General features: G+C 41.6%; 3 protein-coding genes across 8 annotated transcripts; all 3 read left to right on the forward strand.

The window, feature by feature from the left end:
* The first annotated feature begins 17,548 nt into the window (after positions 1-17,548).
* Positions 17,549-27,831, forward strand: CNGA1 (cyclic nucleotide gated channel subunit alpha 1). The gene is made up of 8 exons (XM_072124710.1): positions 17,549-17,656; positions 19,046-19,162; positions 19,817-19,879; positions 20,853-20,888; positions 22,396-22,584; positions 23,421-23,528; positions 24,072-24,178; positions 25,198-27,831. Exons 1-8 carry the CDS (start codon positions 17,553-17,555, stop codon positions 26,607-26,609), a joined length of 2,136 nt encoding a protein of 711 aa, XP_071980811.1. The 5' UTR covers positions 17,549-17,552; the 3' UTR covers positions 26,610-27,831.
* A 16,920-nt stretch (positions 27,832-44,751) lies between these two features.
* NFXL1 (nuclear transcription factor, X-box binding like 1) lies at positions 44,752-104,385 on the forward strand. Of its 2 annotated transcripts, none has more exons than XM_072124761.1 (23): positions 44,752-44,893; positions 47,111-47,343; positions 48,167-48,343; positions 48,867-48,976; positions 56,994-57,127; positions 57,887-58,065; positions 58,701-58,862; positions 61,908-62,008; positions 62,467-62,581; positions 64,615-64,739; positions 66,187-66,309; positions 74,749-74,839; positions 77,574-77,694; positions 78,643-78,802; positions 78,965-79,056; positions 82,279-82,300; positions 83,981-84,115; positions 84,237-84,403; positions 85,912-85,981; positions 95,360-95,464; positions 99,059-99,145; positions 100,664-100,717; positions 103,256-104,385. In XM_072124761.1, the coding sequence occupies exons 2-23, from the start codon at positions 47,133-47,135 to the stop codon at positions 103,430-103,432; spliced, it is 2,718 nt and encodes a 905-aa protein (XP_071980862.1). In that variant the 5' UTR covers positions 44,752-44,893; positions 47,111-47,132; the 3' UTR covers positions 103,433-104,385. The 2 variants fall into 2 exon arrangements, with proteins under 2 accessions (XP_071980862.1, XP_071980869.1); XM_072124768.1 differs by having other exon boundaries at positions 44,752-44,845.
* Positions 51,215-55,166, forward strand: LOC140077480 (uncharacterized). 5 transcript variants are annotated; one of them, XM_072124752.1, is made up of 4 exons: positions 51,215-52,566; positions 52,726-54,067; positions 54,374-54,449; positions 54,529-55,166. In XM_072124752.1, exons 1-4 carry the CDS (start codon positions 52,083-52,085, stop codon positions 54,757-54,759), a joined length of 2,133 nt encoding a protein of 710 aa, XP_071980853.1. In that variant the 5' UTR covers positions 51,215-52,082; the 3' UTR covers positions 54,760-55,166. The 5 variants fall into 5 exon arrangements, with proteins under 5 accessions (XP_071980853.1, XP_071980836.1, XP_071980843.1 ...); XM_072124735.1 differs by having other exon boundaries at positions 52,726-54,449; XM_072124742.1 differs by having other exon boundaries at positions 54,374-55,166.
* Positions 104,386-144,179: the final 39,794 nt, after the last annotated feature.

The following is a 144,179-nucleotide window of genomic DNA, read 5'->3' on the forward strand; positions in this document are numbered from 1 at the left end:
TGGCAGTATACAGGGATTTTGCACATCATCTAGTACAATGTGCAAATCACACATTGCAATAGCCTAATATCAGATAGCCTTGCGCCTTTGCATGACCCGAGGCTGCCATGGTAACAGATCGTCGCTGCCTGATGATGTCTCGGGGAGCAAAGATCTAAGCCAATATAGCGATGCCTACGCACCACCGTCTTTTCAATGCCACCAACCGCTTTGCTATTGACGTTCAAAGAGTTAACACCTGCTGTTAACACCGATCGTGGGTGTTACCAGTGGGTGTTTGCTGCAATATGCAGCAAACACTTACTGTGTATTGTGAGGGCTCAACCAGTGAGCCCTCTCCAAACACCCGCAGCCGAGGTGTTATGTACTTTACAGGCTGTAGCTTCACAGGCACTTCCCCCTCCACGGTGTGAGATTACACCAAGCATGGGGAGGGGGAGAGTGCTCCTGCACAGTGTAACACCCCATGAAGCTACAACAAGGAGCCCATCTGACTAATTAAAATATGCTTTTAAAATTTTATTTTAGAAGGCAGGAGGCCATGGATAACAAATATAAGAAGATTATCACAGTCACAGTGCCTGGATCTAAGAGTAAGTGCTGCTAGTTTATCAGGCTTCACTTTGATGGTAGATTTCTTTTAAATGGTTTCAGTTATATAAATGTTAAAATAACACGAGCCAGATTTCAATATCTGCTTCTCCCCCAAATTTCAGCATATTTTGTGCATTTTCCCGATCACAATTAGGCAGCTGTGTAGTGTAGTTAAGTGTTTTTTATGGCACTGCAAATTTATTATCTTTAGACATTATCAATGTCCCCATCAATGTGGCTGCTCTGTAGAGGAAAGAGCCCAATAATAAGACAAAAAGTACAATAACATCAATGCCTGTACGTTTACTTCATCATTTTAAGAGGACCTAGAACTTTGAGAAAAGTTTGATGGAATATGAATTGCTTCCCTTACCAATAAAAAGGTGCTTTTTTGGTATTAACAATGAGCCCAGTGCCCATTGGTAATACCCACAATGCAATAATTATATACAGCAGTTTATAGTCATTGCTCTGTGAATAGAACATCACTATCTTTGTGCTCTGCACATAATGCAATAATTATTTTGCATTCATTTGTTGTTTGCACTATCCATCTATTATATACCCTACCATTATCAGCATAGCTATTCACTACTCAATGTCATGTTTATGGGAATATATAGAGATGGAGATACAACTAATAGGATAAAATGGCATTACAGAGAGCTGAGCAAGCAAGATAAAGGAAGAGATTACAGCCAAGGTTACCAGCTGACAGAAGGCTTGGAGCAATATCCTACATGGTTAGTTATACATTAACAAAGTAATTACTACACAGACATTAGATATGTCATAGTTGTATATCCTATTAATCGGATAATCATCAATATTCTAATCTAACATTCCATCGAATCGCCTCATGGAAAACAATTAGTAAAGGCTCTTAATTATGTACATAGATTTACTTTTTAATTAAAACCTCCTGCAAAGTGTCTTATCTTGATTCCACATTGAATTTTACTGTACAATCCTTTATTAGACATCATGCTGTGTGATTATATATAATATATACCATATAGAGTATATACCATATTCATATACAATATAATTTAAATTGTATCAGTTTCAGCCATTCTAACTCTTAATAATGACAAAAAACTATTTCCAAACATTGTTACAATAATTGGTGTTGATGAAATGAACACACATTATTAGGGGGAATATAAGTCATAAAGGATTATCTACCGTATGTATATTTGACATAGGAAACAGTTTTAGTCCTTTGTCCGGCTCCACATAACTGTATTAGATGTGTCTTGTGTATAGTAATTTTTATACTATCGGAGGCAGGTAAAGATGTTGGTCATTCAGAAGAGACTAAACACTTATTAGTAGACAGGGGCTTTTGCATATTCATAAGCCTCATAAGCCTCTTCTCAGGTGAAAGGATAATGAATGGTAGCTCTATCTGTGCTAGCCGCATCAATCTCCAAATCCTTAATGAAACCTGCTTCTTGTTTGACACTTTCATGGGAAAAATTTGTAAATTTGAGGTAATTTTTGGGCCTATGTCATTGTATGACAATGATTGGATCTAATTTTTTGGAAAAAATACATTAGTCTGGATATGCTGGCAGAGAATTCTTGAAGATTTGAGTAGAGAGGGATTACAGGACTCCGAGGAGGTAAGTGACCAGCTTTATAGATTACTTTACTCATAATATCTGTAATGAGCACGATAAGTAGTGTTTTTTTCTTGTTTCTGTATAGTACGGATAATTACTGTGTATTCATATAAATAACTTTTGGAAGATATTACCATAAAGTGGGTGTGGCCAATGTGTTACTATCATAATCAATGCATGGCTGATATATAGGATATATTATTACAAGATAGATCTCATATGTAGATTTTTTACTTTAGGAGTGCTGCCTGATGTAGATCAAAGATTTCCCCTGTAGTATATCCATGAAATCAGTACTGTCGGACTGGCACTGAAACACATGATGTGCTGCTCTTAACAGGGTTAAATCTATTTTCTTTTCCATCCAATCAGATGATTTAGATGAACACTTTGAACTGACACAGAAATTTTAAAACACTGATGAGAATGAGTAGGTGCTCCTTGCATGGCTGCAATTGTTTTTTTTTTTTGTAAAAACCAGAAAATAAGAAGCAAAAAGAAGAGCAGATCCTTCCAGAGGGACTGACACACAAGTATGTCAGTGTGCTTGGTTTACAATCCTTCATCCTGGTGGTAGATTTCCTTTAATGTAGTATTGGGGGAGCTTACTGTATCTTCAGGCCACTGGTGTCTTATATGGCCATAAAACTCTTTGAGGGCTCCTTCTTATTTATGCAATTTACATATGAGTTAACAACTCTGTAATATTTAATGAGAAAAGGGAATCTCAAAGATTACATCAAGTATATGAAAACAGGGCATTATAATAAATACAAAAATCATTTTGCTTAAAAATTATAAAGAAGTGGTGAGAGTCGGCACCCATACCCTATGGAAGCTAGAGGAGGAGCCGGGGAGTCTCACCGTAGACATAGAGCAGTGTATGTGAGGTCAGGGTAGGGGCTTACAGAGGGGGGTGCATCCAGGAGAGGAACCAGTCCCGAGCATTACATATGACTACTTCAAGAGTACAAAAAAAAAAAGTGCTTCATAAAGGGGGTAATTATCTGGTTTCACAAATGTCAGAGAATTCAGGGATTTAAAATTATTATTCTTTATGTCTCCATCACGTTTAAATCATACATAGCATTTCTTTTGTTCCATAAATAACAGCTACATACTTAATATAAGTCTACTCTTCATCAACTGGTCGCTGGTTTTCACAATAACATGAGGTTCCCTTATACACTCGGACCCCTAAGTTCATTTGTATTTGTATTTGTATTGGTTTACCAGACATAGTCGTCCCAGAAGTTGATATAATTGATGAATATTCATACTTATGTTATAATATCTTAAAGTCTTGATAGATTCTAAAATCATAGATACTAAAAAATATCTTTAGATGCTGAAAAAAGATTTACCAAATCCAGTGCCTGAAATACCTGAAATCAACCTTTTAGCATGATTTCTTCTCCTGACATTCACCAAACCCAAACGTGTCCTTTAGAATAGAAAGATTTGACTTATGACTCAACAGACCATGGTTCCTCTGCTCCAATGTCCAGTGGTGACAAGATGCCACTGTATCTGATGCTGACATTGTGCTTGGTGGTGTACGGGTTGAATGTTTGGGCACAGAAACCCATCCCATGAGACTCATGGTGCACAGTGTTCACGTAAATTTTAATCTAGAGCAGGGTTAGAGCTTTGGAGTTAATCGGGGTCAGGTATCAAGAGCTGAGTTTTTCAACTCATTTATGACGAGGCAAAATCACATGGCTACATTAATCAGTACAAGTTCATGGATCTTTTCACAAAGCCTTTGCATTGAATTTTGGGCATTTGTGGACATTTGAATATTTTTCTTATGCAAACTCAGCACGTCTTACTTTATTTTACATCATGGGTTAACTTGCATTAATCTATAGAGTTGTGTTATGTACATTCTGTTTATTATTACTGTATCTATATAGACTAGTAGAAAGGATTAATGATCATTGAGGGACATTTCTGACTGGGGAACAGGAGCCAGTACATTTCCTCATATGTGGTACAGATTGCTTTGCAGAAAAAAACAGACTTGTTTACCATACAAGCAGACAGCCTGACCTTTAGATTGACAGGTGCTGTCTGGAAAGTTGTTTACACTTTAGAATCTTGTTGCCATAGAATATTATGGGGACTAAATGTACGTCTATGGTTAGAACATTTGGTCATTGTTTTTGTGCTGAAATGTAACCACTTGTCCCCTGGTAGAAGGTATATAAGGAGAACAGTTCAAGTCCTAAGTTAGGGAACATGTTTTGAAGTTAGGGAACAGAGCTTGGAGGAGAAGTCGGCCAGTCTACCTGAGCAACCAGGAGAAGAAGCTGAGATGGGAATACTTTGCTATTGACCCCGAGCTCCTACCTGTGACCAGGGTACCAGCCTTCTGAGAAAAAGAGGGACAGCTAGCCCAGGCCTTTCCTCAGAATAGAGCCCTTCTTCTGCCAGGGAGATTGGAGAAGTCAGCCCTTTGATTTGCTTGTATTGCTTTGTGCCTAAAATTCTCCAGTAAAGAAAGTAACTGTTCATTGCAGACCCTGACTCTCAGAACTTGATTCCTATTGGGGTGTACCACTGTATGGAGAGAGTTAATGGACAGGCAGGGCCGGCTCCAGGTTTCAGTAGGCCTCCTCCATGAATTAATAAGAGGAGGCAAGTCTGCAGCCTCCTCCATGAATCAATATACAAAGAAGAGGCATGAATTAATATGAGGAGGGAAGGATTAAATATGTATATTAAAATACTACAAAGCAGTAAGCACTTTGGCCAGTAAAAAAAAAAAAAACTCTAATTTACCTCAAGAACACAGGTCCAGCGGCTCCATCACGCTCTCCTCTTCTAATCTTCAGCGCAGTACGGACGCATGCGCCGTGAAGTAATCACGTCAGGCGGCGAGCCGGCAAGCATTCTGTAAAGACGCTCTGCAGAAGTATTTTTGTCCAGGACAAATTGTCTTATTCCTGGGATCCGCTCACGGCGCCACCTGTCACAGGAGGATGCCGCAAGAGAGATGGGCGACACAAGGATGCTGTTGCCGATATAATTGAGTTTCTATATCATTGAGGCAGGGGGGCCCTTTGGGAGTTCTGGGGCCCCGGCACTTGCCCGGGTAAGCCGGGTGCTGACGCCGGGCCTGTGGACAGGTATTGCAATAAACACCCCCCAATGATGTCGCTAATCGCGGGAGTTAACTATTTAAACATTATCATTTTTTCCAAGTCTCCTCAGGATACTTCCTAGTAGGGTGTGTGATCACAAGTAATGTGCATGTCATAGAGGGAAAATATTGGGGATGTCAGTGACTATAACAAATCCCTTAGATTTAGTTCCCTTTGCAGGTTACTTGATTTTAAACTAAGTTACATCTAATTTATAGAACATCTGATGTAGCTGCTAGTGCACTGGCAATATTATTACTAAGAAAACCTGAAAATATGCTGTGTAATCTGCTATAGTGCAGCAGAAGCTACACAAACTCTAATATTTTTTTAATGGAAAAAGATATAATATACGCTTAAACCTTATAATCAGAGGACTGACCTACTAGTGATTCACATCATCCGCTCTACGGCTGTGCATACAGAGATAGCTGGCAATCATTTTAGAAAACTATATATGAATCAAAACTTTTAAACCCAAAATATTTAGCATTAACCAATAATTAAATATAGATAAATATGTACAAATACTTTATTTAATAAATGAATATATGAAAATCACTGTGGTGCACAATTATTCCTTTATTAAAATATACTACTGTAAAGATCCTGTCCAGCAACAGTGCAACCACAACCAGGCTTGGCGACGTCCCTGAGAGCTACGGCCCTGCCTGCAGCAGATAAAACCGCCCTGACAAGGGCAAACCTAAGTACTTTGTCTGGCAGTTGTTGGATGGTGGAGTGGACAGGAAACAGGAATTCAGAGATAGACCAGTGTGCACACTAGTACAAAGAAAAGCATAAATTCAGAAACCAAACAAGTCTGGGACAGGGAAAGCAGGGTTAACCCCGGAGAAACACAACACGGATAGACAAACAACAGATGCAGACAGACAAGTGGAGTAGGACAGAACCAGGTCAAAACCAAGATGGCGGCAAAGGTACAGAATCGTATACAGCTACCATGGTCAGCAGGAATAGCATAAGTCAAATATCAGAATAGCAAACAAAACAATAGTACTATATAGCAAGATAAGACTAAATAACCAGCACCCGCTGAAGGAACTGGGCAGAATATATAGCAATGAACACTGCCTCCAACACTGACTAGTTCAACCGTCCATCACAGCTTCAGACAAAACAAAGCTCAAACTCACACCCAGCTGTTGAAGAAAGATCCTGAAAGGAAACTATCAATCTCAGGCAGCTCTGGGTGTACTTTTCAAGCACAGAAGCCTAAAGCCTGATCCCATTCAGAACAATTTGCGAGTTTTGACACCTACAATTTTCAAACCGATGGGCATTATATATAATAATTACGCTCTCACACTTGCGCTCAGCAAATACTGTTCCTCCACCTGTTATGAAGTAGCAGAAAGAATAGGCCACCAGGTCACATCTTTTTCCCACTATTTTAACCGAATAGTAATGGAAAGTAACCTTACAATGATTGATTGATGTGAATGGGGAATGGCAGCTAATTCTTTCACCAACATCACAGTATAAATTGAGCAATGATATCAGAAATCATCTCCTGACCTAACATGGTAATAATGCCCCTACTGTGTCCCCACAATGCCTACTCTAACTCGGGTTTCGAAGCTTGTGAACTTGGTGTTTTTGGGGGTCTTTGTGGAGCACTCTAGCTGATTTGGAAAGTTGTATTTGAGTCTTTTGAAGTGGTTACTGTGCATATCCACATCCATAGGGGGATGGGCATATCCACAAGGGAATTCTCTGATGCTTTTCATAGAAAATGTCATCAATATATCTGTCCCAATGGGCTATGTGACAAGCCATGCCCATTGCGGTCCCTCTTCTCCAATGATAAAAGTTATAGTGAAACAAAAAATAATTTTGTTTTAAAACAAATGATAAAACAAATGATGGTTCTTGGAAGTGTACACTATCTTATGCAGAAAGTAAAATGTACCCTTAAGCTCCAGATGGTGTTGGATATTGATATAAAATGACTCAATGCCTAGAATTACAAACCAAGTACTGGAACTCACTTCAGGAGTATGGATTTTACCAATGGTATGTTTTGCACGATAGGATTTGGGCAAAGTGACGAATGATCTTAAGATTTGGCTACCCTTGTGTGAGATTGTGACAGCCAAAAACTATAGGCCTACCTGGTATTGTAGGTTTGTATTCATCCTCTGAGGTGAGATTTCTCCTTTTTGCATTCATGAGCAATCTCCTCAAATCAACCAGGCAATCATTGGTGTTATTGTGTTTCTTAGTCATCTCATCAGCATATCTAGATTTTGTTGCCAACACTTGGGATTTCTTATTTCAAGGATTCTACATCTTGAGACGCCAGGTTAAGGTTTCAATATTGGGAAATTGGAGAAAGTAGGAGTCATTTTTACTTTAGTTTTAAAGTTGTATGTTCATCATTGGCGGACCATATTCATTTTCAGACTAGAAATCCTCAAAAATTTGTTGGGCCACTTCCTCATTTCTCCTCTGTCCCTTGATTCATTAATGAAAAACTTGTGTAAAGTCACTTTCCTGGCAAATAAGCCAGCATTTATCAAAAGGCTTAATTAATTTATCACAGGGAATGGTATGGGTTAAATATATTAAGAGATTAATGTCAATATTGTCCTCTTTTTAAGGGGTAATTTTCCCATTGTAGCCCAGCTCTCCCGCTCTGTCAACTAGATTACTGGAGTGGCTAGAAGCGCTTAGAAGGTTGAAGATACTGTGCCCGAGGACATTGTAGTTAAATTTTACATAATCATTTAATTTAGTAAGGTAGATGGTTAAATTAGGTGAAAAATGGTAGTATATTTACCCCAGTCCTTGCTTATGTGGGCAAACAACTAGATTATCCACCAAGGAGCCAGACATAGCTGGCTCATTATGCTCAACAGTTTTTCTTATGTTAGGGAAGGATATCTATGATACATAAAGGGAACCTGGCCAAAACAAAGAAAAAGAGCAAGTGTGTAAAGGCTAGAAAATCAATCAACTTTATTACAATTCATAGGTCAAATCCAAATGCTCAGAATGAGCCAGATAAGAATATTGCACAAGGTCCAGGACAGAACTGAGATTGGTCAGTCAGACAAAAAACAGTAAATGACCAGTAACAAGGGTAGTCCCATAGGGTAAGAACAGAGCAGAGCCCAAATCATCAAAGTTGCTAAACATACGAGCCCAAGTGGGAGGAGGGAGAGCTAGGTCAAAGACCCATGGCCGAAAGCAACCCACGTGTTCCGTCGCTTGATTGCGACTTCCTCAGGGGTAAGTCGCAATCAAGCGAGGTTGAGGGTCAGTGGATGGTATAAAAGAGGGGTCAGTTTCTGGTATATTTATTATGGGGGCATAGTGGCTAGCATATATACTTTAAGGGCACAGGATAGATATGGGGGCGCAGGATAGATATGCCAGCCACTGTGCCCCCAGGATAAATATGCCAGCCACTGATCTCCCTATATATGCCAGCTATTGACACCCACCTTTAAATGCCAGCACCTGACCCCCCTTTATATAACAGCCGCTGATCCCAACCTTTATATGCCAGCGACTGACTCCCCTTTATATATACCAGCCACTGACCCCCAACTTTATATGCAAGCCATTGACCCATAATCCTCCCCCCAAAGTAATGCCAGCCATTAACCCTTACAAATAATGCCAGCCTCAGAACCCCCATAAAAATTATGGCCTTCAGGTGTTTCTCTCAGTGACTGAGTGAGAACAAGAGATTGAGGTTCAGTCACTGAAGGAAACACTAGAGACACTGAGGCGTTGGGCAAACTGCCCGGCAATGCTTGCTCTGGTGAGCTGACGTCATGGAATGGGCGGCAGCTAGGAATGAGTTATCCCTCTGGGACGTCCCAGGGGAGGGAATACAGCGTGTGGGCTGCACTGAATCAAACAACTGTTAGAATTTGAATCCCAGCCCCTGGGACTTCTTTTTTTTTTTTCAACTTACATTTTATTGAATAGTTTTAAAGTTTCACAGAGGTTACAAATAATACAACAAAATCAGTGTGGTCATAGAAAGTGATAAGTAATAAGACCTTCACAGCGAGAGTCGGAGCATATACAGCAGGTAGACAACATATCGTTCCAACACGCAAACAGCTGTTTCTGTCTAGTTTCTATTTCCATGTTATTACGCTGCATAGAAACTTCACTTCTAAATAGCAACCAGCGTTTGGAAATTTAAGAAAAAGAAACATTCCCGAAGGGAAAACAGTGTATTTATAAAAAAACAACAAAAAGAAACGAGAAACTACCCATGTATCTCATACGTGTCTCCGCAATAAAGTGTGTAATTCACTATAGAAAGCTATGGTCTATAGCATCCCAGGAGGCCCAGGTCGCACAGAACTGGTCTGTCTTTTCATGTAGAGAGGCCGTCATATATTCCATTGTCCGCATATGCCGTATACGTACACATAGATCTAATAAAGTGGGGGGGGGTCGATTTTTTCCAAAATAATGGAACCAGAGTTTTTGCCGCGCTCAAAATGTGCAAAAAGAGTCTGGCCTGAGATTTCCCCAGTCCTACCGGAGGCAGTCCTAAGAGAAATGACACTGGGTCCTTATTCAGTGTAGTATCCAGGGTCTTCTGCAGTAGTGTGTGTACCTCGGCCCAGAAAAACTGAATAGACGGGCAATCCCAAAATATATGAAATAAAGATGCCCCAGGGTTATCACATCTCCAGCACACGTCAGGGATGGATGGGTTAAGTCTATGGAGCAGCATCGGTGTGTGGTACCATTGCATCAAAATTTTATACTGGTTCTCTTTATAGAGTGCTGACAGAGCACCTCTGGGTGCATTCTCCCAAATTATCTTCCATATTGACTCCGGTAACTCCCTACCCAACCACTCCTCCCATTTGAGCATATATGAATGTCTGCTAGGTTCTGGGTTTATTTGTGCTATAAGCAAGGCGTATAAGTCTGAAATCAGAGCTTTCGAAGTGGAATTATTCAGACATATCCGTTCAAATGGTGTAAGGGATGGAATGGAGACAGATCCTAATATTTTAAGACAGAATTGGTAAATCTGGGGGTAAGTGTCAGATGCTGTTGCAAATTGATCTGATGCCGAGCAGAGATCAGTGAACGTGAGCAGTTGTTTAGTTGTAGGGTGCGTCAGGTCTTTAATTCGGAAAGCGTTCATTGGCTTCCAGAAAGTAACAAAGTCTGCTCCAAGGCTTTGGGGTAAGTGTGGGGTATACAAAAAAGGAGTAAGTGGCGATCTGTGTGTCGCTAGAGAGTAGCGGATCCGACACCTATGCCATATGTCTCTAGTGAAGGCCATAGGGGCTAACAACGATGAATTAGGGATCTCCGTCGGGGGACCCCAGATTAATGAACTGGGGTGCACCGGGGCTAGCCATAATTTTTCAATTTCTGTCCATCTATTAAAGGCAGGCAAAGATGTCCAAGAGACTATATGTCGGAGGTGTGTTGCGTAGTAGTATAGAGTAATGTCTGGAAGGCCAAGACCCCCTTTTGATTTTGGTGCCACCAAGACTGTTTTCGGAATTCTGTGTCTCTTAGAGTTCCACAGAAAGTCTAAGAAAAGCGATTGTATCAGTCGTAAGGATGTTATTGGTACTCTAACCGGGAGTGTCTCGAATAGGTACAAAAATCTTGGAAGAATTGACATTTTGATCGCTGCGATTTTCCCCTGGGACTTCTTGTGGGACCATGGCAGGGAGCCAGGGAAATTACTATAATGCCGATGTACACATCCCAAAACATCACTAAAGCAAATATGCTATAGTAATGTTGTAGGCTTTTCGAACATGTGATACTTGTAAAAAGTTGACAGCTTCCATTTCTTTCTCTAAACCCCTACTTTTGAAGCTGTAGTAAGAGACCCTTTTCCTCAATTTCAGAGACTTGTAGCACATGTAGCAGATCCAAGGTTTTACAATCCATTTGTAATAGGGTAAACTGGGAACAAAGAGAAAGACAAAGACTGTGAGCTCTTAAACTTAAGGCTACCTACCTACTTGAAACCACCCTAGGCAGAGACCAAGTGACATTTCCTGTTTACCTCCATGCGAAAACAACAGACGAGGACAAGACAAACTGAAAAGAGAAGTCACCAAAGGCGAGTCAAAAACCTAGAGGACAATAAGTTGATAGACCAGGAATACTAGAAAGATAAGCCAAGGGGTCAGAAGATTTAAACAGACAGAATATATGCAAGCTTGGTCAAGTGTGAACTATAACAAGCACTGATGGTTGTGTTTAAAGGGGCATTCCGGGAATATGAACGTCTGACACAAAAACCTGTGCTGCTATAAATAAATGAATACAATAATACTCAATGTCATTAATCACAAAACGGAGCTTAAATTGTTTGATTTTATGATTTACAAAGTTTATGGCCTCTCTAAAGTAGGTGGAGTTATCACTAAGATGGCTGCCACTGCAAACTACAAGTTCCATGATGCTTTAGTTCTCAGTAACTCCTCCTACCTCTTATGCTCTGCCCCCAGTGATGATCTACCAGGTTTTCTTGCTCTGTTACCTTAGTAATGATGTGTAACTGCCATCACCACAACACTGGCTATACTGGCTGCACTGCAACCAACCGACTACAACCAACCATAGTGGTGATCACATGACCTGCCCAGGCAGCTGCAGGACATGTGATGTGGACATGTGACCAGCGGCCATCTTGTGTCCTGTGTATGCTCTGCAACGGACCGCGCGGAGGAAATTAACGGACTGATTAAAGGGCCAGTAGCATTTTATTTCTTTATTACAGTCTATGTCACCAGCATTTTCTGCTAACGGGAGCAAAATTTTAAATAACAACTAATTACACATCAGCTTATATTTTGAGTGCCCACTTGTATATGAATTATGCCGATTCCTGGAATACCCCTTTAAATGCTGATAGGATGAGGATTCTGTCCATCACAGCAGGTTAGAGGGAGCCACATCTCACATCACAAATACAGCTAGTTCCCATAGAACCATATTAACTAACAGACACCCTTCTGTTTCCATTCCATCCCCATAAATCAACTTTGCTATATTCACTGGCATCAGAGGGGTTTTGTGCTACTCGGCTGACCCCCTTCCATCTACTCCTCCCCATGTCCCATGCCTCTTCTAATGATTCGGCACTTCATGTCATGTGAGCAGGGTGATGTCACCTAAGTTCCATTTACATCTGCAATGTCTACCCCGTGTATGTATCTGATCAGTGCGGTGCAGAGGCTGTGGTTGCAACCAGGCCCTGTAGGCTTAGCAGGCCCCTAATTGCCTGGCACAGACTTTACACTGGGGCATATCAGCTTGAAGTTACATCACTGTATCTGATCACATGAAATCACAGCATGCCTCCATGGAGGCATGGAACGGTATAGAAGTCCATGGAGGCATACTGTGATTTCATGTGATCAGTTACATACATGGGGTAGACTTGCAGATATAACAAGACCTTAGATGACATCACCCTGATCACATGACTTTAAGTGCCCAATAATGTAACAGAGCTCTCTCTCAATGCTCCATACACCAGCATATCATAGCACTGAGAGCTGTCAATCAGGAACAAGGAGACAGGGCAATGCAGTAACCACTGAATTTGAGGCCTCATTGGACTCATTTAGTGTCATTGGACTCACCTCAGGTAAGTTACATATAGATTTACAAACTGATTTTTTTTTAACATTGCAGCCATGCAAGGCAACTATTTAGAGATCAGGGCATTGCTTTTTAATCAATGCAACTTCATCCGGACCTGGATGACTGGGGAGGATACTGTAGAAGGGAAATACAAGATGAGACACTGCTCCTCTAAGGTAGTTTTGTTGGATACTTGAGGGCCCTTCTATCCATACCCTAAATGAAGCTTACCTGAGGCACTTTTTGTACAAATCCAAACTGCCCAAACTGGGCTTGTTATATGGGGTAGAGATTATACCTCCAAGTGGCGCTAATTAATATTCTTTGCAGTATACTGGGAAGCTGGAAAATAATTCCAATTTTGATAGAAGTGTTGTTTAAATTTGTATGTGTGACAAAAAGGGGTGATGTGTGCATTTGGATGGTTTTCCATTATGATGTTCACTGGTGTTATGGTACCAAAATAGTTTTTTTTTATATTTTGATAAATTAAGACATTGGGATACCTAACCTGATTATGATTTCAAGTGTTTATTAATATTGTTCTTGGGAAAGCAATAATTTTCTTTTAAATATCATTGAAGCCTTTTTGTTACCATTATTAAGACTATAGGCAGTTTGGACCAACAGGGGTTAAATTAATCACACAATATACTTCAATACAGCTGAATTGTAGTATATAGTGATGACATCAGTCTAACATCAGTGTAGCACCAATCCCCTTTGAGAATTCTCCATACACCCTACATGGAATAATAACCTATATTTATGAAAGGGTTAAAGGGGTATTCCCATGTAGTCAAGATTCTTAAAGTACTCAGGACAACAAAAAAAACTAATTCTCTAATTCCCTGTCATTAACCAAAATAAAGCATTTCACACATTTAATTCCAATCTGTCTCTATCAGTCCAGGTGTATACAGTTTTGGTTGCAACGTGATCCGACCGTAATAGTTCTACGGGCGGGCAGGGAAGATTCTTCTCATGAATAGCTTCTCTGGTCTGCTCAATGCAGTGTGCTCTCAATGCACAGCATTATGCTACTATGGCAGACTCCAACTAAATGGTTTAATCAACCAATATTTGTATATAAAAATAAAATGTTGAAGTAGACAACAATGCTGTGTGTTACAGCTACGCACACCGATATGGATTTTTTTAAATGAAATAGGTTATTAAGTATAATACAGCCACAGTTAATATTAATACTAATAATCCCTGATGACGCCCAATAGACAGGCCATACCTGTGGGGGTTTCATCCCCACCGCCTCCATTGTCACCCTGAACAGCCAGTAATGTAACTCTCTATTCTGCATATTGCTGTGTTATATTTCCTTGGAATTGGGTATCATTTATTGATTTCAGGACATATGTTGCATTACATTTTCCTAGGGTTACATATGCACAGTTAGTCATTGTACACACCATTTCTCATTTGAATAGATGCCAAGTATTGGTCCGCCATGATCTGAAGGGGGTTATTTTCATGCACTGCTTCCAGCACAATGTCTTATGTGCTTATTTTAAATGTTAGTAATAAGTGTAATAAATAAAATTTCTATACTTTTTCATTAATTGGTGTATAGCCATTTTTCGTGCACATCCTATCTTTTCTTCTGGTTTTTTGTTACATCTTCCTACAAAGCTGGGAGTCTATTTGTGGGCATTTATGTCTCTAGCATTTGTGTCTCTACCATCATTCTTTCTAGGGTCCACGCTAACTCTCTTTACATTTAAACTGCTGTCCCATATATTGTTGTGCCTGGATTGGTATATTCCCAATACTAAAAGGGAAACTGTCAGTTACACTAAACCCTACTAACTAAACGTATCTTTCAACTACTATTACGCAGCAGTAAAACTATCCCTATATTGTTCCACCCCATGCCTGTAATTTTGTCGGTCCATTCTAAAAGTTTACTCCTGATAAGATGCTTGCTGTGTAACTCCCTGAAGTGAAATCAAGTCCCTCATTCTCCCTTCCTCAGGAAGTCTCTTCCACCAGTCACACAACTCTTATCCCCGGGGGAGGAATGAGGTAGCAGAGCAGAATTGTCTCTGCTGAAGAGGACACACACACTTTGTCAATCAGGAAGCTGGAGGCCCGGCTGACCTGGAAGGCTATGAATATACATAGATGGTGAGTCAACGTTACAAATGGACAGTGGAACTTTACAGGCATGGAGTGGAACAATATAGGGATAGTTGTACTGTTGTATAATAGTAGTTTTCAAAGATATGTTTAGTTTGTGTGGGTTAGTTTAAATAACAGGTTCCCTTTAATGGAGCATTCCCAACGTGGACATTTAGGGTGTATAAACAGGATATGCTAATAATTTATTGATGATGGAGGTCCCATTTCTAGGAATCATAGCTACAACCAGAACAGAATGGATATAGAAACCGTGGGGCAGATTTATCAAGCTGTCTGAAAGTCAGAATATTTCTTTAGTTACAGAGAGTGTAACAGAGAGCCCAAATGTATGTGTGAATTTGGCCTAACTTTTGAGCAAGCGTTGCATAAATGAATAGTATAAGAGACTATTAAAACTCAGTAGTATATCTTTCTCTGCTTACCTTTGTTCTTATCCTCCTTCCGTGCATCCTAATCTGCTGTTCACTATAAAATATGAACTGGATAGTGTTCTGGTGGCAAGAGGGACAGAATTCCACTGAGGTGTGAATTGTCAATGAAGCCTGTTGAAGGAGCTAGATATAGGATCAGAAATCATCCACCAAGAGATGATAGTCACAGCAGGAAGAGATACACTTAAAGGAGAGAATTTATAATTGTAGTTATTGTCGGAGAACGTTGTCAATAGAGGCCACTTTGCAGGTGTGCGGAGACTTACAGCCATTGATGCTCCACTAGGGGATTAGGGCCTAACTTGCTGATCGTCGAACCCCTCATCGCTCCTCAGACTAATGGAGCAGATGGCTGCGCGTGACTGCTCTGCTTCATTAATCTCTATGAAGTTGATTGAGATTGGACGAGGGGTCCGACGGGGTCAGCACTGAGACCCCCACTGATGTAGTGGTGTAAAAAAATATTTTCCCCCTTCCTGATTTGCTAATCTTTTGGATGTTTCAGATCAGCAAACAAATGTAAATATTAGAAAAACATTACACAGGTAACACAATAGGCCATTTATAAATGAAGGTTTTCTTTAATATTAAGGGAAAAAGTAATTGCCCCCGAAACCTAATAGGGCACATTTACTTACTCGTCCCAACGCGATCCCAATGTCCAATGAGGATTCGGAGCTGCCGAATTTCCTGCATCTGTCGCTTCCCTGCTCAGGTTCGCCGGAGTTCACCTTGTGCATGTAAGTGCTTGGTTTGCGACACAATTTTGAATGTTAAATCCCGCGCGTTGTCCGAATCCATCGGATCGTCCAACTGCCCACCCCTCGATTTGTGTTGCAAGAAAGCCAGCGCCGATGTGCCACAATCCGATCGCGTGCACCAAAAATCCCTTCTAAATGCACATCGGAAATCGTCAGGTTATCCAACGTTAGTGCGGACCCTTAGTTAATGAGTCCCAATGACTGGTTGCGGCTCCCTTAGACGCAACAACTGTAATCATGCTCTTGCAATGACGGCCAATGAGTCTTTTACAAGCTCTAGAGGAATTGTGGCGACTCATCTTTGCAGGGTTTCTGCTATTCCGCCACATTGGAGGATTTCTGAGCAAGAACTGCTTTTTTAAGGTTTCTCCAGAGTGTTGTAAAAGACTAATTGGCAGTTATCACAAACATTTTATTGCAGTTGTGGTCGCTAAGGGCTCAAACAGTTATTAGGTTTAGGGGGCAATTACTTTTTCCCTCAGGGTCCTTCTAGGCTATAATTATCTTTCACCCTAATAATAAAGAATTTTATTTATAAACTACATTTTGTTTTACTTGTGTTATGTTTGTATGTATGTGCACTTGTTTTTTTTCTTATTTTTTTTTTTTTTTTCCTTTTTCTTGTATGAAAAATATTTGAAAAAATAATAAAAATGTCAGTTAAAATGTAAAGAAATCAGAAGTGGATCAAAAATGATTTTACACCACTTGCATACTGTCATTTACTCTAAAATGCTAATTTACTTCTGAGTCTTTGGCCCTTTTATGATATTAGTCATAGTTCAGTGTATCCGTCTGAGATAGCTGAAGCAGATGGCGAGTTCATAAGGGGTGGCTTAGTGGTTAGCATTACAGCCTTGCAGCACTGGGGACTTGGGTTCATGTTCTAGGGTCAACATCTACAAAGACTTTATATGTTCTCTACATATTTGCGTGGGTTTCCTCCGGGTCCTCCGGTTTCCTACCACACTATGCAACATATAAATAAAGGAATTATTATTATTATTAAGACTGTCCTTAACGCTTTGCAGAACATCTTAGTGATCCATTCTGTAAATGCATTAAAGGGGCATTCCCATGAAGACAAGATTAAAATTTGAGAATTTTCTTTCATGGGCAAACCCCCTTAAGAATATCCAATCTACCATGGTTAAACTACCTGGTTAAATCTTGCTCATTACATTTTATGATTTTTTACTTTATAGAGTCGCCATGGCAAAGTTAATTAATACCCATCACACATACGGTGCTGTCCCAAAGGTTTCAATCCAAGACATGGATGAAGAGATCAACAAAATGGAACATGGGGAAAGCAGGTACCCAGACCGGTCTAGACCATTCCTAATAAGATTCAACTAATGTTTAACGGAGTATAAATATGTTATATACTACCTCCTTTTATGTAACTCCTCAATATCATGATAAAGGGAGTCTTCCACCAATCATTATCATCTACTGGCAGCAAGTTTTAGAGAAACACACAGTGATTTCTAACATGCCTTTATTATTTCTTTCCATTAGGCTATTTCTGAGATATTCCCAGTTTTATTTGTATGATAATGGGGCAGCTGGTGCTCTCAGGATATTCCTACCTAAAGTACTTTACTCTTCCAGTGTCACTCCGTGCTTCTCATAAGACAAATTTACTTGGACTGATGGAGAGGAAATAGCAGTGCTCTGGGTGCTGAGGAAACTACAGTGGGGCACAAACTGCCTCGTTAGTATATATCAGAATGGAAATTGATTAAAAAAACTGCAAATTGGACAGAAATAATAAAGTTGTATGTGAAATCACCAGAGCATCTACGGGTAAAGGATTGGGGCTACTCAATGGATATCATTCCATCCAATAGGGGTCCAAAAACATGTGCAGTATCAGCAACAAACAATAACATAAACTGGTGCTCTGGACACTTTGTTTTCTTTTGATCAAATACATTTTTTTATTGAAAACCAAACAGTTTTTCATATTTTTTTTTACATTTATACAACATGAACAGTAACCCAAAACAACCCAAACCCCATCACCACCCTCCGTCCCTTTCCCCTGCTTGGTGGATGAAATGTCCATATAGTACACATTCACATATAGCTCACAGCTGGTGTCCTTCATCCGGGAGTACAGATTTCGCGATAAAGTCCATCCAGGGTATCCTTAATTCTGGTAGACTGTATATGCTACATCATGTCACTTGGAGCATACAATGCCACATACCGACATAGAACAAACAATATTGGTAGAAAAGCAATTACTATTAGTCTGAGAGTCATAGACCTTATAATATGGTAATGATGCTGATCATCATACGATGTCACTAATTATTCTGTCTCTAGTAAGTGTTAAAGGGGCTAATCCTGGGGCATCAAGCCATGGGCCCCATATGGCATCAAATTTTTTCAATGAACTTCGTTTTTGGTAGACGAACTTGTCTAATCGTATTACAAGATTGGTTCTAGAGATAAATTCAGAGATTTGTGGGGGTTGAGTATCTTTCCAATGGAAAGCAATACGTTTCTTGGCTATATACAGCAGTCGCAGCAGTGCTAGTCTGTGACTCTCAGACAGTTGCTCTGGACACTTTGTAATTTCTCTACAACAAGTGTATTAAACGATTGCAACATTTTCTGCATATATATTCTTTAAATGATAGTGATGTGTAAATAAACATACAATAAATTTACATGATTAATCTTGTCAATAACAGACTTTTAGACGATCATGAAGACAGTAATGGTACAGCACATCCAGAAGATCATGTAAAATGCTACAGCATATTCGCAAGCAAGAATCGGGTACATGCTGTTACTGCAGCCCTACATCGGTATGTACTCAGTGTTCAGGATTAGAGAAGAAAACAAGCATTTTTACAACATCAGTGTAATTGTCTGATATCTCACTTTGACCCCATTGACTTGCATAGGAACGAGCTCTACCATAAAAGCAAACTTTATTTTTCTCATCTCTGAAAACTTCACTGAAGGGACATCTACCATCATCTAACTGATTTTCAGGACATTGTTTCTCAGGACTTTAGCTGCTGTGTTTGTGGAAATATAGGGCTATAAAGTTATGCAAATTACCCTGGTACGCCAAGGCTAAATCAGGGAGCCTCGTATTTTAATTTGTGCACTCCCCCCTTAGCGCTAGCAGTCCCGCACGTCACCTATTTATGCTCTTGGGTGGGGGGGGGTGAATGGGCGGGCCACTAGTGCTACGGGGCGAGTGCATAAATAAAATAAAAAATGAGGTTCCCTAAGGCACTCGGATGATATAGCCTCATGAAAGCGCGTGGAATGAGGGAGCAGATTTGTCTTCTCTGAGTTACACACAGCCAATGTCTCTCTCATCCCCCCTCAGGAATTCTCTTCAGCAGGTCACACACAGCCAATCACGTCACTGTTCTTATCGAGTATCCGGATTGTATTTTTCAACCTAAGGACTACAAGTAAAACATTTCATTTTTTATTTTTCCTAGTGAACATCACCTTCCTGGCACAGTTGCAGTTGGTAATACCAATAACAGTAACAATAAGGATGAGTAAGTATTCAATACTTATTTTAATACAGCTATAATAAGTGGTAAGGTAAGGTAGCTGTGCTGTTAGAATGTAATATCACTGTTTTCTTGATGCCCGTGGCCTCCTTCTAGGCAGAGCATTACAGTACACATCCATTTCAATAGGACTGTTTCTGCACAGGGACTTGGTGTAGGCGCCATCATGAACGATTAAATCATCAACTACTTTATTTTCAATGTGATCAGAGGTCACAAGCCCAGTGATCAAAATATCATGACATATTTAGGTTAATACTATAACGGTAAAGGCACACAGAACATGTCTACCGCAGACTGTCCACTGTAGACACTCCACTGCAAAAAAACCCCTGAAAAACACCCCCAAAATTTCCTTTTTTGTATTCCATTCACCAATTTAACATTTGTATTTGAGAACTTCAAATTTACTGGCTAAATCCACAACATAAGAGCACGTGGATGGGATTCACTTATTCTGTTCAAGTGAATTTTCATGGTTACGCAAATTCATACCATTATTAAGCCCCTTTTGGCCCCAGCTTGAGGTAGGCACACCCATTTAAAGGGGTTTTACCAACTTCGGCTGTTACGCCCTATCTGATTGTTGGGGGTTCAACTGCTGCGTAGCCCACCAATGAAAATGATCCCCACCAATATGGAGAACAGGGGTCCTGTTGTCACTAAATGAAGGAAGTGGAAGGAAGAATCATGTGTCTTGGTATTCCATTCAATATTTTAGGAAAGCCTGAAATAGCTGAATACTGCACGTATCTTCAGCATTTTCATTTACTGTCAATGAGAGCACCAGATATGTCCTGCCTCTCCCAAAATATTAAATGGATTGAGAGAAGACATGCAAGAGCTGCTGCTTTATTCAATTAGTGAGAACAGGTCATTGTTCTGTGGAGAGTGGATAACAATCTAACCTGGTACAACAGAAGGGGCTTATTGACTCATGTTCCTTTTTCTTTTTTAGGGAAGAAAAAAAGAAAAAGAAAAAAGAGAAAAAAGAGTATGTATAGAAGTTAAATGTCAATTCTCTGTTTGACTTTTTAATTCAAAGCTTAAATGGCTTTTGCACTGGGCCTGTAGGAGGGATTTATCATATGTGCACCTCCTTATGGTGCAAAAACTTTCCCTCCGCCATGCTGGATATACCAGGCTCCAGCCTGCATATGTGTCCGGCGGGAGGCTGTGCTGCCAGACAATTCTACACCAAGCCCTGAACAGTGCGCAGGTGTGGAGCAGAATCACACCATGCTGGCCCATTCTGCTGCCAAGCATGGCCCCTTCACTCCGACTTGGCATGGAGGTGGTGTAAGGGGGAAATATCCGCAATTCTTGGCCTTGGACAAGGAATTTTGACTAATTGTATGCCTGAAAACTGGCATACAAGCTTTGGTAAATCTCCCCCCATAGAGTCTATTAAAGGGAACTTGTCAGTAGAAATAAAGATAGTAAGCAGCTAAATACTTACCAGTTTATGTTTCGTTCATGGCTCAGTGTGGTCGGATCATCTAAAAAAAAAACTTTGAAGTTAGATGTGAAATGGTTGTATAAAGTCAAGAAGGTGGAGAGTTAATCAATGAAGTCAAGCTCTGCCCACCCCAGAATGCCCTTCACTGTAATTGATGGTCCTGCATCCAGGGACATCATAACCAACTCTCCAAAAGTCTAGTGAATGAAGTTGATCGCAGCAGAGAAGACATTCTGAGGTGGGGCATGTACTAAAAACTTGGACTCTATGACTATATATAAACCAATTTATATCTCACTTCAAGGTTGCTTTTCTGAATGATACCACCACACAGGACCATGAAAGAAACATGAACCGTAAGGTGTTAACCTGTTTGACAACAAACGGGTAGTGGTTTAGAAGGTTAATTTTTGATCCTTGCATATCCTTTGGTTAAATAATCTTTTACTGTTTTTTTCAGACTAAATATGTTGATGATCTATCCAAAGGATATGTAGTCATTATCAGTTTGGTGGGCGTCCAACACCCAGCAGTCCCTCAGACCGGCAGCCCCATTGTCTATCTAGTGACCAAATTGAGTATCTGCAGATTAGTTTCTATTCTTATGAAGTCATACTCGTCAGTAGTAACTGGGTTTGACCACTACACATAGAACAGAGCTGTCTGCTTTCTATTTCATTCTCTGTTTAGCAGCGGCTGATCCTCAGTGATCTTATGTTGAGGATCTATTGTATGGATATGCAGTCAACATTTTTAGAAGGAAAACACTATTACGGTGGCCATACAGAGTAGAGGAAGGTTGGCCCATTATTTTGTGGAGATTGTCCGACAGATATTAAGCCTACAGATGCCAGGGAAAAATCTTCACACATGGTCAGCCCTTTATTTAGATAGCAAATACTGACTACACACATACATGAACATCAAGGTTTATGTGGAGATTATGAACAATGGCTGAGCAATAGCAATGGAATGTAAATGGATAATTCTAGAACTAAAATCTACTATAAATTGGTTTTGAATGTCTACTTTTTAAACTCAGCAAAACTGATCATAAAAAGGAAAAGAAAAAAGACAAAGAGAAAAAGAAAGACAAAGATAAAGGAGCAAAAGACAAAAAAGAAGAAAAAGATAATGGAAAAGGCAAGGGAAAAGAGAAAGAAAAAGAGAAGGAAAAGGAAAAAACTGACAAGGACAAAGACAAGGACAAAGATAAAGACAAGAAAGATGAGTAAGTGGAACATGTAATGAGAAACACAATGCATTGTACATCTCTACAGAAATATCATCAACCATCATATATGCAGAAGGAGGATACTTTATATATAGCATGTTATAATGGAAATAGCGCCCAATCTTTACGTCTTGTATTCACAAGGACAAAAAGTCCCTGTAAAAGGCAGAACCTCGTGAATAACAGGCATAAAGATTGGGCACTATTTCCAACTGTCCAACTATATTTCCAACTATATAAAACTGGCTTTACATAAAACGGATTCTATTTGCACAATCCTATAGAATACCTTATACATAACCTCCATAACATAGCTGGAGTGGGAGGTACAAAGAAAAATATAACTTTTTGTGGTCGCATGGCATCTTGTCCCCCATGTCCACAAAGAGACTAGTGTGCATATTGCCGAGGAGTTTCTATAGTAAAACTGGCTTTTTAGATCAAAGTCTACCTTTCTGTATGCAGAGCTGTGTCCCTAGTCCCATGGGACAGGCCAGTGAGGAGTGGTTTTTCCCCCACCATCAGGAAACTGCACTGTCATGCATCAATTTGAAATTAAAAAAAAAATCTACCATGTCCCCCATATCTCTTCCCCCCATCGCTTTGTCTGCCCCACTCCTCACTGGCCATCGGCAGAGGCTACCAGGGCGTGGAGCAGCCTCTCTGGATAGTGCGAGGAAAGGCTATTTCTCGCCCAGAAGCCTCTGCCGATAATTAGCATTTTAGCTACATAAAGTACAGTATAGAAAGCATTTTAGGACTAGGTAAATATAGATGGCAGGATACTGCTATGATACTCCTATGACTACTCGTCTTGTATTTCCCTTTTCCAGGAAGAAGAAAGAAATCTATGTCATTGACCCAGCTGGCAACTTATATTACAACTGGCTCTTTTGTATTACGATGCCTGTAATGTATAACTGGACCATGATTATAGCAAGGTAAGGGTCTACAGCAAAACAAAGTTGATTACAAGGCACTAATAGGCCAAAATTAGCAATTGTGGGGGCAATATCCCACTATTAACATGTTTATGATTCCTTGAATTCCAGTCATTGAGACCCCAGTAATCAGGGAACCGTGTAAGTACCCCATGATGGTCTGAGTGGAGGCACTTGGGAGCCCACACTCTCTAGATTCATATGGTTCTTAACCATATAGAAACAGAAATCAGTCTGTAAAAGCCATTGGAATTGGGCTAAGCTGTAGAACACATGACAGGTCCAGCTCCTGTGACAGGATAAAAATGAATGGACCAGAGTGTGGCATAGAGCGCAATAAGCCCTTTCGGCTTCTGATCACTGTTTGGTCTCACATTGATAGATAGGCCATCAATGTATTGTTCCCTTATTGTTTTTCCAGTTACATGTACAACCTGTAAACATAATGAAAAATTTCAATTTGTCATTTATTTTATAGATATCTCTGTAGCCAGTAAAGAATGTCCTGGTTCTTCATGTCTAATAGCTTTTTCCATCTTGCAGGGCTTGCTTTGATGAGCTCCAGCAGGATTATTTGGAATTATGGTTCTTTCTGGACTACATGTCCGACGCAATTTATATTGCAGATATGTTTGTAAGAACAAGAACAGGTAAACATATAGAGTATAGAGATACTTAGGCTAAATTCACTCCCCGGAGAAGCGGAGGGGAAGAGCCCTGCTCACCCCTTCCCCCTCTCCATAGAGAAACATGGGGTACGCCGCCAAATTCCGGGGAAAGATATGTCCTATCTTTTTCCCGACTATGGAAGGCTCCCTACTATGGAAGGCTCCAGTGCGCCTATTGCCATCTACGGGGGATGTATATATGTCCTCCATATGGCAGTGTGAATGTAGCCTTACAGTGTATTTATCTAGGCCTGTGCACTAATCCCATCTCCACCTGGCTTGGTCACGATGTGGTGAGACACCTTGTGCTTACCACACCCTGACTGTGCACAATAGACTTCTATTGGGGCGTGATCTGGCTCCAATTGGTGTGCTAATTCATGACCCCATATATGGTTGTGAGCATGAGGCCTAAGTTTGTATTTACCTGAATTAAGACCGACAACAGACCTGTTTACCATTGTTTGGCACCAATGTGTCATGAGCCTGTGAGGTTTTCGACAAATGCATACGAGGAAAGAAACTGCCTGAGCAATTGGCTCACTCACGACAAAGTAAGAAACCCAGCAGTGGGCATGAGTCCATAGAAAGACATTATACAGTTGTGTACATGAGGCTTTACTGTGTATGGGGACTACAAAGACATTGACAGCCATGACCAAGTCCAAGTTGGACAGACATCAAATGGGTTCATCTATGCTTCAGTTTTTTTATACTTAGTACACTCTTAAAAAATACACTACAGAGCATGTCCCATTTTGATAAATTTTTAAAGACCACAGCTGCCCACTTCACCATACAGTCCAAGATGTCACTGGACTGTACATAGAAGATGTATAAATGTGTGATTTCTATTGATATCTCGAGGAACAAAAGATAAATCAGAAGAGTTTAGATTTATTGCCTGCATATAAATGATTTATACAGTAACATTATTATAGTTACATGCATAGTTTGAGGTGTGCATATTCCTTTACTTAACACATTTCTTCTCATTTAAGGCTATTTGGAACAAGGTCTTCTTGTCAAAGATGAAGTCAAACTGAGGGACAAGTATAAAAAGACTTTACAGTTTAAGCTGGATGTGGTGTCCATCATACCAACAGATATATTATATTTACAACTTGGACTTAACTATCCAGAACTGAGGCTCAATAAACTTTTGAGAGTTGCCCGTATGTTTGAGTTTTTCCAGCGAACTGAAACAAGGACCAATTACCCCAACATCTTCAGGATCTCTAACCTCATCATGTACATCGTGATCATCATTCACTGGAATGCTTGTGTCTACTATTCTATTTCTAAAGCCATTGGATTTGGAGAAGATACATGGGTTTACCCTAACGTTTCGGACCCAGACTACGGCCGTTTGGCCAGGAAATATGTATACAGTCTTTACTGGTCAACACTTACACTTACAACTATTGGTGAAACTCCTCCTCCTGTGCTAGACATTGAGTTTTGGTTTGTTGTCGCCGATTTCTTGGTGGGAGTATTGATTTTCGCTACCATCGTCGGTAATGTCGGTTCCATGATTTCCAACATGAATGCAGCCAGAGCAGAGTTCCAGGGAAGGATTGATGCTATCAAACAGTACATGCATTTCCGTAAAGTCAGCAAAGACTTGGAAAAAAGAGTAATTAAGTGGTTTGACTATTTGTGGACAAACAAGAAGGCGGTGGACGAAAGAGAAGTCTTGAAGTACCTACCTGACAAGTTGAGAGCAGAAATTGCCATCAATGTCCATCTAGACACATTAAAGAAAGTTCGAATCTTTGCAGATTGTGAAGCTGGACTCTTGATTGAACTTGTGTTGAAGCTACAGCCTCAAGTGTACAGCCCCGGAGACTATATATGTAGGAAAGGAGATATTGGACGAGAAATGTACATCATCAAAGAAGGTAAACTTGCTGTTGTGGCTGATGATGGAATTACACAGTTTGTGGTTTTGAGTGATGGCAGCTATTTTGGAGAAATTAGTATTCTCAACATTAAGGGAAGTAAAGCTGGTAATAGAAGAACAGCAAACATTAAGAGTATTGGATATTCTGACCTGTTTTGTTTGTCTAAAGATGACCTAATGGAAGCACTGACTGAATATCCGGATGCTAAAGCCATGCTAGAAGAAAAGGGAAGGCAAATCCTCATGAAAGACGGTCTACTTGACTTAGATATTGCTAATACAGGTGCAGATCCCAAAGACATCGAAGAGAAAGTTGCGCATATGGAAGGTTTAGTAGAGAATCTGCAAACAAAATTTGCTCGACTTTTGGCGGAGTATGACTCGGCACAACAAAAACTTAAACAGAGGGTGACCAAAATAGAAAAAATGCTAAAGCCTGACCCTGAAGGTCCGGAAGGCGTCGAAACAGAAGCACCAAAGGAAGAAGCAGAACCACCTCCTAAAGAATAAGTCATCAGTGAAGGATTTTATCATCTTGAACTGTGAAAGGACACTCATGTGACCGCAGAAGGTTGTGTGGCTGTGAATATCAATATAGGTCCTTTAATAGGATATACAATACAGCACAAAACTGGAAGTTGGCTGAAGAAGTGTGAATAGTACAGAAAATATTAAGTAGATTTCTTCTATGGGTTTCTGACCAGCAGAACTGGAAAACTGGGAACAAATCAATCAGTAGGAAAAAAGACCTGTTTATTATGATATATACTGATGCTAAAAGAAGCTTATGAAGTCCCAACAGTTTCATATTTTTCAGTGCTGAAAGGATACCATTTGTCTAAACTGTTTTTGTATATATACTCATTACTGTTTCGGGTAGAATTACATTAATCGTAAAGAACCCATTCCTGTAAAATATAATTCCTCCGGATGTAAAGAATATTGTCTGTACACTGTAGTTTCCTACTCCTAAATGCTCTCCTGTTTGCGGGGCCATTTTTGACATTGTGAAGCCCAAAACATAATCTTATGCTTTAAGTCTCTATCATATAATGCTGCATTTTTATAATGCTTTTTTTTATACAACCTAAAATGTTATTGCTTTTGCAGCTTCTACTTGACATTGAGTATTGCTGTTTAGCTTACGAGTAAAGATATGATAGAATAACATGACAAGAGAAAGACTTTTTTTCCACTTTGTATATGTAGTGATACAGAGGCCTATCTGCATCACTTTTTACAGTCACTAAGGTTTATGAGTGAAATGAGTGATCTCATGTGTGCACATCACATAGTTAATGTGAGATTTCACGTGTGGACATCACAAAGTCAACGAGAGATTTCACGTGTGGACATCACATAGTTAACGAGAGATTTCACATGTGGACATCACATAGTCAATGAGAGATTTCACGTGTGGACATCACATAGTCAACGAGAGATTTCACGTGTGGACATCACATAGTCAACGAGAGATTTCACGTGTGGACGTCACATAGTCAACGAGAGATTTCACATGTGGACATCACAAAGTCAACGAGAGATTTCACGTGTGGACATCACATAGTCAACGAGAGATTTCACGTGTGGACATCACATAGTCAACGAGAGATTTCACGTGTGGACATCACATAGTCAACGAGAGATTTCACGTGTGGACGTCACATAGTCAACGAGAGATTTCACATGTGGACATCACAAAGTCAACGAGAGATTTCACGTGTGGACATCACATAGTGTAGACATCTCACTGGAGAAGTGCTCGAGGGGGTGTACATCTCACCTAGGTTGCTACGTAGTGTGAGATGGTAAGTCCAGGATTGATCTGTTGCTCAGCAGTATTATGCTGCTGAGTTGTTGTTTAATCTTGCCGGGCCTGGATTTACATGGAGTGGCAGGTAGGTTTGGTAGTGGGACTTGCCACTCCCTCCCCTCGATCCAGTTCGGGTTTTGGATCAGGTGAGCTCTGCTCCTAATCAGCCTGTGAAGGTAAAAGCTTTCCAAAGCTTGCAGGTCTGGGCTCTCAGCCAGGAAACAGCCTATGTGGGTTTGGAGGAGCCCTGCATCTTCCTGTCTATGCGGCCGCTGTGTTTACGAGTGTTAGATAGGTGAGACAACCTGTTAGTAAGCGCCCAGACGGGTAGGTCTTTTGTTTGAACTTTTAAAAGCACGGTGTTGCTGTATTTATGTTTGCTGGACTGTTTATGCTAAAAATAAACGCCAAGTTGATCTTTTATACATCTACGTCTGCTGTGAACTGTGTCCTAACACACCATCCCCCGGGAAGATCCCTACAATTGGTGCTGCGGAGCGGGCAAAAACGGTTGCTAGGGGCAACGGTGTGTATCAACTTGGCTACAGCTGCTTATGTCCTGGGTGAAGACTGCTACTTCACTCCAAAAACAGACAAGCGCCATGGAGGAGATGTGGAAGCAGTTTATGCAAGTGAATTTGCAACAGCAGCAGGCTCAGACAGCGGCTAACCTGCGCCATGAACAAGCAATGGCTCAACAACAAAAACTCATCGAGCTCCTGATAGCTAAGCAAGAGGCGTCTGCAGAGGCTAATCCACAGCCAGCGGTGGCAGCCGCTCCAGAGACTTTTTATGTGAGACGGGCTGTGCAGCGAGCGCTGCAAAAGATGACTGCTGAGGACGATGTTGAGGCCTACCTAACTGTCTTTGAGCGTGTGGCTGAGCGAGAGAAGCTACCAGCTGCTGAGTGGGCAGAGGTCATTGCGCCCTATTTAACAGGTGAACCTCAAAAGGCCTACTATGACCTCAGTGAGCAGGAGGTCAAGGACTATACTCGGCTAAAAGCAGAGATACTTGCCCGACTAGGAGTTACCGCTGCTGTCCGTGCCCGGAGGGTACGCAACTGGAACTACAGTCTGGACAAATCTGCGAGGTCCCAGATGTATGACCTGATCCATTTGGCAAGAAAGTGGTTGGAGCCAGACACCTCTACTCCTGCACAGATCCTAGAGAGGGTCGTGATGGATCGCTACCTCCGAGCACTGCCTGCTGACCTGCAACGCTGGGTGGGACAAGGTGATCCTAAGAATGCAGACGAACTTGTCAACCTTGTGGAGAGGTTCCAAGCGACTGAGGACTACCTCCGTGATGTTCCTGCAGCTTCTTCACCTCCCCGGAGTGCCAGGTCTGTGCCGTCACCTGGTAAGAGACTTCCATCGATTGGGGGAGTGTGGAGGGGTGCTGATCGAGGGAAAAGGGCTCAAGAGGTATCTCAGGGGCAAAAGACTGGCGATGGTCCCGGGTGGCCAAGTGGCCCTAAAAAGGACTCCCTGCCAGGGAGACCAGGCCCTATCAAGTGCTGGAGATGCCATGAGGTGGGACACGTGTCTGCCCATTGCCCCCTTACCTCTGAGCCAATGGAGTGTGACGCTAGCCGGCGTCAGTCGCTATTTGCGGAACCATCTTGTGTTGCAGTTCCTGGACTAGAGACTGAACCGCAAGTCTGCAACATTACCATTAATGACTTCCCTGTTAAGGCGTTGCTGGACTCAGGAAGCCTTGTAACCTTGGTGCATGCCAGCCTGGTGGCTGGGGACTTTGGGTCAAAAAAACACATGAGTGTGGTTTGCATACATGGTGATACAAAAGTTTACCCTATAGTGCTGGCTAAAGTCGGGACTGAACTAGGCTCCGTACAGTATGAAGTGGGTGTGGTTAAAAACCTCATGCATAATGTAATATTGGGACGAGATTTTCCGTTGTTCTGGGCTTTATGGGGAAAAAGAAAAACCCCCGAAAGGAGTGAGAATACCCCTAAGGTTGTTGCATTACCCACTGTAAATGATAAAACTGTGCAGGATGAAAGTGATGCTTTTCCTTTACAGGTCCTGGCTGGAGAGGAGGAGGAAGCTCCTCCCACTGAGCAAAATATACCAGACTTAGAGGTGTCTAGGGTTAATTTTGGGACTGCACAGTTGCAGGACCCCACTCTTAAAAATGCGAGAGAGCAGGTTACTGTTTTGAATGGGGTACCTCAGGAACCAGATGCTGAGAATAAATTTCCACATTTTTCCGTGACTAATGATTTCTTCTATAGAGTCACTAAAATTAATGATGAAATTGTGGAACAGCTTCTGGTCCCTAAGCCGTACCGGCGTCAGGTGCTTGACATGGCACATAACCATGTTCTTGGGGGACACTTGGGGACTGAAAAAACGCGGGAGAGAGTCCTCCAGAGGTTTTATTGGCCTGCAATTTATGATGACATTAAAAAATACTGCGAGTCATGCCCCACATGTCAGCTTAGCGCCCCAGTGTCACATTTTCGTAGTCCTTTGGTGTCGCTCCCCATTATAGAGGTGCCTTTTGAGCGTATTGCCATGGATTTAGTGGGTCCCATTGTAAAATCGGCTAGAGGACACCAGTACATTTTGGTTGTCTTAGACTATGCGACCCGCTATCCTGAGGCTGTGCCCTTAAGAAACACTGCATCTAAAACAATTGCCCGGGAGCTGTTTTATATGTTCTCTAGGACTGGGATCCCCAAAGAAATCCTGACTGACCAAGGTACGCCCTTTATGTCTAAGGTGATGAAGGAGCTATGTAAGCTATTTAAAATCACACCTATACGCACCTCTGTATATCACCCCCAGACAGACGGATTGGTGGAGAGGTTTAATAAAACCCTCAAACATATGTTGAAGAAAGTGGTAGAAAAAGATGGTCGTGATTGGGATCACTTGTTACCTTACCTGATGTTTGCTGTGAGGGAAGTTCCCCAAGCGTCCACAGGGTTCTCTCCCTTTGAGTTGGTCTATGGTCGTCACCCTAGGGGTCTATTAGATATTGCAAAGGAGACATGGGAGAGTGAGTCCACCCCATACAAAAGTGTTATCGAGCATGTAGCACAAATGCAGGACCGTATAGCCACTGTAATGCCCCTAGTAAGGGAACACCTCCAGAGGGCGCAAGAGAGCCAAAGCAGAATTTACAACCGTTCTGCGAGAATCAGGACATTTAACCCAGGTGACAGGGTTCTCATACTAGTTCCCACTATAGAGAGTAAATTCCTAGCGAAGTGGCAAGGTCCCTATGAAATTGTTGAAAAGGTCAGTGAGGTAAACTATAAGGTGCACCAACCAGGTAGAAGGAAGCCTTTCCAAGTTTATCACATAAACTTGATCAAATCCTGGAAAGACAGGGAATCCTTGGTGGCAACAAATCCTGGTAATAATTTGTCACAACCAATCCCTTCGGTCAAGGTTGGTGATACCCTATCAGGGTCACAGAAACAGGAGGCTAAGGAGTTTTTGCAGAAAAACAAAGACAAGTTTTCTGACCTTCCAGGGCGTACACACCTCATCCGTCATCACATTGAAACTGGGCCTAGAAGCAGAGTAAACCTCAAGCCCTATAGGATACCAGAAGCACGCAGAGAGGCAGTGTCTGCTGAGGTGAAACGTATGCTTGACCTAGGAGTGATTGAAGTTTCACAGAGTGAATGGTCCAGTCCGATTGTGCTAATCCCAAAGCCCAATGGAACTTGGAGGTTCTGTAACGATTTCAGAAGGTTGAATGAGATCTCCAAGTTCGATGCTTATCCTATGCCCAGGGTAGATGAGCTGATTGAAAAGATGGGTAATGCCAGGTACATAACCACCCTCGATCTCACAAAGGGCTACTGGCAGATTCCTCTTACTGATGAGGCTAAAGAGAAAACTGCATTCTCCACCCCTGAGGGGTTGTTCCAGTATGTAGTGATGCCATTCGGGTTACATGGAGCACCTGCGACTTTTCAGAGGTTGATGGACTTGATTCTGCGACCACATCGTGATTATTCAGCTGCCTACCTCGATGATGTGGTCATTTTTAGTCCCGATTGGGAAAGTCACCTCTGTAAGGTACAGGTTGTGTTGAATGCCATAAGTGATGCAGGGTTGACCATAAATGCCGAGAAGTGTGCACTAGCCCTAGAAGAGGCCAAGTACCTGGGTTACATTATTGGGAGGGGTTTGATTAAGCCACAGTTAAATAAAATTGAGGCAATACAGAATTGGCCTAGACCCCTGTCAAAGAAACAGGTCAGAGCTTTCCTGGGTATTACGGGCTATTACCGTAGGTTTGTGCCGAACTTTGCCTCAATTGCAGCCCCGCTAACTGACTTGACAAAGGGCGGAAAGTCAGCAATGGTGACGTGGACTCCAGAGGCCGAGAAGGCTTTCCAAAGCCTTAAGTCTTCTCTGTGCCAACAACCTGTGCTAGTTACCCCCGATTTCAGGCGAGAATTTCTGGTCCAGACAGATGCCTCTAACACAGGGTTAGGTGCAGTTCTCTCACAGGTGGTGAATGGTGAGGAGCATCCGGTGATGTACTTGAGTAGGAAGTTAACCCCGGCCGAGAAGAATTATGCTATTGTGGAGCGTGAATGTCTGGCAGTGAAGTGGGCCCTAGAATCCCTGAAGTATTACTTGCTAGGCAGGAAATTCAAGTTAGTGACAGACCATGCCCCCCTAACATGGATGAAACTAAACAAGGAGAAAAATGCAAGGGTGACTAGATGGTTTCTGTCCCTACAAAATTTCAATTTCACTGTGGAACACAGACCAGGGAAATTACAGGCGAATGCTGATGCACTGTCAAGGGTACATTGTCTGTGGGGACAAAATGCTCAGCCCTCCGGTCTGAAAAAGAGGGGGGGGATATGTAGACATCTCACTGGAGAAGTGCTCGAGGGGGTGTACATCTCACCTAGGTTGCTACGTAGTGTGAGATGGTAAGTCCAGGATTGATCTGTTGCTCAGCAGTATTATGCTGCTGAGTTGTTGTTTAATCTTGCCGGGCCTGGATTTACATGGAGTGGCAGGTAGGTTTGGTAGTGGGACTTGCCACTCCCTCCCCTCGATCCAGTTCGGGTTTTGGATCAGGTGAGCTCTGCTCCTAATCAGCCTGTGAAGGTAAAAGCTTTCCAAAGCTTGCAGGTCTGGGCTCTCAGCCAGGAAACAGCCTATGTGGGTTTGGAGGAGCCCTGCATCTTCCTGTCTATGCGGCCGCTGTGTTTACGAGTGTTAGATAGGTGAGACAACCTGTTAGTAAGCGCCCAGACGGGTAGGTCTTTTGTTTGAACTTTTAAAAGCACGGTGTTGCTGTATTTATGTTTGCTGGACTGTTTATGCTAAAAATAAACGCCAAGTTGATCTTTTATACATCTACGTCTGCTGTGAACTGTGTCCTAACACACCATCCCCCGGGAAGATCCCTACAATAGTCAACGAGAGATTTCATGTGTGGACATCACATAGTCATTGAGTACCATCATTGTGGTCCCTTCTATTTCAGGTCCCATAGCTTTGCTACCTACCAATCATAAAGGGATGCCCTTTTTCAGCAATAGGCTATAACTTTACAAGATAGGATCACCCCTGCATATCAAGAACATTTTCAATGTTTCATGTTAAGGGCTAAAAAATGTTGGGCTAAAATAATTAATCTGTTTAAAAACTGTATAATATGTACAAATAAAGTGAAACCGTATTTTCAGACTACTGGTCATGTCTCCATTTAAGACTAAATTCAGTCAAGTTTGTCTGACATATAACATTCAGCAAGTTACAACCTGTTTGTAGAAATACTGACCTGAACATTGGAACTAGGGCTGGAGGGTTTAATTTTATATTAATTCAACATTTCAGCGACAACTCAGCTCGCAATTTTGCTTAAAACTGTAAAAATGATTTCAGCCATGACCACCCAAAGTAGTGATTTCCTACCTCCTAAGCGTGAGAAGTTGCTACCAGAAGAAACTTGGTGGAGCAGTATAAGGGAAGCCTGAAGAAGTATGAGGTCTGTGCAGAGCAGCAAGCTGCCGTACCGGCTATGAAAGCAGACCACAGTGTTAAAGAGGTACTCCCACTAAGACAAGTTTCTTAAATATACTCAGGATAACAAAATAACACATTCTCTAATTCACTGTTATTAACAAAAATACAGCATTTCACAGATACAAGTCCAACCGGTCTCTATTAGTCCTAGTGTACACAATTTTAGATGCCCCTGGGTTTCAACCCTGGATCTTCTGCCTTAGGGTTGAGGAAGCCATATTGTTCTCCTGTCTTACGCTGCATGAGCTGAGATATTGGGGGTCATTTACTAAGGGCCCGATTCGCGGTTTCCCGACGTGTTACCCGAATATTTCCGATTTGCGCCGATTCTCCCTAAATTGCCCCGGGATTTTGGCGCACGCCATCGGATTGTGGCGCATCGGCGCTGGCATGCACGCGACGGAAATCGGGGGACGTGGCCGAACGAAAACCCGACGGATTCGTAAAAACCGCCGCATTTAGAACAAAAAATCTGTTGCGGAGCTTACCTTCACTCAGCCCGCCTCGGTGAACTCCAGCGCGTTCCGATGCTTTTCAGCGCAGCAGTGCCACCTGGTGGACGGCGGAGGAGCTACCTTAATGAATCCCGGCCGGACCCGAATCCAGCGCAGAGAACGCGTCGCTGGATTGCGAATGGACCGGGTAAGTAAATCTGCCCCATTCTCTGCTCTTTGCCTCTAGCCCCCTCTCCCCTGCAATCCAAGACAAGGTCACAGACACTCGCTTCCTGCTGGCAAACACCTCACATTGTGAGGTGAGAAAAGCTGCAAGCTACGGGCAGATAAGTTCTTTATCCAGAGAGGGAGGCACCGGAGTTCTTAAAGTGTGAGAGTGGAGATGTAGCAGGGCTGGAGAGTGTCAATGTGTGTTATATGCATCTCATCATCTCTAATCTATCTCATCTCTCTCTCTATATGTCAAATACTAGTACAATGTTCAGAAGATAAATGAAAATGTATATAAACCTTGTACCCTGATAATCTAACCACATTGTCAGCTCAAAGAACTAGATGGACCATAATGGGGCAGATTTACTTACCCGGCCCATTCGCGATCCAGCGGCGCGTTCTGTGCGGTGGATTCGGGTCTTCTGGCGATTCACTAAGGTAGTTCCTCCGCCGGAATGCACGAGCCTATACCTGGTGAAGGTAAGCGCGAGTGCCACAACACTTTTTTTTTTTTTTAAATGCGGTGGTTCTTCCGAATCCGTCGGGTTTTCGTTTGGCCATGGTCCCCGATTTCCGTCGCGTGCATGCCAGCGCCAATGCGCCACAATCCGATCACGTGCGCCAAAATCCCGGGGCAATACAGGGAAAATCTGCGCAAATCGGAAATATTCGGGTAACACGTCGGGAAAATGCGAATCGGCCCCTTGGTAAATGACCCCTATTGTGTCTGTTTAGAGAGTCCCCGCCAACACCCTGGAATTTTACACTGCATAAAACAGCAATAAAAAATTGTAAAGTAAGGCGTTAAGAAAGATCTTTATTGTGTAAACATCACTAGGGGATTGAGATTTGAGAATTTTCTTTCAAGGGAAACCCTCTTTAAGATCAGGATCAGCGTGGCTGGTTTTGAAATATGTAGTGTAAAAATCCCATATGCTGAAATTCAGTGGTCAAATTGGTTAGGTGGCACAGTAGGTTGTATTGACCTTAAGAATAAAAAGGTGTTCTTTGGACTGCACAGTGAAAAAAATGTTAAATCAAGGCCCATAAGAAAACAATTTGCCATTTGTTTTTTTCTCCAGCTACCCAGTCTCACAGGTTCTCCTGCGACCCACGACTCCGGTCGCAGACGCACCCTTGCTCCTATCTGTGCCCCCAAACCTCCGCCACTGCTCTTACCTCACTGCGATCCCAAGCTGGCAGCTGCAGCGCTGGATGGCCTCCAATTCTGGTAGATTCCCAGCCCCTGCCTGTGTTCCCTGACAGATCTTTGTTCCTCATAGCCTTAGAGAAAGCTTGTCTTGCACTGTGCGGTTATCCTGATTTCCCATTGTGACCATGATTCTGTTCCTGACCTGGTTCCTGTGCTGCATATCTTGAACTTTCGCTACGTCCCTAATTTTGATCCTGTGCTCCCTGTCTCGATCTCCTGCCTGTCCCCGACCATGACCTAGCCTTATGATTCTGCACTTCGTCTTGGACAAAGTCGCGCCTGTGGAACAACCTGCTGGTACCACGCTGCAGCAAGTCCAACCAGCTTTGCGGCGGATTCTGGTGAAAACCAGGTACCACTTAGACTCCGGTCCCAGGTGTCGGCTTACGTCATAGTCCGTGGTGGTACAGAGGATCCACTACCACTGATCCTGACACCCAGTACATTGTATGTTGAATGGTCGAACAAGAAAGTGACATGTAATGCAGTGCATTAGTAATGTCAACCTTTGACACTTGCATAGGTTAACAGGCAGATTGCTCGGTCCTGCCAGGGGGAAATAAAACCTACCAATATATTAGAAGAAACACATCTTAAGAATCATGTTGAACAATGCTTTTTGAAAGAATAGAAGGCTGTGTTAAAGATAAAAAGTTGGTTTAGTAGCCAAATCAATTTTTAACCAACTGAAATAAACTTAAGTTACAACTTAAAAAAAAAATAGTAGCACAAAGTTAGTGTTTTAAAAAACATTTAACTTCACAGCAAAAACATCAAATAAAAAGTGCAAATAACATAGAGGAACATATTAAGAGGTCCATGCAAAAGTACAAAACTGTTCAGTGTTTACAAAAAATTCTCCATTTGGCTTTCTTTGCTATAAGTGCAATGTGTTTACGTTCTGAGTATTATAGGGGAGACCATGTGATGATTTCCACCTGCAAATTGTAGAACTTCTCTCATGATGGAAAATACAAATTCATGGTTTCCAGTCTCACAGAGTGCCCTCTGAAACCACCGCTTGCGTGCATTGTTCTCCACATTGTAATACCTTGGTGAGGACGATGGATGCAGAGTCTTTGCTGCATGCCTGGTCATTGCCTGTGCACTTTTAACATTGTTATTGTGATCCAAAATAGCCAACTGGGTTCTTGCCATCAAATCATCAACAAAAAACGGATCTTGTTTAGTTCGGTATTTTAAAGTGGCGCCGTGATAAACCTCAAGTTTGACACTATTGCAGAAATTAGACACATGCCTTAGGTTTTGCTGAAGCTTTGTATCGAGCACTATTGTCTGGCATACAGTCTCTGGAATATGTTCATGCTGGCAGTGTTGGTAATTTCCTCCTGTTTGCCATGAATGTGTGTTGACGACATGATACAGAAGAGAATTCCATTTCTGCACCAAAATGTCTGGTTTCTCATTGCAGGTGCTGGCACACCACCACAGGTGTGACTTGATAGGGTTGACCCAAGATGATAACCCAGAACAATTTCTTTTTCGACTTGCATGTGCAACTTTCTTACCTACTATCCTCGCCAATTGCCAAGCGTCAACTTGATGAATAACAGAAGAAAACTCCTCTTTTATCATCTTTCTAATACCCGCACGGTGGCTGGTACATACCATCTTCACGTTCAGTTTTCGATCAAGAAGATTCTGAAGAACTTTCTTGCAGGCTAATTTTTCCAAAGCAAAAAATGTCACTCCAGTTTTCACTTGTTCGATAGGCAGACAGGATTTGTGGACAGCATTTGGAGATTTCTTCCCTGCTCTACTTCCCACTGTCTATTGATGGTGGTAAATATGTATTGAACCTGGTTCTTAAAATATATGAGTTTACTGATGCTCAGAAGTCCCAATAAACTAAATAAGTGCTGTGTCTTTACAAATGATGATCCGCTACAGAGTATTGCAGAAGATAGGAGAAGATTCCCTACTGGCATATGGCCGAGTTTAGGTTGGCTTTCCCATAGACAATAGAAGTGTCTGTCTACAAAGGTGACGTATACGCTTATAAAAGAGCCAACACATCTTTTATCTATTTTGGAAATGGGTTTCTCAAATACCACAAATTTATGTTCCTTGACAGGATCACTAAGGTTAGAGCAGTCAGTCATGGGGGTCACTTCACTGAGATCAGGGTCAAAATCATACACTTCTTCAGTCTCTGTGGAAGACTCTTTAAACAAAGAGAAGTTGGCATCAAGTTTATGTTTCGTTAGGAAACTTTTGGAGTCAAGGTCCATTGTTGATAAGCGCTGCATTGGCAAAGAGGGTTCCTGTGTAAACTGCTGAACATTTTGTGTTGGAGAAAATCCCCTAATTTTTTAGGTTGACAGTCTTGTGTTTGTTCGCTTTCAACATCTGATATTTGGGTTTCATCAGACGTGACAACATACTGTAATGTGGGTGATCCCTCATCTTGAGAGTTTTGAAGGGTTACTGGCGAAGAATTGGCATCTGTAGGTTTCGATCTTGTCCTACACTGAACCTTTTTGTGATACTTTTTAATTTTTGTTTCAGTAGATACATTTCTGCAACCCATTCTGCGATTCGTCTGCGTAAAACAATCCTTCCTTCCTACATAAAAATCAGTTGACACTCCAATAGATCTCATTGTTGTAGCCATGAACAGTGTCCTATAGAATGATCATGAAAAACTTTTTTTTCGTATATTTTTCAAACTTTACTTCATTTTGATATATACATATATTTACAACAATTCTTCTTTAGTCTTCATATACATTTTCTTACATTCATGAAGTTTTCTTACGGCTAGCAAATACATATACAATCCTGTGAGTGTGTTAACATATGATGTAGTTTAGTTAGAAGTTTCACCTCTTTAGGTGTTCAAAGATATCTTCTTAACACTCACTTGTTTGGAGGCCCCCGGGGCTGAGACAGAGACTTCTCTAACTGTTGGACAGAGTAGTATCGTCCACCTGCTGTGACGTTTCGAGGGACACGCCCTCTTCCTCAGACGTATGCGATACGTGTCTCCAAGGTATTTAAAACCCTGTTAGCCGGAAGTGGATATATTATATGATGTAAACTTTAAAAATGCACAAAACTGCTAAATTATCGATATATGTGTTTGTTGTTAAATATTAAATATTTTATGGTCTAATTAAAGAGGCTAAATGTAAATAATATAAACTTAATGTTTTTATGTTTTTATTTATATTGCACTACCCTTTTGTATTATTTCAAAAATACATTATAATTGCACTCTTCGTTAAGACCTTTAGGACTAAGGGACTCCAAACGTTTAATCCAATAAACCTCTCTTTGTAATAATCGTATTTTAATTTGTTCACTGTCACTGCCTTCTACTTCTTCAATTATCATCCACCTAAGATCTGACACTTGATGACCACTTTCTAGGAAATGTTTTGCCACTGTAGTTTCTCCATATTTTTTATTCTTTTCTTCTTTTGCACCTGTTTTTAAATCTGTTTTTAAATGTGTTCTTATAGCACTTCTATGTTCGTTAAGCCTAATTCGAATATTTCTAGATGTCTGTCCTATATAAACTTTCCCACATGGGCATTTCAACATGTATATGTATTTACATTTAGCCTCTTTAATTAGACCATAAAATATTTAATATTTAACAACAAACACATATATCGATAATTCAGCAGTTTCGTGCATTTTTAAAGTTTACATCATATAATATATCCACTTCCGGCTAACAGGGTTTTAAATACCTTGGAGACACGTATCGCATACGTCTGAGGAAGAGGGCGTGTCCTTCGAAACGTCACAGCAGGTGGACGATACTACTCTGTCCAACAGTTAGAGAAGTCTGTGTCTCAGCCCCGGGGGCCTCCAAACAAGTGAGTGTTAAGAAGATATCTTTGAACACCTAAAGAGGTGAAACTTCTAACTAAACTACATCATATGTTAACACACTCACAGGATTGTATATGTATTTGCTAGCCGTAAGAAAACTTCATGAATGTAAGAAAATGTATATGAAGACTAAAGAAGAATTGTTGTAAATATATGTATATATCAAAATGAAGTAAAGTTTGAAAAATATATGAAAAAAAAAGTTTTTCATGGTCATTCTATAGGACACTGTTCATTGATGCGTTTTATGGGGGATATGGAGATCCACCGAGTCTCCTGGACCAAGTGTAAATATACACCTATGTACATCTTTATCAAACACTTCTACTCAATGTTGTATCCGCCATAATTCTTTGGCCACAATGATAGCAAAATCCAGAAGAAGGACCTGGATCTTCATACACAGTCATCAACATTGGGGTTACTGTGTCCTCAAGTCTTTGTCTCTTGAAAGTTCGCTTTTGAAAAGCCGAGAATGCAGGCGATGGTATAATATTAAAGATGGTGGGGATAGCATCTTTTCTCAAAGCTTTCCTCCATCCTTCAGCCACCACGTATGAACCTGGAGAGAAATGCTCAGAGCACATCCGATATTTGTCCGTTTTTTTGCCTTCTAGAACCTTCTCTGCAAATTCATCTACATCACCAAAGTTCTGTCCAGTTTGTGCTAGCCAACATTTAATCATCTCTTTGTTTTTAGGGAACACATGCAGGGTAACGCCTTTTTCATGATGACGTCCACCAGAGGGGCATCCCTTCACCATGCACACTGGCATCCTATATACTTATTTTTTAATGACCTGGTATCATTTAACTAAGCTACTTATATACACACAAGAAGAGTCATGACATGAAAAGCCCTTAATATTCAGCATGGAAATAGATCCTATCTAGCCCAATATCCGTGTATCGCTAGACCCTTTACCTGCTTCTTATAATTTGTGTTATGGATTACACTGCTTCCAATACAACCAGTTGTATCATCAATAGTTCTGACATCTGAACAAAAAGATGTATTAATGTTGGTGGGAGGAGCTTAGAAGTCTCAGAAAGCAGAACCTGCCACCGTGGGACCATCCTTGTTATATTTGTCAGCTAAACTGCTTATTTAGGTTACCTGCTGGGGAATTGAAGGGGAACACTTCAGATGCCCATAACTTAGAATCTGTAGAATATAGAACCAAAAGTTCTTTTTTTTCAAATCAAATAAACTTTATTTAAGCAGATACATACAGAAGTTTGATTGCTTTCTTCATACATATTTGCGATGAATATATACATTAACAAATATAGCAATGTTTATTTCCAAACTAAGCCCCTTCCCAAACAACACCCCCATCCCACTAACGGTCCATTCCCCTGTCTTCCCCACACAATCCTGAAAAGTAGACTCCGTGTCCAGATGCAGGATCCTATACCTCTCCAAATCCTCCCTTCTAGTCTCATATCTCTGCCGACCGCCCAAGTCTCAGTCTTTCCCATCTCCTGAGAAGCTCTACTATCCCCAGTCTCAGTCTTTCCCATCTCCTGAGAAGCTCTACTATCCCCAGTCACGGACATTCCAGCCATTTACTCCATTGCTTTTTATACTTCTTAAGTGCATTCTGTTTCATATACACTCCCAACTCCATTTGGAGTGTGGAATTCACCATTTTCTTGACTTCCCCAAGTCTTGGTGGGAGAGTATCCAACCAGTGTCTGGCAATGGTTTTACGGACCTGATACAATACCTTAGCTACTGCTAACTGTTCTGCCGTAGTGATCTCTAAGTTCCCAACACACCCCAACAAGCATGGCTCATTTAGCTCACCCATTCCATATTTTCTTCATCATGACCGGAGTATGTGAAGTAGGAACAGCTGAGATTGCGTTGCGCCACATTCAGGGATAATTTGCTTGGGGCCTCAAGTACCTCCTCCTATTCCTTATCTAACAACTCTCCCACATCCAACTCCCATTTGCGACGCACCTCTGTCAGCGGATCCCCCAATGTTTTATCCAGAATTTCCCCATATAGTAAGGATATGAGCCCTCGCATATTTTTAGCCTGGACCACTCCTTGCATCACTCCCAATGAAGAAATAGCAACCTCACCATTCTCGAATTGCGCCTGAAGGCAATGCCGCAACTGAAGAACATGTGTCAGGGGACTCTACTTCCTCTGTCAATTGTTGGAACGACTTCAGCGTCGACTCATCATATACCTGATTCAGGTAGGTAGTCCCCCTCTGACTCCATCCCCAACATCCTCCAGCATATATACTTCCCCTAGACACAGGTTATCCCATAAAGGAGTATACTTTTATCATGGACCAATTTCCGACCAACTATTTATAAAGCTGCCACACCTTCTGCATCAAGGACAACGTCTGGTATTGACTTGCCCTACTACCCGGCTTCTTTGCCACGAGCATTGCCACAGGGGCCAATGTATCCCCAAAGTGTCTAACCACCAACGGGCACCATGATTCCTCACCTTCTAACGCCCAACCCCAAAAATTCTGACATTGCGCCGCCATTCAATATGCCCACACATCTCCCCCTTTAAATTTGGGCAATTATAACTTTGTCAACTTAGTTCTAGGAACTCCCTGCTTCCCTTAATAATCTGTGAATCTTAGTAAACCAATATCTCGGAATCCACAAAGGGGCCTTATGGAATACATATAATAGCTGTGGCACGAGGGTCATCTTAATGAGGTTTGCCCGTCCCAAGGGAGATAAGGGGAGTTTCTTCCACACTCGTATGTGGGCCTGCAATTCCAGAAGCAATGGTGTCAAATTCAAAGCTGCATAATCCAACACTGACCTAGTGACCTTAATCCCCAGATATGTGATTTTCTCTACCACCGGCACCCCCTACCTAGCATACCTGGATAAGTCAGTCCGGGACAGCGGCATTAAAGCAAATTATGTCCAGTTTGTGCAGAGACCGGAAATCCCCAAATCTCTCCAAAACCTCCATCACCACTGGTAGTGACTGCGTGTTATCAGAAATAAACTGTAGCACATTGTCTGCATATAAAATAATCCTTTCCTCCGCTCCATTATATTTAAACCCAGAAATGCCAATGTGCTGTCGCACCCAACATGCCAGCGGCTCCATAGCCAAAGCCAAAGAATATAGAAGCAGCTGCAGGAGCCTTTTACTTTGCAGAAGTACATGCACCCTCTGCATCTGTATCTGAACCAGGGAACCTATATGTTCACAGAAATAGTAATGTATCCTGTGCCAATCTCACTATCTGATCCTAAGTGGATATAGATTCTCAGGTAATGACTAGACCCTAGAAACCGCTGAACTGCCCCTTATGATCTAAGAAGTGAACTCAAATAAACTGAAGATAGCCTAGGCGCTCCTGCTGTTAAAATATACAGAAATTAGCCCCCCGACATGTTTCACCGGATAACCGGCTTCATCAGGGGTCGGGCTAATAGTGCTCTGGGGGCATATAGGTACCTAAGCTGAAGTGCTATAGTTTGGTCTGGTATGTAATGGGATCGTGTTTGATCACATACTACTGAACCTAATGCATTGGGTTTAAATGATAATAACCCTTTACATTATAGATACGTTTATCATGGTTCATTCAGCTTACTAAGCTTAACCCCAGCACTCATACCTAGGGTATACACTCGCAGCTGTAAGGTACACCTAGTAGGTACCCTAGATAGCCTTACCCCCATCAGTGGTCCTTGTCTATACCACTATTTCTCCCTACAGTTTGATCTCAGGCTTATTTTGTGCAATTTGTTAGCCTAGGTACCTGTGCTTTTAACCTTTTTTTTCCACAAGCTGAGCAACTATTAGTGACTACTGCCACTTTTTACTTTCGGATAATAATAAAAGTGACGTTTTATTTTCATTCATCTGTCCGGATATGGGTACTCTTTGCGCTACCTTTGGTGGCGGTTTGTGTTAAATATTTTCCCAATATCCCTGCCGTGACAGCAGGTCCATTTCTTGTTTTTTGAGATTTAAGTATGCAGGGGAGGCACATTCTCTCTGGAACCCACCCCAGTAGTCTGTAAGGCTCATTATCATAATTTAGATTTTAGAAGGAAGGAGGCCATGGGTAACACATATAAGAAGATGACCACAGTCAAGGTGCCTGAAAATATCAGTAAGTGTCCCTGGTTTATCATGATAGATTTTGATGGTAGATTTCCTTTAATGTCGCCGAGGCTCTGGGTGCGTCACCAAGCTCCTCTGACCTCCATCATCATGCCCCCCGCAGCACTCCTAACCCCACTGCTGGTGCTTTAAAGAGGTTAAATTAAGTGGTAGATTCCTTTTAGTTTAGAGAAAATATAACTATAGAAATTTGGTATCTCCGTGTACTGACCCGATAATAAAGAGGAGGTGTTGCAATAAGTGGGGGGATGTAACAATAAAGGTGAGGTGTCACGATAAAGGGGAGGTGTCTTTTGGAACAGTGAAAGTCGCAATCGCAAAGCCTGAAAGGATATGGTGCATATAAATTTTTCTGCAATTTTGCTGCATTTGGAAAAATTTTTTCTAGCTTCCTGGTACAGAAGGAAAAAGAAAGCCCCATTGCAATGTGAAATTTACTACACAAGTGCCAGAGTCAGGTGTCAGTCTCATGTGTCAGGTGTCAAATGTGCCATTACATGATCTATGACCTTGTCCTAAAACTGACACTGTACTGACACTGTACATCTCGTACACATGTAGCTCTAATAATAGAACTGTGCCAGGGTATGGCTTTTACTGCAGTTGCTTGCTCCTCTCTGCAGAGCATCTCCCCTGATGCAGCTTCCCCTACATTGTGCATACACCAGTGTTCACACTACAAACGGTAATGTGCGGTGCCGCTCCCTGCTTTCAGAGCATCATGCGGAGACTCTACTTACTCGGGGTCTCCGCCATAAAATGTGCAGCAGACATATACATGTCCTGCACACACCGCCGCGGTGCATTATGGGAGCCGCACTTGCAGCCGCCTGTCAATGGACGGGTGACACGTCATCGGCGGGGTCTCGGAGCAATGCACGCCGGGAGTTGTAGTCCAGACTGCCTGAGCGTTCTAATAGAGTAAACTGCGGCTTGTGCGCGTTGCATGCTGGGAAATGTAGTTTCATGAGGAATTCTGCCGCAGTTTTCTTGGAGGCCACACGGTAGATATCTGGTACGTGTCCGTTGTATCCCCGGGTACTTACCCTCTATGGAGTGACAGGTAAGGGCTTATACAGGATATACTTGGTGCATATAGCTCTAGTAGTTATATATGGAGCCTGGCAGCTACAATGTGGATAAGGTGGTATTATTTTACTACATTTATTAATACACATAAATAATTGCAATATTATTTGCTGGTTATAATAGCATTTTTTTTCTGCATAATAAATACCCTGTTTTTCCATTGCAGCTGTTATGTCAGGGCTGCATTGTACATGTGGCAGCTGCTGGAGATGCTGCAGGGCATGCTGGGAGTTGTAGTCTTACAGCTGGGCTGCTGATCTTTGCACAAAAGTCGCCCAGATTTCATGTAACCACTAATATCCTCATGAAGCATAAAATCAGATAAGTTTGGAAGAAGACATCGGTCTATGATGTCCAACCTGTAGATCACATGGTGCATATCAATATGAAGGAAAGACCCCTACAAGGCTAATGCCAATTGATGCCCAAAGTAGGAAAAAATGCCTTCCCTATCCCAATATGGCAACCAGTATAACTCAAGGGAATCGTGAACCCGTGTAAAAGGGTTTATGAAAATTAGTTTTTTGTTTAAAAAAAAAAAAGCTCTGCCCCTATTTGCTAAGGATGAAAGATCAATATCAATATCAAATTCCTGGAAAAGCCCTCTAAAGAGGTTGCATCCAGTTTGATTGTTATCCTGTACCCCTTCGTACAATCTGATTGGTTAGGCCTCAGCCAATCATTGGTTAGGCCTCTAATTAATGGAGTTGCAGGTTGAGCATTCTTCTTTGCTGTTGCTCCATTATTTAGTACGATGGTAGTTTGGGAAATTCTGGAACGCAGCACTCGTATAGAAAGTGAATGAGAGGGCTGACAATTTAGGAAAATTAAATAGAGCCATTAAGAGAGAATTAAACAGGATAACAGTCATCCTTCCATTCCACTCATTTGTGAGAACCAGGTCCACTCCCAGCAGTTTTACCCCCACGTTCAGATTGTCATCCCCAATCCTATGGATAAGGGGTAACAATCGAACTTGATAGAACCCATTTAGTTGCCATTATCAATCGTACTCTAATAACCTCCTATAGTGGAGACCTGTGTTCATTAAATCTGTAATTTAATTATTGCTCTAAGTGTGTGTAAGCTCTTGTGTATGGTTGTAATAATATAAGTGTGGAGGAGGAGATGCTTTGATGTTCCAGGCCCTGCACCCACTGGGCAAAAATAATTGACAAATGCACTTTTATGCAGTAGGGGGTGGTAGGTCAATACACTTGCTTTAAAGGACATTTTCCACCATGATGAAAGAATGTATGCAAATGAGCCTGAGGGGCTCCAGCCTCTATTAACACCTATGGATCCTGGAGCCCCTCAGAACCATTTGCATACAGTCCTTCATCCGGGTGGTAGATACCCTTTAAAGGACATCTACCACCTGGATGTAGGATTGTAAACCAAGCACACTGTTGTGTACCCACTCTGCCAGGTTCTTCTTTAAGCTTCCTATGTCCTTGTTTTTAAGAAACAAAAGCTTTAAAATTATGCAAATGTGTTCATTTGCATAATAAGTATGTCAGTGTGCGTGGTTTACAATCCTTCATCCTGCTGGAAGATGTCCTTTAAGAACGGCCTTGGCACATTTACATGACATTGTCATTATGTTTATGTAATAAGCTGAGGGTAAATGGTCAACTCAATACAGTGCAATGCAAGTGCTAAATATAGAGTTAACCTAGTTTTTGTGGCCAACCCATAAAAGTACTTGTCACCCAATTTAAAAAAGTTGTCTGGTCAGCACCAGTTTTGTCCACAAGATAGAAGATACATTGCTTATTAGTGGTAGGAGATTCATAGAGCACAGGAATGAGGGTCTGTGGTATCCCAAATGAGTGGAGCGTGTGCACTGCTGCTCCATACACTGTCTATGGCACTGACCGAAGTAGTGGAGTACTGTGCTTGGCTATCCTGATATGAATTGTGAGGAAGGTGGATAACCATCTTCTCTATTCATTCGGGGGTACAACCACTAGGACCACATGTATGCAAAAAGTTATCTAGTAACTGCAAAAAACCCTTTTTTCTAGATTCAAACATATTCGTATGTTTTGTATACAGACAAACGCTTAGTTGTAATCAAGTTAAACTCACTGCAGAAATTCTTTTTGTGAAGGAAAATGTCTGCGTAGATAACAGAGCACAAAGTATGTGACCACTATGCCTATAAACCATATAATGGGATACCTTTCAGGTACTAAACACCTTCATCAGGAATGGATGCTCCCTGGCGCCAAGGTGGCAGGGGTCGAGCAAGAGGCCGCGGGGCTTCCGCAGTTGGTGGTTCATTCCCTGCTCCTGGACCCCCACCAGTGCCTGCCAGGAACGTCACCTTTACAAGTAATGCTTGGTCTGGGGCAGGTCGCGGACATGTCACTGCAGCGTCTGTCGGTAAAGCTGCTCATCCGCTGAACGTGAAAAGTAATGGTAAGGCTTGTGTTCTGTTTTCTTCTTTCCCTCTGCTGCAGCATAGTAATATTTTGATGACTGATGTTCATGTTGTGATTGAAAATCTAATTTTTTTTTTGTCTAGTATAGTTAAAGCATATCACAAAGATATTCCATCATGTAAAATTTGCAAGTTATCCTTGATGTTCAGGATTGTCGAGGGTCTGATTGTTGGGACCCCCACCGATCACCAGAACAGGGCCACCAGCAATCTGGAGGAATCGGGGGAGCGGCAAGTTTAGCATATACTTCATTCAATGGTATGGGAGTGTTGGAATATGCAGAGGTCAGCACTCAAATGGGTAGTAAATGGGAGCTCGGTCTAGTTGGGGCGCTGTGCTCTACCATTTCCAACACTTCCATAGTATTGAATGGAGCATCCAGACACATTCTCAACCTGCTGCTCCACATTAGTGAGAAAGGGACCACTCAAGATTGGTGGGGTTCCCGCAGTAATAATCAATGAGGGTCCCAGCAGTCAGACGCTCACCACTCAGCTGAGTATCCTCTGCAGAGGGAATAACTTGCAAACTTGGTAAAACCCCTTGTACAAGACTGTACACAGCTATGTAGTGAGAAAGGACCATAATAGTTCACACGTCTGTGACTTTTCTTATACAAGTATTCCCGTTTTATTTGTTCTTTTCCTTAGACCCAGTTCACACCTGCATTTAGACCTCTGCTATTAACTTCTGTCTTTTAAAGGCTTCCATTAGGGTCCATTTCCCTTAAATATGATGGAGATGTCAGTAGTGCTCCTTTTTATTCAGCCATGTATTGTACATGTATGTTTTCTCTTCAGTGGACACCTCCAAGAAGAAGTTTGAAGATATTCAGAAAGCCAACCAAGCCATGGTTAAGAAACTTGCTGACAATTACAGCTCTTCCGATGATGAAGATGAGGCTGATGGAGATGAAGATAATGAGAGAAAGCAGAAAAGGATATCGGCTTTGTTTACAACTTACACCAATCAAACGGGTAACTAACTCTATAGATAGCGGCCAAATAGGTCTTGCTCCTGATCCCTTTATCAGGGAGAGGGAAATGAGCCTCTGTCTGCCAGATAGGGCTCATTGATTTCTATCCGTCAATAGATCCGCAACAAAACGGATTTTTTTTTTTCCCGGACGTGAAACAAAACAGATGACAAATGCCCAAATAATAGAACCCTTACGTTAATATATAATATTAGTTGGTTACGTTTCTGACAAATTTTGGTAAAAATTTTGGAACGTATGTTGAATTGTGAGCCCTGTTCCATTAACTCTAAGCCCCATCCGCTAAACCTTACCTGCTCAGGTTCAGACGGTGTCTAAAACACTGCATAAATGTGGTGTGGGGCACGGAGGACATTTTAGATCTGCCGTTTTCAATAGTAAATCTGCCCCCAATCATTTACAGTGATAATTTTAGCTTTCAGGTATCTATAGTGTGTAGGTTATGTCACTTTGATGACTAAAATATATATTATAAATATAATTATCTTACACTTTCATTTTAGATGGTGATGCAAGTGAATTGGCTCGCACTAAACAATATGTGAATGAGGCCTTCCAGTCTGGAGCGGTGACTTGCTTGATATGTATTGCCTCCGTGAAGAGGAATCAAGCTGTAAGTATCAAGCTAGGAGGAGATTCTAGAAAGTAAATACTTACCGTATTTTTCGGACTATAAGACGCATTTTAGCAAGAAAAAAATCTTGCTATAAATGCCTGTGTCTTATAGACCGATGTCAGGAGGATCCAGCACTGCCGGACCATCCTGACTGCTGTAATAGAGATCGGGTGATGTGCTGACATAGCGCTGCAACCAATCTCCCATGGAGGAAAGCCTCTGCACTGCTCTATCCCTCTACCCTCTCCCGGGTGTCTCTTCGTGCCTACTCGCTGCCTACAGGACCTGTGGTCATATGAGAATGATGTGACTGATCACATGCTTCCTACATCAAGGTCCTCAAGGTCCTGATACTGCAGAGAATGGGGACACTCTATGCTGGGACAGGGTAAGAAGATGAGGGAGGGGTTCTGTGTGTGTATTCATGTGTAGAGTAGTTCCCAGTGTGTTTCTTATGTGTGTATAGCAGAGCTGTGTGAGTGTTTATGTGTACATGCAGACCCCTACATAGCCCTCTCCATAGCCGGTAAGTCTTTGCTGCATATTGCAGCAAAGGCTTACCGGTAACACCCGCGATCGGTGCTAGCACCGATCGCGGGTGCTTTCCCTACGATCGCTGCCGGCAATGCTGCCGGAGGCTTCAGAAAGATGGCGCCACCATCTTGCCGCGGATCATCGCCCCCCGATGACGGAGGCCCGAAGCTGTCTCGTTTTAACCCATTCATTACAATGTGCTATCAGCACATTGTAATGAATGAGGAGTAAAATCCCCATATACTGCCATATTGCAGTATGGCAGTATATGGTAGGATCGATCAGACAACCTAGGGTTTAAGTACCCTAGGGAGTCTGAAAAATAGTAAAAGTTAAAAAAAAGTTTAAAAAAAAAAAATTATAATAAAAAAACCTAAAAATTCAAATCACCCCCCTTTCCCTAGAACTGATATTAATATTAATAAACAGTAAAAATCTTAAACACATTAGGTATCGCCGCGTCCGAAAATGTCCGATCTATCAAAATATAATAACGGTTTTTAGCCCGGTTAAACCCCGTAACGGAAAATAGCGTTCAAAGTCAAAAATTAATTTTTTTTTACATTTTGGAAAATATAAAAAAATGTATAAAAAGTGATCAAAAGTTCGCACAGTCCTAAAAATGATAGCAATGAAAACGCCATCAAAAGTCGCAAAAAATGACACCACCCACAGCTCCGTACACCAAAGTATGAAAAAGTTATTGCCGCCAGAAGACGACAAAATCAAAAAAAAAATTTTTGTACAGGAGGTTTTAATTTTTTTAAATGTATGAAAACATTATAAAACCTATACAAATTTGGTATCCACATAATCGTAGCAACCCAAAGAATGAAGTAGACATGTCATTTGGGGCACACAGTGAAAGCTGTAAAATCCAAGCCCACAAGAAAACGTCGCAAATGTGTTTTTTCCATTTCGTCACCATGACGGCCCCACTGGAGGTTGCTTCCCCTTCCTCTGTAGGGACAGGAAATTGAGAGCATTAAATAGCCCCTCCCTCAACCTCCCACCAGTGTTTTTCCTGTCCCTACAGGGAAAGGTTGAGAGTAAACCTCTCTCTCCTCTCGGGGGGGGGGGGGGTAGAACCTCGTACCTCTCGTGGGTGCTTGTTTCCCCGGGGCTTCCCTCGTCCGGCCTCCTCGTGAGTCCTACTTGGGGTCTCCAGGTCCCGGATTGCCAAAATTGGATCTCCTGCGGCATGCAGGAGACATCGGGCAGTACCGGCAGCTTTTTTACGGCCCTCTCGGGGGTCCGCGGCTGCCGGCACATAAAGCGCATGTTCTGGCGCATGTTCTGGCGCACGCGCACGTTCTGGCGCATGGTCACTTCCGGGTTACGGAGCGCGAACCGGAAGTGACGTCAGAGACCTCAGCGTCTCGGCCTAGGAGACAGGCCATTAAAGATGACGTCAGACGCCGGAAGGTAAGCAAGGAGAAGCTTCCACCAAGTCTGCAGGTCTGCTGAGGTCTATGTGGAGCAGCGAATATCCAGCATGGATGAGGCTGAATTCGGTTCCTTAACCCTGGGCTCTGTAAGTAGGACATTAGCTGAACGCCAATAGGTTTTGGCACTATATGCTGTGGGGAGTCGGCTTCTACTAAGCAATACTCCTTTTTCTTTTTCTAAAAACAACAGGAGAAGGATATCCCTGTAAAAGAAAAAGAAAAAACCAAAGTGTGTGATAAAGAAAAACCGTATGTTATTTGATCCAGAAGAAACAAAAGTCTGGGATAGTGTTCCTAAAGTTGACATCCCTATAGCTAAAGTAGTTAAAAAAACCGATCTACCCTTTGAAGATTCCACCCAACTAAAAGATGCCATGGACCGTAAATCAGATTGTTTGCTCAAAAAAGCTTGGGAAGCTTCCATGGCAATCCTAAAAACAAATATTACCACTACCTCTGTATCACGTACTCTGTTTTTTTGGCTAGGACAGCTGGAGGATCATCTTAGAGAAGGCACGTCCAGAGAAGAAATGCTAGACTCTATTCCGTTATTAAGATCAGCAGCAGCTTTTCTGGCAGATGCCTCAGCAGAAACCATCCGGTTTTCAGCAAGAGAAGCTGCATTATCTAATGCGACCAGAAGAGCCCTTTGGTTGAGGCAATGGTCTGGAGACGTGCGCTCAAAAGCAAAACTGTGTAGCCTGCCTTTTTCGGGTGATTTTTTATTTGGACCAGAATTGGATGAAATCCTAGCTAAAGCAGCGGATAAAAAGAAGGGGTTTCCAGAGGCCAAACAACAACCCAAGAAGCAAATTTTTCGGAGCTTTCGCCCCACTAAAGAACAGCCAAGATTCAGGAGCAAGCAGACCTGGAAACAGGGGTACTGGAATACAGCCAAAGGAGGAAAGAACAAATCCTTTCTTTTTGGTGCCTCAAATAAACAAGAGAAGAAACAATGACGCCAGAGTGGGGGGAAGATTGGAAAATTTTCTCCCCCATTGGAAAAATATAACATCCAACAGGTGGGTACTCTCTATAATAGAAGATGGCTATTTTATAGATTTTGTGTCACCTCCTCCTCACCGGTTTATCCTATCCAGGCAACCATCGGACAGACTAACATGTCACCTTTGGAAGGAAGTTTCCGACCTGCTAAAATTGAATGTCATCTGCCCAGTCCATCCAGAAGAAAGAGGTACGGGTCATTACTCACCTTTGTTTTTGATAAAAAAACCAAATGGGACTTTCAGATTAATTACAAACTTGAAATATTTGAACAAATGGGTAACCTATGTAAAATTCAAAATGGAATCAATCAAATCCACTACGCCTTTGATACCTTACAAAGCTTGTTTATGTACCTTGGATCTCAAGGATGCCTATTATCATGTACCTATCCATACGAAATCACAAAAATATTTAAGATTTGCCGTATTATCTCCCTCTGGGGAAGAATTTCATTTTCAATTTACTGCATTACCCTTTGGTCTCTCCTCAGCCCCCCGGGTTTTTACCAAGGTCATGGCAGAGGCAGTAAAATATCTCCGAACGGAAGAAATCAGCGTGATTCCATACTTAGACGACTTCCTAATAATAGGAGATTCAGTAAGTCATTTAGAAAGCCAAAAGGATACAACAATAGAAGTTTTACAATCTCTGGGATGGATCATAACTTTAGACAAATCAGACTTAATTCCGAGTCACATAAAAGAATTTTTAGGAGTGTCTTAAAATTCTCTAACCCAGACCTCGTATCTTCCACAGGAAAAGATGAAAAATCTTCTTGGGAAAGTCAAGAAATTCGAGAAGAGGAAGTCTGTCTCAGTAAGGACAGCTATGAGTCTTCTGGGGACCATGACATCATGCATCCAAAGTGTGGCCTGGTGCCAAAATCACTCAAGAACACTACAGTCATGGATTCTTACAAAATGGGACAAAAATCATCATCATCTTCATTTCCCATTGATAATCCCCTCAAAAGTGAAGGAATCACTAAGATGGTGGAAAAATCCCGGGAATCTACGGAAAGGCGTAAATTGGGTCCAATGGCCATTGACCCAGATCCAAACAGACGCCAGCAGCTCCGGATGGGGGGCTCTCCTTCCGGGCAAATATATCCAGGGTTGCTGGACCCAGGAAACAGCACATACCTCTTCGAACGAGAGAGAACTAAAAGCGGTCCTGAACACTCTAAAATCCTGTACCAGCGAGCTGAAGGGTCACCATGTGAAAATTATGTCGGACAACACTACCACGGTTGCCTATCTAAGAAGACAAGGAGGTACCAGATCAAAAAGGCTACTGAAAATATCACAACAAATATTTTCCTGGGCAGAAGAAAATATCCAGTCGATCTCGGCCATCCATCTGAGGGGTTCAGAAAATGTAGTAGCAGATTACCTCAGCCGGTCCCAAATTCTTCCCCACGAATGGAGCTTGAACGAGGAAGTCTTTCAAGAGATTGTTCTAAGGTGGGGACTGCCGGACATCGACTTGTTTGCCTCCAGAAAGAATTCCAAAGTGAAAAAGTTCTTTTCCTTGAACCCAAAAGAAGTCCCCTGGGGACTAGACGCTTTTTCACAGACCTGGAACCAGGACCTAGTGTATGCTTTCCCTCCGATTCCATTGATAAGCAAGGTGTTGCAAAAACTACTAGTCAGTCCAACCAAGCTCATCTTAGTAGCACCCTTTTGGCCAAAGAAAAATTGGTTCCCAAGTCTACAAAAGTTGGCGATGGACCTTCCGTTTATCCTACCCAGGAGGCCGGACCTTCTACATCAGGGACCAGTCCTTCATCAGAACCCAGGGTTCCTAAACCTAGCAGCCTGGATCCTGAAAGCACCTTCTTAAGATCAAAAGGTTTATCATATAAGGTAATAAAAACCTTAAAGAATAGTAGAAAACCTGTAACCCATGCCATATACTTTAAAATATGGAAAAAGTTTTGTTCCTGGTCAAAAGATATGCCTAACCAGGGTTCCCCAAATATCTGTCAGATTCTTGATTTTCTGCAGGAGGGGTTCGAGAAGGGACTACGACCTAGCACCTTGAGAGTCCAGGTCTCAGCCTTGAGCGCCTACTTCGATACAGCGCTGACAGAACACAGGTGGGTAAAGAGGTTCTTTCAAGCCTGCTCACGCTTACGTCCTACTGTTAAAGATTCATCCCCTCAGTGGGATCTATCTCTAGTTCTAGATGCTTTAACTATGGGGCCCTTCGAGCCGATCGACCCTAGTCATATGCGTTTTTTGACACAAAAAACTGCCTTTTTAATCGCCATTACATCTGCTAGAAGACTGGGCGAGTTACAGGCCTTGTCCATTTGTGAACCCTATTTATCTGTGTCAGAAGATAGGATCACGCTCAGACTTGACAGAAATTTTTTACCAAAAATTGTCTCAAATTTCCATAGGAACCAGGAGATAATCTTACCCACGTTTTGCCATCATCCAAAAAATCCTGTGGAAGAGAAATGGCATCTACTGGATGTAAGACGTACTGTTCTTAAATATCTCGAAGCATCCAATCCTTGGAGAAAAGATTTAAATTTATTTGTTCAATTTGCAGGAAGAAATAAAGGCAAGAAAGCTTCAAAAGCCACTATTGGACGCTGGATTACAGATACCATTAAAGAATGTTATAAAATCAAAGGTGTTCCACTACCTCTCTCTGTCAAAGCCCATTCCACTAGGGCCATGTCTACATCATGGGCTGAGAAAGGAGGTGCATCCATTGAAGAAATCTGCAAAGCCGCTACGTGGAGTACAAATGTCACATTTGCAAAGCACTATAGGCTAAATGTCTTAGCTGCCAAAGATCTGGAATTTGGCCGAAAAGTGCTTCAGGCTGTAGTCCCTCCCTAAACTGGGCATAAATTTGGTATGTCTCCAGTGGGGCCGTCATGGTGACGAAATGGAAAAAAGGAATTAGTCCTTACCGGTAATTCAATTTCCATAAGTCCACCATGACGGCCCTGATATTTCCCACCCATGTATATAAAAGTATTTTTGGATCTTTGCCTATGTATGTGAAATTTAACATACTAAAATAAAATTATGTTGCAACCTATACTGGTGTAGTTATTTGATAAACACTGGTGGGAGGTTGAGGGAGGGGCTATTTAATGCTCTCAATTTCCTGTCCCTACAGAGGAAGGGGAAGCAACCTCCAGTGGGGCCGTCATGGTGGACTTATGGAAATTGAATTACCGGTAAGGACTAATTCCTTTTTTCACCATTTTCACTGCATTTGGAATTTTTTTCCTGCTTCCCAGTACGCACCATGGAATATTAAATACCGTCACTACGAAGTGCAATTTGTTACGCAGAAAATAAGCCATAACACAGCTCTTTATGTGGAAAAATAAAAAAGTTAGTTTTTTGAAGGTGGGGAGTGAAAAATGGAAGTGAAAAAACTAAAAAAGGCCAAGTCGTTAAGGGGTTAAAGAGAACCCGTCAGGAAAAATAACCCTCCTAAACTAAATATATTTTCATAAACTGCCATTAGAGAGCTTTGCCTCTATCCCTTCATTGTCCCTCTTCAAGCCTGTAAACCTAAGCAATGAGGTCCTAAGGTAATGAGGTGAATAATAATAATTCACCATATAAAGATTATTATCTCTAGTCTTTAGATCGCTTGCAGACAACCGTATATGGCGGCTGCATGCTAGCTGTATATACGGCAGTGCATAGAAGTGCATTGTACATTGCTCGATACGGTGAGCATACATGTCGCCGAAAAAACGAGTGTGCAGTACTCATCCCTCCGCTTCTCCAGCCGAATGTATGCTACAGCCGCGTCCTGGCTTAAAGTGTAACCGTCATTTTAAAAAACCTTTGATATGTTGTAGGGCAGGTAATTTTAATCCCTTTTGCAATTGGATTAGTTACTTGAATCTTGCTCCTTTGTCTTGTATTCTGCAGACTTCCCCTAGATGGCAGTGATCTCTCATGTCTGTTATCATGGACATTCCGTCTTCATAAAAAAAGCTGAGACTACGGAGGGAGAGACACGCCCCCATCTCTCTCCCTGCTCACAGCTGATCACCTCATGTCTCCCTGCACACAGCTGATTACCTCATGTGTTACTGCCCCAGCACTCAGTCATGTGCAGGGAGAAGCCCTCACTAATGTAGTGACCAAACACCTAAACTCTCTCCCTCAGCTTCCCCTTCACTTGTGTATAAGCTAATAATCCACACAGACAGAAACTGCAGCCCCCACCCCCCATCACCTCACACAAGGAAATGGCAGGAGACAATCTACAAGCTTTGATGGAGTGTTAGATAGATAGAAGATATATATAATAGATAGATCTGGTCTCATTGGTGAGCATCCTGCGCTTGTGATGAGGTGACAGGAGGCAGGTCCCGCCTCCATCTTGCTGATTGTAGTTTTTTGAGAGCTGGAAACCATGGTTGCTATGGGCCAAAAAGATACTAAATGAGGACCGAGAGGCAAAATATTGAGGAATGATTCCCAGGGACCCCTAGAGCAGAATTATGTATTTTAGTTTTTTTTGTTCAGAATGACGGTTACACTTTAAGCGTAGCATACATTTGTGTGTAAGGAGCGTTACTCTAAGCAATGGCCACATTTACTAAAAACTGTGCAAACTGCACTGTGTGCAGATTCATGACTTTTGGTGAATTTGGGGCCCCCTGTACTGCTCCGACAGAGTACACCAATTTTCATTGGCACACGTTTAACATGGGGCGACACTATTCTGTCGGAATTTGCATGTTAAATGTGTCGCACGGTGCAACTGAGCACCAGAACGCCCCTTTCAGTGCAAAATTTTGTGTCGGGTATAGTGCAGCGTGCACCACAAAGGTGTCTCGGACACTTCTTCTTAAAATATTTCAGTTTAAGTAACAAATGCTATCTTTCAGATATATGTGGCAGATTGGTAAGATGGATGCTATGTGTACTTTTGCATCCTGTGCATGTTTGGGAACACTGTACCGCCCTGTGCTGGAGTGTGTCCATGTGAGATCATTAATAACATCCTAATTGTACATGTCTTGTCTCTAGGTCTGGAGCTGCTTAGGCTGTTACTGCATATTTCACATGCCGTGCATCCAGAAGTGGGCCAAGGACAGCGTATTCCTTGTGTCTTCACCACTGACAGATGATGACTTTGAAAAGAAAGATTATCCTTGGCCATGGTATGGAAATCCTACACGTAATTCCACATTGTGATAATCAGAATTGTTCTCTACAATCTGCTCTGTGATTTTTTTTTTTCTATTTATTCTCATGTAAAATGTTTTATATATTGTATATAAAAATATTTGACATAAAATGTTATATGCTTGTTTAAAGGACATCTACCATCAGAACTTTTGGTGTCAGACTCCCGTTGCATTTTCTACTATTAACAACAGTTTTTCATCTCTCAGAAAAAGAACTTGAGCCAAAGGTGCTCTGGCCTATGTCACCGGAGCCCCTCTCGGCTTTGCAGATTAATTATATATGCACACACCCCTCTCTGAAGCAGAGCCTGGTCCCACCCGCTGACCCAGGGACATCACTGGCTGTGAGCAGATCAGCTGGTGGGCAGGACCAGGTTCAACTTCAGAGAGAAGCGTGCTTATGTAATTAGTCTGTGGAGCCAACAGGCGCATTGCGACATAGGCCGGAGGGCCACCACTCATTAGCATATTTATACAAGTTATTTTTCTGAGAGATGCTTGTGTTTTTGAAGTAAAGAAAAAAAACGTTCTTTACAGTAGAAACCACAACGGTCATGTAAGTGTATTCAATTAATAGGTCGGGCACTTCCGTTGTTATCATAGTCTTATTCCTATGATGGGGAGTGCAGTGAAAATGAATAATGCATGTGTTAACAGCAGCTCAGGAAGATACTTGTTTGTGCTGATCTTCTGTTGTAATTCTCACAACCTCATGGCTTATTTTTCTTTCAGCCCAAAGTGTCGGTATGAATATAAGAGATCGCAGACCCCTTCCAGGTATTACTGTTATTGCGGAAAAGTAGAAGACCCTCCTCTGGATCCGTGGCTTGTGCCACATTCTTGTGGGCAAGTTTGTGAGAAAGAGTTTAAGCCCTCGTGTGGACACAGATGTCTCCTGTTGTGTCATCCAGGTAAGGAGCGATCCACACTTTCTATAACTTACAGCAATGATTTTTAGCGCCTGATCTTGCAACACAGATTTGCTCATGGATTACTTATTCTTCTATCCTGAGGGAAGGGAATAATCATAATAATCTCTATTTATATACCATTCTGACCACTATAACCCTCACCATTCATGAGAACAGAGGTACCATTCCCTTGTCTGAATGGCTTCAGAAGCCTTTTTTTTATCCTGCCATGGCATCGGGATGTTTTTAAAGTGACCCTAATAAAATAATGGTTTTGTCCCATATTTTTGGGAACCACACATTGCTGGACTATCTCTCTCCTTTTTCAACCACGTGTCTAACCCCTAACCTATTTTTATTGAGAAAAAACAACATTTACTTGTGTTAGTTTGTTGCTGTTAATGTTCATTTTTTAAACACCATTGTCTACTGCATATCTGATCGGTTTGGTGGGGTTGACCATAAGCTTCATGTGCTTTATGTTGAGCGCCACTCACATCTACTTTGTTGTCAATATTAGATTATTGAAGATCATATATATATATATGTGTGTGTGTACAGCAGCATATGTGTCAAGAAGATCTACAGACAACCCCTTAGAAAATTGGTTAATTGTCATGTTCAATCTCTTTCAGGTCCATGTCCACCATGTCCGAAGATGGTGACCACAACTTGCTATTGTAAGAAGGCAAAACCTGTTCCTAGGCGATGTAGCACCAAGGACTGGTCCTGTCAGCAGCCTTGCGGGAGAATGCTCCTCTGCAGGCAACACAAGTGTGAAAATCCTTGTCATAAAGGTAGGGTCCATCAAGTGCATACTATTTATAGGATTCTGCTAAATCCTAGGGAAAAGTAGGCAGCGACACATATAGATGAGTTGTTTCATGTATCAGTCACATACTAACAAATCTGCAAATGACAATAAGAGGGTTTTTCTAGATTTGAAAATGATATATTGCAGTGTGGATTATCTACAATATCCACAGCTGGTTTTCCTAGGGACACTCATGTACTGTGTGAACATGCTCTTAATTATTACAAATGCCTATAAATATTTAACAATATTAATGTTTTCAATCTATTTTTCTTACCCTAAGACTTGCAATGCCTCTATATATTCAGCATTCGGACATAAACCAGAGACCATGGATGTCTCTGTGTACAGGCACGGAGTGTGCCCAATTCAGCTGTGGGCATGAGGCCCTAGTTTATTGATATGCTCTCTTATTATGTTCAATTATTTGCTTGTATCACAGAAAGTTCTGATAATAGAAGGCAGATGCTTTCTGTGGAGAAACATTTCTTAAACTTATAATAGCTTGAGAAGTATCTGCTTTTTGAGAACTGGACCTGGCAATTTTTTTATATATATAATTTTTCTCTCCTTCTCAAACTTCAGCAAACGCCTAGTCATTAGCACAGCATTGCTGCAGGTTTGTGGTGTGGATGCTGCAGTGAATTTTCAGCAATATATATCTGTTTTGCATCTGTTACAAGCCCCTCTCTGTTACGGTTGTTATGGTTTTTCTAACCATATTTTCCTCTATAGCCATGTTCTCATGTAGAGGTTCCTGCAAACAACAGGTTCAAAAATTTACTTAAAGGAAACCTACCACTTAGAATGGCAGGGGTAAGCTGTAAGTACCGAGCACCAGCTCAGGGTGAGCTGGTGCCGGTACTTACTTTCGTTAGTGTTATAAACCGCGGTATTGCGGTTTTAACACTTTTTAAACTCTAGACCAGAACAGGCTTCGGCGCTGCGTGCGCCTACATAGGAAATAGCGGACTGTCGCGCGCAGCGCTGAAGCCTCTAATGCTCTAAAGTTTAAAAAGTGTTAAAACCGCGATACCGCGGTTTATAACACTAAAGAAAGTAAGTACCGGCACCAGCTCACCCTGAGCTGGTGCTCGGTACTTACAGCTTACCCCTGCCATTCTAAATGGTAGGTTTCCTTTAAAGGATGGGCACATGACATGTTGCATATAAACCTCTTCCCACAATTCAATCGGGGTAAGAGTTTAAGGAGTATGTCAGGCCCTTTCATGAGGAATGGTTTAGTTTTAGTAAACTTTTGACAAAATTGCATAAATCAATAGTGCAGATGATAATAGTAAACTTTGTAATATGCTATACTTCAATACAAGGAAATCTGTTCCTGTGTCTTTCTTTTTTCCCTGCCTTTCTTCCTTTATAGTTTTTATAAATTTTGTCTTTCTGTTCTGTATTCACTGACAGATGAAGGGACCGGATAAAGTGCATAATGACTTACTGTAAACTCTTTACATATACTGTAGTCCCTGGGTAGTCTGATCTCCTCAGAGAATCATCAAGGGAAATATTCTCTTGTTATTGACAGAGGTAACCATTAGTCTCCTTATCTGTCCGAAGTCTGTCTGGACAGACCTCAGAAGATCTTCACATTCACTGATCTTTACAGGAGAAAGAACCAGAGAAGACAGAGAATCTTTTTTAGTTAATGAAATATATTACAAAGTTTATTATCACCTGCTCTATTAATTTCTATATCTTTAAAGGTTTAGTTATGCTTTAAAGGGAACCTGTCACCAGAGTACTATTTTTATCAGGGTACAGGTTACTACCGTTATAGACTAAGTACTGTATATGCAAATTCTGTGTTGTATTGTTTTTTTTAACCCCTTAACGACTTGGCCCTTTTTAGCTTTTTCACTTCCATTTTTCACTCCCCACCTTCAAAAATCTTTTTATTTTTCCACATAAAGAGCTGTGTGATGGCTTATTTTTTGCGTTACAAATTGCACTTCATAGTGACGGTATGTAATATTCCATGCCGTGTACTGGGAAGTGGGAAAAAAATTCCAAATGCAGTGAAAATGGTGAAAAAACGCATTTGCAACGTTTTCTTGTGGGCTTAGATTTTACAGTTTTCACTGTGCGCCACAAATGACATGTCCACTTTATTCTTTGGGTCGGTGCGATTAAGGGGATACCAAATTTGTATAGGTTTTATGTTTTCATACATTTACAAAAATTAAAACCTCCTGTACAAATTTTTTTTTAAAATTTTTGCCATCTTCTGGCGCCAATAACTTACATACTTTGATATACGGAGCTGTGGGTGGTGTCATTTTTTGTGACTTTTGATGGTGTTTTCATTGCTATAATTTTTAGGACTGTGCGACCTTTTGATCACTTTTTATTAATTTTTTTATGTTTTTTCGAAATGGCAAAAAAGTGCCATTTTCGACTTTGGGCGCTATTTTCCGCTAAGGGGTAAAACGCTGTGAAAAACCATTATTATATTTTGATTGGGCATTTTCGGACGCGGCGATACCTTATGTGTTTATGATTTTTACTGTTTATTAATATTTATATCAGTTCTAGGCAAAGGGGGGTGATTTGAATTTTTAGGGTTTTTATTATAATTTTTTAATTATAACTTTTTTATTTTTACTTTTACTATTTTTCAGACTCCCTTGGGTACTTTAGCCTTAGGTTGTCTGATCGATCCTATCATATACTGCGATACTACAGTATGGCAGTATATGGGGATTTTCTTCCTCATTCATTACAATGTGCACGTTGTAATGAATGGGTTAAAACGAAGTAGCCCCGGGTCTTATGAAGACCCGAGGCTGTCATGGCGACCGATCGCCGCTCCCCGATGACTTCACGGGGAGCGACCATCCGCGGCAAGACGTTAAGAAACGTGATTTGTATTAAAAACTCCTTCTGAGAACTAGTTTGCACCAGTATTTACTTTCTGCTATCCCAGTCTTTCACTTTGTATTCTGGTAATTTTTGATAATAATCTAGCTTCAAACATGCAGGATAATCTAAAAATGTGTTATTCAATTTTCAGGAGAATGTCAGCCGTGCCCAAGAGTCAGCAAACAAAAATGCCTTTGTGGAAGAAAGGTCTCAGAACGGTTGTGTGCAAGTCCAACATGGCAGTGTGACCTTGTGAGTCCCATCACTTATATTGTTGAACAATGTAAAGGTTTTGGCTTGGAGCCTCAATTACATGCAGATTTTTAAGAAGCGGCTGTCTGGAAGTTGAAAAACATGACTGCTTTCTTCCAAAAGCATCTCCTCGCCTGTAAATGGGTAGTTCCTGGTATAGCAATTCAACTCCATTCACCCCTATGCAGCTGGGTTGCAAAACGGCACAAACCATCGCCAGGAAAAGAGCTTTTTCAGAAGAAACCATCCAAGTTTCTCAATGTCCTTGAGTTATGTTAACCCTGGCTGATCTTGAGTCTCTCCAATCTATTGCGCTACTTACTGTGTCGACCCACCTTCCTTTATATCCAGTTCTCAGATGTACCACCCGCACCATTGTGTTGCAGTGTATTAAAATTGATCCCATAGTATATTAGTTAACACCTGTTATATGATACAATTTCTCTATTCTTATTCAGGTATGTGGAAAAACTTTGCCTTGTGGGAATCACACCTGTGAGCAAGTTTGCCACGCTGGAACTTGCGGACAGTGCCCTCGATCGGGGAATCGATTGTGCCCATGCGGAAAGACAAGTACGTTTACCATAGTCTGTCCTTTTGGCTCTTTACTAAACTTTCATCATCTCATACTATTGCTACTTCATTCTATGAGGCTCCGCTCTGACACTCTTAAACTCAACATTCCAGGATCATCTACTTTAACCCTTGTATTTTCACTGGTTACCCATTAACTCTAAAATGCCATACAAAATATAAGCAATCTCCACTAGGCTGTGCACAACCACTTTCCATGGTACACATCTCACCCCCGTCTTCCGATACCTTCACACTTGTTATCTCCATTCTTCATTTCTTCTCTATTGACTTTTTTTCGCCATATCTCCTGCCCTCCATGTGGAACGCTCTACCCCAGCTCTTCAGACTCGTTCTCATTATCAGTTACTTTTAAAACTCGACAGGAATGCCTGCAACATGCAATAACCCTGCTGCGTCATCCAGATATGAGTGACTTCTACACTCCTGTACTCTTTTCTTCCTCCTTCCCTTGTGGATAGTAAGCCATGCGGGAACCACCCATTTACCATTTAAAAATTTTCTCCAAAGTTAAGTCATGTGAAAATGGGAAGAGAAGGGTCAAATTTGTCTGATATTAGTCAAGTTGACACCATACTGGGGAGTGTAACGTCAGATGCCACTATCATCCTTTCTATAGTCACTAGACACTTGTTACTGGTGTCATATAAGAATCTCATCTTCCAGATCACATCATTCTGTGATCTTCAGAACTGGAGATACTGACAGATAAATAAAAGGCAGGAATTGGCTTTTTATTTGCAAGCCCACATTGTCTTTAACTGCTTTATCTCCACTTCTCTAGACCATAGAACCACAAACCCGATGCAAACTTAAAAATAAGATTCTTCTCTTTACTATGACACCAAAAGTATGTTTCGAGTTACTAAAGTACTGAAGATAGGGGGCATCTGAAGTGTCAGACTGCAGACTCTAAACTTAACTCGTCACATAAGAGTGAATTCTATAAAGGAATCTTTTGACAAGTTCCCTTTAAAGGGTTTTCTTTAGCAACATACAAGGCTGCGCATGCGCCTATTAGTCTACTCATCTCTATGGCACTGACTGAGATTGCCAAGCTCCGTATTTGGCAATCTCTGTCAGCGCCATGGAGATAAATAGAGCATCTGGCACATGTGCGACCGGCTTCTCTCTACATCTCAAGGTACAACGGACCCCCGTTCTTGTGATCAGTGGGGGTCCCATCAGTTATACGGCCACTAATCAGCAAGTTAGCAGCTATCCTGCGAAGACGGGCTAACTTGTATGTCACTGGAGAACCTCTTAGAAGGAAATCTACCACTAAAGTTAAGTAAAATGAAACTACATAGATTCACCTATACTCCTCTTTACCTCAATCCCGGCGCTGGTCTTTTTTTAATCCTGAGACGCCTGGATAAAAAGCAGCCCGGTGCGCAGGGACTCAATATTTTGCATTCTGGGCTGTTAATTAATCACTCCTCTCGCATATAGTCACCTCCCTTTCCCAAATTTTACTTAACTTAAATAGTAGATTTCCTGTAAGGGTTTTTCATGCTATAAAGGCTGATGAAATGTATTAATAATAGGTAAAGAAAATTAGATTAATAGGGGTCCTACACTTAGGTCCACCCAAAGATGAGCTGTCCCTGGAGCTGATAAAGAGTAATTAGCTGTATACTCACAGCTTTATTCTCCATGTAGTGGCTCAACCAGGTTATTGAATCTTCAGTAACCTGGAATCACTACTTCACCGAGAATGGAGCTGCCTGCTGAGAGCAACTTATCTGTGGGGTCCACGCCAATATGATATTGACAACCCATTACATGGGTATGTTCTGTATTGTTATATGTGTTTAATATTAAACTCAGACTGAAAAAACTTCTATAATGGTACTTTAAAATAAATAGTCATCCATTCAGCAATACTAGAGCAAGTAGATTAATATCTGTATTAACTTACAAAAGTACATGTGTTACTCCAAAATACCCTTTGTCTACTGGTTTGTATAGTAAAACTTGCACAGTTAAATATTTTATTTTCATTCACTCAGAGTACACCTTGCCCTGTACAGAAGACGTCTCCACATGTGGAGATAGCTGTGACAAGCTCCTGGAGTGTGGGATGCACAAGTGTTCTCAGCGCTGCCATAGAGGTCCATGTGAAACATGCAGACAGGTTAGAGGTTTGCCTTGCATTGTATGAAGCTAATAGGACTGGGTTAAGCACTCGGCTATCATTTATGTATATCCATCAATGACTATTGATTATTAAACTTGCATGTATCAGATTAGTGTTAGAATTGATATAGAAACATGATTTAAAAGAAATCTGTCTTTAGTTTTAACCATAATAAACTTGCAGACTAGGTTAGGCCTTGGAGAACTGTGTTCTCCTACCTTTGTGTGTAGTAAGTAGCAGCAGGACACCTGTGAAAAGTGAACTTTTAATGAAGATTTGCAGTTCCTGCAAGTGCCTTGGTGGGTTTTTCAGCCTGAAGAGCTTTCTACTCTTTGCAATGAACTGTTCCACAATTCCTTTCCTCTGCTCTGAGTGCCTGCTAGAAGTCTACAACCAAAATCCTGATACAGTTCCTACATGTAGGAGAGGGCAGGGGCTGTGGAGCAGCACAGTGCAGAAAGCTCTTCAGGCTTAAAGAAAATACCTAGAGGCCTTGCAGGATCTGCAGAGCTGAATTATAAATTCACGTTTCACAACACATAAAGTTATGGTTACACTGATCTCCATGGTTAATGCCCAATACTTTCTGCAGCTTTGTATGGCCAAAACTGCTGACAGAATCCCTCTAAGGACTTGACTGTGCCCTGAACACCCCATCCTTCTACAACTATTTACCATGCACTATATACTTGTATGTACAGTGTATCTATACAATTTTATACCCCATTGTCAAAGCTGAAGCGGATGCCCCGGTCTATAACATAGCTTTGCAGAGAATGAAAGATAAGCCTGCAGCTATATGCTACGGGTGCCTCTGACTCCCACCCTAGTGCAGTGGCACTGCGAGCACAGCCGCACCAAACGGATGAGTAGGGGTAGGACAACCGGCACATTGATCAACTACTAATGATAAGCCTGGAAAACATTGTTAATATTTTAACAATTGTCCAACTTTTTTCCAACCCCCACATTTATTTCCCTTTCCAATCCCCTTCTACTCTTGTGCAGAAACTATTACAGGGCTCCAGCTTTGACACATTACATCACTGTTACATCCAGCTATTGGTTGTATGAGTCATGTGTCAGGACACCACACCCAATTGTCACTTTATTCCTAAGCATCTTAGAACCACAGAGGGAACCGCACATTGCTGTTACAAAGTTACAACAAAAATTCTCCTTTGCTGTTAATTATTTTCGAGGTTATGTTTTCTTTAATATTTCTTGCTAAATTGATCCAATATGGACAAGAATCTTTAGATTTGACCTTCCTTGAGCTGTACATTTATACAATTCATTTGCAGAACTTGACGGCTTCAGTAATTGACAGAGAAAAGCTTTCAACCTACAGGCCTCATTATCTGAAGAATTGTCCTTAGTGATAGGACACTGTGGCAACTGATCATTGGCTGATACTAAAACATTTTGCGTTTCTCTATTAAAGGAGGTGGAGAAGCAATGTCGTTGTGGCAAGCATACAAAGCGGATGCCGTGTCATAAGCCTTATCTATGTGAAACCAAATGCCCCAAAACGCGGGATTGTCAGAGGCATCAGTGCAAGAGAAAGGTAAGGCTGGTGCATAATAAAAACATTTACTGAACAGGAATGACCTTTTATTCCTTATGTAGTTTCTGATGTTCTATTCACTGACTGCAAGCGGACTTCTAGAAAATTCCAAGGAATGACGCCCATGACCTAGAAATATTTGTGCCACAATTTAAATTGAATGGTTGAGATCTGGTGTGTATTTCAGCTGTCAGCAATAAGGCTATATTCACACCTTTCATGTTTTTCATAGCCATAATTTGTGGTGTGTAATTTGTAAAATATATATATATATTATTATCATGGTCCCATTCAATGCAATTGGTGAATTAGGTTTTTGACAAAAGGTGCCAGAGAATCTGATCATGGGCGATAAGGTTGCCACTTTTTTTAATGTCAGGTCATTGGTGTAGGAGTTAGGGTGGGGTCACACGTACCGATTTAAGTCCGTTTAGAAATGTAATCCAAGCACACGTGTGCGTGTCATGGCCCGGTCGCATATATGTTTCTATGGAAAAACACATGTGATCGGTAACCAGCACCTGGTGTCTTGTATTTAAATGCACGACACCGGGTGTTGGTTACGGATTGTATGCGTTTTCATAGAAGCGCATAAGCAATTGGGCCGCGCACTCAAAGCGGTGCGTGTGACCGCACCCTTAAGTTTCTTGAATAGTCATTCTGAGACTAGACTACACTGTTAATGGTTTTTTTCCATGCAGTTAAGCCGGGTAATTACTCCTAGCAGTAACGTGAAGATTTCCCTGCATTCAGGTTACAGGTTTTCTCAGGACTGGCAGTACACCTCAATTACTAGGCAGTATGTGTAGTTTATATGTGACCAAGATGCTGGATGCTTATTACAGAATTTCTAATCTCCTGCGTCTTTTTATAGAACATCTTGAGAAGTACAAAGTTTTGAATGGAGAACAGTGTCAGACAGTTGCATATCGTGTTACTATATTGTTTAGTTTTTGTTTTGCTGTCAGCATTTTGTTTCAGGGGTTGTAACATGTTTTTTGTGTATAGGGGATAAGCATCTAATTGGTGGTGCTCAGACTGCTAGGACCCCTACCGATCACAAGAAAAGGATCCCATTCCCCCAATGAGCAGAGCTACAATTAGAACTACAGAACTACAACTACAAAAATTAATATAAGACACTGTCCTATTTTCGGAGAAACAGGGTATTGAATGGAGCAGCAGAACACATGCTTGACCTGCCCTTCCATTATTTAGTGAGAAAGGGACCCAAGTTGGCAAGTGTCTCTGTGGTTGGACCCCTGACTGATCAGATTGTGTTTCCTTACCCTGTGGATGGTGGATAACGATAAATCCATGTACAATCCTGAGATGACTGCAGTTTTATATTGCTACCACTGGGGACTCTATAACATTATAGTTCTCTAGATTTAGGCAGCATAAAACAATAACTCACAAATAGTACTTTTTTAAATAATAAAAAGGGCATACAACTAAAATTGTATTTATCTAGATTCATGATACTATGATTATAATTTGTTGAACTACATTTGCATGAACCCATATGTTATGACTTAGAAGTCATACATTTACAAATGATTTGGTAGATGTACAATTTTTTTTCTCAGATGATGCTTTTTAAAGTAATTTCATTTAAGATTAATTCTAGTGTTTAGTATAAAGAATTGTGGGATTTGGCAGCACTAATAAATGTGTGGAGTTAATACACACCATAAATCTGTATATTCACCATTCGGGGTGATTGTGTTCATATGTATCCAGGTTCGGTGCAGAGGAACAAATGTTGATCATCTCACTCCTTTACTGAAAATATAAGATCACTCAATATATGACAATCATAGAGCAAATGTGCTGATTGGTATTGGTAGGAGGGGTTAATATGAAGTTAAGTTCATGTTACCCCTCCCTCAGATTTAGTGACAGATGCAGATAATATTTGTGTGTTCTGCTGGCTGGCTCCTTCTCCCTGCCACCTAAGCCTGGCAGACGTCAGAAGCGACCATGTTAGGACGTATGTGATACGTTCCTGGCTGAGAAAAGGTTAAAGGTAACCTTCCACCCAAAAATATTTTTTGAGCCAATTGAAAATAGAAGTATGTCTAGCTATACCAATGATGGCGAACCTTTTAGCCATCGAGAGCCCAAACTGCAAGCAAAAACCCACTTTTCTACCGCAAAGTGCCAACATGGTACCGTATTTTCCGGACTATAAGGCGCACATAAAAACCTAAGATTTCCTTAGAAATCCAAAGTGCGCCTTATAGTCCGGTGCGCCTTATCTATGGAGGAGGGCAGCAGACCCTACTTACATAGGTCCCCGTTACCGGAGAGCGGGAACTGCAGACCACGCGGCACGAACAACAGGCGCCATAGCGCCAACCAACTTCTGCCGCGTGGTCTGCAGTTCCTGCTGGAGATCTGCTGTCTCCAGTAGCGGGGACCTATGTAAGTAGGGTCCGCTGCCCTCCACCACCTGAACGGACCCCCTTCCCCATCTCCCTGGGGAGACCGCTCACCTCTTGCCGGGTCTGTGGAAAGCCGCTGGTTTTCACACCACGCCCACGGACCTCCTACAGGCCCCCGGACCCTGCGCCTTATAGTCCGGTGCGCCTTATATATGGAATTATTCCATATATAAGGCCTTTTTTAGTAATTCACCTTATAGTCCGGTGCGCCTTATGACCCGGAAAAATACAGTAATTTAGAGCAATATCGCCTACATAAGGGCCAAATAATACTGCCACATGTTTACCACCACTATTACAACAACATAAATAGCATCATGCTTAATATTACCATCATACAGTATTTGATTTTATTGCTAATATTGAACATTATCGCCATATAGTTATAAATATTTGTGCCATACAGTGAAGATATGGCATAATGTAAGAGATACTAATTCTGCTGCTGCTCATATACAATAGAGCCGTGGCACTCCCCAGGCACTTTTATTCTGTTTCTAAACTAAGGGTGATGCCACACATGGCGTTTTGAAACCGTTTTTGTCCGTTTTAAGCAATCCGTTTAAAAACGCATGTGTTTTTTGAAAGTGCATCCGTTTTTGACAGGTTTTCCGAATTTCCCGGACCGAAAACGGTTTCAAAACGCCATGTGTGGCATCATCCTAAATCAAAGCTGTACGTGTGACTGCACCATTAGACCTCAGAGTGTGTTCAATTGTGGCAATAACACATGCGTTTTCAAACGCATCAGAACAGCTGAGAAGTGGAGATTAGCATAGCTGTTAACACTGCGTTTATAAAACGCATGCAGTAATGCATGTGTTGACGCAGCATTAACAAACACATGCGTTACTGCTACAAGTGAACACACCCTCAACACTACCATCCCTGAATGAACACCACATGTTTTCCATTGTTTACATGTCAAACATGTGGTGATTATTCTGGATCACAAGAATTTAGGTTTAATTTAGGAGATATAGTAGGTGAAAGCAGCGCTGCAGGGGAGCAGTAGGAGAGGGAAACAGGGGCAGGGACTGAATGTGACAAGAAAGGCGACTAAATGAGGACCAAGTCAAATCTGGTAAAATAAAACAAACTAGCAGGGCACTGGGGGGATTGGGGAATCCTGTTTGGCAAGATCTCTCTGGGGCAAAGTGGGTGTTGTGGAGTGGAGGGCACACTTAAACACTAAAGGCAACTGTTTAACACTTTAGTTGCTGCCTATACTAGAGTACCTGACCTCCCCTCCGCATAGTGAGGGACTGCATCCTCTTATCTTCATTCTTATCTTCAGACAGCTGCCTGCGTGCTGTACACTCCTGGCCTGCAGTCTGCTCCATCTCTTCTTTCTGTGCGAAAGGTCATTCAGAGGAGGGAGCACAGAGGGAGACAGTGACCCATCAGAACAGGTCCGCTGCAGCCTGCAATGTGTAGCTGGTTTCCGGAGGGCTGCTGATGATGGCACGCGTGCCATAGGTTCGCCACCACTGAGCTATACTGTCTTATCCTAGCCTCTTACAATGCACTCCTGCACTCTCAAGCCTCTTACAATGGACCCGCACTCTAGTGTTTCTGGCTGCTGGCTCATCTGTGTGTCTATGGCTGGGTTTACACCAAGTTATTTGCCATACATTGTATGGATTCCGACATGTCCTTGCAACGTATGGCACAGATGTATCCCACTGCATGCCTATACTGTTGAATACGTCGCCCGGGGACACCCCTCGCCCTTGGAAGCGGGGCGAGGAGTGTACATCAGCAGCAGCCAGCGATTGGACTGCTGTAAAACAGGGTGTTCCTCCAGTCATGTCACTGTCCTAATATGGACAGTGACCTCACCGGGTCCACCCTCGATGCAATCTCTCCCCATAGCCGCGCATTGCCTCTGCTGAGCGCATACGTCGCTCAGGTGGAGGCTGCAGTATGGAAAGACGTAGCTTGCTATGTCTTTTTATCTGCATTTTGTGACGGAACATTTAGTTGGCAACAACTATGCCTCCGTCTGGCACTATTTGTCAATGTATACGCTGAGCATATACATCGGGTGCTTACCCGATGTAAGTGCTTAGCATATACAAAAAATGTCATGTGAATCCAGCCTAAGTCACTAACATGGGCTGGAATAGGGCCTGCTCTAACATTTGGTTTCTGAGGTAGTTGGCTCACACACAGATCCGTGAAAACCTCAGCCATATGTATGAGCCCATAGAAACATGTCCATGTAGACTTCTGCCCCCACAGTGGTGTATGGTATCCGGTCATGGTGAGGTGAGCGACGCAAAATAAAGGACCTGTCCTATATTTTGTCGTTTTTATGGTCTGGTTGCTCCTTTATCCTGCACCAGGGTTATGTTTGTGTGCATGAGGACTTTGATAGAGAATACATATGTTCGGCCGGGGTCATAAGAACTTCTGGTAAAATTCCATACATCCCATAGGGTAATACTGAGGGACATCCATTATGATTAATCCCTTTCATAACTATGTGAATTGTATTGTGTTTAATTCTGGATCAGTCCTTGTCCTCACATTATAGGATATTTTATGTGGTTAGTATCTGCAGCCATCATAAGTAAGTAGTTGTAGACGCCTGGGATTGTAGGAAACCTAAGCCTTTTATTACAGCCGAGTGATGTAAAAGCTTCCTGGTCTAGTATTACACTGTGAACAGCACATGCACACACCCCATCATTCACTTACCACTCACTGGGAGCTGCGAGCGCTGCTCCTCATGGCCATCACACATCATTTTCTAATCAATCATTTATAATAAGCCCGAGGCACAAGGAGTGATTTTCAAGATGTACATCTGGCTCCTGTGTTTCTTGTATTTTCTTCAATGGATTTCACACCGTGTGGCTGAGCGCTTCCCTCTTCCCGTCCTCATGGTGTCCTTCCGTCAGGATCCTGTGGAATCTGGAGACAGGGATATTCATCTTAGTCTCTAAATTACTGACAGTCACCATTTAGTCATCAACTACTCTTATTTTTTTTTTATTTTTTCCTTCATACCAGTTATAACATCACTGGAATTCATTGTCTTAAGGAGACGAGATTTATGATACATAAACTAAATATACAATTCCTGGCCCCTGTGTTCACTTTTCTCATTCACAGGTTTCTGTTTCTTTTCATTTCTGTTCAAAGTTATGTTTTTAAGTAATATTTCCATACTTAATTACTGGGTTTTTTTTTTTCTTTGTCCTGAAAACACCCCGTATACAGGTCAACCACAAAAACAATCCCACAGCTTTCTCCACAGGGAATGGTACATTGGACAGTGCCATTGGAGAGAAGCATATAGTCAGAATTATTTCAATCACTACAAGGGCTACAGAATTTAAATCTTATTCTCTTTCCTCAGGATAATATTTTTTTTCCTTTTGCATTTTTTAAAGGGGTTTTTAATAATTCTATAGGATGTAGAAAAAGTTTTGTCCCATTTTGTTCCATTTGCATGTTTGGCTATATACACAGCAGATCTTCCCTGCCTCTTCCTAACTACAATCTGTGTAAGATTCAGATGTTAAATGGAAATTCCCAGAATTCCCTAGTGGAACATCTATGGCTTTAAGTCTCCACATGCCTTTAAGGTGGCCTTAATTGGCAATGTCTCCTTTAGGAGAACACCTACTGTCTGACCCTAAGATTCAGATGGTCAACTCACTCTCTTCCCTCACGCTTGAGTCTTCTCTGCTCCACCAGGTAGCAAAAAGAGACCTTGTTTTCGTTGTCCCATCCCAGAAAATGTATTTGCATATTTCCCACAATCCCTTAGTGGAGCATCAATGGCTAGAAGTTTCCACACGCCTACAAGGCAGCCTTAATTGGCAAAGTCTTCTGTGTATAGCAGTGTCAATAGATAAAAGACAAGATTTTGTTCTGACTATTTACCACTGTATAACAGGATAACACAGAAGAGAGGACAGAATCTCACACATTGGGGGTCATTTACTAAGGGCCCGATTCGCGCTTTCCCGACGTGTTACCCGGATTGCGCTGATTTTCCCTGTATTGCCCCGGGTTTTTGGCGCACGTGATCAGGAAATCGAGGGGCGTGGCCAAACGAGAACCCGACAGATTCGGAGAAACCACCGCATTTAAAAAAAAAAAAAAAATGTTGCTGGACACGCACTTACCGTCACCAAGTAGGATGGTGAACTCCGGCGGGCCTCGGCGGACTTCAGCGCAGCAGCGACACCTGGTGGACGTCGGAGGAACTGCCTTAGTGAATCGCCGGAGGACCTGAATCCACCGGAGAGAACGCGAATGGACCGGGTAATTAGATCTGCCCCATTATCTATTAGCTACACCATGGACAAGCTTTATTGCTCTTCTCCATTTAAACTAATAGAGGAGAACATGTGACTAGAGGGAATTCCCCACGGCCAAAATTCTGAATATTGAAAAAGCTGTAGTTTGGAAATTAAGACTTATAACTGCATAACAAGAAAAGCTCGCTGCAAAAACAGCAGAGGGCATCCGATTTTACTATAGGAACTTAGGAAATTTGTGTTTATCTTGCACAAAGATCTCCATAGCCTTTAAAATTTTCTCCATAGCTATTTTTTTTGTGTCTGACCCTTTGGTAGGTGCTCCATGCCCTACTGTAACCAATTTGTCTTGGAAGATGGACAGCTTTTGTGTGGTGTCCTTTGTCCCACTGAATTAATCAAATGTCACAACCCAAAGTGTCACAAATACATGTATTTGTGCTATTCCCTCAAGAATGTCAAAAAGTTACACGAGGTGGCCTCTATTGATATATTATGAGGGTTACGGTGAACATCACATTCGCGGCGTGGCATCAGCACACTCAGAGATTACAAAAAGAACAAAGGAATTTGAAATGAGAAAATCTTTTTAATTTTATGGCTTCTTGTTCGTTCTTGGAGCAGAGGAGACATTCCTCAAAAATAATCATCCAAATTTCATGCAATTCCTTTATATTAGTGTCAAAACTCACAGCTTATTTATAGGGAACGCATCCTGGTTCTATCCCATTATGATGATCACTTGTAACTCATTCAGAAAATGGCAAAAATATCACAAATTTCTAGCTTATGGTAAAAATAAAACCTTTTTTTTTTGGGCCATTAACGAGTGTTGGTGCATATCGTGTCTCTTTTTCTTCCTTTATATTTGTGTACTTTTTATCGAATATTTTTTGTAATTTAATTTCATTTTTAAAAATGGTGGTATGCAACATAAGTACTGAATGTATTTTTTTGTTAAATTATTTGCTTTGGAAGTCCCTTAAAAATCTAAAACCTAAGTACAAGCTGGCTAAGGGAGATTCCAAATCTTATTTAGGTTGGGATATTTTATATTTGGTTTGATCTTTGACTTAGAATTATGCCTCTGGTAAAAAGCCATTTATGAACCAGGGGGTTTTACTTTATATTTCCGGAAGCTATGTAGAACAATTTATAGATGTATATTGGTGAATTACCTAATACAGGCAGTTCCCGGGTTACATACAAGATAGGGTCCGGAGGTTTGTTCTTAAGTTGAATTTGTATGTAAGTCGAAACTGTATATTTTATAATTGAAATTCTAGACAAATTTTGTCCCAGTGACAATTGGAGTTTCAATATTTTTGCTGTAATTGGACCAAGGATTATCAATAAAACTTCATTACAGACACCTTACATCTGATCATTGCAGCCTGGGACTATAGTAAAGCATCCAGAGAGCTTCACCAGAGGTCACAGTGGGCAGAGGGGTCCGTCTGTAACTATGGGTTGTCTGTAAGTCGGGTGTCCTTAAGTAGGGGACCGCCTGTATACTTAAACACACACACATTACAAAAATCAACATTACAACCCCTTTAAATGCTAAGCAGTACTTGCTATTTGAACTTTGTTTCCTCAATGCTGGGAAAAAACCTCCATAATATATAAAAGATGAGTTGGTATGTGTCTATGTTTAAAAGTTTTTTTTTATTTTTTAGAAATGTCCATCTGAATAAGTTATTTTTTGTGTCTAGTGTTGTACAGGGAACTGCCCAGGATGTGATCAGCAATGTGGGCGCAGCCTCGGATGTCGGAATCACAAGTGTCCCTCCATCTGCCACAGAGGTAAAAATATTGAGTTATTTCTCTATAAAATACCTTTCCCAAAAGTATTATTCAGGCCACTATGTTTACAATCGATTTGGGTTGGTACAGATGAGCCCATACTGTTGGGTGTATGAAGGTGCAAAGTATGGGACAGTTAAAGGGGTTGTCCACTTTCAACAAATAATTGATCTGGATTGTGTAAGGAAAAGTTATACAGTTTTACAAATAACTTCTGTATCAAGTCCTCACGCTTTTCAAGATCTCTGCTTGCTGTCATTTTTATAGAAACCTTCTATGTTAACTTCCAGTGGATAGAAATCTGTCCGTGATCATGTGATGTACACACCGGTGCACAGCTCGTTGTTATCACAGAGTAATCAGAGCCGTGTGTGATAACAGCTTGTGCCCCTGAACATGGACAGATCACTATCCACTGCAAGTAAACAGAATATTTCTATAAAATGACAGCAAGCAGAGATCTAGAAAACCGTGAGAACTTGATACAGAAGGTATATTGGAAAATTGTAGAAGTTTGCATGACACACACAATATCAATTATTTATTGAAAGTGGACAACCCCTTTAACAGAGTTTTCCAGGCTAAAAATAATTGGAATCTTAATATAATAGGGCCGCAAACCCAGAACTCCAGCAGAAAAGTGGAGGAATTATGAATTCCTTGTAAGGGGTGGAGTGTTATTAACCCCATGAGGGACATGTACTGCCAGAAGTCCTCCTTGGACATTAGATGTGGTTACTTATTACTTTTGTACAAGCCAACATTTCATCAGTTACTACCCCTTCTGTGTTATGAAGTCAATCGTATGGAGAAGTTTCCATTAGTATGTTATGTCTCCCCACTTATGTATCGGCTCCTCAACACACGCTGTGCATCAGCAACCATAACAAGACAAATCAAGAATTCATTCAAAGCCAGAATTTTATGGTCCTAATCTTAAAAGCAACATTGATTTTCTCATTTCTTTGAAGCTAACTTGAGACTAAAATAACAGCCTGCCCTTATTTATGGGGCTGTCACTGGTGGAATGCCTGGCACTTTGTATCTCCATCATTTGAAAGGTTATGATAAAGGCAGAGGCGCTTTATGAGGCTTTCTGTGCCGCCCGCTTTCATTAGCATCTCCTATGTGATACAACTAATAATGGGATCCCTTCTAAAGGTCACAAGGATGAACCCCTTGATAAGTAACCACATGAATGTCTCAATGCCCAGGGTGGTATTTGTTCCAAATTGACTTCTTTAGAATTCAGTGACTGACCTTCTGCTAATCTGATTAAGACGTAGGAAGTGATATGAGAATGGAGAGCAAGAAATGGCAGATTTTGCATTCTGCTTTATCATTATGCAGAGCAATGTCCACTCCAAGGTAATGCCTGAACATACAGCGGCTGTCATAGACAGGTGTAGGAATTAAAATTATGACACATCCCCATATTAACTTAGAGGCATTGTCTCATTATCACATCACTCTTTAAAGAGATCATATCATGGCTGTTTAGGACCCTAAACCACACACTGGTCCTTATGTACCGGTGGTTTAGTATCCCAAATCGCAATTTAGCAAGTCCATATGTGCGCGTTACGGGAAGCACAAGAGATGGGTCCAATGCGCTTCATTGGACCCATCTGAAGGTAAGTATTAAGGTGTTTTTTTGTTTTTATATTGTGCCCACTGAGAGACTTGTTAAAGGCCATTTTGGGACACTAAACCACCGGTCCATAAGGATCTGTCGGTGGTTTAGTGTCCAACATCGCCCTGACATGTCCTCTTTAAAGGAAATCTACCATGAAAATTAAGCATGAGAAAACAGGGACATGTAATTTTCTTATTTTGGTTATCCATGGCCTCCATCCTTCTAAAATCGACTTTAAAATTATGCTAATCAGCCAGAAGGGCTCTGATGGGTGATTCTCAGAGCGACTCAGTGCTGCAAATTCACAGGCTGTTACAGTGAGCAGAACATTTCTCATCCTATCCTCTGCTCTCTCCCTCTGCCTGTGTAATCTGGAAGCAAATGAGGTGCAAGGGGACTTGCTCTGCTCATTGTAACAACCTGTGAAGCTACAGCACTGAGAGGCTCTTTAGGCTCATAAGCAGGATTTTAAAAGTTGATATTACAAGGGAGGAGGCTATTGATAACAAATCCACACTCCTGGTTTATCCATGCTTGATTCTGTTGGTAGATTTTCTTTAATATAGGAACATATGAGATTATTTTAGCTGAGGAGTTGAGACCTCCCAACAAACCACTGATTAAGACTTGGGTCGCCTCAGCATTTACAATATAGAAGCAGAAATTTGAGGGCAGTGCCCACAGATCCAAAATATGATGCCTTGCAGGCAGGTTTCTCTTACACTCCTATAGAGACCCACCATTATTACAAATACACAGCTAGCTCACCTATAGGTCTTTGCAGCACTGATTCATGGGATCTTGGAGCACAGACATTTTACACCAAAGCATAGGAATAGAAAAAGATCTAGTTTTCTGGAGTTACCATTATTTTCTATGTCACTGAATGCTTTCTGAAGTCATCAATTTTTAATTTCAACAAAAAGGAAAGTTTACGAGATATTTTGCTACTATTGCATCAGCCATTTCCACAAGAAGATCGAGAAATGCAGCCATGTGGATGCCGAGGGTGCATTCACACAGAATGTAATGGGAATGTTATTTTATCATACAAAAAATGTCTTTCTCTTATTTTCTATTTATCTTTTTGTATTGTAGGAAGCTGCTACCCCTGCCCGGAGACAGTAGATGTGAAGTGCAGTTGTGGAAAGACTGTACTAAATGTTCCATGTGGCAGAGAACGTAGCACTAGGCCTCCCCGGTGTAAGGAACTATGCAGGTATTATAAAGTGCCCCCTGGCTTTCATATAGCCATATGTTATAATGCTTCATATAGCTGCAGGAATGACCCTCTTTTTACTTTGTATAGTTTCCTGCCTCTACATAATTATCATAAGTTTAAGTTAAAAGGAAATCTACCATTAAAATCCATCATGATAAACCAGGGACACTTACTTATAGATCCAGGCACCGTGACTGTGGTAATCTTCCGATATTGGATATCTATGCACTCCTTCCAATTACAACTGTAAACATTACGCTAATGAGACAGAAGTACCATTTTATAGCTTTAAGGGTTCATTCACATGGCCGTTTGCTGGGACGTAAATGCGGCCGCAAATATGTCCCTTTAGTCGGCAATGGCCACCCGGCGGCGTGGCACCGTTCCTGGACGTACAACGGGAAAAGATAGAGCATGCTCTATCTTTTCCCTAGTGTGAGGCCGTGAGCCGCTGCTTCCTATGGAGGGAGGAGGGGTCACCTCCTCTCCAGCAAACGGTGGTATGCACGCGTTCCGTGTGTGAATGCAGGCTAAGGTTGTAGGCTGTGCACTGTGCAAGAGCACTTCCTCCCCCTCACTGCCTGCTGAAAATCCCTACTGCTGATGTAGCGTTGAGGGGCTCTGGTAACACGGGCACAGCACTTCTTGCTCATTAGCATAATTTAAAAGTTAATTTTCAAAGGAAGGAGTCCATGGATAACAAATCTAATAAGATTGCCACAGTCACGTTGCCTATGGGTAGATGGGGAGAATTGCTCCTAAACTGGTCCGAAAAATTCCCTTTAAAATATAGAAACCTAAAAAGGTAATCATAACTACTTTTATCTAAGTTTTTTGGGAGGGAGTTGTACTGTTTATTAATGACATTTTGTGTTTTGTTGAATATGTGTTTGCCATTCATTTGGTTATGCCTTTGCAATATGGCGTCATCTTCTCTTTATTTAGTCGCCCATCTACTTGTCATCATAAGGCCAGAGAGCCGCACAGATGCCACTTCGGTCCGTGCCCACCCTGTCGGCAGATTTGTCAGCAATCTTTACAGAAGTGTGGTCACCTGTGCCCTGCGTCTTGCCATGATGAGGCTCTTGTTAAACAGAAAGGCTTGGTAAGATTTTATTTCGAATTGGACCTTGATACATGCTGCCCAGGATGCTTAGTGAAAAATTATGACGCCTTGTCTTCTGCTCCCTATAGACTTCAATCTCTTAAAAAAAATGTTCCTCATTGTTGTTCTTGACTGTTTTTTTTATGCTGTATTTTTTGTTAGCCTCAGCCTGCTGGTCCATGGGAGCAACCTTGTGAACCTGCCTATATTCAGACAGCTTTGCCATGCCCACCATGCCAGGTCCCTATGCCAATGTAAGTACTAATTTTGATATCTGCACTGCTTTTTGAAGGAACACCTTGGGAAATTCTGTTTGTGTAACGCCTTGGGAAATTCTTTTAAAAAAAACCTTCAAAGATATCTTGGAGAATTGTGGACTTGCACAAGTCTGGCTCATCCTTGGGTGCAATTTAAACATATCTGAAAATGCCTTGTTCATATGTACAAACTATTATAAGTAAATGCAAACAAGATGGGAATGTCCAGCCATCATACGGCTCAGAGAGGAGATGGGTTCTGTGTCTAAAATATGCATATCAACCAAAGCTCAAAAGCAAAAGAACTTTTGAAGATGCTGGCTGAAGCTGTTTGCAGTATGTCGGTATCCGCTCTGGAAGACTGCTCTGCCAGGAAGAAGCCATTCTTCCAAAAGAAACAAAAAAAAGATTAATGTTTACAAATTGTTTACAAATGCACACAAGGACCACATACATTTTTGAAGACATTGCTCAGTCCCACCAGTTCTGTCAGCAGGAATGGGCCCAAATTCCTAACAACTATTGTAAGTACCTTGTATGAGGATATCCAGAAGTTTGACCCAAATCACAAGAGGTTGTAAGACTTTGAAAAACACTCTGCAGGCCACCTGGCATGCCCATTGTTCCCTATCCCAATGTGTGTCCAGAAGCAGTCGGAGAGGAGGTGCCATGTTCCTGTAAACAGGCGCATGTCCCCAGCATGGGACCCCTGAGCACCAGAGGATGCAAGTACAGCTTTTCAAAATGCCTCCCCCCAACCTCCGCACGTCCACCTCAGATAGTAAGAAAAACTTGCATATATTTCTTTTTTTATTTAGTGTATGTAAACTTCTGGTTAAGTTAAAGGGAGTCTGTCAGTGGTTTTAATCATACAAAGCGGCAGGCAATGCCCCTACCCTATGCTACGAGTCACTACTGCAGCAGGCTTCTTTTACATAAGTGTACCAAAATGATCAAAGTCCATCTATGATCCTGGAATATAAATGCATTTTTCACAGTCTTGCTGCTACTAACAATAACATACACAAGGATGTTTATACAGAAAGGACTGATAACTAAGACTTTCTGCTGTTAGACTCAAACCTGCCCTTAAAGTTAAAATTTTACATAATTCTACAAATTTTAATAATTTTTTAGTTATCATTTTTTTTCAGCTGTGTGTATATGGGTTGCCTTTTTATATCCTTTCCGTTTTTTTCCGATGTTGTTGGCAAGTGTTTGGGTTATGCCTGCTCTTTCTATTATCTTATACATTGGGGATTGTCTTTTGGTGAGACGTGGGTTCACGTTACTGTAATATCCTTTACATGCCTTTATTGCTTCCTCTTTATGATGATGAGATGTCTGGCTGGCTTACTGGGACGAGCGGGACAGGACTTTAACCAATGATTTATTGCTTCCAGATGGGCTCTTGTGTTTTTATTGATCAGAAATGAATATAACTTTTACAGAATCGGGACACCGTGAACAGAAATGTATATTTATATAATAAAGGTCTTCTTCTTTCTGCTCTGTGGAGTAGACTGTGCCCGTCCACCTGCTACATCACTCTACATCTAGTAATGGGCTGCATGATGTCTCTGTTTTTGGGGTTTGGGGGGGTTGTCTGAGGTCATGTCAACCATGCAGCTGAGGTTTTGGGTCCTAAACTTTTCTAAGCTATTGGTTTGCTGCATTTCAAAGATTCCCGAGGGGAAGAGTGATGGGGGTCTGATGAGTTGACCCCTGGTGCATTGGTTTCAAGTCACTGGACTCCACAACTGCTCCCCTCCAGAAACGCAGACGCCTACAAGTGTATAAGATTTTGTGCCCTAAACCCCAGCTGCATGAAGAGATGCTGGCAGATTAGGGGTCTCAGATCTACAGCCACGTCCAAAAAAACTCGATAGCTACAGTATATTGCCATCTGGCTGCTTGGATACAGGTTTGAGTAATGTTAGTAAATATTATTTTAAAAAAGACATTTTGGGACAGTGCCAATCACCATCTAATAAGATAGACCCCCCTCCCACCTTCTGCAATATATTCCATCTGTTATTCATGACTTGATCTTTGATCTATTACCTGCTATAACACGGATGTGGATAGGGTAGAGCTATTTATTAGGAGAAATACCTTTCTGCTTTCAGTCGATGTACAATCCAAAAGAACGTAATATACATAATACTGTGTGTATTTGTATGTGTAAGTTTGTATAGATTTACTAATTTAGATCAGAGTTTTAGATAGAGTTTTTTTTTTTCTTTTCTTTTCCATTTTTCCTTGTGACACATAGGTCGTAGTATGAGGACTTTTACATATATTAGGACACTGTTAAGTCAGTTTAGTATTGTTTCCCATTGACTTTTATGGACCAGCTAAAGTTCGTCTTTAACTGTCTGTAGCACACAGAACCTCTTCCTGATGGGGTTTGAAAGATGAGACATTGGTCATAAAAATGATCAGGGTCTGGTGGTTATAGAGCAAAGGGGCACAGGAGTAACTTATCCCATACCTTATAGGATATGATCCCAGATAATTGCATGGCTGATTGCTGAGCCCATATACCTGTAGAAAGAAGCACTGTAGAAGTGATTGGAGCATTGGTCATGCATGTGCACCACCACTCCATTCACATAGATGTCCCTATTCTGTGTATAGTGGATGGTTTACATTGGTGGGAGAATCCCCTTTTTTATGGAAGAGAATGGCATTACATTTTTTTGCCAATGTGAACTCAGCTTTATTAAGTTACTATAACATTAATCAACTTGTAATGAAGGGGTAAGGGGGTTGCCTGGGTTAAATATTTTTTATATTTGTGTCTAGTGTAAGAAAACAATAGACCATAAAATCTCCTCTTGTCCGGCACTGCCCCCCCCCCCCAATCACTGCCAGTCTCTGTCGGTCAAGATGGCCCCAGTGGTGCGGTTACATCAACTGAGCACCGGCTACAGCCGAAAACTGGCTTCACCCACAAGATGTTTGGGTGTTTAGTGAGACCATTAACTGTATAGACTGGTGCTGACAGGACACAGCACTAGAGAGTATGGAGGTAAATAAAGGTTCTATTGTTTTAGTGCACTAATCATAGTATTATGGTAAAAAAAAAAGGTTAAAAAAGGCATCAATCCAAGTCCAATCTATACCTATATTCAGAAAGTAATGTGTTCTGCACATAGGTGTATCCGAATTTGCCAACTGACTAAATTTCTCTTTTTTTCATGTTTTTTTTTCCAGGGCGTGTCTCGGTAAACATGAGGTATGTAACTATACATGACTGATCCATAGATTGTGTGTTGGTAGGCATCTCGCTAATTTATTGTTGCAAGCGTGTCTATGGTGAGAGCCATCATCTACCTGTATTTTCCATTTGAGGAGATGTGTCGGGGCTTGTAATGTAAAGCATAAATTAGATTTCCTAGTTCCTGTTTGTACTAAGAAGTGGAAAAAATGCAGTACACTAGACAAACCTTTTGCATTGTTTTCTTATGGGCTCTAAACATACGGCCCAAATGACATCTCCCCTTATCTTTGAGTCAATATGAATAAATACAAACTAAGGGGGAGATTTATCAGGTCTGTGGTGTATGAGTCCTAAATTAATAGAAATTACCAGCAAACAGTCAGTTTTGGAAGGCGTTTAGCTGCGTCACAACATACTGGTAGTGGTTTATTAGGTCAATTTCTGCTGACAGGTTCCCTTTAAGCAGTAGGCAATTTTTATTTTTCTCTAACTTTTACTATGGAGAGACTATTCGTCAGAAAATCAAATATGCAAGAGAGTCTAGGAGTAGAGGTTCCTCCTGGCTATGTAAAGCATCTCTTGATACTATCGATAGAGTTCTTATTGGAACAAGAGTATCTAGCACTAATGTAATATAGGTCAAACCCATATTTTTTTCCATAACACCCCTTCACATAAGAGGTCATATGGAACAACCTCACTATGGACACACTTTCTTGACCTCCACGCGGGGTTCAGTATACTTTTTGCATTCCTGCTTATAGGGCAACTTCAATGTTTTTCCTGTCTTCACTCTCAGTAAGAAGAATTTTTGGCATAATTTGAAGCATCATTGGTTTTCACTAAACCACACTTTATGAAGACTTAATTGTCCATGACTGGAGTTGGCTCGGATATGGAGGAATCTGATAAGTTATTATTGACATTCTGTGTTTTTCACATTCGCAGATCAAATGACCATTTGGAATATGCCTTTGTAGACTCGTGTAATGTAAGAAATATTCCTTTGTTGGCTACGAGTTAGAACGTTGTTTGTTGTCAGACCTTTGAAAGGAGATATTGTACACTTTTCAGGTTATGTAAAATTCTCATCAGCAGAAGGTGAATCACAAGTTGCCCGGACAGCGCTATCCATTGTGTTCTCTTATTACCCAAACTCTAAGTCATACAATGTGGATGACATGCACCCCACAGACAATGGGGGATATTTATCATACAACCCTCCGGGCACAGCCGGATACATCAAGAGGCTCCAGCCTCTATCATCTACTTACCGAAGTGACCGATCTAGTGGCCATTTCCTCAGGGAGTGGTGATGCCGGCACGGTCTTTCTATGCATGTGCACTGCTTCCCTGAAGCCGGCAGAGGAACAGGAGCTATTGGTCACAGCATCCCTGGAGCTGGAGGCACAACAGGAGCAGTTATAGTGAATGCCTGCGCATGCACAGTGACTCCTGAGCTGCTGACAGCTCCATGGATGCTCTGCGCAAGTAGCTCCTGTTCTCGGCCTTCTGAGCTGGCGGGGGCAATGGTGATGCGCCCAATACCCTCTGCAGCAAATTAGCATATTACAAAAGGTATATATGCCAATAGATCTACATCGGTGAGTAGATTCAAGATTGTAGATTTCCCTTAGGGTATCATAAGCTACTCACAGGCTTGTACCTAACCAGATTGGTTTTGTCTTCCTTCAGGTGAGTCTCTTACCATGTCACGCTGCCGGCCCCTTCTCTTGCCAACGTCAGTGTGGACGACTGCTTCCTTGTGGCAATCACACTTGTTTAAGGGAATGTCATAAAGTCACCGAAGATAATGGCAATAAGGAGAAGGTGAGGACTAGTGTATAACAAGGTGTAAATTTCTACTATAGTGCATAGCCCAAAATCATGGATGCTTAACAGCACAGCCTATAGTTTGTAGCTAATAATATACTTGTTTCATGTCTTCTAGTATGGACGCGAGTGCTTTTTGTGTGATGAAGAATGTTCTAAACCTCGACCACCCGGTTGCCCCCATCGCTGCAATCTACCATGCCATCTCGGGGACTGTCCGCCATGCCTTCAGATGATCAGGATTAAGTGCCACTGCAAAATTACCACTCTTTACATCGAGTGTCGGTACGACCAGTCTTTACATTTCTTCTTCCTAGGAAATATGCAGATACGTTTTCCAGTACATGATATGGAAAAATGCTTGATGTTGAGGGGATTGCCTTACAAGGCAGCTAAAGAAGTAATGTTTTTCCTTACCCCAACCTAGAAAACATATTTGCTTGTTTCCCAGAATCCCTCGGTAGAGCATTGATGGATATAAGTCTACACATACCTGGTAGACTATACTGTGTATATTACCAATATTGCAGAGATGCCCGTAGGTAATGCATTACCAGCGTTTGTCGCTCATCGATCTCCTTCATGACCAATCACTACGGCATGTAGGGTCCATCCTGTGCTGACATAATTACTTTATAGTTGGATGGTATTGGCACATCCGCTTTTTCCCTACTCTTATTACTGTCATGAGATTTAGCGGTCATTAGTCGCACCCCTGATGATCCTGTATTGACAGGCGAAACATGACATGTAGGGTATACGTTGACCTTGATCTCACACTTCTGGTCCCTATATATGGGCATGTTGCCATCTTTGTCTCTTTGGTTGTTTAGCCTAGGGACAGTTTGCCATTGATAGGGATAGGTTCCAGTTGGGTGGTGGTCGATTAGGCTGCAGCTCCGACGTGAGGATTTTAAGGGCAACCTAGGCCAGTGTCACATGTGTAAGTTTCCGCCCAGCATTATCGATTCCTCTCGACCTTGGAGCTCATATACACCCCATCATCCTGTCTCTTTCATTCTATCTGTATTTTTTCCGCGTTTTATGTACATTGACGCTAGTGAGCATCATCACAGACTTGTATCTCTGGTCCCCTGAACAACTATCTGCAATATTGGACACAGTATAGTCTACCAGGTATGTGGATTCACTAGTGGTAAATAAGTGCGGCATTGGTTTGCCTGTGCTACTTGTCACTTTTTGGCCGGTTTCTATGTTGACATTTTATATGACTAGATTATTAAAAGTTGTGTTTTATTGATTAGAATTACCGATTGTACGTTGGACATTGTGGTGTAACTGGGCTGGGGGTTTGATTCCACCCGTCCAGCCGCCCTCCTTCCTTTTGGTATGAGTAGAATTGGGGCACAGACACAATTGTGACGCACGTTGCACAGAATTGTGGCACATGGTCCTACTAAGCAGTAACCCGTCCCCTTTACCTCCACATTTTTCTGTCTTGTCGGGCACAGTGCAGCTGCAACACAAAACTGGTGCAGATACTATATAAATACATGTGCAAGCAGCACATTCTTTCTAGTGCAAAGTCAGACAGAAAGAAAACTATTGCAAATGCTTTAATAAATGTGGGCCAATGTGTGAACGCAGTCTAAGGATACCAAATAAAAACTAGGATGGTCTGTTTTTGATAAACTGTGTTGGCATGCTGCATTTTTGTGCAGATGTGTAACTCTCCTTCTCTGATCCTGCTGTAAATCCTTGTGTAGATGTTTGTTGCGATTGTTGCTCTATTTTACTATACTTACTACAATAATCTGTTTTCTTTGGTTTAGAAAACTGACTTTGGCTCAAGAGGAACAAAAGAAAATTTTGACTTCATGCAAAAATCAGTGTCCAAAAGAGGTAAGGATTGGATGAAAATGTCTTAAAGAGGACCTGTCACCAGATTTTGTCCACCCTGACTAACAATGCCTGCTGATAAAGGGTTACAAGTCCCCCCCCCCAATATCACCAAAAATTAGCTGCCAGTGGGGCACTGTACCTTAATTACAGATGTTTTTCTGAAATGCAAATTGGCTTTTGTGACTCATTTCTGTTGTTTGATTCTTGGGGATCCACTGCTAATATTCAACTACAGACATATAAAGCTCTATGTACAGATGGGAAATATTGTGTCTTTTTTTTTTTACACAGTGCCTTGTGTTACATTCATGACATGTGACCAGTGACATCATCGCAGGTCTCTCAGCCTTCTAACAATAGCAAACTGTACACCATGAAATCACAGCAGTCTCCATGTAGAATGGAGAGGAGTAGAAGTCCATAGAGGCAGCTGTGACTTCATGTGGTCAGATACATACATGGGGTACAGTTTGCTAATGTTAGGAGGTTAAAGGACCTGGGATGATATGACCCTTGTCACATGACATGAACTGTTGAATACTAAGGAGTTGAGGGGAGGGACTGGCTGAGTAGGGCACACCCCCTCTGAAGCCAGGTAATATAAGATAAAGTTAATTTATGGGGATGTAAGGGAAACAATTTTTAGCTGAAAGAAGGGTGTCAGCTGTCGCTGGCTGTATATGGTTCCCTTTTAAAGTCTGCCATATTTACTTGTCCTGTAAGGAATGAGGTGTGGACCCAGCATGATTTTGAGCGTAATTTTCTCATACCTTGCTGTGGCAGTAACATGTTTGTTTGACCCCATGCACATGACTGTATGGGGGCACGTGATCCAGCTACAGAATTTGTGGTCGGAGCAGAGATCTGCTACACTGTTTACTCACCGCACCGTGAATGACTGGGCCGCTCGGCTTACTATGGAGAGGGTGGGGGTGAGGATTGTCGCTCCCATCTCCACCCGGCCATGTATTATTCCTGGGATCCAGTCCAGGTGGGCACAAGGCCATGTGAATGAGGCCTCAGTCTTAGGTTAAACTCGTACAGTATTAGGGCAGTATATTGGAGGCACACTGTTACCAAACTCAAGAAAAGTGCTGAAATTTGGTTGTGAATCAATGAAAAATGCAGAAATGACAGACTGAACACATTATGAGTCCCTCAGTCCTCGTGTGCTTTTAATAGAGCAGCACCATGGATGATTGGGGATTCCATAAAGATATATCATGTCATATGCACATGAGAACCTGCATTTCCTGCCATGGTATTGAGACTGGAAGTGGTGGGGTGCATTACTTCAGAAACTCAATAAGTACCTCGATGCATGCTTTAGTGTGATATTAAATATCAAAATCTCATCTTTTTAATGGCATCAGGCTTGTGGTTGTGAGCTACAGAAAAAGATACTGTAGTACAGTTAATCTAATATGTGGGAACGGGATGTTTATCTGCAGCTCATAGTTCCAACTATCTGTATCTCCGGTTCTGTAGCTCACAGAACCACAAACCTGTTGTTATCTGAAATGAAGATGAGCTTCTATGTTTAATATGAAACCAAAGGCATGGTTCTAGATACTATAAAAAAGTGACTCATCTCAAGAAAAATACAACTCTTCCCTGCTCTCTTTCATTTATTACAGCCACCCAGTAATCCAAAGTCCCTTATCAAATCCATTTATGGCCTGTGATAACGTTAAAGAAGCTGTTCTAGCGCCAATCTATGAAATAAACTAAAAACTTATGTAAGCCGGGCAGTGCTTGCAGGGTTTCTCATACTCTTTGACTTCTGTCGACCTAATTAGTCTCTAAGTAAACTAAAAAGTTTTTTTTTCCACATAGTTTGGACGGCTGTTTTCACATTTGTGCCAACTGACCTTCCTGCTTTCCTTGAGCTATTTTCAGGGAATCAATAAAAAAAGAAAAAAAAAAAGTTTTGTGCCATCGGATTAGCTTAAGTCAGATCTTCCACTAATGCATTAGAGAGGATTCGGAGTACTGGCAGCCAATTATACAGCCATTATCTTTGCTGCTCTTTCAGCTGACGTATCAGGAACTGTACGCTTAGATAACATTGTGGGGTTTATTGAAGGACAATATAAGCTCTCGGAGGCGCCATGTTTTAGAAAGGCCTTATGATAATCTTTTTAACTTTAGAAAAGCAGATTATCAACACTCAAGCTAGAATAAGTTTTTCTTGTTTTTCAAACTTTCCTTTGTTTCGCTGATCTTTTGGAAAATCTTTTAACAAACACACGGATTATGTCGAGGATCAAATAAGTGATAAAGTGTTCTCGATGGTAGTAGGTACATGACACTTTGATGGTTTTATTTGTTAAAATCTGCACTGGAATTTTCAGCATTTGGACTGTTATGATCAGAAGGAATTGTTACTAGGAGAAGTCTGTTAATGTGTATATTACCTTCCGTTAAACCTTGCAGGAATCAGTATTCCAGTGTGTGTACATGAGGAGTAACTCATACTGCAGTACATACAGTATGTCTCAGAAATAAGCCAAGGCACTTAATTTTACCACAAATAACTTATTTATTAGAGTATAAGCCAAGGGTGGGAAATGATGAAATGCCCAGCAGCCATAGCCCCTCGACAATGTAATGCCCAGCAGCCATAGCCCCTCGACAATGTAATGCCCAGCAGCCATGCCCCCTCAACAATGTAATGCCCAGCAGCCAGGCCCCCTCAACAATGTGATGCCCAGCAGCCAGGCCCCCTCGACAATGTAATGCCCAGCAGCCATGCCCCATCAACTATGTAATGCCCAGCAGCCAGGCCCCCTCGACAATGTGATGCCCAGCAGCCAGGCCCCCTCGACAATGTGATGCCCAGCAGCCAGGCCCCCTCGACAATGTGATGCCCAGCAGCCAGGCCCCCTCGACAATGTAATGCCCAGCAGCCAGGCCCCCTCGACAATGTAATGCCCAGCAGCCAGGCCCCCTCGACAATGTAATGCCCAGCAGCCAGGCCCCCTCAACAATGTAATGCTCAGCAGCCATAGCCCCTCAACAATGTAATGCCCAGCAGCCATAGCCCCTCAACAATGTAATGCCCAGAAGCCACGGCCCCCCTCACTAATGTAATGCCCAGAAGCCACGGCCCCCCTCACTAATGAAATGCCCAGAAGCCACGGCCCCCCTCACTAATGAAATGCCCAGAAGCCACGGCCCCCCTCACTAATGAAATGCCCAGAAGCCACGGCCCCCCTCACTAATGAAATGCCCAGAAGCCACGGCCCCCCTCACTAATGAAATGCCCAGAAGCCACGGCCCCCCTCACTAATGAAATGCCCAGAAGCCACGGCCCCCCTCACTAATGAAATGCCCAGAAGCCACGGCCCCCCTCACTAATGAAATGCCCAGAAGCCACGGCCCCCCTCACTAATGAAATGCCCAGAAGCCACGGCCCCCCTCACTAATGAAATGCCCAGAAGCCACGGCCCCCCTCACTAATGAAATGCCCAGAAGCCACGGCCCCCCTCACTAATGAAATGCCCAGAAGCCACGGCCCCCCTCACTAATGAAATGCCCAGAAGCCACGGCCCCCCTCACTAATGAAATGCCCAGAAGCCACGGCCCCCCTCACTAATGAAATGCCCAGAAGCCACGGCCCCCCTCACTAATGAAATGCCCAGAAGCCACGGCCCCCCTCACTAATGAAATGCCCAGAAGCCACGGCCCCCCTCACTAATGAAATGCCCAGAAGCCACGGCCCCGTAAAATAAACAGCGCACCCAGCAGCCCCTCTCTGTGTTGTTCCTCTTCACCTCATGGCTCCTCCTGGCAGTGCAGACAGGGAAAAAACGGAATGTCGGGCGACTTACCTCCAACTCCTCACCAAGTTCTGTTTGACAACTTTCCCCCTACATACAATTCGGACAAGGTTCTTTTTTTATAACTATATTTGAAATGTACTTCATTGTAAAGTGTTATATTCTGCATGAAACTGCTGCTCTTCAGTCCCATTGCCAAGAATCCGCACGCTAAACTGAGATGAAGACATTAGATCTATAATTACATTAGTCACAGTAAATCGGTTTTATTTTTACCGTAGGCTACTGAATGTTGCGTTCTGTCTCATGTGAAAACAATTTTTAGATGTTGTAACCTCTGGGCTGAAACACCATAATCTTGTACTTTGTATTAAAGTTGTACAGTCTATCAGCGGAGTACGGCTAGCTCTGTAAGTTATAAAATATTTGACTTGGTTTCGGCAGAAGAATGAAAGTACGCGTTATGGAACGCATTACCTGACGCGGTTACAGATTAGCACAGCGTACGTTCTTCTATAAATTACCAGAAAGCACATTGTGCATTGTGAAGTACACACAGAGCGTTCATAGCTTTGGCCTGAGATTTATTGCAGCTTTTTTTTTTTTTTTTTTTTTTTAAATTAAAACAAGGTTTTAGTGTTTAAAATCTGAGATTGGTCTTCTAGCTCATCGGCTTGAAAATAGTCAAAGGCTTGTCTGTATACATCGTTTAATCCTCTTCAGAAGGTCCTGTGACTTATTGCTGGGTTGAGGAAAATAATTTAATTTCATATTTTGAGCCATAAATTTTGTGACCACCTGAACATGTTTCCTATAGGGCTAAGACACAATCATGGAATTGCACTCCGTGCAGTGGTTGGATTTCACTGACCAACCACAAAGCTGAGGACAGGACATCATAGTGGCCGATGCAGATTTCCTTCTTCCCATCAAAAAGTGTTTTTTGGGTTTTTTAAAACTCATTTATTGAAGAAAGGTAGAAAAGAATATGATCTATCAAGAAGAGACACTCCTAGTGGGACAAATGTTCTTCATCCACAATTCCAAAAAGGCTGGCCAAAGGTGAACAAGGCACAGGCCTGGTTAAGTTGGTAGATAGTAGTGAGGTAACTTCATCCCAAAAGAATACATTAATGGGGCATGGCCAAAACATATGCCAAAAATCTGCAGGTATATGATGATGTTTTAGGCAGTGGAGTGTGGCCATTCTACCATTTTTAATGGGTAAATAATGGAGCAAATAGTATTGAGGGCTGTTATACTCAACACACCGAGCAAGACCAGTTCAGAGGCGTTGGGAACATTCAAAGTTTTGCAGGTCTGCAAAAAAATTTGGGCCTACCTGGATGCAGGGCAACCTGGTTTGCAGTAGGTATTGACCCAAAGAGAACCCGTCAGGCAAAATAACCCAAACTAACCTAAACTAAATATATTTTTATAAACTGCCATTAGAGAGCATTGCCTCTATCCCATCATTGTCCCTCTACATGCCTGTAAACCTAAGCAATGAGGTCCTAAAGCTGTATGCAAATGACCTGTGAAATGTCCAATGAAGCATTAGCATATTCAAGCTGTCCAGCTTATTCATGAGTGGGAGGCACAGCCACACCCCCAGTGCTTGACTGACAGCCTGTATAATGATGTGAGGCTGTATAATGATGTGCTTCCTGGTGCTGCCGCCCCCTGCAGCCTGTGTGTGTGTATAGGAGAGATACAGCAGCTCCAGGCAGCCATGTTATAGCAGAACATGTCATGCACTTGTGTAGCTGATGGCTGTGTCTCTGTATATTAGGAGGATGCAGCATGTCAGCAGATGCAGCACACACACTAGCAATGCTTTACTATACATTACACACAGACATGAGAGGGGAGGGGTAACAGGGGTGACATCACTGCCTCTGACCATGTGACCAGCCTCATTTACATGATAAAAAATAGATGATTTTACAATGAATAATGTATGAAATAACTAGATAAAGGCTGGGATGGATCCTTGTGAGCTGCTCCAACAGGAAGAGGTGACAGGACTAGTGACAGAGACCTGATGACAGGTGTCCTTTTAATGTACTTTTTTTTTTTACTCCTTTCCTAATCAAAATAACAACTATTGTTTATGTGCCCTTTAATTTGTCTAGTGACGCTGTTTTGTTTTGTTTTTTTCTTCATGTTTGGGTCATTTGTCTAATATACAAATATTACATTTAGCAGCACTATTTAGGGTTAATATTTGCCAGGCTGCCCTTTGTCCCAACACTTGTGGTATTCCCTGCTATATATTTGTATGTTTTTATAGAATGTTTTTATTTAAATCTAATTAACCCCTTAACGCTCTGCGCCGTAGCTCTACGGCGCAAAGGTACGGGGAATGTATGAAGAGGGCTCACGGGCTCTTCATACAGAGGTGGGGGTTGTTGCATATTGCAGAAATCCTCCACCGCTAATAACCAATAACCGCGGTCGGTGCTTGCACCGATCACGGCTATTAACCCTTTCATTGCCGCCAGCAAAGTCACCGGCGTCGCCATCTTTATTCCAAACGTCATCGGGGGGCGGCGATCGGTTGCCATGGTAGCCTCGGGTCTTCGTTTGACCCGAGACTATCTGGCATCTGCAGATTCGTTACAATGAGCCAGTGGCTCATTGTAATGAGTGAGCTGCAAAAATGCCATATATTGCAATACAGAAGTATTTCAGTATATGGTAGGAGCGATCTGACCATCTAGGGTTAATGTACCCTAAATGGTCTAAGAAATAGTGAAAAAAAAAAAGTTTAAAAAATAAAAAAAAATTAATAAAATATTAAAAATTCAAATCACCCCCCTTTCGCTACAACTGATATAAAACATAATAAACAGTAAAAATCACAGACACATTAGGTATTGCCGCGTCCCAAAATGCCCGATCTATCAAAATATGACCTCCGAGATGATAATGGCGCCCAAATGTCCGAAATGCGACTTTTGCACCTTTTTACATCACATAAAAATGGAATAAAAAATGATCAAAATGTTGCATAGACCTCAAAATGGTAGCAATGAAAACGTCGGCTCATTTAAAAAAAAATGACACCTAAAACAGCTCTGTGCGCCAAAGTATGAAAAAGTTATTAGCTTCAGAAGATGGCAAACAATTTTATTTCTTTTTTGTACACATTCGTTTAATATTTGAAAATGTATTAAAACACAATAAAACCTGTATAAATTCACCGCGATCGCACCGAACCAAAGAATAAAGCTGAGGTGTTATTTTGAGTGCGCAGAGTCGTAAAAACTAAGCCCACAAGAACGTGGGCTCATTTGGAATTTTTTTTCAGCTTCGCAGTACACGGCATGTTAAAATAAATAACATTACGGGAAAGTAAAATTTGTTACGCACAAAATAAGCCCTCACACAGGTCTGTACACGGAAAACTGAAAAAGTTATGGATTTTTGAAGATGGAGAGCGAGAAATGAGCGAAAAAACCCTTAAGGTGTTAAATTTTGTATTGTGTTGGTTTACCCTATTTCTATAGGTTTTATTGTTAGCTTGGAGAGACCTATTGTCTTGCACAGTCAACATTACATTACAACACATTAGTATATTTATCGGTACTTTTGTAGCATTGGGTATCTCTATGTATATTTGGCCCTTGTAGGTAATAGTAAACCTATAAACCGGATTTGTGAGGATCTGGATTCCTGCGATCGAGCACAGTGCAGGGAAATATGAGGAGTCCCTGATTGCAGACTGATAAGTCATAATTGAGCCATACTATTAGTCTATAGTCGATCAAAATGGGCAATTTTAAATGAAATTTAACAACAAAGTGTCCTTTATTATGTATAAACATGATCACTAATCTTCAAATGTTCTTGCCAAGAAAGTCATTTCCCAGAACTTCTCCAGAAAGATTAAAGGTGTTGGCCACTTTTCTTCATGTTTCTTAAACGTCTGGGGGGAGTATATTAGGTAACTTTCCAATATACATCTATGAATAGTTCTGCTCCGTTTTTCTTGATATGTAAAGTGAATCCTCCTGTCTCTTTCCTCATCAGCCAGACATTCCTGACCAGAAAATGGCCGCAGATGGAGGGTCATGTGGTCTCTATCTATCAATTAGAAATCACCCTGCCAGGACCTAAAGCTTGTATACATAAATATTATAATAGGGTCCTGAAAGGGAGATTGTTCAAGTGCAGTTATAACCATAAGACCCCCCACCCCCATTTATGACAATTTTTATGGACAGTAATGGTAATGATGAGGTAAAGATATTTTGAAATCCGGAGGCTTTACTTTGCACATCAAAAAAATCAGTGCAGTACTATTAAAATATATTGGTAAGTTACCCTATATACACACACACACACACACACACAACAAAAAGTGGACAACCCCTTTAATTTGTCATTCTCTTTGTGTTTTTGAATGTGTATGAGTATCTCAAAACAACCATTTGGAGAAAATTGTTAATGGCTGCATCTTACAGACGTCAAACCATTAACTATCATATAATGTGTGTAGGTGTCTTGATCACAATGAATGGGGGTTTCTAAATAATTTTCTGAGTAGAAACATAGCATCTGTACGTGGTTGGCCCTGCTAAGATCATTATAGAATATAAGTGATAGGTTTATTGTGAGTTTAGCAGAACCTTTCTCACGGAGTAAGCATTCAGTTGCGTACTGAACCTTATTCACACCAGGGCCTCTTACTATGGATTGTATAATTGGGATGAGGAAGCTGGGTATCTATCGGCATTAGGGTAATGACCTGTTCTTCGTGGCTGTGGGGATGTCACTGTGGCCTATCTCCAGACATGGATTATTTATCTTGGCTGCAGAGCAGCTTTGTGGTTTGCACTTTCATGCGCACAATTATGCTTCCCATCTCACTGGAGCAGGTCTTTTTTTATAATTGAAGATCTGCAAACATTTCCATAGTGGAAGGTCTTTCCTCTGTGTTTTCACATGGTGTAATGTGATGGTAGATTTCCTGTGGAAGGAACTGAACCATAGATATGGGCAGTATTAATGTAATCGCTGGTGACTACATTTCCATCTGGTCTCCATGCTATGGAGTCTATGGTTTTCCTCTTAAGTTTAGAACAGAATCAAAAAATGAATAACTTGTGATTGATATTACATTGTGCTGAAGGTTGGGAGTTCTTTTGGGAACATATTTGTTTCTCAGCTGCCTTCATATTAAGGGTACATTCTCCTGACCGTCTGAGGGGACTGATATGAAGCCCCCTTGAAGGCAATGGCGGCTCTGAGGCAGTACGGTGGCACTCATGTGGCACCATTCCATGCCACACACCGGGTAATGAAAGATCATGCTTTATCTTACCTTGTGGCACTGTTTCCTATGCAGAGACGAGGGGGGAGCAACACTACAGCCGGGTGGGCATATGTGTGTGTGAGTGTACCCTTAAAACTACATTAAAAAAAAATTAATCTCTGCACAGAGTAACTTTTATCATGTGAATGATACTTTTTGTGTCCTTTATTGCCAAAAAATCTAGTTAATAGTACAAATTTTAAATAATTTTGGTTTGGAAGCTTATGCTATATTTAAAGAAAAACTGTAAATCCTTCTGCCTTGTGTTTTTTGCAGCTGCCTTGTGGACATCGGTGCAAAGAGATCTGTCACCAAGGAAAATGTTTGCTTCATTGCACCCAGAAAGTGAAACTGCGATGTCCCTGCCGTAGGATTAAAAAAGTGAGTCCGGTGCTCTATAATATTCCATGAATACTAATAATATAATGAACTTATATTCAATGCATTTTGGTAGTATCCTATTCTGGCCTACCGATTCTCAGTACATGTATATTAACCCCTTATACTTTTTATGGTACAGTGAACAGCCTTCAAAGTAAAAAACCTAAACCAAAATTAATGATTTTCTTGTCCCCACCAAGAAAGAGTTAATAAAATCTAATCAATTCGCTATTGAACCTCCCTAAGTGATGCACCTGAAAAGCAGATCTCATCCTGAAAATAATAAGCCCCCATATGTCCACGTTACAAAAAGAATAAACATTTTATAGCCTATAATATGTGGTAATGCAACTCTGCTCTAAATGGCGCCTCATTCCATTCTATGCCCAGGTGTGTGCCCAAACAGCAGTTTACCAACACAAATGGGTATCGGCATACTCAGGAGAAATTGGGTATCAAACTTTATGGAGCTTTTTGTCATTTAATCCGTTGTGAATATTTACCTTTTGGCCAAAATTAATGTATTGTCCAAAACATTACAAATTGTAAATTTTGTTTTTTACCCCTGTAAAACACCTAAACAGTTAACAAACTTTTTAAATTTGGTTTCTAATACATTGAGAGTTGTAGTTTCTATAATGGTGTAATTTATGTGGTTTTACTAATATAAGGCCTTTCAAAGTCACTTGAAAACTGGTGCCTGTAAATATTAAGTTTTTGCACCCATATTTCTAAGCCCCATAACGTAGTAAAATGAGAGGATGCATAAAAAGGCATGCCAACTTAAAGTGGACATTCAGGAAATGCTATTTATTAAGTTATTTGGGTGCTATGACTATCTACTTGAAAAGCAAAGAATTTAGAACTCTGAAAATTAAGAATTTTTCATAATTAAACGCAAAAGATATCACCAAAATACTTCCACTAATTTGAAGTACAATGTGTGACTACAAAAAAAATCTGAAAATTACCTATAGTGATACAGGCCATATTTCAAAAATCGGGCTTGGTCCAGAAGCCCCAGAGTGGCTTGATCCTCAAGGGGTTAAATACCAGGTGCACCTCCATTCTTGAACTGCATTTCCCATTTTAGATCATTTTATTGAGTTGCTTTTTTCAGTTTTTTTCGATTTTCTTTAACCTGACAAGGAGAAAGGAGGAATCTGATTTGTAAAGCGTTTTCCAGACCTCCTGAGGAAGTAATCGGAGGTATTCTCCATGTGTCGCTGTGGTTTGGTACTTTGCCACAATATACAAAAAAATCTTCTGATGGGGAAGTTATTAGACATCCATGGGAAAATGAGGGATTGGCTGCTCCAACACAGGTTTCCACTCTGTAGGCTGATCCCACACTACAAAACTTGCTACTTTCCCTTATAAATCACCTTTATTATATTTGTATTTTTTTTATGATATTTGTTTTTTGGACAAGGTTCACCTCTTGTGGACTGCCCATAGTACCGTATTTTTCGGACTGTAAGGCGCACAAAAAATCCTTTGATTTTCTCAGAAATCAAAGGTGCGCCTTATAGTCCAGTGCGCCTAATATATGAACCGTACTTACAGACAACAGCTGCCTTGAGCTATGTACAGGTCTGCCACCTGCTGGTCATTCATCCTCATAATCAGGTGCGCCTTATAATCCGGTGCGCCTTATATATGAACCTAGACTTTTTAGCAGGCATTTATTGATGGCGCGCCTTATAATCCGGTGCCCCTTATAGTCTGAAAAATACGGTACATGTATGTCCTCAAAAGATTATATTAAACAAATGGTGAAAGGAATATAAAATATAACTTTTATTAAATCAAATATAAAAAATGCATCAAATAGCAGAATGCATAAAACAGGCTAGAAACCTCAATTGAAAAGTGCATGGTGGACAATTTCCCAAAAGTACAGAGACATATATGACACGCCTTTTAATCCTGACGGTACCCATTTCCCAAATGAATGTACATAAACGGGGGAAACAAAAATTGCTCAGGTCTTACACATTCAGGCGGAACATCATAAAGCATGGGGAAAAGGGGGCCCGATGACTACATCAAGGTGTCCAGGTCAGGAATAAGGTGACCACACTGCCCCATGCCCTAGCAAAAACTTACCCTTACACCCCAATAATGGCTCACTAAGTACCAGGCTCACCCTAACAGAAGAGGAAACCCTAATGTGCCCTGTCGATGGTGACCAGATATTAAGGATCCTTCATCAGGGGGGAAACTCATCCAGAAGTGCGATATAGCATAGCCTGTGTAGAGCAGTAGTCCCTATCACAGGTGGCCACAGTAGTGACCCAACTCAGGCAGCAGTCATACATGTCAAACCTTTAACTTTTAAAGGTAAAGGCTGTAGAGACACCGTGCCTCCCATATGTGGACACACCTACCACTGATCACAATTCTGTGGAAGCCACGCGAGATTGCGCTGTGTTCTGTGTTTGGGGTGGTGAAAGGTCATCTTTAACACTCTTGATCCAAGTATGTGAATATGTAGCTCTTTTATTACAGTCTGCATCCAGCAAAGTACTTAAAAAATGAAAAACTTTTAAAATCTAAAAATGAGTTTTCTTTAAAGAAAAAAGTAAAAACTCAAATCCCCCGGTTCCATAGAACTCCTATAAAAAAAATTTAAATCATAAACATGTTGGATATTGTGTCCCAAAATGTCCGATATATAAAAATAATTATCCCATGCGGTGATGCCAGTAAGGTAGAGAACCTTCAAAATGTCCAAACGACTGCTCTTTCACATTTTGAGACCCATAAAAATTTTAACGTGATATAAAGGTCATGCAGTTCTCCAAATACCAAAAAAAAAAGTATGTTTTTTGTGCAGGAAGTGAGAAACGCAAAACTGAAAATAAAACTCAGTAGCTTCTTTAACCCTGCCACTATTAAACTTCTCTAACCGTAATCGCAGTCCTTCACTCCCAAGCTCAGTTCCTCTAGTAAATTTAATAAGAAGAAAATTGGGGAAGATCCAGTTTTGTTGGAAGTACTGCTTGTGAAGGAAGTAGGGTTTCTCACCATAAGTTACATTTCATGGCATTGCTTCGATGGCAGCGTCGAACTTCTGGTGACCCGTTCTCTCTGTGATTAATCGCGGTCCGTATCCTGTTGATAGTTCTGTGGTTATGGCGGATGAAGCTACTTTGTTGTGGCAGCTCTGATTTTGAGGATTATTGCTCTGACACAGGCATCTCTCCACAAGATCAGAGCGTTTCATTGTATTTTTCTCCCTACTTGAAGCAAATCTGGCTTTCATTTCTTGGTCCAATCTGAAATCTTGTAGAAAGTCAGATCTACATATCAAGGAAGATGTACAGCTCTTCTCCAGGCTTTTCTAGCAGCACCAAAGAAAAGCATAAATTTCCTTAATACCCCACGGAGTTAACAGGAATTCTGTGTTTTCTTTGCTCAATGGTTCCATTTGTGAGAAGCTGCAGGTTATAAATATTGTATGATTTCTATACCTTTAATTTATGGTGATGCAAATTTTTTTTTGTAATGCAAAATATTGAATATTGTATGTATTTGCCGACAAATGACCTTTGTGAACTGTTGGTGAACGCATTGTTTTACTTTATCCAGGAATTACAATGTAACGCTGCACGGGAAGGTCAAGTTTCTGTAGAGTGTGACTCACTATGCCTGGAAATGAGGAAAAAGGCCGAAGAGGTATATTTTATTTTTTTTTTAGCATGATTTTTTTTTTTTACACCTTAGAAATGTTTTTTAGATTTATGAAATAAAAAATGAGGAAAAGAGATTAGTTTTTGGGCTACATGCACATGACCATATCTGCTGCGGTCAGATCATGGGCCACAATAGACCGTACCTGCTGCAGTGAGATCACGGGCCACAATAGACTGTATCTGGTGCCGTCAGATCACGGGCTACAATAGACTGTATCTGGTGCGGTGAGATCACAGGCCACAATAGACTGTATCTGGTGCGGTCAGATCATGGCCGCAATAGACCATATCTGGTGCGGTCAGATCGCGGCCACAATAGACCGTATCTGGTGCCGTCAGATCGCGGCCACAATAGACCGTATCTGGTGCAGTCAGATCGCGGCCACAATAGACCGTATCCGGTGCCGTCGGATCGCGGCCACAATAGACCGTATCTGGTGCCGTCAGATCATGGGCTACAATAGACCGTATCTGGTGCGGTCAGATCACGGGCCACAATAGACCATATCTGGTGCGGTCAGATCACGGGCCACAATAGACCATATCTGGTGCGGTCAGATCACGGGCCACAATAGACCATATCTGGTGCGGTCAGATCACGGGCCACAATAGACCATATCTGGTGCGGTCAGATCACGGGCCACAATAGACCATATCTGGTGCGGTCAGATCACGGGCCACAATAGACCATATCTGGTGCGGTCAGATCATGGCCACAATAGACCATATCTGGTGCGGTCAGATCGCGGCCACAATAGACCGTATCCGGTGCCTTCGGATCGCGGCCACAATAGACCGTATCCGGTGCCTTCGGATCGCGGCCACAATAGACCGTATCCGGTGCCTTCGGATCGCGGCCACAATAGACCGTATCTGAGGTATATGGCAACTGATCACAAGCCGGTGAGCACACAAGTGTCGCACTGCAACCTGGCTGAGCGGCTATCCCACAAGAGATGGGACATATGCTATCTTTTTGCTGGAATGGGGCCATGGGCTGCTCACCTTTCTGTGGAGAGGGGAGGGGTAAGGAGTGCTAATTTCCCCCTTCCTCTTCTGCATCCGGCCCAGGTGAGCACATGATCGTGTGCATGTATTCTAAGTGGGATTTTTTTTTTAGCTTGGTGTGTTAGAAACATTACTAGATTTATGAATCTGGAGACAACCAGATAAGGTGGGATATCATGTCCCAGAACTAAGGTGCTTTGAGTGGTGGCTCCAGCGGATGGACTCTAAACCAATCAGATTGTTATTCCTATTCTATTGATGGGGGATAATAACTGTACACCTTTTAAGGCTTTTTCTGTGACTAGTGCCACTCTGGTCCACCTATTGTTATTCTTGACTCTTTGGTCAAGGGGCATGCTGGGGCATTCAAGTATCAGATTCTTTCATTGTTCAAGGCTTCTATAAAGCAATGCTGTTGTCTTATTTTAAGTTCTACCGCAAGATTGCAACATGTGTAATTAATTTTTTTTTCTCGATTTATTAACATTGACAGATGAAAGAGGAAGAAGAAAAGGCAGCAAATGAAGAAGAGAAACGCAGACAACAGGTACTGTCAGCTGCAATGCCAAGTTTTGTATTTATGATCACATTTGGAGACTCAGGATAAACTTGCCACTATGGTGGTAAAAAACTGTATACTATAACACCCTTTCTTTTCCAACGAATGAAATCTCAAAATAATGTCATTCAGCCCAAATGTGAAATGCGAACTGCTGTGTTTACTCTATTCTTCAGTTCCAAAATGGCCACTGATGGAGGGGCACGTGACCTGATTAACTCTTGTATGACAAGGGAGACTAGCACGAATATTTTCTAGTGGTAGCCCAGTAGAAATAACAAGTAGTAAAAGAGCTGACAGATACTCTTTAATGTTGTTAGTATTGAGTGGGTGTATTTTTTTATTTTTTTTTCCCTGGCTACTAAAGAGAAGTTGTAATTTTTTCTTTTTCTCTAGCTCAGGGTTCATACACACGAACTTAGTTTGGGGATTGTGCTAGATGTTGTTGTATAGCCCCCCCCCCCCCTCCTCCGTATGAACCATCTGTCTGATAAATAAAAAAAGAAATTATAGAGCAGGTCCTATTTCTGGCCAAGTTTTCAGGAGTCTTTTCTAAAGTCACTGGAAATGAGTGGACCTCACATGCCGATGTCATGAGACCGCAAACATTGGGCTATGGGTCATTGTTTACATCTCTAAAATGCACATGTTCACATTCAGCACCCAATAGGATAATTAGGCTCTCTACTGTCAGGTAGGTGGTGTTATTAGGTATTGGCGCTGGAGAGCTGTGTAATCCTTTGTGTATGTTCTTAGCAATGAAAGGACTGTGAAAAGTGAAGCTATAATCCAACTCTGCAGTTCCTACAAGTGCTCTCTGAAGAGCTTTCTGCACTGTGCTGCTCCACAGCCCCTCCCCTCTGCTACAAGTAGGAGCTGTATTTTGCTTGAATATTTACAGCAGTTACTCAGAGCAGAGGGGAGGGGCTTTGGATTTGTCCATTGCAAGATGCAGAAAGCTCTTCAAGCTGAAAGACCAGCCCCGGAGCTGCAATACTGTATTAAAAATTCACATTTCACAGACCTACTGCTACTTACAATAAACACACTGGTATGATAACACATCTCTCCAGGGCTTATACCTGGCATTATGTGAAGTTTATTATGGTCTAAAACAATGATGGATTTATTGAAACGATTTTAGGTTCATTTTCGTTCTCATGGTAAAGTTGTCAGAACTAGCTGCAAACTGAACAGTGTTAATTTTGAGATGATCCAGTTATGCTCATAATAGCCACTGCATAGCAGAGGAGAGTTGTAGTGTATAATATAGTTGAATATGACCGTATTGAAATGTTCCGAGTAACAAATGATTTTGCTTCTTCCAAGTGTGGATTAAGGCGTAGAACATTGTTGTATTCAAAACAGGTGTCTCCTGTATCAGGAATGCAAAAAGCAACGCAGGCACACATCCACGGACTAAATCATCGCGTGTGATGTGTGAAATTGATGATGTGGTATCCTCCGTGTTACATCTGGTAGAAGCCATTCATTCTCCTCTCATAAAATGTTGTGTTTCCCTTCTCACAGATTGTACAAGGCCAAATGTTGTGTAACAGAAAACATATTACCCCCACAGTTGTTAGGTTTGATTTTTTTGGGTTTCATAGGGCGCAGGATCTGAAGCCTTTTATACAACTTGTATCCTCCAGCCATATAGTTTATCATGGTGGTAAATTTCTTATCTTTTATTGTCCATCAGGAGGCTTTACTTGGCTGGAGGGTGTTCTGTGAATCTGTCTGTGGGATCAGGTGAACCTTTTTGGGACTTCTGATGGAGACATGTTATCGGTGAAGTACCGTTAAAGGGGTTGGCCACTTTACCTCATGTTTTTTGTAATGTGTGTGTAAGTGTGTTGGGCAGGATATTAGGTCATATACAATATAAGTTTATTTCAAGTTTTTCTTGATATGTAAAGTGAAGCTTCCTGTCTTTTACCTCATCAGTCAGACCTTCCTGTCCATAAAATGGCCGCAGATGGAGGGTCATGTGATCTGTCCATGAACATTCACCAGTTAGAGATCACATGACCCTCCATCTGCGGCCATTTTATGGACAGGAATCTGTGGCTGGTGAGGTAAAAGACAGGAGACTTCACTTTACATATCAAGAAAGCGGAGCATAATTATTCATAGATGAATATTGGTAATTTACCTCATATCCTGCTCCCCACACATTACAAACATTACATAAAACATGAGGTAAAGGTGCGAACATTCATAGTACTTGACTCTTAGACAACTGTGCTCTACAAACCGGAACCTTCTCTTAGGAGAAAAGTGGGTACCCAAGTCTCCTGTGTGAATGAAGCTGTAGAATACTTCGCATTTCCTACTATGAGTATGACTCTCCACTTTCTGCAGGAGAGTCAAAACTTGTGGAAGTCCTCCCCTACCATCCGCTATATGGACATATGTAGTGTTCATGAGACACATCCTTTTAAAGTAAAAACGAACATCGAGTCCCCAATGTAAGGATTGTATTATAGTAATACAAGCAATTCATGTATTGTATTCTCTTTATAGGCTGAATTAGAAGCTTTTGAGAATCGCATGAAAGGGAAGAAGAGAAAGAACAGGAGGAAAGAAGAGGTGGAAATTCAGCCGTCTGTATGGAAGAAATACAAGAACTACATACTGATGCCGGTGTGTGGTGTCGCCTTGGCTGTATTCACACTGTACCTCACTCAGATTAATATATGATGAGAACTGTTATATGGGGAATACTATGCTGCACAATGTAAAATAAGAACTGTACATGGAACATCTGTTCTCGGAAATAACAATATGACTTCTTTAATCATCCTAACAATACCTTTTATTCCCTTTTTTTAATATAATTAAGAATGAATTTGCAGTTTGATACAGTTTTTAGTTTTTTTTTTCCTTTTTGTCGTTTGATCAATTTTGCCTTATTCAAGGAAAAGTGCATGAAAAAGTCTCTATGATATATGAAATTTTTACAACTATTTAAATTGCTGAAGCTATGACAATATCATAGTAGGTCCAGGCTGTATATTATGTGAGACACGGTTTTACATGGACAGAGTGCGCTTGGATTTCAATGTTACTCCGTTTAGATTTAGCAGCTTTTTTGCTTATTTATGTATAACTATAAAACTAACTTCTTAGATATGCTATTATAATTATCTACCGTACTCTACCCTAACTACCTTATAAATTCCTATTACCTATTGATATATAATCCTCTGGGATTATCCTGTAATACTGTATATTTAAAGAATAGTGCTGGCATTAAAGGTGGTCTCCACCTAAGTAGTAATATAGCTAAAAGGGGTTTGCTGGTGACCTACAGTTACCTACGATTGACTGTGTATAATTTACTCCTGAAAAACACAAGTGCACCCACCTGATATCGCTGCATCACTGTGCCCATCACAAGGTGTTAAATAGGAATAATACCTATATTCATGTCGCTTGTCGGGTGATCAATTCAGAATGGTCTTGCTACCCCCTAGAAACCCAGTGAAGACCTAAATGCACATAGGACACATGTGTTTCTTCCATGATAGCCTTGTAATGCTAAATGCAACGTGTGGATGGGACTTATCTATAGATTCGTATGGATGCGTGTTAGTATATAGGACAAGCATATGAAAACAATGCAACATCTGCAGTCACCATTATCAATCTGGGATGTTTATGTTGTGACCTCCAGAATCAAATTTTTGGGGTCCCACCACATCTTAAAGCTATTCACTTTTTCCTATCAAAAAGGAGATATACACATGCTTGCCCTAATCCAGCTCTGGGTTCCTGTGTCACTCTGGTTTTCAGCACTGTGCCCGGCAGGAAGTTCCAGGGGGTTGCTGGACTCGCTTGGGCAAATAAATGGCCTCTTCTGACCTGGGGTCAATATAGCAAGTGACCATCCGTGGTCAACAAATGTAACATTTGGTGGTCAAAATAAGTGACCTCCCATGAAGCAGGTGCCATGACCACACAAGCACAGTGCCCCAACCAGCCCCCTGGGTTTTCTAGATTCCTGGGTAACAAGAATTTATGATTGGTTCTAGATCCCCTCTCGCATTACTAATCTGAGTAAAAATTATAACTAGTGGAGGGCTAGGAGAGCATTTAGTGCCAATAGATGCTCTAACAAGCCGCCCTGAATTTTTTAGGCTGTTAATGTAAGCTAGGGTCACTAAATCACTCATCCCCAGGGGACAGAAAGTCTAGGTACAACCTGGAATAAATGTAATTGTGGGATTCCTGTATCCTGAAGATTTTAGCTTCAGCTGGATAATAATTTTAGTTGGATATGAATGTATCGGATTCTGTTGTAAGACAAATATAAGTCTGATTGCATACATTTGTCTTTTGACCATTATGTTACCTTGTGTATGTTGATGTTTTGATCTATTCTGCAGCTGCTTGTAACCAAGTACAACACGTGTGAGATAACAGAGTAGAGGTTCTGCAGAATCGCACATTGTTAGGAAAATCCTCTAAGACGAATACAATGTGTCATAATATTGCGTGATACGAACGCCCCAGATTTCTGTTAACTTTGATCCTTTGTAATAAAATCTTGGTCTGCTGTTATATTGTGTCCGGTCCATCTGCCTCTTACTTCTATAAAAAAAAAAAAAGTACATTGTTCCCAAAATATCTGCAACGATTCAACTTTATATTGAGAGCTGAAGACTAGATGTAAGGTCACATAAATTTGTAAATACAGTTTATCCTCTTAACCCTTTCACATAAACGGATGGATATATCCCTCAATATTGTGTAAAAATTGTATGGAAAGAACTCGGGATCCCTCTCCATACAGGACAGGTATCTGTTGTATTGTACAGCAGACACCTGCCGGTTACTGTTGCTGTCACACCTGCCAGAGACACCTAAACTGCTGCAGCACATAGGCTCTGGCCTTAAAGGGGACCTAAAGAAAGAGAAAAGTACCAGGTGATTTAAGCTGGCAACCAATTGGATCTCTCGTATCAAACTATTTCATAAGGCAAAGAGATCAATAAAACTTAACTTTTACTGTGATTGTTTAAAACATTTGTCAATCTGTCATACATAGGTACATAGAATCAACATGTACATCAAACACCATCAAAGGTATATGTCAACACATAAATAATTTTACAAAGGTTTAGAAAATGGATAGATCTTACCAGGAGCCATTTTGTGGGGCGCACTCATAGGGAAAGGGATAATGGGTCAAAAGTCTCGTCGACAGACTCATACTCGTCCTAACCTGTTCCCTAATCTCCCAGACAAGGACAGTCGCACACTTGACCCCATCCTTGGTGTACTATACCTAAATTTGTCTTGTATGTATATATGCCAAGTTCCTACGCGTTTCATGTGTATCAAAACACAATCACCAGGAGCGGTATCCTATGGTGCAATACTAGCTGTGGGTATCTCAGATGGTAAGAAAACCCAGAGCCATTTGTATTTCGTCCGGAGCAGTGGCTCACAAGCCGGAGACTAACCAGCAGTGTCTGATGTCAGTAGCCACATGCTACAGTAGTATCCATATGCTACTGACTTCAGCCACTGCTGGTTGACCCATTATCCCTTTCCCTATGAGTGCTCACCACAAAATGGCTCCTGGTAAGATCTATCCATTTTCTAAACCTTTGTCAAATGATGTATGTGCTGAGATATACCTTTGATGGTGTTTGATGTACATATTGATTCTACGTACCTATGTATGATAGATAGACAAATGTTTTAAACAATCACAGTAAAAGTTTTATTGATCTCTTTGCTTTATGAAATAATTTAAAGGGGACCTGTCACCAGTGACCACTCACACAGAATGCCTATTAGATGTCTTTATACGTGTTCCACTGATGCCTCTGTCCATAGGATTGGAGTCGCCATCTAGGGAGTTGCAGTATACATCAAACTACCCCGCCCTCCTGGCCAACCCTACTAAACCCGGCTGAAGCCAATTCCCAGAGGGAGGGGTGAAGAACAAGGTTACTTTCTCTTCACATAGCCAGCGTCTCTCTCAACGCCCATCTTCCTGAGGGAGTGGTTAATGATCTAGCAGAGCAGAGTCACACACAGCCACTGTCTTTCTCACCTGCTCTTAATCCTACTGTAAGGAATGCTATTCAACCTCACAAAGGTGAGCAGTGGAAAGTAAAGGGAGGTGAATGTCTGTAGTTGAATATTGGCAGATGGTCCTTAAGTACTAATTCCATAAGTGCTAGACCTGTCAATCAGGAAGGTGGGGCAGAGCAGGGAATCATGAATATGCAGGGTTCACTTTCTGTGATTGGACTGACACTAGTTTTCAGCTCAATGACCAGTCTCGATTTTTCAAATCTGACATGTATCGTGATAATTGGTTATAACTTCGGAACGCTTAAACATATCGAGGTGATTTTGAGAATGTTTTCTCGTGACACATTGTACTTCATGTTAGTTCTAAATTTAAGTGATAAGTTTTGCATTTTGTTCTGAAAAAAAGTGAAAATTTGGCAAAAGTTTCTAAAAATTCTTCATTTTCCAAGTTTGAAATGTTCTGCTTTCCAGACCGGAAATAAAACTACCTAAAAAGCTTGATAATTAACATTTACGGAATGTCTTCTTTATGTTGGGATGATGTTTTATGCGTCCTGTCATTTTTCTAGGATGTTATGAGGTGCAGAACTTTAGGTGCGATTTTTCTCATTTTCATGAAAATTGCTAAAACTCACATTTTGAGGGACAACTCAGCTTTCAAGTGACTTTATAAGGCCTATATGATAATAAAACAACATAAATTACCCCACTATAGAAACTTCACCCCTCAATGTATGTAAAACAACTTATATTGAGTCTATTAACCCTTTAAGTGTTTCACATGGGTTAAAACAATATGAACCTGCGATTTAGAAACTTTAGAATTTTTTGGAAAATACATTAATTAAGGCCAAAACTGACAGTTTCATAATAAATAAAATGATGAAACGCTCTGCAACGTCTAATGCCCAATTCCTCCCGAGTGTACTGATACCCCATACTTGGTGGTAAACTGCTGTATGGGCGCACGGCCGAGCATAGAATCAAAGCAGCGCTATTCACAGCAGATTTGTATTGTCACATTGTACAAGCTATAAATTTTAATTTTTTTTGGTAATGTGAACATATGAGGGCTTATTATTTGTGTGGTGAGATACAATGTATAGATAATTCATTTTGGGTCTATAGCTTATTCATGAGATTTTATTAACTATTTCAAGGGTGACACAAACAAAATCATCAATTTATATTTTGGATTTTAGCGCTTTTTTTCCCCCGCTCACCGTAATGTAAAAATAATATTTTATCTTTATTCTCTGGATCACTACGATTACGGCGATACCTCATTTATATAGTTTTTCTCATCTTTGGTCAATTTTACCGAGCAAAACCAATATTGGAGAAAATCGCATTGTTTTTACTATTGACAACTTTTCAGGGCCATAACTTTTGTATTTTTCTGTTGTCAGTTCTGGTTGAGGGCTTATTTTTTGCGAAAAGAGTTGTTCTATTCAGTCGTATCATATTAGGGAACATAGCTTTTTTTGATCAGTTTTTAGAACATTTTTTGTGATGGTGTTTGATGAAAAATTGTATATTACGGGAAGTTTTTAGTAGTTTTTTTTTTTTCATCGTTCACCGAGCGGGTTAAATATTGATTTATATTTATTGTACAGATTAATACGGACGCGGTGATACCAAATATGTAAATTTTTCTTGTGTTTTTGTGTTTTATATACTGTATTTGCATTATACGTGTAACTGGGGAGATTATGGGACTTTATTTTATTTATTTAATTATTATAAAATGATTTAATCTTTTTTTTTTTTTTTTACTTTCATACATTTTCCACCTTTTGGCTTCAGCAAGCGATCATCCGATCACTTGTTCAAGCCTCTACACTGCAATACACTTGTATCAGTTACATACAGCCAGGTCCTGCCAGGAAGTCAGAACCCGGCGAGAAGAGGAGCCGGAAGCCTCGGGTCACTCGCCAGACCCGGGGGCAGCGGCAGGAGGGATCGGATCCACGTGGGACACACTTGCACGCCGTGGTCAGCCTGACATCAGCACTATATTGAAACGATGTCCCGAAATCTTCTTCTGACGCAGCGCCGTAGAAAGGCGTCGCGTCAGAAGAAGTACCCTTAATGACCGATGTAGATTCCCGATAGGGCGGTCATTAAGGGGTTAATTATAGTTTTGATGAAGTATTTTTTAGTGGGTCAATTTTAATCTAAAATACTTATACATAAATTAAAATTATGAACAAGTTGTCTTTTTAAGAAATTAAGCTGTAACAAAACTATATAAATGTGGTACTTACACAAAGAAAAAAGAGTTTTTTTTTTTTTGTTTTTTTTCCAATTCCTCCATATTTGTTTTATTGGCACCAAGGATGTTATGGCAAACACTGGTGTGTGGAATTGTCTTTTTATATATGGCTCAAATTCAAGGACATGGAATCTGTGGAACCATAGTAAAATTGTTACAACTTTTCTGTAAACGGTTAACATGAAAGTTTGGGTGACCGTGGGCCTCAGTTAAAGCATGAAACGCTTATATTATAATCCACTAACGATTGTGCAGCCACAGCTTTACAGCTCAGTGAATTTGCTATATTTGTTATATTTGATGGCTGGAATTAGAAATTCAGTGGATTGTGAATAAGAAGTCCTCTCAACTTATTTTTGAGCAGCATTCCACTGTCATAACATTTAGTCTCTGCCTATTTTATACTAATAAAAACTGTTTACCTCCAAAAATCCTCTGTGTGTGAGGTATTTAGTCTTAATCTGGGCAGGAAATGACACCAAAGTTGTCGTGACTTTTTCAAGTCAAGTAAATGACATACTTGGCAAACGGCTTGCTCCAAGATAATCAGCCATCCCTCCATTATAATCAGGGAGGGTAATTGCATTCACTTGAGCCATAAATAGATAGGGAGAGGTAATTAAAAACAAATACCGTCTGCAAACAGAAGTGAGTCATTCATCACATGTCATTTTATAATGGTGATTAGCATATATGATAGCCAGGTAGCGAGAAGTCACACCTTTACTACCAACTGCAAGACTTGTCAGGAATATCACGAATAAGACTTGATAATGGGAATCAGAAACAACACTGCAAAAATATAAGGGTATTATTGTCATCTTTAACATCTTTATCATTAAAGGAAACCTACCTCTACGGATCTACCTATTAAGGTAGAGCCGGTGGTAGGGGCATCTAGATTATGTAAGGATAGCCCTTTTTAGGCTAATCCTTTACTTTTCGTATAGAGTCTGATAACTGGAAATATGGAGATCATCCAGAGGAGCCACTGACCAGGCAAACTCCCACACGCCAGACAGTAAATAGTAGAAAGAATGGCAGTGCTCTACTCTGTATCAAAGACAGTCAGTATTCAATCCTGTCACCTCTTCCGGGGTTAAAGACTCGAGGATCCCCTCGGCTGCACAACTCTCCCTGTGTTGTATTCCACCTTCTTGTTTTAAGGTTAAACCCATTACACTTCGTGTTTGTGGTGCACTGCTGATCCTAAAAAGGAGGCAACGGGTAGATAGTGCAGATAACCGAGGTACAGGGGGAAATTTTTTATTGGATATACTCACAGAGTCATAGTTAAAAAAATGCCTGTAACAAATCTATAAAACACCAAACACAGCCTGACCTAGGTTTCGACTCAAGCTTCTTCCCTCTATCTTTTCCAATCTTTAATCAGGGTAATATGCAAATTTTCTAAAGAGGCTACTGGGGCGTGGAGTAGCCAGAGCTTTGATGCTCTTTAGAGAATAAATTTGAGCCTCTTTAGAAAATGCACATATTACCCTGATTAAAGATTAGAAAGATAGAGGGAAGTAAAGGATTAGCCCTAAAAATGGCTATCCTTACATTCGTTAGATGCACCTACCACCTGATCTACCTTAATAGGTAGATCCGTAGTGGTAGGTTTCCTTTAACCCATTCAAAAAAAAATTGTTTTATCACAGTTAGAGAGAGCCTTTGACAACAATTCCAATAACACCTGTATCATGCCTCTAGCTTCTTCCTAGCCTGAGATACAGTCTGGTATATCTATCATCAGATTCATCTATTCCTGAAGTGGGTGGCACTTCCTGGTTGTCACATTAGCACTCAGGGCATTCATATGAATCAGGACAGCATGTTTGTAATTGGCCGACCCAAAGTATGTGATGAGTAAGATGATACAATTGTGGAAATACCACATTTCTATATTTTTGCAATATGTTTTACTAATTTTGTAAACCTAAGGCTGGAAAAAATCTATAACTTTTGCATCACCGTTTTCCAACTGGTATAACTCTTTTAATGATCTATATACCGAGTTGAGACCTTGCAAGATGAACAGTACCATTTTTTTTTTTGACACGTTTTTGATTTTGATATTGCATTTTATGTTGGACAAGATAGGTAAAAATCATAATTTTTGGAGTTTTTCTTTTTAATTTTTCGCTGTTTATCATGCTGGTTTAATAGTGATTTTTTTTTTATTGCATGGGTCATTACTGACTCGGAAATACCTTGTATGTGCGGTTTTCATGGTGAATTTCCCTTATTTATTTTATATGTAATGGTTATATTACATAACCATTACATATTAATTTTATTTTTATTAATTTGTTTAAGTTTAAAAACAACAAGCAGACGTTTGATGTATTGCAGGGTATTAGTATTGTCAGCCTGTCACAGACAGGACCTTACAGGCATTTACTATCTGTTGAGAAAAGCCCCCAGAAAATGGTTTGGGGGGCACTGATCATGCAGGGAATGCTCCAGCAGGCATTTAAAGGCTGTGACCATGTGCAACTTGTTAGCCATAACAACCTCCTGTGGCAGGCAGGTGTGCAGTTTCACTGCTCTTACAGTAAAGAATCCCGGGCTATGACGATGGTAGAACTTAGGTGTAGAGGATGCAACCTTGTCCTGGTCAACAGCCTAGCTATAAAATGATCTTTGTAATAAAGTCGTCCATTTTTTTAAGTCTCTCTTGAAACAGATCTGGCTGTTGGGCTTTGGTCAGTAAATAAAGTTCATTGCCCAACAAGACCCTAAGTTTTCGCACTTCAATCTTAGCAAGCATTTCACTATTGAAAACGTGATTGTACTTGGTTTCCTTGGCCCAAGTGTTTAACCTTACATTTATCTACATTAAATGTAATACTATGGGACATGTCTGTAAGGTCTCAACATTGAGCTCTTAAAGGGGTTATATGGGTTACAAAAACAAGGTTGTATCTGCCACTGTTGCTTCATTCCTTTGAAGGAAATGGAGCCTGAATCCAATAATACACATAATATGTGGACAGGTAAGGCTATGTTTTAGAAAGAAGTTGGTCCATATTTGTAATTCTATAAAACCAGAAACTTTGGGATCAACTACCATGAACTATGTCCGGTTACTCTCTAAAACAACAATGACAAAGCACTGGGCAAGAGCCACCTCCACCTATATTACCAAAATGACTGTGTTATGTAAACTAGGACCGGGGCCCAGAGCTGCTGGGCTCATGGCCACATCTCGGTACCCAGCACACAGTGCCTGGCTGCTGGATGTCAGCCTGCGTCTCTGCATTTAAAGCCGGCAAGAGGATGCAGACAGCAGAGCGGAAGCCCTGAGCCTGAGTGGAGGATTAAGATGGATTTTTTAATTTCTATGGGCAGTGAGGGGGACCTGGGTTGTATATGATTATTCCATTGGGGGCGAGGAGGCTGTATATAATTAATCCATAGTGGTGGAGGAGGGGGTGTGCTTATAATTAATCTATGGGAGCCCCGGGATTTATATAAATAAATTTTTTTAACCAACAAGGAAAGTTGGGTCCTATCCATAGTGCTGAAACCCCCGCAGATCAGAAAAACGAGGAGTCCGTCGGATGACCGTTGACTGTTCTGCTCCATTAATATCTATGATGGGGATCGCTGAGCTGCTCCATTAATTTGACGGGGCACTCAGCACTGAGACCCCTACTGATCAGTAAGTAAGGCCCTATCTCATGGATACGGTGGGAAAACCCCTTTAATCCATGGGGATGAGGAAGCTATGTGAGTTTACTGCAAAGGGGCCACTGAAACTTGGAGTCGGCCCTGATGTAAGCTGACTGACAGAACCTCAGAACTCAGAGTCATTTCTACTGTCGTTGGGATGTGAGTGGATCTCACACCGATGAACCTCGGGCCGCATTCAAAGGACCATGTTTACAGCCAGTGAAAAGCGCATGTTTGTGAGCAGGTAGCCAAAGGAAAGATGCACAGTCTACCTTGTCATCTCTCTCTCATCAGATGTAGGAGTTCTGTTACCAGGCACATGTACTGGCACATTGCCTTCTGTAGTCCGTCTTTCATCACTATTCCTCTCGTACTGTTGTATTTCTATAACCATCCCGCAGCTGTCTTGCTGCCCTGAATCCGGGCATGGTTGGCATCTGAATGCATTTAATTAGTAAAAGCATCTGGGACCCTGAGAAAGAGGTTCTTGCTGAGGACGTGATTTATTCTCTCTCGGCACTTGATGATTTTCTATATTATGTAAAGTGAATTCTTTGAGTTCTTTGTCTAGCCCTGGCCCTTGTCTCGCTGGCACTGAAGCTCTGACATCTGAATCGTATTTATCTGAGATATACCAAGCACATCTTGACTCTTCATGTACAGGTCAAGATGCCTGTGTATAGACCATTGGTTCAGAGTGATCTTATTCTTCATGAAAATCCATTTCCATAGAACTTTCATTTGCACGTCCCTTATTCAACACTTTAAAGATTCTCAACAATCATATCAGCCCTTGTTCGCAATGGGATCCTATTTTTCTTTGAGGCGCACTATGTCTGAATTAGTACAAAAACGGGGAGAACATATTAACTTGCAAATGTTGTCTTTGGTCACATTGAAACCTAGGATCTACCTCTGGAACCTGTACACAACACAAAACTTGAGGGTTCACTGAACCTTCTAGCCAGGCAAACTCTATTTTCTCATAGACCTAATGATATCATATATGATATATATATCAAATATATCATATCACTGTCATATTTGTAGAGTGAGGTACTAGAGCATACACAGTGTTTGGAAGAGGGGCGATACGTGGAGGACCCCTACCTGGGTCCCCATCCATGACAATCTTTGTACATTATATTTTTAGATGTTTTTAAATGTGTGTTTTGTATGTCTGATATATCCTGGTATATCAATAAACTGATAATGTTGTTCATATATTATGAATGTATGACAATCATATACACTCACTGGCCACTTTATTAGGTACACCTGTCCAACTGCTCGTTAACACTTAATTTCTAATCAGCCAATCACATGGCGGCAACTCAGTGCATTTAGGCATGTAGACATGTTCAAGACAATCTCCTGCAGTTCAAACCGAGCATCAGTATAGGGAAGAAAGGTGATTTGATGCCTTTGAACGTGACATGGTTGTTGGTGCCAGAAGGGCTGGTCTGAGTATTTCAGAAACTGCTGATCTACTGGGATTTTCACGCACAACCATCTCTAGGGTTTACAGAGAATGGTCCGAAAAAGAAAAAACATCCAGTGAGCGGCAGTTCTGTGGGCGGAAATGCCTTGTTGATGCCAGAGGTCAGAGGAGAATGGGCAGACTGGTTCGAGCTGATAGAAAGGGAACAGTGACTCAAATCACCATCCATTACAACCAAGGTAGGCAGAAGAGCATCTCTGAACGCACAGTACATCGAACTTTGAGGCAGATGGGCCACAGCAGCAGAAGACGACACAGGGTGCCACTCCTTTCAGCTAAGAACAGGAAACTGAGGCTACAATTTGCACAAGCTCATCGAAATTGGACAGTAGAAGATTGGAAAAACGTTGCCTGGTCTGATGAGTCTCGATTTCTGCTGCGACATTCGGATGGTAGGGTCAGAATTTGGCGTCAACAACATGAAAGCATGGATCCATCCTGCCTTGTATCAACGGTTCAGGCTGGTGGTGGTGGTGTCATGGTGTGGGGAATATTTTCTTGGCACTCTTTGGGCCCCTTGGTACCAATTGAGCATCGTTGCAACGCCACAGCCTACCTGAGTATTGTTGCTGACCATGTCCATCCCTTTATGACCACAATGTACCCAACATCTGATGGCTACTTTCAGCAGGATAATGCACCATGTCATACATACACTCAACGGCTGGGACCCTCTTTTGCCTTCAGAACTGCCTCAATTCTTCGTGGCATAGATTCAACAAGGTGCTGGAAGCATTCCTCAGAGATTTTGGTCCATATTGACATGATGGCATCACACAGTTTCCGCAGATTTGTCGTCTGCACATCCATGATGCGAATCTCCCGTTCCACCACATCCCAAATATTCTCTATTGGATTGAGATCTGGTGACTGTGGAGGCCATTTGAGTACAGTGAACTCAATGTCATGTTCAAGAAACCAGTCTGAGATGATTCCAGCTTTATGACATGGCGCAACATGGCGCATGACCAACGTTTTTCCAATCTTCTACTGTCCAATTTCGATGAGTTTGTGCAAATTGTAGCCTCAGTTTCCTCTTCTTAGCTGAAAGGAGTGGCACCCGGTGTGGTCTTCTGCTGCTGTAGCCCATCTGCCTCAAAGTTCGACGTACTGTGCGTTCAGAGATGCTCTTCTGCCTACCTTGGTTGTAACGGGTGGCAATTTGAGTCACTGTTGCCTTTCTATCAGCTCGAACCAGTCTGCCCATTCTCCTCTGACCTCTGGCATCAACAAGGCATTTCTGCCCACAGAACTGCCGCTCACTGGATGTTTTTTCTTTTTCGGACCATTCTCTTTAAACCCTAGAGATGGTTGTGCATGAACATCCCAGTAGATCAGCAGTTTCTGAAATACTCAGACCAGCCCTTCTGGCACCAACAACCATGCCACGTTCAAAGGCACTCAAATCACCTTTCTTCCCCATACTGATGCTCGGTTTGAACTGCAGGCGATTGTCTTGACCATGTCTACATGCCTAAATGCACTGAGTTGCCACCATGTGATTGGCTGATTAGAAATTAAGTGTTAACGAGCAGTTGGACAGGTGTACCTAATAAAGTGGCCGGTGAGTGTATGTACAGCCAGTGGCCAATAGCCCACCTAAAGTGTCCTATGTACATGTGTGGTCTTCTTGTGTAGAACAACCTTTCCACTTTCCATATGATTAATGTGAGGTATAATTTAGGTCTCTAAATAAGCTTTTAATACAAAGAGGATTCAGGGTGCTTCCACACATTCAGTTTTTCAAATGCAGTTTTTGAAGCCAAAAGCAGGTGTGGAAAATAATCGGTGAGGATTGTCATTAAGAAGTGCTCCTCCTCCTCTATTTTCAATCCATTCCTGGTGTGGATGCACCCTCAGTATGAGAAATAGCAGCCATTACTATGTTTTGGTAAGGTGCAGGGTTTACTCACAATCATACAGTGATTTTGAGTAACCACAGAGTGAGTTATACCAGGTATCCTTATCCATTAAGAAAAATGCTCTGGGGTACAGCTACAACGTCTTTCACATTACTGGTTGGACAATCTGGTTCTGGTTCTATATTTCTTTCTGAGCTTGGTTTTTCTGGAGCTGCATATATATGCTGATCTTGGTTCTAGTGCTGTATATCTGTATAGAGCTTGGTTTTGGTTCTGTTTATGGTGTGAGCTATGGTTTTGGAGCTGTATTGATGTGCCAATCTTGGTTCTGGTGCTGTATTTATGTATAGAATCAGGGTTTGGTTCTCTTTCTGATTTATGGTATGAGCTTGGCTCTGGAGCCATATGTATGACTAACACTTGCTTTCCATAGTCATATTGAGTAAACACTCACAGTGCTGTAACAAACATAGGCTGAAGATGTGACTGATTTATTTGTATATGGCCATTACATTTGGTTTTTTTTACAAAAAAGGGGTTAACATTTATGCAAATGAGTAAAAACAAGGCCATGAAAAGCTAAAATAAGAGAATAAGAGTAGATCGATGTCAGTGTTGGTTTACAATCCTTCATCCTGGTGGTGGATTTATTTTAAAATATTTTCTGTCTTTTTAATGTGTCTGTTATTGATAGATTATAGGGCAGCAAACTAAAATGTCATCATCATTCTTTTCTTAGTTCTGTATTAAATCTGTATTTCTACTGTTATATTTCTACTTGTGGAAAATTTTACTTGCAGGGGGTCTTATAAACATAAAACAAACACCAGATTTAGCATCCTACTTTTCCAATATGAAGTTAAACTAAATTGATTTAGTCTCTGGCTATGACAACCCTGTGTAAATCACTGACAGCAAGTAATTTCCATGATGTCTCAGCATCAACCTTACGACATGTCATCTTTATCCTAAAATGTGCATTTATGTGGTAATGTGGTGTAAATTATATGGTGTAATTCATAAGTGAAGATGTAAATCTGGCAGGCAGCGCAAGTCTGATTCATATGAAAGCCATTATAGAATAACAGATGTGTCTAATAGATAGAAAGTGTAAGTTAGATCCCCCCCACAAAAAATCCCACCTAGAGGACGGTTATATGTCAGGGGAAAAAGTTTCCAATTTTTTTTTTGTTTCTTTATGAAATTAAAATTTAAGACCCGTATCAGGAGGCTGAACATTTAACTATTGGTATAGTAGAGCCGTGTCTGTCCTCTCACATGACGATTATTATGAGAGGGGACAAGTTTTTTGGGTGCCTAAGGCAATGGTTTTCACATATTCTCCAAATGCTTCCATAGCCTGAATGCTCGGGTTACAGGTCCATACTGCTTGTAGTCATTACAGAACCGAATAATTCTGCAGATCTGGTACTAGCAGTCCTGTAAAAACACTTTGGGCTTATAGGTAAGTCTTGCTGGATTCGGCAGGAGAGCACTAACCTCACCTCTCCCAACTTCTTGAGATTGGACTGACACCATGGGTAAAAGTGAGGGGTCATCAGTCCGAATGAATACAATGAAGCACAAGCTAAAGTATTTGTCCCACATTGATATATAGAACAGATATCTGGTGAAACCCATCCCATAGAGGAGACTAAATACTTACACTTACTACTGTGGGAGAAGGAAGGATTGACTATACCCACAAATCCCGTACAAGTGGATGTATAGGGTGGCACAAGATCCCTGTGTCAGATCCCTTTGTATGGTAATACACTTTAATATGCTGCACTTTTTAAAGCCAGCACACTGTAGCTACAGGTCCATACTGCTAGTAACCACATTGGCACAAAAAAAAACGTCTGCAGGTTTTCTACTGGCAGCAGTAAAAGAATACATCGGACAAAGTCTGTTTGGATACATGAGCAGAGCTTTGAGTCTCACCCCTTGAGACCTGACAGACCGGCTGCAGTGTATGCATAATACAAAACTGCTGGCCCGCCATGTCCTCACGGGTAAGGGTGAGGAGTCCACATAAAACATAAATACACCATTTTTGTGGTGTATTTTTTGTAGAGCTGCTAGAACCTTTATAGAAAGCTGTGGGGAATATGGTGATCGGATGTTGAGGGTGAGTTGCTGTTGGACTTATTTTGGGCATGGTAAGGGGACAGGCTAATGGTTGAGAATGTTTGATACTATTTTATTGTTGTTATAGTGATATAATTTTCAAAGTGTATTGTTTTTCCTAAAGTTTGTAGAGTTAAGATTTTAAATGTTTTTTTTTTACTTCCACAGTAAGAAATATGCTATTATTTAAATTATTGTGAATGTTCCTCTCGTGCCTAAGGCCGCAGTTACACGATCTGCAAGTGTGGCGCTCATAACTCAATGCTAGCGCACAGGATGCCCGATAGCTTATGAGTTTCCAGGGAAGCGCATGTGATTGATAATGAGACCCTGGTGTCTTGTATTGTTTAAATGCAACACACTGAGGCCTGGTTACCGAAACACATATGGAAACACATATGCGAGCGGGCCGAGACACGACCCCATGCACTAGTGTTGCGTTATAAAAGCAACACAAGCGGAACGTGTGACCGCGGCCTAAGGTACCTGCATGAAACGCGGTCGATGTGTTCGGACAATTTACCAGCTGACCACCCATTTTTCTAAATTGAACTAACCCTGTTCAATGGGGTTTGGGCTGATAAGTCCATCAGACACATGCAGTGAAGAGATTTCAACGTGTGGGGCCTCCTCCCATCAGTCCCCCTTTGAAAGTAGCGGTGCTTCAAGTCTGTAGCTCTAGTGATATGATCCATTCATAAACTAGTTTTTCTGTGGCAACATGCAGCTGAAAGAGGGGTCTGCATATTGGTCTGTACATTGTTTAGGTAGATTCTATTGGGGGAATTTATTTAGACTGGGGTATTTGTACAGCAGTCTTAAAGGGGTTATCAGGGTTTAAATTTTTTTTTATGGCCGGGCTGGGGAGGGCTATTTAAACATAATAAACATGTACTTACCTCCTCCGGTGCTGCCGATGTCCCGCGCCGTGGCCCGTCTTCTCGTGCGCCGGTTTCAGTACAAGGGCGCACAAGGAGCTTCCGGCCGGCCGGATGCTCCCATGCGCACCATCTCCCAGCGCTTACAACGCTGAGAGATAGGGACGGATGGGAGGAGCCGTCCACAACGCGGACCGGAAGCTCCCTGTGCGCGGCTTCCGTGCCCCTGTTTGTTTACAGGGGCACGGATCGAAGTGACCGCGGCGTGGGACATCGGCAGCGCCGGAGGAGGTAAGTCCATGTTTATTATGTTTAACTATCCCTCCCCAGCCCGGCCATAAAAAATTTTTTAAACCCGGATAACCCCTTTAATCTTCCTGGATGTTGGTGCAAAGTTGCCTGGATCACCATGACTGTGGTAATTTACTTATATTTGTTATCCATGGCCTTCTTCCTTCTAAAATCAACTTTTAAAATTATACTAATGAGCCTGAGAGGCTACCCTAGCCCCTCTGTGATCTGGCTTTACAGACTGTTACACTGTCTCAAACTCCCCCTGCTCCCTCAGCACTGAGAATAGTAAAGGCAAGTGCACAAATGCTTAGGGAGCAGGGAGAGTGCAAGACTGTGTAACAGCCTGTAAAGCCAGATAATGGGATAATTAGCATAATTTTAAAAGTTGATTCAAGAAAAAAGCAGGCCGTGAAATCCTGGTCTTTTGGTTCCTTTATTGCCAGGCTTAGTACAATAGCAAATAGCAGACTGGTGGTAAATTCCTCCCTGTGGTGGGCTATTAGGGCTGAAGATTGGCTGTGGCGATAGTATGCACTGTTGGCTTGCAGGAATAACAGTGTGGACCAATGGACAGCTTTGCTGGTAAGAATCTCCTGTGGAGCCAGATAAGCTTTGCTGCTTAAGCAGCATGACAACTAACAGACAAAAGTCTCTAGATTGTGACAAATCCAAAAGGAATGAGACCCAAAAATCTAAACAGAGTCTAAATTTAAAGGTTTGTTCATTCTAGACACCCTGGCTTGCCAGCCAATGAGAACATCTTCTATACCTCAGGAAGATACATCGGGGCACATTTACTAAGGGCTTTGCGCCAGTTTTCTGTTGGACTTTCTACATTCTTTTTAGTGCAAACTGCTGGCACAGGTATTTAAGAAGGGTCCGTGCCACATTTGTGTCGCAGTTGTACTATTCTTCATGCGACACAAATTTCTGCACTGAAGGGAGCATTCCAGTGCTCAGTGAGACCGTGCGCCACATTTAACAAGCAAAGTCCAACAGAATTGTGTTGTATGCCCCATGTTAAAGATGCACCAAATAAAAAGTGGTGCACTCTGTTGGGGCAGTACAGGGGATGCCATATTCAGGAAGAACGAGCATAACAATTCCTGATGCTTGCGAGCTCTGCAAATTACACAGGGAAACTGCACATAGTACACACTGCACTGTTCTTAGTAAAATTAACCCTGTTATGTTACAAACAGACATATACTAATACAAATGATGCACTTATGGTGTTCTATTCCAATAATTTTGGTGATAGTGTTGTGGCAGAATGCAGCCTGATTAAGGGTTTTGGATGCAATTAAAGTGATCCTGAATGCGAATTAGTCCCTAAATATCTGCATTTACCTGTGCTGGGAAGTTAAAGTGGTGATCTAGATCCCTGGAGCAAGGATTCCAGAATTTAGTTTAGTAATTGCTCAGCTTTTAATTTAATAATTGGTTTGGGAGAACCAGGAAGAACCAGTCAGATTCCACCCCCTCGGATGTAGATGCAGAGTATTTCAGTGCCGCTGGGTATTTCAGTGATTTCTGCCTCATCTTCCATTATCAGCAAATAATTCTTAAGAATGACTTTTATAAATATCATTTCAGCCACATGAAGAACGAGCAGTTGTAGTAGAGGGGAGATGTTCTATTAACCTGACAACCCAGTTATCCTAATGGATCAAAGAACACAGGTTCTGTTCTGCTTCGTCTTCAATATCCACTTTCCTTTCTTCAAATTCCAGTGGAATTTTCTGAATTACAATTCTTTGGAAACATTCCACTTTCATTGGATAAGGTCTAGCATGAAACTTCAATATGTGGGGGATTTACACTGGAATATCATCTGGCTAAATGCAAAATAAGACTGACTACGTGATGTGAGATTGTTCTAAATACATCCATAAAGAAAAATAGAGCAGGAAAAGAAATCCATCAAATCATCTGCAGATGTCGGAGGATTTTGAATATGCCTGGCATGACCCTGTATGTAAATGTAAAATTACATATTGTTAATACAGGCGGTCCCCTACTTAAGGACACCCGACTTACAGACAACCCATAGTTACAGACGGACCCCTCTGCCCACTGTGACCTCTGGTGAAGCTCTCTGGATGCTTTAAAATAGTCCCAGATTGCAATAATCAGCTTAAAATTGTCTGCAATGAAGCTTTATTGATAATTCTTGGTCAATTACAGCAAAAAAATTTGAAACTCCAATTGTCACTGGGGCAAAAAAAAAAAATTGTCGGGAACTACAATTATAAAGTATACAGTTTCGACTTACATACAAATTCAACTTAAGAACAAACCTACAGTCCCTATCTTGTATGTAACCCGGGGACTGCCTGTATTGTGTAATCCCTTTGTAGAGTAGACCCAATGAAGTCTTACAGAAAGACTAACTAGCATCTGTGTCTCCATATAGTATATATCAACTATTTTATGATTAATATATACTCCATAGTAACCACAATAACAAAGCTTTCATTTCAGATTCTGTGGCTAAAAGCTGCGATTAGTTACTATGGGTAAAAAAATTGTGGTGGGTGGGTTGTTAGGGGTACTTATTCTCAAAAAATTACCCCACAGTGGAAAATATAATAGGAGAAGGGTCACAGGTGACATCATTGAAGAAGTGATATTTTTACTTTTCTATAGTATCTAACTATCCACTATCAAACTTTTTGGTTTACTTTACATATCACAAGAAGAGTAAAGAAATCAGGCAATACCTCTTCTTCTGCGCTCCATGGCTAACACGGTACAAATCTACCCTACTTTACATATCACATACAGAAAATCGGCAGATGGACCAAGAGATTACAATACTTGTATTATAGGCTTCAAGGGTATTGGTGGGTGGACCCAAATCACAAAGTTTGGGTCTGTGTCAATCTTTGCGGGTTTAGACTCCCCAAACCCGACCCTGAACTTTCGGTTCACCCAGGGGCGTAACTACAGCAGTAGCAGCCATAGCAGACGCTATGGGGCCTGCAGTGTCAGGGGGCCCCATCATCCGACCTGACACAATAAAGAATGGAGGATGTGCACCATTATATCTATATTGTACTGCACATTGTCCAGCATAATATGTATATAACATATATTGTGATGTATATATGCAGTTTCTGTGATGTGTATATGGTGTCTGTATACACTGTATGTGAGTTTGTTGCATATGGCACTGTATGTGTGTGTATATGCACATGTGTGTATTTATATGTGATTGTAACTCACATGTGTGAGTATACTAATATGTATATTTTTTAAGTGGGAAGGGGGGCTCCATGCAGTACCCTGCTAGGGGGCCCTGTCTCTCATAGTTACGCCACTGGGTTCACCCCCTTCCCCCTAAATTTTTAACTGCTGCATTTATATCAAAGCGGCATGTGCGAGCCACCACTTAGTCGCTGGCGTGCGCCAGCATTTTGTGGAAGATTGTCGCTCCCTGATGATGTCACAGGGAGCGACAATCCCACCCAAAATTTCAGTGTCCAATCTCTCACTGTGGTTTAAATGCTGCCACGTCTCAAATTATTCTGTTTCTCAAGGTACGGCTATGAGTAATGCAAATTTTTTAAGAGTGCTCCCATAATACCACAACAGAAGAGAACAACTCTAGTGTTTCCTAATGATTTTTTGATTTAATACAATTTTCGTTGACATATAAATTACAGGGAGACAAGTCAGGTCTATTCACGGTCACGCTAGCTAGATGTTCTGAAAGCCTCTTTGGATCGAGTTCTTCTTAATGACTGGCTTCAAAGAACGCTTTTGATTACTTTTGTAAATAGTCTTAATTGTATGCCCTAGTTCTGCACAAATCCACATGAATAGCATCATTGGTCTCCTGAATCTTCATAGCCTTGTTTGATGAGTCATTGATTTATTTTGGTGAAACCCAATATGCGTCTTTTCACCATAGTTGATTGTTTACATCAATAAAGTGACGGATCTCATACAGACCCCATCAGTCCAGGCAGCAGCCAGAGAACAAAGTACAGCACACAAACATCAGGCGGAAAGCTTTATTTCCTCTCCAAAAATTAAAATAACTTATTTCAATGAATTCTTTTTATGAGGCGACTTCCCACTGTGAGAGCAATATATGTCCTCCATAATAAAAGAGTCTATAAATTTACTAATAAATAGGCTTTTATAACATAGGCATGTATTTATATGGATAAAAAGAGAGGGATATAAATAGCAAATGTGTGGTCAAAAACCATGATGATTATTATGTATGACCTCATTACTATCCAATGTTTTCCAAACTTGGAGAAGGCGCTTCTTCTATTGATGAGCGGGGACACCAAATACCATCACAAAGCAGACATAAAATGGAGTTCTGAAAGTTTATATTGGGAGTAGCTCAATAAAGAAAGTGTTATTAGCAGTTACTATTTATGGGTAAGTGCCATACATTAGGTAATAACATTATCCTGCTTTCTGGAATACAGATGTCACTGCAATACGATGTTTAACATGAGGTTATTTCCACTGCCATGCATTCAGTGAACTGCTTGTTCATATAGCAAAATTCGATTTTTTTGTGTGATAAGATGCACCATTTTGGGACGGGGCGTAACTAGAAAAGGTAGGGCCCCATAACAGGCTTCTGAATGGCACCCCCTTCCCACTTAAAAAATATACATATTTGTATACTCACACATGCGAGTTACAATCACACACTTATACACTCATGCACACACAGCATATACATACATACAGTGCCATATACAAATGTAGAACATATATACACACACAGTATATACACACACCATACACATACAGCATATGTACAACATGCATACACACACATACACACACATATATATATATAGCTGTACAATGGGCAGCATATTATGTATATAACGGTGCACATCCTTCAGTTTTTAGTGTGTCCGGTCGGATGACAGGGCCCCCTGACACTATGGGCCCCATAGTGGCTGCTATGGGTAAAATGACTAACAGATAATAAACATGTATTGTTTCTAAATAAGAACCTCTATATAACCACCAAAATTACCAATAATATCATTGTACCAGAACCACATATTACTGCCATTTAGTGATAAATAATACTGCCCTACTGTTACTGAACACACACCATGAGGAAAAAATATTAATACAAGAAAAAGATAATAGAACCCTAACCATTAGCATTACCAATATAAAGTTGAATCGAACCACCCTACTGCTTCTGTATAATACCGTAACTTTATGACCACTATCATTACCACTACATAATGGAGCAGATGTACTTACCCGGTCCTGTCGCGATCCCGCGGTGCGTTGTCCAACGAGGATTCGGGGCATGCCGCGATTCACTAAGATCGTCGCCCGAGTACACCTTCTTCTTCCCGCTGCTTGTAAGTGCGTGTCTTGCGACACAATTCTAAATGTTAAATCTTGCGCGTTGTCCGAATCCGTAGGGTTGTCCGATGGCCACGCCCCCGGATTTCTGTTGCACGCAAGCCGGTGCAGATGCGCCAAAATCTGATGGCATGTGCCACAATCCCGGGGCAATTCGGCACAAACGGAAATCGTCGGGAAACCCAACGAAAATGTGCTCCGCGGACCCTTAGTAAATGAGCCCCAATGACTGATTAATACCAGCCTCCCACCCCTACCATTGTCCAGTGTATGGTGTGTATTGTGGCTTGGGTCTGCTGATGGGAACGCCTGGGTGTTTGGCCAGGCCCAGATTTACCCAGCTCTGTTTATACTATATCATTATCTAGCACTTGCACTTTATGTATATGCACTTATGTATCATGCTTTAATGATTGGAAGTACTGATCTATTTTGGCAGGTGGCATTATATGGTTTTTATCCTTGCATGCAGATTTTTTGGATGTATATTCTTTTTGCACCTTATTGCCTACCCTAGCCACAGACTAGGCCCCAGAAGAAGCACAGAGGCGAAACCCTGGGTCGGGCAAGGATTGGCGTCCTCGTGGAGTCATTTGTGATATGCGCATTTTTTATCTACATATGTGAGTAGAACTGGAAATAAAAGTTTTAAAAGTTTGAAACTGTCTACACTATGTCTGGATATGTCTCTTATATGCAGTGAGTGGAGGAGACTAGGACAGGAGTGAAAATATTGACGGTTTCTGGTCTGAATGGTGACTTATCCCTGAAAGTGATCCCTTGTGTTTGGTGCACAAATAAGGAGGAAACCTGCATGGATCGTCTTTTTCAATAATAAAGACCAATCCTACAAAAACTATTTGTACACCATAGACCAGCGTACAGCATACTTAAATTTCATGAATTATACAGTTCACATTTAACTGTCTTTTTTTCAATTGAGCACACTCAACATTGTAGCCTTTATAGCACCCCTAAAGTATGGCCTTGCAGAATTTGTCCCGAAATGTCTCTGTTTTTTGCAGCAAATCTCCACACTGTGCCCCTAAAACTACCACAGTAAATTACAGTATATTGTCCCCTGGATAACAACTAGGTTCCACACCGTACAGCTAAATAATATATACCCTTCACAAGTAACCATGCTGCACCCCTTGCATATAAAACATACACTGTGACCCAACCCTATTATATATACTAGAGCTCCTCTAATATAAACATAACACCCTCTACTGAAATGAAATGCAGTACTTCCCTGATGAATTTATATACTGCACCAACCTAATGACTTTATATAATTGTTCTCTAATGAGTTAATATGCAATACCCTTAATTAATTTCGTTATATACTGCATCCCCAATGAATTTATTTACAGTGGCCAACAAACAAACTTGCAGAGCCCTAATGACTATGTACTGTATATAGCTCTCCATAATGAATTTACACTGTATATAGCCCTCCATAATGAATTTACACTGTATATAGCCCTCCATAATTAATTTATAAATGACATATAGCTCCTTAATCAATTTTTGTAGCCCCCTGATGAATTTGTTTGCAGCATTTGTGCAATCCGCCTACACCCTCCCCCAATACTGCCCCCTGGAATGTAGCATATAGAAAAATAAAACCAACTATTTAACACCCTTCATTTCTTCCCAGTATCTTTGCTGCTGCACCCATATAGTGAATTACATCTGGTAAAAGATGCTTTTGATTCTTTATGGGCCATTTCAGAGCCTTTAAAGGTCCTTTAAAAGGTCCCATAAACCTAGATTGGAGGCAGGCAGAAGGGACACATCCTCCATCCCCCAAGAAGCTGATTCTAGTACATATGTAGGGAGTGATTCCTAGACTTGTAGGGGTTATAATATTCATACAGCCCAGAGATCATGGCAGTCTTAATCCGCACCTGATTCCAGGGTCATATCTGTTGCTAGGTTCAGCACCCAAAAGACTAAGTGGGCTCTGTACTGTCCAGTGTGGGTGCCAGGTTATCTCCTCCAGCTCAGGACTCCTACTCAATTCTGGAAAGCCTCATTTCGTGCTGAAACTGAACTGATTACTTGGGATGATAGGAATTACAGATACAATTTCAGTGATGCTGAAATCAAAGTGATAAAATCAATCATAAAATGAAGACATCTCAGGAAAAGTAAATATATGCACGTGAGGTAATAGAACGTAGTATGAAGTACAGTTATATGGTTATGATAAATGTAATAAAGCCAATAACACACTGAAAAATACGGAGAAGGGATCCTTTGACAAAGACCTGCTGTTGTTGAAACGCATGTCGGGGTGCTAATAATAGTTTGTTCTCTTCAGCCCCTCACTCTGTTCATCTTTTGCCGTTTAATAATTCTTTATTTTTAATTATAATAATTCTTTTTTTTTTTAACTGTAAATTTTTATTGAAAGATTTTATTTTTTTTTTTGTAATAACATAGAATAAAACACCGTATAAAACAGCGGGTATTGCATGCATTGCTTGATAAGTCATACATTTTTCTGCATTTACAGTGTACAAAGCAGTAAATAAGAGGTATATGCACATTCAAGTAAAAGAGCTTTCGGGTGGAAGACATGCTTATAGTGCGATACAATGTAAATCTGCCTTTACCCCTTAAACTAAATAAAGCTGTAGCCTTATACCAATAATGCCAATAAGCCTCCAATATTCCCTTAATTGCAATAATGCCGTTAGTTTTTCTAGGGAGCACATCTCTTTCAATCGAGCGAATAGTTCGGATTCTACCGGGGGCGTACTCCGCTTCCATGCCCTTGCTATCAAGCATTTGGAGGCTGTGCAGAGACTTAAGAAGAAACTAGAAAGATGTTTTCTCAGATTGCGTGGGGGGACATTGAGAAGATACTGCATAGGGTCTAGCGGGACGACATCACCAAACAGCTCCCCAGGGAGAGCTTCTATTCGTCGCCAGAATGGGATTATAATTGGGCATGTCCAGAAGATATGGAACAATGTGCCTACCTCAGTCTGACACCTCCAACAGGCATCCGGAACCATTGGATTCAGCCTATGTAGCAGCGCTGGGGTATGGTACCAGTGCATTAGTACCTTGTACTGAGATTCTTTGTAAGTGGTACAAATGGACGACTTGGCTGTTCTGCTCCATATAATTTGCCAAGTCTCTATCGAGATCTTTTTGTTGAGATATCCCTCCCATTTTGTCATATATTTATGTGTTAGCGGGGCATCACCTGGTGGGGTGCATAATATCTGATATATTCTAGAGATCGTCCCTTTTACTGATGTACCTAATTTGCATAGTTGTTCAAATTCAGTAGGCTTAGAAACCTTAGTAGATCCAAATAAACTAGTTACATAGTGCTTCACCTGGAGGTAGTGGTACCACTCATCCTTATGGAGGGACCGCTCACTTAATAGATAAGTAAAAGGCCTTAGTTCCAGTGTAAGTGGGTCCACCATATCTGCCAGATGAAATACTCCTGCCCTGGTCCATCTCTGGACCATATTCGTCGTCAAGCTGTCAGGGATGTCTGGATTATAGAGGACTGACATCAATGGCGGGCTACTGGAGGATAAGTTAAAGCGCTTTTTACATACCTGCCAAACCGCTAGTGTAAATGCTATGGGACCTAATAAAGACTGTGTAGGGAGAGACGAATTTGAACCCCACAAGTATGAGTTCGGGTGTACCGGTGCCATCCACAGCTTCTCAATCTCGACCCATTTAGTATAGGCCGCTGAGGTCACCCAGTACGGTAGGTATCGCAATTGAGCAGCCCAATAGTAGTGGGCTATGTCCGGTACTGCTAGTCCTCCCCGGGCTTTGGGGGCGAGCATGACTGATTTTGGCATTGTATGCCTCCTGTTGTCCCATATAAAGTTAAAAACTGCTCCTTGTAGGGCCTTGAGCTCCGCCTGTGGAATTTTCAGAGGCAACGTCTGGAAATAATATAGTAGCTTTGGTAGCCAAGACATTTTTATTGCTGCCACTCGAACAAGCAGGGAAATATGGTGTCCCCTCCACCTAGTTAGCATTTCCTTCAATTCCTTAAAGAGGGGTGGGTAGTTAGCATTATATAGAGAGGAATATGATGCTGTTATTTGTACCCCAAGATACTTGACAGAGTCCGTCTTCCATTGATAATTAAAGTTCTGCTGTAGTAACAATAATTCCGTAGTCGGAATATTCAATGGGAGGGCTTCTGTCTTAGAGGTGTTCACCTTATACCCAGCATAGCGCCCATATTCCTGCAGAACAGTATGCAGATTTGGGAGAGAGGTATGGGGAGACCTTATGGGGAGCAATATGTCGTCTGCAAAAAGTGACACTTTAAATTCTTTGTCCCTTACTAATACTCCCTTAATATCTGGATGCAGTCGGATTTTGGCCGCTAAGGGCTCAATACACAAGGCAAATATAAGGGGAGAGAGCGGGCAGCCCTGTCTGGTTCCATTCCGGATAGGGAGAGGGCCTGACATAGCGTGAGGGAAACGCACTACTGCCGTAGGGAAATTGTAGAGTCCTTGTATAGCCGCCAGGAACCTTCCTGTTATGCCATATGCCTCCAAGGTTGCGAACATAAAAGACCAATCAAGGCGATCAAAGGCCTTCTCCGCATCCAGGCTAAGGAGCAACGCTGATTTTGATTCCAGGTTGACTACATCTACAAGGTCAATTGCCCTTCTAGTGTTGTCCGACCCCTGCCTCCAGGGTATAAAACCCACTTGGTCTTTATTAATCAAGGAGGGGAGCAGGTTATTGAGCCTATTAGCCAGGATGCGGGTGAAGATCTTCAGATCTGAATTTAAGAGGGCAATGGGTCTGTAATTGCAGCAGGCTGTTATGTCCTTGCCAGGTTTGGGTATAAGGGATATAAAGGATGACAACATATCCCTATGTAGGCATGTCCCTTCCATAAAGGAGTTAAATAGGGGAAGCATATGTGGAGCTAAGTCGTCGATGAAGACTTTATAATATAGGTAAGTAAACCCGTCCGGGCCCGGGGATTTTCCCGAAGGTAGCATTTTCACTACCTCATCTAATTCCTCCCTAGAGATAGGGGCATTAAGGCCGGCTACCGCGGATTCCGTCAGCTTCGGCAAGTGGCAAGTGGACAGGTATTCTTGTAGCAATTGCTGCCTTACTTTAATATCCTGTGGGAGACCACTTGGTAGTGAATATAACTTGGTGTAGTATTTTTGAAATGCTTGAGCTATATCTCTAGGGTGATATCTAAGGTCCCCTTTTTCATCTTTGATCGCCTGCGGAGTGCCATTCGTGTGCCGCTCTCTAAGCATACGAGCTAGCATTGTATGAGCCTTATTGCCTTTCTCATAGTAACGCTGTTTGGAAAATATCAGGAGCTTTTCTACCTTCTGGTGCGCATGCTCCTTCAAACGTTCCCTAGCTGCTATCAGGGCTCGCAAAGTAGTAGTGTTAGGCCGGGACACCATCTTCTCCTCCAGCTCCCTCACTGCTGCCAGTATCTTCAAATAATAGGCCGATGCTGTCTTTTTCAGTCTAGCAGACATAGCCATGCACTCGCCCCTCACCACCACCTTGTGCGCCTCCCAGAGTGCCATTTTAGAAGGGAGAGTTAAACTCTCTTTTGCATAGAATGTGTTGAGTGCGGCCCGCATTTGTTCACGGAGCGCCGGGTCTTTGAGCAGAGATTCATTTAGTCTCCATCTGCATAGTTTTGTTGGCAAATTTGTGCGGGAGAGGGTGACTGTGACAGGTGCATGATCTGACCATGATATGGTGCCAATGTCTGCCGAGCTCAAAAGACGCAAAGCTAATATGTTTCCAAAGAAGTAGTCAATGCGAGTGTGACAGCAGTGCGGGTGAGAATAGAAGGAGAACAAACGGTCTCCAGGATGGTCGACCCTCCACAGGTCATATAGTGAGTGCATTCTAATTAACTTGCGGAATTCCCTTGCTAACCGCTCCTGAGCCCCTGACGCAGGAATACTAGACAAGGATAACCTATCTACTGTAGGGGAGAAAACCATATTGAAGTCCCCTCCCAATATCAGGGCCGCCGGGGGCATTGACTGTAACTTGCGGAGTATGCGCTTCAGGAATGGGATCTGGGTTGTGTTTGGGGCATATATGTTACTTAGTATAAGAGGCTGACCCCTCAGAGTACCCTCTAATATAACGTATCTGCCATTAGGGTCTATGTGGGTGGTAGAGATAGTTATTGGGCAGTTACCTGATAATAGGATCGCCACCCCTGCTCTTTTCCTATCCTGGAAGGCTGAGTATACATGTGGGAAGTGGTGTCGGGCAAAATTGAAGGTCCCTGCCTGGTCAAAGTGGGTCTCTTGTATAAAAGCAACCTCAGCTTTCAACAGACGGAGCTCTCTTAGTAAAAGTCGGCGTTTAACGTTAGTGTTAAGGCCCTTGACGTTTAACGTGACACAGTTAACCATTACATAGGACAAGGATAAACATTAGCAATCCAGTCATGCTCACCCCTCCTGCACGTGTTCGAGGCCGACACCACCTTGTATATGGCCCGCTGGCCAACATACAGACCATTGTACTGGAGAAGCTGCGGCTCCTGGGGGAAGGAAAGAACAAAGAGGAAATGGGGGCCATGTAAGACATTACACATATCTCAACATTGAATAAAAAACATAGAAAAAACACTAAAACAAGAAGAAATTGAATTAGTAAAGCCAGGCCTAGAGCACCCGGCAAGGGGTAGGATGGCGTTGGGCTTCTACTCCCCCCGCCTACCAACTGGATCCCAAATGGGTCTCCGATAGTGGCAATACCCCTAGGTATTAGGAAGGTGAACCGTAGGCCAACAAGAGACAACATACCCGTAACTCCCGACCCCCCTCTCCCCCCCACACCCACCTCGTCCCCTAATCAGGGACATACCCTTCTAATGTTAAACATAAATTCTAGACCACCTCGTAAGCCTTAGTACGAAGGTATTATACCCCTATAGGGGAAAAGAAAAAATAGACAGAGTTGATAAAAGCGCATATGCGTCAAACCCTCTAAGCCCTCCACTGTGTGCTATAGAGTCAATCGATCGAAGTGACAGTTGGGGACCTTCCAGGCGTCGATCTAGCAGATGGGGGGCGTCGTTTCTTTGCCCGGACTGGTTGCCACGCGGGTGGAGGGGAAGGTGGTGGGAGGCCTATTTCCCAGTCGGGCAGTTGCGGGACTGGAATGTCCAGTTCTTTACAGAAATGCTGTAGCTCCCCGTGAGTGCGTAGGGTGGCTGAGTGGCCATCCCGCCTTGCTGTGAGGGCGAAAGGATATCCCCATCTGTAAGGTATCTGGTGTTCCTTCAGCACTGCCAGGAGGGGGCGCAGGTGCCTCCTTTTTTGAAGTGTAAGCCACGATAGGTCCTGGAATAATTGCACTTGTGAACCCGCGTACTTGAAGTCTCTTGTCGTTCTTGCTTTTGCCATAATTGCCTCTTTGGTGAGAAAATCGTGCACACAGCATATAATATCCCGCGGTTGCGGAGTCAAGTCCTTTGGGCGCAATGCTCTGTGGGCCCGGTCTAGCTTTATCTTATGAGTGGCAGGTCTGCCTAGTATTGAGTTGAAGAGTTTCTCAAGTGTCTCAGGAATATCTGCATCTGTAATAGATTCTGGCATTCCCCGGATTCGTATATTGTTTCTCCTTCCGCGGTTATCTATGTGGCGTTGCATTGCTCTGAGGGCTTCTGACTGGTCAGAGACCGTGGATTGGAGCTGGGCGACATATCCTCTGGTAGTGTCATGATCCCCTTCAAGGGTTTCTACTCTGGAGGCAATATGCTGCAGGTCCTGCCGGACCGATGCGATTTCAGAGCGGCAAGCTCCCTTAACCTCAGAGATGAGTTGTTGAAAATCTTGCCTTGTTGGAAGGCTGCGCAAGAATTGTGAAATTTCTAGTGGGAATCCATGAAAGTCTGCACAGGCAGGTCTGGAGGGGGAGGGTGGGGTGTCCCCAGTCATCACGGATGGTTGGGCAAACTGAGATAGGGAGGGGGTTGCCCCTAGGCTGTCTTCTGAGCCATCATCTTCCCATGAGTGCGGCTCCACTATTTCTGGTGGGGTCCCCTGCCCTTCCCCGTCTGTCACACCTCTGGCCGTGCGTGGGGTCATATTCCCCGGGGGGGCACATAAAGGGGGCACCTGAAGTCCCGTTTGAGGGGCAGAGAGTGCCTCTACCCTCTGTCTCTGGGGTAGTGCTGCTGCTGGAGGTGGTAGCGCAGGCCAGTCTGAGCTCTGTTGCTCATTAGCAGAGGGAAGCTGGGGCTGTAAAATGGCGGGCCACGGGTCTGGTGTAATGGCGGGCAGTGGAGGAGAGCATGGGCAATGGTCTCGTTGTTGCCCCTCCTGCCGTGTCTCTGCGGGCTCCCGCTGTACCTGCTGTGTCGTCTTCGGCCGGCTCTGACCCTCAGGTGTTGAGCTCCGTCTCGCAGGGGGAGAGGAGTAGGAGCGGGCAGCAGCTCCGGTTCCTGGAGCCGTCACCTCCGCTCTGCTGCTGCGCTGTATGAGAGGGGAGCCGGCTTGCTGCGTCTCAAGCCAAGATGGCGCCTGTCCGCGAGCGGACCGCATGTTCCTCATCAGGAACGGCTCTATGGAGCCTCCGGGAGGGCTCACCGGAGCTGGCACGGAGCTGCTGGGGGTCTTCTTCTGCCGACTTCTCCCCATCAGAGGCAAGTTAGCGGCGGTCTGCGGCTGTAAGGTGGGTGCAGGGACGGAGCCACGAGCTCACACGTCCTCTCTCATCGGCAGTCAGGCCACGCCCCTCTAATTATAATAATTCTTAATGCGATCACAGTCTAAACAACCTACCAGTATGTTTTGGAGTGTGGGAGGAAACTGGAGGACACCCATGCAAACCCGGAGAGCACATAAAAACTCTTTGCAGATGTTGACCTAGGTGGGATTCAAACCCAGGACCCCAGCAATGCAAGGCAGAAGTGCTACCCACTCAGCCACTGTGCTGCCCCTTATCGGCATTTTATCCCCTTATTACTGTTGCCATTATATCTTAAGGTTTGTGGGCTACATTATTACCTTTAATGCCATACACACGTTATATATCATTGTCATTGCAGCATTTATCTATGTTTTTGTACTTCTCCGTATTTTATTGGCTTTATTACATTTATCATAGCCATTGTACTGTACTTCATACTACGATCTATTACCTGGCGTGCATATATTCACTTTTCCTGAGATGTCTTTATTTTAGGATTGATTTTATTTATTTTTTCCATATTCCTGCTGCATGAAGCCTTGATTCTTTTCTCTCTTGTCTCCTTTTTTCGGCTCTTATTGGTTATACTGAGAGGCCGTCCTTGGCTATTCTGGTATATGTCACTAATTGTCAGGATATATATACTATTCTTGATAGCGATTTTTTACTATATATGTGTAGGTGCTGAAATCAGTAGATCAGTAACTATTAAATAATGCAAGTAGCTGAAGTTGGGGGCGAAAGGTGTAGCTCAGTATTTTTGTCATCTCCATGGTAGTATTCAGTAGCCATCAATATTTGTTGTCGCTGTACAGATCACTCCTGTTTCTCCAATGAGTTCATCTCTAGTCATAGGTGCTTGTTTTGTTACAGCCGGGAATACGAGCACTGGTTCATTGCGCATGAGCCATGTGTTGGTTGGTGTTACTATAAGGAACTCTATACAGAAGGGCCTGCAGTTTATACTGTGTGGAGGTTGGTATTGTTCCTCTAAAGTGCTCTTCCAAGTTAAATCCCGCGCTCAGTGCGAATCAGTCAGGCCTGCCCCCTGATTTCTGTTGCGTGAAAGCTGGCGCAGCTGCGACACAATCCGATCGCATGCGACAAAATCCCAGCGCAAATATTCTGTGCTCTGTGTCTTATTTATTGTTCCTATTATCCATAGTTTAATAATTTAGGGAAGCGGACGAATCCACCATTTTTTCCCTATGATCCTGGTAAGTGTCCATCCTTTGTAAATATATAATAGTATATAATATTATATAGAAGCTTTCTCTATTAATACATTCCTTCTTATGCAAATGTTCTTCCTTTGTGATGTAAGGTGTACGCTTACATATGTGTAATGTAAATCCATGTTTGATACCCTTCGGGTCGTGGCTTCTCTGATTAGAGCTGCCTTGGCAGGCAGTCAGCCCCCTACCGACACTTACCCATAGGCTCTTTTTAAAGTCAGCCGCCTCTTTTCAGTACTTGATATAGATACTGGAAAAACTTCCATCCCTTCACTGCCACAGGGCCACATCAATGGCTAGTTTCGAATCTTTCGCTTTGCTTTTATAGTGGTTAGAAAATATATTTGATGTCCATCCAAGGAACACAACACGCTTCCAGTACTGGGTGGAAAGCACATAATTCCTTACAAAAACATAGAAAGTTTGTATGTGACATGGCTATGAATAAACACTCAATCAAAGGAAGTCTTTACTTTTCCTTAGTCCTAGATGTGTAGTCACAAGGGAAGACATTAGTTTGGAAAATTTCCAAATTCATGTGGGTAGAGGCTTAACTTGAAGCTGCAGCTCCCTCCTCCCCCTCCTGACCATGTGGCATTTACAAAACTGGTGTCTTCTTATGTGGCAGAAGGGCCTTTGGCCAGGGTGTAACTACTAATGGAGCATCCCCTTATAGCCTAGTGGCTGTCTGATAATCTGTTTGTTATGCAGAACTTGTATGGAGACTTTCTCTTATAAGCCAAGGGTTTCGTTTTCCAGATGTCTCCTGCCTTCGAATTCAAGAATGGTAATTCTATTACAGATAGAAGAACAGCTCCAATCCTGTTCTTTAAGCCATGATCAGTAACTTGATGTTAGATACACATGAATTATCCACCTAATTTATAAACTCTACAGATACCTGCCATGGTTATGTAAATTAACCTGGGCAGCAGGTAGACTTTCTGTATCACTGTAGCACCTTGTTTACCCGTCTAATTTTGGACAGATTGATTTCTATTAAGTGCCACTGCATGGATATTGATTCCAGCCAACTAGAGAACCTTCACAGATTATGGGAATCCAGAGAAAGCACAATGGGCCACATTTATTAGCCCATAAGTGTTTGCGCCAGTTTTCTGTCTGACTTTGCACTGAAAAGAATGTGGAAACAACTTGCACATGTGTTTATAAAGTGTCTGCGCCAGTTTTGTCTCCTCACTGCACTGTGTCCGACAAGACAGAAAAATGTGGAGCTAAAGGGGCTGTTACTGCTTAGTCAAAGTTTGTGCCACATTTATTACTGACATGTGCCACAATTCTGTCTGCGCACAGTTCTGCAGCATGAACAAAGTGCACCAAAAAAAAAGGTGCAGAAGACTTTCCAAATAGCACAGGGGGAGCCAGATTAAAGAAGACCTTGCGCCAGTTTGATGAATTTGGCACAGCCTGCACACTCCACAAGAAAACTGCACATACTATAGACTGCACTAGTTTTGCTAAATATGGGCCAATAGGTTTTGCATTTACTGTATTGTTTGAAGCAAACTGGTCAGGACTACTGGAAGTCCTGCTTTCTCCAACCACATGCAGTGACGGCTCTCTCTGTATGAGAGGTAACCAGGACTCTTATTCTCTTTCCTAGTACCTGTCAAGGGGGGAAACCAGACACAGATAAGATGGTGGACTGACACTGAACTCCCAAAAATAGAAGATAGTCCCTCCCTATGGAAAAGTAAAAGGCAAAAGATTTTTGCATTTTGAAGAAGAACCAGAGTAGGTAAATACTCTCTATAGAAAAGTGAAAATATGAAACACAAGGACAAGCAAAACAAACCTATAAGCAGGGCCGGCGTTATGGGTAGGCAAAGGTGGCAATTGCCCAGGGCCCCCTGAAAGGGGAGAATCTCTTCTTCAAATTAATCTTGAATTTTGTTTCTAGGTGCTATTGATCCAGAGATATTCAGGTTTAAAGTGAGAATATCAGGTGCCAATTTTATATATAAAAATCACTCCCAACGGCAGTTCAACAGTTATCTCCATTTTCCTAAAACTTAGAAACACAACAATTTAGATTCATATAAAAGAGGAGACTCTCTTCTTTCATAGGAAAAAAAGAAGTAAGGTTCTATGTGTCACAGAGCCAGAGATACAGCTCCCTGAAGTGTACCCCCCCCCCTCCAGATTCTTAGCCATCAGGCTGCAGGGAGCATTTGCTGCACACAGGAGCTGCTGCACCTCACAGATAATGGAAATATGCACTTTATGTGTTACTACATTTTGAGAAGGGATAATATCAACTAATATTCATGTTTTTAACCTTTCTCTATGCAGAACTATCTAAGAACACACTTTCTTTCTTATTCCCTTTTATTTTGTGATAGTTTTTTGTTGTTGGGAAAATTGACTGATACGATGAACATTCAAACCCAGAACATGTGCATAAAGTTATATGTAACACCAAAAACACACACAGGAATAAAGTTTTTATTTCACACCATCCTCCATTATTTACACCTATGTTATGATGTTTTCACTCTCATTCTTATGATCCGCGGAGGATTCTGTTATTGTGGTGCTAATACAATGGCGCACATCTAAAAGTGACTTTATTATCTCATTAGCTTGGTTTATTTATGTGAACATATCAATATGGGACATTTGTGAACATTACACATGTCCATCTATCTCCTATAAAATTCTCCAAAATTACAGTTTTACCATACTAAAGGGAGCCTCTTGCTGACTGTGACTGGTCATAAAATAGTTTTATTTTGGGGCCCCACTTTTAGTTTTGCCCAGGGCCCCACTTTGTCTAGAACCGGCCCTGCCTATAAGCAATTTCGACAAAAGTCGGATCACAGCACAGAATCAGGTGGAAGCGCAGCACAGAATCACCAAGCCGAAGTCAAGATACCTAATTGCAAAATACAGATAGCAAACTAGATATGGAGCTGATAAGAATCTTCTTTAACCAACACACAGGACTGATAAGTGATTTCAAAGCCCCAAGCTTCAAGGAGATTGGGCCCGAGCTCAGAGACCCAGAAAGTGAAAAGAAGTGTGGAGCTGTCAATCACTAAGGGTTGACTACCGCTCGAACAAGCTAGGCTGCAGGACAGAAACAGCCATGGTGCTAAACCAGTCAAAGCAGCACAGCAAGTAAACCCTTGTTCACACTATAGAAAAGACACAAAGATAAAATCAGCGCCTCCTCAGTCGCAATCCACGAACCATGGATGACGCTGACGAAGATGTTACATTATTCCATGTATGTATTTACTCTGCTTCATAAAAACCCTTGAACTTAAGTAATACTAAATCCAACTTCCCTCCATCCATCATATCACTATATGGAACCAGAAAGCACCTGAAAGTGTAAATTTAAGTCAAGTTTACATGGAGAAAGGAAAAATTAAAAGTAATCACAATAAATGTAATAAAGTCAAGTAGAATTTTTCTAAGATATGTAGAAAAAAAAGAACATATCCTGAAGGAATGCATCTTATATATGTTTCCCTGTCTCTTTATCCATCTCATGATTCCTCACATAAGATACAATGTTGAATAAATTTACAAACAGCAGAAAAAAGAAGAAACCTTCATCTTTATATGTAGAAATAAACTTATCTTAACTCTCTGCTATAGAGGGGAAAATTCTGTGCATTGACATTGATGAAACTTACAGAATGTTTGAGACGCGTCTAAGAATATGTCTACAATAAAAATAAAATGACGGGAAGAAAAATGTCACAGATAATTGAGAAAAATTACTGTTCTCTCAAAGGTCTGAAATGAATGGAAATGGCACTTCATGCTTTACCCAAAATAAGTGGATGAAAATGGTACTGAGAGAAAATAACAAGACAAACTCCAATATATCGAGATGCAGCTGAAATACACATGCCTGTTACTTAAAGTAACAGGCTCTGCTTAAAGGAATCTATCATCGAAATCCATCATGGTAAACCAGGGACATTACTCATAGATCCAGGCACTGTGACTGTGGTAATCTTCTTATATTTGTTATCCACGGCCTCCTTCATTATAAAATCAAATTATAACTTGGGGGCAACGTGGGACAGTTCCTTGCACAGTGTAACAGCCTGTGAAACTGCAGCATGGAGCAGTGCCTTTAGAGCCCTTTTGGTGAATAATTTTAAATGTTCATTTTAGAAGGAAGGAGGCCATGGATAACAAATATAACAAAATCACCACAGTCACAGTGCCTGGATCTATAAGGTAGTATCCCTGGTTTATTATGTTTGATTTTGATGGTAGATTTCCTTTAACTGGAGACACTAGAGAGTGAAGCAGTATCATGAACAAGGAATGTTGTAGTTAGAATCCTATAGATATGGCCTCTCTAATTTTTCCTCCTTGCCTGATGTGCCCAGATAATTGTTGTGACATGACCATCATTCCCTATGATATTATAGTGCAATACAATGCTAAATAACATGCCACAAGACTCCTTGTGCTGCCATACAGTGCATGGGGGCTGTAGCCTATCAACAGTTTTGCCTGCTTGTTATGATATTGGGGCACATTTACTTACCCGTCCGGAGGAGTTCTCGAAAGTCCCGACAATGCACTGTGCTGCGATTCACAAAGATCGTGCTCCCGATATCCTGCACGTGTCACTTTCCCGCTCAGGTCTGCTGGAGTTCACTATCTTCTTCCCGGTGCATGTTAGTGCATTGGTTGCAACAGAATTTAAATATTAAATTCCGCGCTCAGTCTAAATCAGTCGAATCGTCCGACGGCCCGCCCCAACCCCCGATTTCTGCCGCATGAAAGCCGGCCTTAGTAAATAAGCCCCATTGTATTCAATTGGTTTCATAACTACCTGCTACATAAAAGGGAATCGTGAAAGCTATAGCCAGTAGTAGATTACAATATGTGCATTTTTTTGCAGTAGCACGATGACCAAGACTTCTAGCGGTCCCATGGCTACCCAATAACCCACCACATTTTATACTACCCTGTTTCCCTGAAAATAAGACAGTGGGGCACATTTACTAAGGGTCCGAATCACGTTTTCCGCCGGGTTTACCAAATTTTTCAGATTTGTGCCGAATTGCCCCAGGATTTTGACGCACGCGATCGGCTTTCACGCGACAGAAATCAGGGGCGTGGCCGTCGGAAAACCCTACGGATTCGGAAAAACCGCGGAATTTAAAAAAAAATTGTATCGCAAAAATAGCACTCGCATACACCGAGACGCAGGAGGTGAATTCCGGCGAACTTCAGCACAGCAGCGACAACTAGTGGACATCGAGCGCATGACCTTAGTGAATCCCGGCAGACCCAAATCAACATCGGAGAACGCGCCGCTGGATCGCGACTGGACCGGGAAGGTAAATCAACCCCAGTGTCTTATATTCATTTTTGCTACTAAAGAGGGACTAGGTCTTATTTTCAGGGGATGTCTTATTTTTTCCATGAACAAGAATTTACATTTATCGTTCTAACATCCTTATAACTCTCCAAACTCTCCATCTCTCATGTTTAGTAAAACCACTTTCCATAAATGACCCTTCTTATCCTGGTAGCTGCTGGTATTACATTTGCAGCACAACAGCCGGTGATTTAATTCCATGAATTCTTCTCCCATGTCACAACGTTCTGCATCATCTAAAAGATTTCCTAATATTAATGTATGGCGCGGGGGGGCTGCCTCAATGGCTGCTGCTAGGTCTTATTTTCAGGGGAGGCCTTATATTTCCAAGCTTGAACAAAATTCGACTAGGGCTTATTTTCTGGGGATGTCCTATTTTAGGGGAAATAGGGTAAGAAGGACCTTTACCTTTATAAAATCCTCATACATCTGTTCCTGCTCTCATTACACATGTACACAAGAGCCATTTCAGGACAGTCCTGAAACCACAGATTGTAAGAAGCAGAAGGGACACATCCTCCATTCTCTAAGAAGCTTGATTATACTACCATATGTAGGAAGTGATTCCCAGACTTGTAGGGTCTATAATATTAATTCAGCCCAGGACCCATGGCAGTCTATAGCAACACGGGGATTAGAAAACATCTATAGAGATCACAGACCAGACTTGTCTAATGACCAAGAGCCAGAATTAGCATACTAGAGATGAATATGAGAAACAAACTGAGAAAAGTGTGGGTTATACCTATATTACACAATAGGAATTTCCCTTTGGTGAAGAGTTGTATGAAGTGTTATATACGCTCAGGCTTCATACAACTCTATGAGATGAACCCGTGTCTTTTACATGCTATGACACTACTATTTGTGTTATTGTCTCTTAACGCTACTAAAAATGCCATGTACTCAATTTCTGGGCTGATTTATCACCACTTCCTAATTCATTATTCACAATTCATAAATCCTCCCTCCATGAAGAATATTATGGAGAGAATTTGATAAATATATGTGCACCGTAATTGTAAATTTTTGGGTGCAATCATTTTTACACATCTCTTTGTAAATTAGTTTTCATTGTTTTGCAGTTTGTATTCTCACCACAAGAGGGCGCTTGTAATGATAACTTACTGGAACTCAAACCAGATATAGATTCTCCTCTCTAAACAGATGTATGAAAGAGATTCCAATATTAATATTTTATATAAAATAATCTTAGTTTATGATATAAAAGGCACACCAAATCTGCTATCACTATAAAATACAACTTGTGTTCTTTAAAATTGAACTGATGTGACTTTTATTGAGAAAATAAACCTTCAATCCAACTGATAGATAGATCCAGCTGATGCATATTTTGCTAGCATTGACACAATCGTAAAATATTGCAACCCATAATTTACAGAGCAGCGGAAATGTTGAGCAGAGTTACTAAGTGTCCATGCACATTGTTATAGAATATGGAGAATATGGACATGGTGTCCTTTCTGGGGCAGCATGTTATAGAGCAGGAGGAGCTAAGAATATTGTATATGTGTCCTATCTGCAGGCAGCATATTATAGTAGGACCTGAGCAGATTGCACTGCAGCTATACATTAGGACCACAACATGTTTAATTAAGTAGAGTTGTTGGTCCACATCTATTATTTTGTTACTATTTCATATTTTACATCATGTCCTATCTGGAGGCAGCATGTTATAGAGGAGGAGGAGCTAAGCAGATTGTATATTGTGACCTATCTGCAGACAGTATGTTATACAGGAGGAAGGGCTAAGCATATTGTATATCATCTCCTATCTGCAGACAGCATGTTATAGAGAAGGATGAGCTGAGAATATTCTATATCATGTCCTATCTGCAGGCAGTATGTTATACAGGAGGAAGGGCTAAGCATATTGTATATCATCTCCTATCTGCAGACAGCATGTTATAGAGAAGGATGAGCTGAGAATATTCTATATCATGTCCTATCTGCAGACAGCATGTTAAAGAGGAGGAGGAGCTAAGCAGATTGTATATTGTGACCTATCTGCAAGCAGCATGTTATAGAGAAGGATGAGCTGAGCAGATATACATAGTGTCCTATCTGCAGGCAGCATGTTATAGAGAAGGAGGAGCTAAGCAAATTGTATATTGTGACCTATCTGCAGGCAGCAGGTTATAGAGAGGGATGAGCTGGGCATATTGTATATCATGTCCTATCTGCAGGCAGCATGTTATAGAGAAGGATGAGCTAAGCATATTGTATATCATGTCCTATCTGCAGCTAAGTGAATGTATCTACCAATGAACTTTAAACTACGCTATGTTGAGCGACTGACTTCTATTGATTATTGCTACGCTCATGGGAAAATGTGATTTGCAAGCTATACTACTTACATATTATGATGCAACAAATTTATGACACTAAGAAGAATGAATTGTATTTGTGTACTATGAAGTGGAATTATGATTCTTGAAAACCTTTCTATGGTCTGTATTATTTTACACTGTTCATTGGTGCGTTTCCTGCGAGGAGTTGGAAATCCCCTAGTCCTAGACCTGTTTGGATTATGTCTCCACATAACCTTATCCTTATCTTTGTACTAGCATGATATATAACAGGAGGAGCTGTGCAGATTTAATAAAGTCCCCTATCTGCAGACATCATGAAATAGAGCAGGATAAGCTGAGCAGATTGAATATACTCCATGCAACATGTTATAGAGCAGGAGGAACTGGGCAGATTGTATTTAGTGTCCTATCTGCAGGCAGCATGTTATAGAGCAGGAGGAACTGGGCAGATTGTATTTAGTGTCCTATCTGCAGGCAGCTTGTTATAGAGCAGGAGTAACTGGGCAGATTGTATATAGTGTCCTATCTGTAGGCAGCATGTTATAGAGCAGGAGGAGTTGGGCAGAATGTATATAGTGCCCTATCTGAGGCAACATGTTATAGAGCAGGAGGAGTTGGGAAGATTGTACATAGTGTCCTATCTGCAGACAGCATGTTATAGAGGAGGAGGAACTGGGCAGATTGTATATAGTGTCCTATCTGCAGGCAGCATGTTATAGTGCAGGATGACCTTGGCAGATTGTACATAGTGCCCTATCTGCAGCTAACATGTTATAGAGCAGGAGGAGCTGGGCAGATTGTATATAGTGTCCTATCTGCAGGCAGCATGTTATAGAGCATGAGGAACTGGGCATTGGATATAGTGTCCTATCTGCAGGCAACATGTTATAGAGCAGGAGAAGCTGGGCAGATTGTACATAGTGTCCTATCTGCAGACTGCATGTTATAGAGCAGGAGGAGCTGAGCAGATTGTATATTGTGTCCTACCTGCAGGTAGCTTGTTGTAGAGCAGAAGGAGCTGAACAGATTGTAAATAGTGTCCTATCTGAAGGCAGCATGTTATAGAGCAGGAGGAGCTAAGCAGATTGTACTGCAGATATACAGTAGTTGGATAACATATTAAATTTTAAAATGTTGTGGAACCACACCTTATATTTTGCTATTGTTTCATATTAATAACCAAATATTTTTTTTTAGGTTGGACTAAATGTAGATTGAAGAACAACTGATGAATCTTGTTGGAAACCACAAATAATCAACCAACTGTTCCATAGAGGGCACATGACTGACAACACATTCCAACACAGCAGTATCCAGAATAATCTGTCATATAAACATAGGAATCTTTATAATCTTAAACATCTCTGTCCCTGAGAAAGTCCCACTTCTCCCGCGCTCTTATCATGCAGTGTTTTTGGTATATTTTGGGAGTGACGGTCACATTTTTGTCCCATCTCAGGGCTTGTTTATTTCTGGTTTGTTGTCCAAGACTTTTTCCACTGGTGGTAAGTGGCCGGCGTCCACTCCTTCTACTACTCCCTCGCTTCTTCCTGACAGATGCTCCATCACGCTTTACAGTGTGAACATTCCTCGTCATTTATAGATAGCCATCTGTGAGCAACAATTGCAGCTTTCATAGTGACTAGGAATAGCAGCTACCTCCAGCTTCCTCCTCATATTGCCACAACTTTATTTACTTTACAGGAAGCACCCATGTGTACACGAGTATATATATATATATATATACT

Source organism: Engystomops pustulosus, chromosome 1, assembly GCF_040894005.1.
Source record: "Engystomops pustulosus chromosome 1, aEngPut4.maternal, whole genome shotgun sequence".
NCBI classification, from domain to species: Eukaryota; Metazoa; Chordata; class Amphibia; order Anura; family Leptodactylidae; genus Engystomops; species Engystomops pustulosus.

Excerpts from the sequence above, each read along its gene's own strand:
- LOC140077480 (XM_072124721.1), top strand. The coding sequence starts at position 52,083 with ATGTCACCTTTGGAAGGAAGTTTCCGACCTGCTAAAATTGAATGTCAT. Across the intron at positions 52,567-52,725 it reads TCCTAATAATAGGAGATTCA|GAAAAGATGAAAAATCTTCT; the intron begins GTAAGTCATTTA and ends TATCTTCCACAG.
- CNGA1 (XM_072124710.1), top strand. The coding sequence starts at position 17,553 with ATGGCAAAGTTAATTAATACCCATCACACATACGGTGCTGTCCCAAAG. Across the intron at positions 22,585-23,420 it reads GATAAAGACAAGAAAGATGA|GAAGAAGAAAGAAATCTATG; the intron begins GTAAGTGGAACA and ends TCCCTTTTCCAG. Across the intron at positions 23,529-24,071 it reads TGGACCATGATTATAGCAAG|GGCTTGCTTTGATGAGCTCC; the intron begins GTAAGGGTCTAC and ends TCCATCTTGCAG.
- NFXL1 (XM_072124761.1), top strand. The coding sequence starts at position 47,133 with ATGGATGCTCCCTGGCGCCAAGGTGGCAGGGGTCGAGCAAGAGGCCGC. Across the intron at positions 57,128-57,886 it reads AAAGATTATCCTTGGCCATG|CCCAAAGTGTCGGTATGAAT; the intron begins GTATGGAAATCC and ends TTTTTCTTTCAG. Across the intron at positions 58,863-61,907 it reads TGAAAATCCTTGTCATAAAG|GAGAATGTCAGCCGTGCCCA; the intron begins GTAGGGTCCATC and ends TTCAATTTTCAG.